This window comes from Lipophrys pholis (assembly GCF_963383615.2).
Source record: "Lipophrys pholis genome assembly, chromosome: 12".
Lineage (NCBI taxonomy): Eukaryota > Metazoa > Chordata > Actinopteri > Blenniiformes > Blenniidae > Lipophrys > Lipophrys pholis.
The window spans coordinates 30,037,325-30,152,402 of record NC_137641.1 but is presented as its reverse complement, the minus strand read 5'-3'; the positions used below and the strand labels follow the sequence as shown (position 1 = coordinate 30,152,402).

General features: G+C 41.8%; 8 protein-coding genes and 1 long non-coding RNA gene across 14 annotated transcripts in view; 3 read left to right on the top strand and 6 right to left on the bottom strand.

Annotated features, from left to right (window-relative positions):
- Positions 1 to 3,708: 3,708 nt before the first annotated feature.
- Positions 3,709 to 7,805, bottom strand: tmem141 (transmembrane protein 141). Its single transcript, XM_080476436.1, has 5 exons — positions 7,631 to 7,805; positions 7,342 to 7,408; positions 5,177 to 5,260; positions 4,802 to 4,912; positions 3,709 to 4,271 (listed from the first exon to the last, which is right to left on the bottom strand). The coding sequence occupies exons 1-5, from the start codon at positions 7,682 to 7,684 to the stop codon at positions 4,210 to 4,212; spliced, it is 378 nt and encodes a 125-aa protein (XP_080332562.1). The 5' UTR covers positions 7,685 to 7,805; the 3' UTR covers positions 3,709 to 4,209.
- Positions 7,806 to 11,818: 4,013 nt separating this feature from the next.
- On the bottom strand, positions 11,819 to 20,285 carry zmynd19 (zinc finger, MYND-type containing 19). The gene is made up of 6 exons (XM_080477346.1): positions 20,001 to 20,285; positions 15,937 to 15,996; positions 15,747 to 15,853; positions 14,651 to 14,791; positions 13,949 to 14,129; positions 11,819 to 13,606 (listed from the first exon to the last, which is right to left on the bottom strand). The coding sequence occupies exons 1-6, from the start codon at positions 20,049 to 20,051 to the stop codon at positions 13,463 to 13,465; spliced, it is 684 nt and encodes a 227-aa protein (XP_080333472.1). The 5' UTR covers positions 20,052 to 20,285; the 3' UTR covers positions 11,819 to 13,462.
- Positions 20,286 to 26,568: 6,283 nt separating this feature from the next.
- Positions 26,569 to 37,479, top strand: bspry (B-box and SPRY domain containing). The gene is made up of 6 exons (XM_080476857.1): positions 26,569 to 26,962; positions 28,420 to 28,518; positions 31,641 to 31,871; positions 33,191 to 33,216; positions 33,312 to 33,436; positions 34,974 to 37,479. Exons 1-6 carry the CDS (start codon positions 26,627 to 26,629, stop codon positions 35,507 to 35,509), a joined length of 1,353 nt encoding a protein of 450 aa, XP_080332983.1. The 5' UTR covers positions 26,569 to 26,626; the 3' UTR covers positions 35,510 to 37,479.
- A 742-nt stretch (positions 37,480 to 38,221) lies between these two features.
- Positions 38,222 to 58,656, bottom strand: coq4 (coenzyme Q4 homolog). Of its 2 annotated transcripts, none has more exons than XM_080477201.1 (7): positions 47,295 to 47,365; positions 45,311 to 45,481; positions 41,811 to 41,907; positions 41,622 to 41,724; positions 41,388 to 41,517; positions 40,825 to 40,918; positions 38,222 to 39,037 (listed from the first exon to the last, which is right to left on the bottom strand). In XM_080477201.1, exons 1-7 carry the CDS (start codon positions 47,347 to 47,349, stop codon positions 38,866 to 38,868), a joined length of 822 nt encoding a protein of 273 aa, XP_080333327.1. In that variant the 5' UTR covers positions 47,350 to 47,365; the 3' UTR covers positions 38,222 to 38,865. The 2 variants fall into 2 exon arrangements, with proteins under 2 accessions (XP_080333327.1, XP_080333328.1); XM_080477202.1 differs by lacking the exon at positions 47,295 to 47,365 and adding an exon at positions 58,593 to 58,656 and having other exon boundaries at positions 38,728 to 39,037.
- Positions 47,547 to 65,392, top strand: traf2b (Tnf receptor-associated factor 2b). Of its 2 annotated transcripts, none has more exons than XM_080477200.1 (11): positions 47,547 to 47,600; positions 53,684 to 53,886; positions 55,917 to 55,995; positions 56,942 to 57,040; positions 59,943 to 60,104; positions 60,203 to 60,277; positions 61,264 to 61,338; positions 62,509 to 62,733; positions 62,825 to 63,128; positions 63,297 to 63,445; positions 64,124 to 64,485. In XM_080477200.1, exons 2-11 carry the CDS (start codon positions 53,711 to 53,713, stop codon positions 64,340 to 64,342), a joined length of 1,563 nt encoding a protein of 520 aa, XP_080333326.1. In that variant the 5' UTR covers positions 47,547 to 47,600; positions 53,684 to 53,710; the 3' UTR covers positions 64,343 to 64,485. The 2 variants fall into 2 exon arrangements, with proteins under 2 accessions (XP_080333326.1, XP_080333325.1); XM_080477199.1 differs by lacking the exon at positions 47,547 to 47,600 and adding an exon at positions 47,847 to 47,937 and having other exon boundaries at positions 64,124 to 65,392.
- A 5,998-nt stretch (positions 65,393 to 71,390) lies between these two features.
- On the bottom strand, positions 71,391 to 81,682 carry fbxw5 (F-box and WD repeat domain containing 5). Its single transcript, XM_080477198.1, has 10 exons — positions 81,613 to 81,682; positions 78,696 to 78,891; positions 78,455 to 78,612; positions 77,181 to 77,364; positions 75,811 to 75,959; positions 75,376 to 75,729; positions 75,112 to 75,295; positions 74,878 to 75,025; positions 74,118 to 74,330; positions 71,391 to 73,373 (listed from the first exon to the last, which is right to left on the bottom strand). Exons 2-10 carry the CDS (start codon positions 78,880 to 78,882, stop codon positions 73,088 to 73,090), a joined length of 1,863 nt encoding a protein of 620 aa, XP_080333324.1. The 5' UTR covers positions 78,883 to 78,891; positions 81,613 to 81,682; the 3' UTR covers positions 71,391 to 73,087.
- Positions 81,683 to 82,311: 629 nt separating this feature from the next.
- On the top strand, positions 82,312 to 83,595 carry LOC308118169. Its single transcript, XR_013935869.1, has 3 exons — positions 82,312 to 82,540; positions 83,143 to 83,229; positions 83,319 to 83,595. It is a non-coding gene; the product is annotated as an uncharacterized lncRNA (long non-coding RNA).
- A 2,844-nt stretch (positions 83,596 to 86,439) lies between these two features.
- Positions 86,440 to 90,748, bottom strand: prdm12a (PR domain containing 12a; the record flags this gene model as incomplete). Its single annotated transcript, XM_080476729.1, has 5 exons — positions 86,440 to 86,906; positions 87,282 to 87,396; positions 88,475 to 88,630; positions 88,734 to 88,924; positions 90,508 to 90,748. 5 exons carry the CDS (start codon positions 90,746 to 90,748, stop codon positions 86,440 to 86,442), a joined length of 1,170 nt encoding a protein of 389 aa, XP_080332855.1.
- Positions 90,749 to 97,493: 6,745 nt separating this feature from the next.
- Positions 97,494 to 115,078, bottom strand: part of fubp3 (far upstream element (FUSE) binding protein 3) — a gene marked incomplete at its 5' end in the record, with an annotated part of 33,098 nt that continues 15,513 nt past the window's right edge. For 3 of the 4 annotated variants that reach the window (XM_080476662.1, XM_080476664.1, XM_080476665.1), the window contains 14 exons: positions 97,494 to 99,230; positions 100,183 to 100,310; positions 100,488 to 100,538; positions 100,988 to 101,044; positions 102,653 to 102,729; positions 102,803 to 102,876; positions 103,205 to 103,365; positions 109,326 to 109,446; positions 110,305 to 110,405; positions 110,536 to 110,638; positions 111,589 to 111,693; positions 111,900 to 111,998; positions 113,632 to 113,794; positions 113,995 to 114,052. In XM_080476662.1, the coding sequence (XP_080332788.1) occupies positions 99,222 to 99,230; positions 100,183 to 100,310; positions 100,488 to 100,538; positions 100,988 to 101,044; positions 102,653 to 102,729; positions 102,803 to 102,876; positions 103,205 to 103,365; positions 109,326 to 109,446; positions 110,305 to 110,405; positions 110,536 to 110,638; positions 111,589 to 111,693; positions 111,900 to 111,998; positions 113,632 to 113,794; positions 113,995 to 114,052 (1,307 nt within the window). In that variant the 3' untranslated portion in view covers positions 97,494 to 99,221. The remainder of the gene's footprint in view (positions 99,231 to 100,182; positions 100,311 to 100,487; positions 100,539 to 100,987; positions 101,045 to 102,652; positions 102,730 to 102,802; positions 102,877 to 103,204; positions 103,366 to 109,325; positions 109,447 to 110,304; positions 110,406 to 110,535; positions 110,639 to 111,588; positions 111,694 to 111,899; positions 111,999 to 113,631; positions 113,795 to 113,994; positions 114,053 to 115,078) is intronic. The other variant, XM_080476663.1, reaches the window with a different exon arrangement.

Below are 115,078 nucleotides of genomic sequence, written 5' to 3'. Positions count from 1 at the left end.
TGGAAAATGTCTCTTTATTGTCTGAATGAAACACACAAAGTAGGTTTATTTCAAGGAAATCTTGTCTTTAGAACTGCCTTAATTCTTAGTTGCATAGATTGAGAAAGAAAGCATTCTTAATCCCCTTGGAAATGCACAGTACACTATACTATCTGTGTTTAACCCATATAGTACGAAGAAGGCAGTGAGTAGTTGAACAGCTGTACCTAATAAAGTGACTGTAAAGTGAGTGTAAATGTATATACAGGTCTCTAATTTGATTTGAAACGCTGCGTCCAGACAGGAACCTTCAGGAGAGGTCACATCTATGCTGTGTTGGTTGTGTCTTCATCGGTTTCCTGTGAGATCTAGAACAGAATCTAAAGTTCTTGTTTGGACTTTTCAAGCTCCTGACGTCTCAGATCCATCAGATCTTAAATAGATGTCACTGCCACGTTCTCCCGGCAGGACACTGTGTTTTCAGAACGCTTCTTTCTGGACGGTGTGAGAAGCAGAGATCAGTCATCAGGCTCCTCTCCTGGGAAAATCAGGCCAAAACTCTCCTATTTCAAAAAGCTTAATGCTTATCCGGGTCCCCCTCTACCATTTCCCGGTTAAGCTGCTTTAGGTTTAGACTGCTGGGGGAGATTTCACCTTTAAAGGGAGATTTTTCTCTGCAAAAGTTCCATGAGATGGTCACGTTGTATTTAGTTGGAATTTATATCCATACACATACTATGAATGAATTAGTACTTACAATACCTCGAGTCACCAAAGCAGTTTAATGCTTGTGATGGTCTTTCTCACTTAGCAGATCATCATCTGCGTTTATCAGCCCAGAACTATTTCAGTAGTCATGACAATAATCAAACACATAACAAGATTTGGTATTGTATGTTTGTGACGTCGCCTCAGCGAGGCTGAAACCTCAGCGAGGCTGAAACCTCAGCTCGCTTTCAAAACTCATCACAACCACGGCCGAGACCTTTTCTGTTTTCGCTTCTTTTGACTATGAGTCACTGGTAGAACCTTTGCACACACTAATGTTTATCTGGGACCTGCCCAGACTTGAACCCTCATCTGATCCTCCTCTGCAGAAACTGAGAGAAAAGTGCCGGACGCCGTCACCGCACGCCAGCGAGGCCCAATTCAGACGGTTTGATCACTCTTCCCGTCCAACCAGATTCCTAACCCCTTTTTTTTTTTTTTTTTTTTAATTCCTCCTGCTTGCACATGAAACGCAAAGTGCACTTGACTTGATGCGCGGCAGGACACGTAATCAATAAACACACTGGGTTACTCGATCACACACCAGTTGTTCTTGTTAACACGTTGATTTGTGGGTATTGATTATGTCTCCGGGCCAGAGAGACGAGCCAAGCAGAAGAAAAGGCTTTGATTTTTCCACCGAGGGCCTGACATGAAAAAAGGTTGTCTTAAATATATATATATATATATATTATGTCTCTATATTTTATATATATATATATATATATATATATATATATATACGCCTCCAATGTTCAGGGGTCACATGCAGGCCAATTTCATCTTGAGCAGTAAACTAGTGCCATGATAACTAAAGGTTAAGCTTTACTTTGAGTGTACGTGATGAAAATGTCTATATTTTTACAAACAGCAAACAATTTGCCCAGAAAATGACCACAATCTCAACATGAAGCCATTTTTAATGAAACCTTCTGGTGCAGTGACCAGAAGTCTCCCCCTCCGGGTTCGGTCCTGCAGATAATTCTATGGTCTTTCCTCTCCTCTGTGGCCTCTCCTGCAGGATTGTTGGGTTTTAGTCTCGGTTCTTCAATTGAAATTAAAGCAGCATAAGTTGGTAATGTTGTTTGTTGAGATACAGATAAATCCCAAGCATGCAAAGGCCATTAAACCGAGAATTAAACCGAGAATATTCTGTAAAAGCTGTGAGATGGAGCTGGGTGTATTTATTCTTGATGGACTTTAGAAGCTGAACTTGTTATATAACCAACGGAGGAGAGAAAGTTTTAATAAGAGACGACGGGTCCACTGGTCAGTGTGATCATTCAGCTCACAGGGTCAGACGGGTGAGCGCTCACTCCTGCTCTCCATGTCACTCTTTCTCTCTCTGACACACACACACACACACACACACACACACACACAGGCAGGCTCAGCCGGCTCTATAAACCATGCCAGTGGTCACGAGCGTGCCAAAAGGCCAGCGCACAGCGCCGCTTGTTTTGGACTTATCCTCTGCTGTACTGGCCAGTCAGGCCTCTGCACACACACACACACACACACACACACACACACACACACACACACACACACACACACACACACACTGTCTCTGCTCATCATCTCCTGTGTGCTCTGGGTTCCTCGCCGTCTTCTCCTTCAGCAGTATCAGTGTTCATGTGACAAAGGGTTTGAGAAGCCATTCGGTTGATGAAGCCAGCGGGAGGAGCGACTGAAACCCTTTAGATATCAGATCGGATCCAGTGGGAGTAGAACGAGCAGAGGAATTAAAGAGTGTGTGTGTGTGTGTGTGGGGGGGGGGGCACATCAAGCCTTTAGGTTTCCTCACGTTTTTTTCCTCGTCCCTTCTCTGGCGTGAATTTGTGTTTTCGGCTCCTCAGCCAATCCAGGGATTGGACTTTGGTTTGTTTTATTCGCCGCAGCTGTTAAATTAAAGCCTGAAAGACTCTTATTGTTTTCAATGACTTGCACTGCATGGCGCAGAATTTATGTACCGTATTGTACAACCTGGGACAAAGAAAACGGAGAGCCGAGGGAGTCAATCACTGGAAGTGTTTTATGTTGTACCGACGGTAAATTATTCAGTGCCGAATGAACACATTGCGTTAACATTAGAGATCCTCTTTACGTGCATTCAGGGCTCTATTGTCCTTTAGAGGCTGCGGATCTGAGTGGGAAGGAGACGAAAACATCGGCAGCTCTTTGGGAATTTCAGATTTTCACAAAGGCTGATCATCCTCTGTGTGTGTGTGTGTGTGTGTGTGTGTGTGTGTGTGTGTGTGTGTGTGTGTGTGTGTGTGTGTGTGTGTGTGTGTGTGTGTGTGTGTGTGTCTTTATACAGACGACACGCTGTGTTATAACTGAATCTGTGTGATGTGTAAGCTGCAATATTTTCCTTCACGCTACATTTAATTTGTTCCTTTTAAATCTAAATTAATGGACATTTCTAGATTTTGTCTTCATATTTGCTAAAATACAGATTTTTTTTTAAAAGTCAAAAACATAATTAAACCATAATCCTGTAAATCTTTTTGATAAAGACAATAAATCTTTGTTAATCTTTTTGTTGTTAGGTAGGTAGGTACTCCCCAGTTCCCCGGAGTCGACATGTGATCATCACACTTTTCTGCATTTATTTCTCTTGAAAATCTCAGTCATGAACCTGAAACATAAATCTGATGTTCTGAGGATAAAAGCATGTTTACTGGAGCGTTCTGTGATTTTGGGGGCGGGGCTTTGTTGTTGTTTTGTTGTTGTTTTTCTTTTTTTCTTGGTTGTTTGTTCTAAAACAAAAAAAAAAAAAACAGAGCTATGGACTAAATACAACCAAGCAGGAGGAGTCATTACTTTACATGCGACATTGTTTGATTCTCGTTTCCTTTTGGTCTGAAGTACGACCAGCATGAGGTTTGTATAAGGAGAAGAGAGGATACCCTTCGTTATGCTTTGTTTTTAAATGTATTTCCCCAAGTTATCAGTGAAGTCATTTCAAGGTTTTTAATGGATCTGAGGTAAATTCAATTGGACTTAGTTAATATCTTTAATTTGTTTTCTGCTGAAAATAGCAACTAAATGAAGGTAAATACAGTTTAAATACACATAATATTGTTTATTGTTCCACAATAACTGTCTCCAGGTAGTCCAAGGCACACGTCTTAAAGAGGACTTTTTAATAATATCCGTGAAAACTGTCCAGTTTTACTTCTAAACGACTAAATAAAATCTTCATTCTGCAGGTCTGCGCGCTGCATGAGCCCCACAGCGACCCCAAGCGGATGATTTTGGCATTGCAGCATTGATTCTCTTGCATGGCAAACCAACACATGATGATGATGATGATGATGATACCGGATCACGAGCTTAACATTTGACTCCTTATAAACACGCTAACGCCGTTATGGAAACCAATAGCTGCACAAGGAGTGAAATTAAATTTATTCTCTCTTCCTGATAAACAAATGAAATATAAAAGCGTAATTAAAGTTAGTCCATCACGTCTCCATATTTTGTCTTGCTGGGACTTTTTGCTTCTTCTGGTGGAGGAACTGAAAGAGAAATATGGAAAGAAGAGACTTCAGGGGATTACAGATTACAGATATTCGCACTCCTGTAATTCTTTAGTACTTTGAAGTACGTAATTTCACTAGATATCAAATAGTACGCACACAATTCCAATCAACGTTACCGTCACTGTGACACTCTTAGCAGATACAAAATACTCTGTTTTGACAATTTAATCGTATGTACTAATTTAACAACCATCTTCAAAATTGTTAATAATACTGCTCCACTACTCCTGAAAAAAACATTCAAATGTTTTATTCTGCAGTTTTGTCGCTGATAACTGAGAAACAAATCCTGCTTTTTAAATCACATTTTACCAAGTGTAAATTTCATTTACTTTTATATTTCATCGGTTATATATTGATATTTTAAGCAGGTAAATTAAATCCAATGACTGCTATTGATAATGTGCTTCATTATTTCCACCTTAATCCCAACACTCAATCTGACATAAAAAAAAAAACGACTTTTGCCACAGAATTTCAGAGGATCTGCAGTAACATGTCCTCACCTGCTGGGGGCGATCTCTCCGGTACCTTTCCCGTCTCTAGCAGCATCCAAAGATCGGTGCACTTCTGCGTTTCCCAGCGAGTCACGGCGTAACTGCTCACCGAGGAGGCGACTGAGGGGCAACAGAGAGCATGTGACTTCTGTACCTGAGAGTAAATACTCATTTTATGTCTTTAAAATATATATATATTTTTAAAACACATTAAAGTGTGCAGTGTTACGCAGCGATATCAGATTTTTAATACATTTGCAAGCATATCAGTGGGATTAAGAAAATGTGGAAACAGTGAAGCACTGGAGGCTGCAGCTGGATTCAATCCTGGTTTTTATAAAAGCTGTTATAGAAAATGAAATTAAAGTCTGTTCCACCGCCTACCTATTGAAATGAGTAAATTCCACTGCAGAGGATACGGGAGTTTCTTCTGTAGAGCTTTCTGAAAGGCGAAAAGACTTGCAGCACCTGTGAAAACAGTTTAATATCATCGTCATGGACCGAGATAGAAACTCACATTTCTATTATTGGAATACTTTACCTTTTTGTTTAAAACTGATTTAAAATATTTCAGAGACTCGTGCAAAAGGTTGTTTGGCTGCCCGGTGAGAGCTGCTCCTCTAATCTGTTCAAATCTGAAAAATGGATCTTTAACAGAAGTTTTGTTCTCATGTCAGCAAAGATTTTAAGTTTTTTTTTTTTCAGTGTTTATTTAGATAGAAGCTTTAAAGTGAAACATGTTTTCTTATGTGCATCACAAACAAACAAACCAAGATATAGATGAATATACACACCAGATACATGGAAAGGTGAATGAACACATACATATCTACACAAAAGAAATGAAACGAGCTGATGTGTCCAGATGAGCAGATAATATTGATATTCATGAGCATGAACAACTACTGTGTACCGGTACATGATTATATTGTTAATTATTACCTCTTGAACAGACGTTACATCTACACAGGTTGTATGAAATCCACCATAATCTGTCCTGGATGGTACAGCGCAGCACTAAAACCACGGCTGCTTCGTAGGAAAGCTGCTAAACTCAACAAACTGCATTTACAACAGTAAAATTTACTGTATCAAGAGACTCAAAGGTTTGTATTATAACCAAGTTTAAACACAACGGGCTCTGAGAAGCCACAAGTACACAAACTGAACATCTTAAAAGTCAAATCAAAATTTATTCTATCAAAGCTGTGAAAACACAAAACACTTGAGGTAAACTTGTAGATTATAGAAGTACAGAATCAGGCTTTAAAACTTTTTTATCTGCTCAGGATTTACATTAAACCATAAATTTGACTTATTTTACTGCGTAAAATACTTCACTTCCTCTCTGTTTGTAGAGAAACTTCTATAGTTATTGTATTAGTAACACATGTTACTCTTGTTCTACAGCTCAGTGTGATCGTGTTGGGTGACTACAGCGCCCTCCTGTGGTGGGATTTGATAAAAATCTCTTCATTTTATTCACCAAAACTGATGAAATTCTGTTGCTGTTCTATTCAAAACTAAAAATCTGTTAAAGAGAAAAGACTTGCATCGCCTCTATTTTTCCACTTGTATTTCTTTATACCTCCTACTGTGATGACATTTGAGGAAAATGTGTATAAAACTTGTAACCACTGTTGGGATAAACTCCACTACGTTCGTTTACTTACACGCTCTACTAAAGGCTGAGCTAGGTAGTATTTATATAGTACTTGACTGACTATGTGTATTTTGAATATTAGGTCAAGAGGTCAGGTTCAAAATAAAAGCCTTCCTGTTCGTATTCAATGTGTTTTTTTCAATAAGCTAAGAAAAAACTAATCTTATTTTATTTGATCCACCACACCACTCCCTCCATCTTCTGTCCTTCACGTCATCACTGTTTCACACCGATATAAACACGTTTTACAATTTCTGATTGACCCCCCCTGACCTTTGACCCCAACCACGAACCAGGGTAATGACGTCACTGCTTCATGTGGTATGTCAGAGGACGGGGAATTAAAACTCAACATTTTGGTGTTGGTTCTACAAAAATCGGATTCAAACTCACCGCGTTGTGACAAAAATAAGTTTGTGACCTTTCTGTGACAGAGACCTTGACCTTTGACCCGATCGCTCTCACTATTTAATGGGACCATCTTTGGACGAAGACAAATCATCCCAGAATATTTCATGCAATTCGAGGGATTAGTTTTTGCGAAAGCCACGTCTCCATGGCAACAGCCGCTGATCTCCTCCATGAGGTGCCTCTCTCATCCGCTTTGTATGGGACTTTTTTTTAAGCAGTTTTTAGGGATTCATCCAGAAACTGATCACTCTTAACGTCTCAATATCTAATCAATTGGTCCTTGGATGATGACATATCATCCCTGAAGATTTCATAGTATCCAGGTTCATGCTTTTTGCTAAAAGTTGTTCAAATTCATACCTACAAACCAAAAAGAAATAAGTAAATAGAGGCAGTGAAATACACAAACTTCATAACCAGGCATGTTTATGTGGAGTTCTAGTGACGTCATCAGTGGGTAAAATCACAGGGTTACCTAGAATGAAGGTTCCAGTTCCTTTCATGAAGGCGTGAGACTGACAGGCGGCGTAACTCTGCAAACCCTGGGAGGCGATTAAAAGACGGGAAATAAATCAGTTTACACTTCATCTGTGTGTGTGTGTGTGTGTGTGTGTGTGTGTGTGTGTGTGTGTGTGTGTGTGTGTGTGTGTGTGTGTGTGTGTGTGTGTGTGACTGAACTGTAAATGTGTGTGTTCGTGTGCAGCAGCTTCCTCAAAGTCAAACTCGTCCTCCGATAAATAAAGAGGAATAATAATAAAACTCACCGGATGTTTCGCTGCCAGCGCGTCGTCCACTTTAGTGAGTCCGATATTAACCATGTTGGAATAAATGTGAAGGTTTTGTGTTAAAAATAGAAGTTAAATGAAGTCATTCTGTGGAAGTACACAAACACTGCTGCCGCTGCTGCTGCTGCTGTTATGAAACGAAACCCACGAAGAAGAGGAAGAAGAGACGGTGCGGGGCTGTGTAAACCACCAGCGACACCCAATGGCTGGAGAGCGGTACTGCACGTACCGCAGGTTAAAATAAACACTGGAGAAGAAGATGAAAAATATGTAAAACACAACTGAACTCAACCTGATCAAACACGAAGAGAGGATTCTATTGAGAAAAAACTCTTTCTACTCTTTACATGAAGCATTAATAACAAAACATCTGGACTAAACTACCAGCAGACAGTTCAGAGGCTCGAGGTAACGCCACTTATAGAGGGACGTCTTTCTTGTTTGAATGGATGAATGGATGAATGGATGAATGGATGAATGGATGAATGAATGAATGAATGAATGAATGAATGAATGAATGAATGAATGAATGAATGAATGAATGAATGAATTAATGAATGAATGAATTTCTATTTCGAACATGTAAAAGAGAAGAGACAAAAGAAACAAACAAGTATAAAGAAAAACATCAACATGTGTAAAATAAAATAAAAAAATAAAAAAATAAAATAAAATAAAATAAAATTAAATTAAATTAAATTAAATTAAATTAAATTAAATTAAATTAAATTAAATAAAATTCGATTTAATTAAATTTTAATTAAATTTAATTAAATTAAATATAATTAAATTCTAGCAGTAGCACAGTCCAGTCTCCATGTTTGTCACTAGTCTTTGCTGTTTCTAACTGATGGTGTTTGTTGGATCAATGAGAGACAAATTAACACATTTTTAAGCAACAAACGCAGGAGTTTGCATTCATTTCTGAGGCGTCACTCCACTGTTCAAACTAGTTTTTTCTCTTTCTCGTGTGACTGGCTGCAGCCTTGTGTCGTTTCTCCTCACCTCTGACCTCTGACCCCCGAGGGGCCGCCGAGGAGGAGAGGAAGACGACGCAGATGGAGAGAATCCAGCCACCGCTGAGATGGAAAGTAACAAGAGTCGGGATGAAGTTTCCTCGCAGACGGACGGCGGAGCGGCGGGACATCAGCTGCTGGTTACACCGAGAAGAAGGGACGGAGATGAAACTCTGAGTGGTGACAGTGGTGACGAGTTTTACAGCTTTTCTCCGTCATGTGTTTCCAATCGATGGTGCACAGAGAAGAGGGGAGGTTTAGTAACTAAATCTGATGTCGGTTTTCTCTTTGCTTCATATGTCAGTGTGAAAAGACACTGCTCATTCAAATGAATGAGGGGGGGGGAGCAGCGTTCAAGTCATCTCTCCCAGAGAAAAAGTGGATTTCCTCCATCCATTCCTGCAATTTGTTTACGTAGAAGGTCGTCGGTTCGAGTCCAGGTTAGGCTCAGGCTTTTTGTTTCTCACTCAGTCAAACAGCCTGTTGAGGATAATTCAGGACTGAACAGTCGATATGTGTGACCCTAAATGACAGAAGACTGGAAATGTGTTATTCATTCTGCACAGGCTTTCATATTTCTCTGAATAGTGAAGAAGCAGCTCTTTAATTTGATTTTGATTTGAAAAATGGAGATTTAATTTTTAAAAACCGTAATGAGAATGAGGCCCTGGGATAAAACCATGAGCACGAGGCTCCAATCCGCCCAAACTAACAAGAAAATGTTTACATTTTTAAAGAAAACTTAAATTTTTGAAAACAAATTTCTTAAATGTAGCAACGCAACAGTGAGAGCCGAGCTGTTTTTTTTTACGTTTCACTGTATTTTGCACAAAGAAGGTTTAATCAAAATTGTCTTTTTGTTGAGATTGTCGTCATTTTCAGTCATAATTGTTTGGCTTTTGTGACAAAAATGTTCATTTTCATCAGGTATACTCTGAACCACCACAGGCTAAATTAATTATATTAATGTTCATCATTAAACCAAGAATCTGAAGTTGACAGGTTATAGATAAGTGTCAGGCTAAAGACTAAAAAACTGAAATTAAAAGCCAGTAAACCAACATTATCCAGAAAGCCGCGCTGTCAGGGGGAGAAAACACCAGCAATGCAACAATTTTAGGACAATTTTGGACATTTTACCAGAAAATCTCATTCAAATTGGCTTTATGTTGAGATTGTAGTCAATTTTGGTCATAATCGTTTGGTTTTGTGAAAATAGAGACATTTTGCTCCACAACAAAGAAGTTTACATCTTAAAGCACTATTTTAACTCTCGTCAGGTCTTTATACACAGACTGCAACTGATTTTACAGTTTAATGTATTTCCATCATAGAAATGTGATGTTTAAGATGATAAAACATTCCGTTGGGATAAGGCAACCCCCTGACCCCCCCCCCCCCCCCACATGGAAGCCACTTGACTTGACAGAGATTCGACTCCAAAAAGATTTTTTCTTTTTTTTTAATTTATTCTCATTTTACATTGGAAAAGCAACTTTGTCAGTTCATCCCCACAAACTGGACTTCCATTCACATATTGTAGCTCTTTATTTCTAGGTGATTAATGCTTATATTCTTACAAAAAGAAAACAAGATGTCAGACACAATCTGTACACTCATGTCCAACTCTCACACACACACGCATTCACACACACACACACACACACACACACACACACACTCACCCCCGACCCCTTCAACCCATCTATCACAAGTAAACGCTAAACAACATGGGAGCCAAAGTTCTAGTGCAGTGTTGGAAACCCGTTCACACACAAAGAAAAAATAAAAACAAACAATCAGCACGTCGCATGTACACGTGTGGAAAATACATGCTGGACACATGAAAGCAGGTGTGCATTGTGGGTAATATTACGAAGGAAGGCAGATAGATCCGGGTGACTCGGACAGGAGAACAAAACAAAAAAAAAAAAAAAAGAAAGAAGAAAGAAGGCGAGGGATTCAAGTTTTTACACCCCGAGTCGCTCATGTGGAAGATTTGTAGTTGTTCAGAGGAAGATTCACTCATTCAATCACTCAGGATCAGAAAAGAAATCAAGTAACAAGCGATTAAATATTTACTCCTCCTTTAAAATATTAATTTAAAAGAAAAAAAAAAAAAAAAAGTACAAGGTCCCAAAATGGCCGCTGAGTGTTTGCCTTCAAATATCACCAGGACGAAAAAAAAAAATTCACAATTTAAATAAATAGAACTCCATTGAGAGAATTTCTTCAAAAAAACAACCCCACGCATGAAAACTGAGCCCGTCCCCGACCAACACACACACACACACACACACACACACACACACACACACACACACACACACACACACACACACACACACACACACACACACACACACACACACACACACACACACACACACACACACACACACACACACACACACACACACACACACACACACACACACACACACACACACACACACACACACACACACACACACACACACACACACACACACAGGTTAAAAAGCATCAGTGGAGGGATTTGAACCGGCTGGAGTGCTGAGCTACACACAGTTTAACGTCACTTCTTTTTTTTCCTTTAGTGATCCAGTCTTCTGATCAGAGTTTAGTTTACAGGTGCATCTCAGAAAATGAGAAAAAGTTCCCTTTTTACCTCTTTAATTCAATTTAACACACAAATTTAAAACAAGTTCAAGCCCGGTTTGGTTTCATTAGTGTCGATTTCAGATTAAATCCTCAAGAAAAAGTGGGGAAAAAACTCAGCATTTTGTCAATAATGGGTTTGAAAAGGTTTTCAGCACATTTCAGCTTATAAATAAAACAAACAGCATCTCATTCATTAGATTGATTTAACCAGATTCCATTAATAAAACATGAAGCTATTAGTGTACAGAAAACAAGAACCATTTTTGAGATGCACTTGTACAAGAGTATAGAAACAAATACATTTAGGCTTCGAGTCAGAACTGGAGAGTTCTGATGTTTGAAATAGGAATTAATTCTCCAATAAACCCAAAAATTGGTAAAACAAATGAGATTTTCCCCCCATTTCTGTTGAATTGAATACATATAAATTGAAGTATTTCAATCCTTTTGGGGTTTATTCTTTATAAAGTTAGAATATTTCACAAGATGTGACGTTTTCCCTTTTTTTAAAAACGTGTAAGTCTGAATGAAGGTAGAAACAATCGAGCCTTTCTGAATTCCATTTGACAGCACAGATGCTTGAAACTGGGATGAATCCACAAATAAAGACCATTAAAAAACAAAAAGTGTTTCTTTTTACAAGTACATCTAAAAACCTGAACCAGGAAACGATGGAAAAGGTTTAATTAGTAATAGTTGTATTTTTCATTTAGATTTTAAAGACACACTTTAAGGCTGTGTTTGTTTTATTCCTGATAATTTAAATTCCCAATCAATCAAAATAAAAATACATGAGGCCATATTAACAGTTTTATACTTTTGTTTTTGCAACATGTGCAGAAGTAAATGAGAAAACAACTTTTTAATGATGTTCAGATTTTGTTTTAGATGTACCTGCAAATCTGTCATGAAAAAACCAAAACATCAACGCTTCATTTAATCTCCAAACCGGACAGCTGGGACCATGCAAACGCTTGAAATTGTAATTAATCCAGAAATTAAACAACAAAGCAGGTGTTTGGATTACAAGAGCATCTAAAAAAAAATTTCCTTCCATATTTTAGTTTTTATGCACAAATAATTGAATATTTTTTTTAATTCATCTCAGCAACGACAAATTAAATCAGTTTTATATACAAGAGGCCACAAGCGTCCCAGTAAACGTGTTAGTTTACATGTTACTGTGGAATTTAACTTGCTTTGCCTCAATAATCCCATTTCTTTTAGATGCACCTGCAAACAGAGAAAGTAAAGAATCGGGTCGGTACTGGAACCAGATTCTGTCAAAACGAAGGCGATTAAAGAACAAAAAGTGATTTATTGTCTCGGGACCGATTCTAAAGGGTGAAGAAGAAAACTAAGCCTTCATTTGGCAGCAGGTTTATTGAAGAACAGTGAAAATATTGTTTTTCAAACCACCAATTTATGATTAAATATGACATTTAAAACGTGGTAATATGGCCCCTTTACAAAGAGCGAAGACGTACATTTACTGTTTCAGCGTCCTTTAGTACACATTGGCAGCACGTACACATTCACACACACACACACACACACACACACTCACACACACTCAATACTGATGGTGTGACTCAATCAGTGAAACTCATCCGGTGTGTGTTGGCTGCGTGGGGGGGTGGGGGTGGGGGTGGCGGGGGCGACCGTGAACGCAGCAGCGAGGTCAGAGGTCAGAGAGGGAGCGTTACAGTGAAAAGGTCCATGTCCTGTTTGAGTGTACCGGTGTAACGGCGGGTACTGCGTGCTGTTTGATCGATGCCCAAACCCCCCCTCCGCCCCCCGCCCCTCCCCCACATACAAAACCATAGCAGCAGGTAGAGCTCGAGGATCTCCGTCCTCAAGAAAAATAAAGACCAAAAAAAATGAAAAATGGAAAAACAAAAAGACCCCCCCCCCCCCCCCCCCCCCCCAAACAAACACAAAGAGCAAAGCTGTGGAGGTTTACCAGTTCTGGGAAGTGGCAGAAGTCTTTCTCCATCCTCCTCCATCCTGAACTCCATCAATCAGCCCATCATTGTCCTCCGTCAGGAAGTAAAACCCCCACCCCTCCCCCCCCCACAAGTCTAATGATCACCCTGTCTCCCCCATTCGCCCTCCTCCTCCTCCTCTTCGTCTTTCGTCGGCGGAGGGCAGATCATCGTTCGGGCTCCGACTCCAGGGCCAACACCCGCTTGCGCTCGCGGCACTGCTTCTTGTGGGCGGGCCAATCCCGCTGCTGGCACTGCGAGCCGCAGTAACGCGCCACCTGGCAGCGGCCGCAGATGTTGAACTCCCGCAGCTGCAGAAGGCCGGAGAGAGGGATGAGAGAGAACGAGAGAGAGAGAGAGGGAGAGGGAGAGAGAGAGAAGGTGGCTTTAGCTCGCGGCACACAAACAGCTGGCTGAGATTCCGGGGCGGTTCAATCTAAACCACTGGATTAAACCACGGCGAGGTGACCCGTCATGCACCACTTGTTAATGTTTACAGCATATCGTCCTCTGCCTGTGTGGCTTCATTACAAACACCATCCAAACAGCACCCACTAGTGGCCCAACATAAAAACTACATCTTTTTCAGCGGTTCTGCCATTTCAGAGTAAATAAAAAACCTCTGCAGAGAAAACAAGAGAAGTGCTACGTACCCTCCTCTCGATGAGTGAGCAGGGGGGGTAGTGACACTCGTAGTAGGTGCAGGAGCACTCCTCCTCCTCCACCAGCTCCCCGTTAGCGTTGTAGTAGCGCGTGCGGCTCAGCTCCAGGTACTGCTCCTCCACCGGGTCGGCCGGTACCTGCTGGATGGCCAGCCAGTACAGAGACTGCTCTCTGGAGGACGGACGGGAAGAGAGGGTCAAGAAGAAATTCTGTATTTGGATTCTTGTGTACAAACTAATAGACGACAACGACTTGTGATAGTTTAGGAGTGGGGGTGGGGTCAGAGACATTAACGGGTTCTTGTATGAGTGCTCGAAATATAACGGCCATTTTGTCACAACGGCCACAAATAAACAATTTTTTCTTCTTCTTTCAAGATAAACTCCAAAATCATTTATCATTAAAAACTTAAATGTGTGTAATTTCTTCAGTTATCACATCCTCTTAGAATAATTTCATAAATTAAAATCGAGATAATAAAAGCTTGATAGATTAAATGGAAAGATTGATTTAAAGCTTCACTATTGATATTCATGTTTTAACTATGGGAAAAAATGATTGCGTCCAATACATTGGGAACTGGAAACCACAGCTTACACAGGATAGGCTTTAGAGATAAACTTTTAAATACCAACTGAAAGAAGCTCCAGAAAGTGAAAGCTGGTCAGATGGCTGAGCTCTGGCCGTCTCACCTCTGCTTGCTGGATATTTCCTCGGGTTTGGGGCTCCAGCCCACCGGCACCAGCCGCAGGTTGTCTAGTCGGTTGTCCACGGTCACAGAGTTGATGTGGATCACCTGAAAGCTGGGCGCGATGCCTCCTCGGTGCTTCTCCCTGCGTGATGACAGCAGATCAGAGTCAGAACCAAGAGTACTTAAAGCATACTGCGCGTGTATATATGTGGTAAATACATGTGTGAATATTCTATATGTGTGGGATATATATATATATATATATATATATATATATATATATATATAGTCTTCTATATTAGATAACTAGATCAGTGACTCCTTTTTTCTTTTGATTCTTTTAAAAACCCACTTCAATAGAATTGTTTCTTCCATTTTTAATAACATTCTTCCCCTTTTATCTTTTTAAATGCTCTCTCTTTTAAGCCACCTCGGCCAGAGGTCTTTTGTCACCAATAATAATATTTTTTGTCTATAATAATGGTCGACTTAAATTGATTATATTTATTTTTTTGTAGAACTATACTTTCATAAGCTATAATTTATTGATCATCATCAGATGTGTATATATTTTGGGATTGTGGGGGAACCAGGGGTTCTCAATCCTGGTCCTGGAGGGCCGGTGTCCTGCATGTTCTAGCTCTCCCAGCTTCAGCACACCTCCATCTGATGATGATGTCATCATCTAGCTTGTAAAAAAGCCAAGTAACGAGGCCCGATTGCTTTCAGGTGTGTTGCAGCTGGGAGAAATCTAAGACATGCAGGACACCGGCCCTCCAGGACCAGGATTGAGAACCCCTGGTCTAGTGGATCTCTACTTTTACTGACTGATGCACAACATCTTCCATTCCTCATCACAATGGATCAGCCGTTGAAGCAACTACAGGTGGAGTAAATCCCACTGATTTATCACGGCACCTGTTATTTTCCCCAAACTGGGTCATGGTGCACAAAACGAATTGAGAGGAGCGGTCTGATCCACCGGACCAGATAGTTTTGTTAAGAAGAGACATGAGACAGGTCGGTCACATTGTTATGGCTGATCGGTGTATCCCCCCCCACCCCCACCCCCCCGCTGCCACAGCTGAGCGACTCACCAGAGCAACTCATGCAGAGGCCGTCCAGCCCAGCGGCCTTTCCCAATGTCGAACGCATACGCAAAGATCTTGGCTCCGTTTCCGTCGGCGTCCACCTCCATGCGCGCCTGCAGAACACAACATTTCACTGCACCGAACCTCAAACAGGCAAAACAGAATTTGTGATGGGATCCACAGAGGGAATAATTACCTCGAAGGCGTAGTTCTCCACCAGCGGTATGTCCTGCTCGTCGATCAGTGTGTATTTTGTCTGAAACGAGAGAGGATGCTTCGCTTAGAGGCGACATCTCAAATACTAGATTAAACCGCTGCTCCAGCAAAGTCACGGTTACGTCCCTGTCAGGTTAACTGTCACGCACCAACCCGCCACTAGTCGGAGCCAACGAGCACTCGGATTGACTAGAATGTCTGTGTTCTCTGCTGCATGTGTGGTTTCATTATAAAAACTAACAGCAGCACTAACTAGTGGCCGTCCAGGAAAGATACATTGGTTTTAGCATTTCTGTGTAAACAGATTTGTTTTCAAAATGTTGCCGTATAAACGTTAAACTTTTCTGAAGTGAAGCTGCTGAATTGATGAGTTTTCACTCGATACCTTGTCGTGTAACATCTCCAGTGAAAACCCATAATTTTTGGATTTTCTTTGCAGAAACCTTTTGAAAACCACGTCGTTAGCATGCTGCTTGTTGTTTTTGTAATATTATCTGGGAGTCATGACACTCCGGAAGCCGTTGTTGTTAGAGTTTATCTTCTCGCACATGTGCAGAAGAGCTACTTACTACGGTGCGCAGTCGCGGCTTTTCCGTCATTTCCACTGAGACTGAGTGTTTTCATAAAGTTCCACCTTGGGAGCCATTTCCACCAAATAAAAACCCAAAAGAGTTTTTTCTCTCAACGCAATTTACCTCTCGTTTACGCCCACGTTTCTATTAACAATATAAGGAAACATTGATGACTGAAGCAGATCAACATTTAGAACCTCAGCTTCCGATCTCATGCTGACCCGATACCGACCCCATCAGGTAGTAGATCGGCCGCCATGTTCCCGATTAATTATAAACACGGCGGCCTGCAGGCCTCGCGGGGGGTTTGGGATTAGTGGGATTCCGGGTCAGTGTGAAAACGACTTCATTAAAACTGTTCAATGAAGAAAACTTCACACTGAACCCAGAGGAGCCGGAGAGCCAACGAGAGACTGGGAGCCTTTAAAGACATCAGTTCAACACTATTGTTTCATCTGACTTTAGAAGTTTGCCTTCTAACCGCCGATTAGATGTACTGAGGCTGAATGAGTATTCGTCATGTGTAGACCAGTCAAACATTTGCATGCGTCTCTTTTACACGATTTCCCCTTTTCACACTCGTACTTCAGGAATCTCTTCTCTGATTACAAACGATGCTCCGTCAAACATCCTCATGTCACACCCACTGATATAAAGCAAGTCAAAAACAAGGTGTCGGCATAAAAACAAGTTATTTTCCAGCCTATCCTGGTGCTGCGGAACAAAATGAAACATGATAATGATGATGAGAAATGATATGAGGCTATTTTACAGGGAGATTTATCTCTTTTGTGAATTCATTGCAGAGAAAGACACATGACGTGACACATGTTTAACTGATTATAACCTTTTGGATTTAATTGAACTGCTTGTAGACTTCCCCTACTGAGGGAAGCATGAAGGTGTTGTTCAGCATTATTTATACAAAAAGTGGTAGACGCCAAGAATATTTGGCCGAGGAGCTCGTACATGCCCACCGCCATTTGCATATAAATTAAAAAACTGGTGTCATTACTGTTCTCTTTACATTTACGTGACATCTTGAAGGAGTCACTGGTGAGTAAAAGCACAAGTAATCATATTTGCTAGACTGAAATCGAAGTCAGATCAACACGTCCAGATATAAGCCAACCATCTAGTCAACTGTCATCATTGTACACTTATAAACTTGCTATCCGAGATGTTTTCGGCTCTGCTCACACAACGGAAATGGCGAGAATTTGGGTCGTTGATGAACACGTAAACAAAGCCACAAGTCAACAATTATATCTAAAATCTCCAGCCAAAGTGGAGCTCTGGAAAAACCCAGTCTTTCTGTTTGCATGTAGACACACAGGAGGAGACAGTATCAGGCAGAAGCATCATCAGCATCATGTACAAACTGTGTTTAAAAACAGTGTCAATATGTCCCTGTACTTGTGACACGACTCCCAGTCAGTTTCTTGTATTTTACTTTAAGAGGAGCGCCACTTCATTATAGATCCTCACAAACAACCCTCGGCTTGTTATCGCTGAAGGAACAGGAAGTGATTCACACCATTTGTTCTTGTGTTTTTTTCCCCAGGACTCTGATTGGCCAGCAGGGCTTCATGCTTCTCGTTACAGGGCCACATAAAGGTTTGTGTCATAGAAAAACGTAGAGGGGGGAAACATACTGTGCTATGTGTAAACATGACCATGGGCTACTTTCACACCGCAGGAAAATCCAACCAGATTTACTACGCAAAGCCGGACCAACTTGAGCCGCGGCCACGCATTTTACAAACGATTCTCCCACAGTCCGATCTTTCGTTTCAGACGGCTGAAAACCGCGCTGGGTATGGGAGCCCGTCGACGCAGACGACAGGATGAATCTTTGGAAGAATAGCAAGGTTTTGCGCCAATGACTCTCCATCTATATCCACTTCTGTAAACCGTGGTGCTCGCCGTGACGTCACGCCTTCGTCTGAGCGTTGCGGGTCACCCTGGGGTTCAGAAAACGTTTGTGCTGCAGCTTGATGAAGGTCACATTTTAAATGTAGTGTGAACGATCGCACAAAGAACTCGGGAGTTGTGCATCAAGACCTGCAGAGTGAAAGTAGCCTTAGATGACTCCAAAAAGGTCAATGAGTGCAAATCCACCAATCTGCCCAAGTGCCACAAGATTACAGCAATAAACCAATAATACATCCATGCATGTCTCTATAAACGGCCAGTACCTACTGTCTCCCAAATTTGGGCTCAAGCAAACAAGGTCCAGAGCAAAAATACTCGACAACAAACAAACCTCCGCCTGATCCTTGCTGGAGTGCATATTAGTGCCCATTTTACCAGCAGAGTTAAAAAGCAGCATGCACGCTTGCTCAGGCCAAAAGGGGTCAGTTGATAAGCTTCGGAGGGGATGTGTACAGACTCCTGGTGGGAATTCACCCTGCACGTGATGGCTGCAACACACCTAAACAGAGCTGGATCCCCCCCCCCCCCCCCCTTTCTAGGAAGGATATAAACGCCAAAGAGAGGATTTGTGATGACGTTTAGGGAGTGAACCCAGGTTTTTAAGCATGCAGCAGCTACCGGAGCCGTGTGTCCGGAGGTGGGACTTGCAGATACACGTGTCAACATACCAACACCGAGGCTCCGCAGAGACACGGGGAGTCCACATACCTAAAGGTCGAAACGTGCAACGTGACGGCTCACACCGACCATTGAGTGTCGGGGGGGGATCTTCCCGGAGAGACGCAGTTCTCCCCGGGAAGTGTGTATGTGTGTGTATGTGTGTGTATGTGTGTGTGTGTGTGTGTGTGTGTGTGACTGTGAGCTCCGTCACCGGGCAGGGGTTTGGTCACAGCCCGACCCGGGAGCTGTCTGCACCGGTTATTCTGAGGGCGAGCCGCCCGGTGACACCACACCGGAGCAGCGCTCCCGGGGCCGGCCCACACGGTTTGACCACACGCCCGTCAACAGCCGGTGGACGGGAAATCAAGCAACTTCTTTTTAAAAATCGAGATACTGCCGGCGCTTTGTTGCACAAAAGACTCGGTTGATGGAGCAATGGCTTCCTCATTAGCCGACACTTCTCCATGTAATCCCAATAAATCGTCCAGCACGCTGCCGCCACCACCTCAACCGAAAACAACAGTCCTGCAATTTTAGATGAAACCGACTAATTTTATCATAAACAGCAGCGCTGGTAAAATAAACCTGCGTGTTTAGCCGTTAGTGGCTGAATTTTAACGTTAATTGCTAACCAGCGGCTAACCGCTACATGCTAGCTGGCGTTAGCCGGAGTCTGGCTCGACACGGCCGGCTTCTCTAATCCGCTCAAAACGCGGCGAAAACGGCCGCGCTGAAGTCCCGCCGCTCCGGCCGCGGCTCCACAAGCCGCCGAACATCGGCAACGACTAACCGCCGCCGGTCCGCTTTCCACGGCGCCTTTTGTGCTCCCCGCGGGCCCTCCCCCGGCCGCACATGGCAGCCCTGAGATCCAGCTCACCTTCCCGGCCACACGGCCGAGCCGCACGATCCCGAGCTTGAAATCCGACATGAGGAGGGACGGGCGGTGGTGACACGGAGAGGCAGCGGGATCCAGCCGCGGAGAGTTGTCGCGTGGAACTGGAAGGTGGGGGGGGGAGGAAAAAAAAAACAACAACTCGCCGGGGCAACCCCCCACAAGCCCCCGCCGCGATGCCAGTAGAGGTTGAGACTGTTCGCCCTGACTCCGGGTGGCTCTCTCCGGCAGAAGCCTCGGTGACACACCGCCTCCTCCTCCGCCTCCACCGCTGGCGCAGGAGAGCCCAGCGAGCTGCTGCGGGGGGGGGGGGGCGAGTCGATGCAGGGACAGCGACCAATCACAGACGACGCCGAGGCGCTCGGGACGACGCAGCGTGCCATCTTGACCAATGGGAGGCGAGAACTGTTAAAGCCCGCCTGTTTCCGCTCCCCCGTCATCCGTCTCGTGACCACTTCCAGCCATTTTCGCGGGAAATGTTTGCTGGGCGAGTGGGGCTGTGTGACGTCAGTGTGTTTCTTTTCCTGCTGAATTAAGATTAAAACACACAAAAAACCAACAGAACTGTCGAGATGTTTAAAGAACTTATCCAAAAGAATAATGACACCCTCTGCTTCCCTGGTCTCTTTTGTATTTTTTTTAATTATACTATTCCCTTTAAAAAAAAAGTTTTTCTTATTTGTATTTGTTATAGTTACAAACGTTATAAGTACCTGTCATAATGTTTAAGATTATATGAATGTATTATTTGTGAGTACTGTGTTAAAGTTGCTATATGTTTGTTTGCACTGTTTGGATGTTCCCTATTAGTGCAATAAAGTTCTAAAAAAAAAACAAATAGGATTAAAACGAGACTTTACATTTCATATTGAAATAGATTTGTGGATTATATACATAGAAAAGGGTTTGGCCGCTCCTTAATAGGCATTTAATTACAAATAAAGTCAAGGAAACATCTTTTATCCATAGAATCAATCCTGCAGAAAGATTTGACATGAAATTATGGCTTTTGTAATGAATGTCCTAGAAATAAATTCATGCAATAAATGGCATTTTCATTCATATTAATATTAAAATCATTTGAAAATCCATGCACGTACATTTTCCTGAGTTCTGGGACTTTAGTAAAGGGGTTTTCGTCAGATGACTCTTCAGTGTAACCTCTGATTGTGTTGCTTTGTGGGATACTCATCACGTGTTTTATTTATCCAGCATTTTAATGGTCACACTTTCACAGGCTTGTGTTTTTAGATGTACCGTCTCTTATTCAGTCTGCGTTGTGCAAAAATATCAGGCGGTGAAAAACTTGGAGTTCTTTCTCTTCAGTTAATACAAGTAAACAAAAAAGACAAAACCAGGGAAATACATGTTGTTGTAGTTGCACTGTGGTTAAATCACAGAAGGAGTTTGTGTTGATATTTAAAAATGAATAACAGACTAAACACAGGATGGGAGGGAATTTGCAGGCATAATTGAAAAATGTGAAAAAAAAAATGCAAAACATAAATAAAAATCAAAACATTTGGACAGATTAAGAATCATTGATAACTCACGTATTTTCACCCAAAGCCATTTGATCTTAATCAGACAGTTTTTCATCTATGGTTTTCATTACTACAGTTCTCTGACTCGATGCTCAGTTTGTAAAGTTACTCACCGCCCTCTAGAGGCCAGGAGGTGTATTACAGACTTCTCGGACCAGACACGTTCTCTGCAGTTAATTCAGGGGCCACATCACAGCTCAATCTAATCTTGGGTGGGATTTTGTGTGCCTGCTGCTCACTGCCGACCAGTATCCCCGCCATACTGCCGCCAAAGTACCAGTAATACTGAAAATGTATCAATCAAGGACCAGTATTAGTGAAAAAGGTATCATTAAAGTACCAGTAAAAGTTAAGAAGTATCATTAAAGGAGCAGTATTAATGAAACAATATCAATAAAGTAACAGTATTGATGAAAGTATAAATAAAGTACCAGTGATGGTGAAAAAGTACCAATAAAGTCAAGGTCAGAAGCAGGCAACGTCAAGGTGATGTTATTGGTACCCATAGGTTGATTGTTTCTGCAGTTGCAGGAGGGAGAAGGCATCTAACAGTTCACACTGACACGTTTAAAGGAGTACCAGGAATAGTGAAAAAAAGTATCAATAAAGTACCAATGAAAGTGGACAATTTTCAATAAAGTACCAGTAAAACGTATCAATAAAGTATCAATAAAAGTGGAAAAGTACCAAGAAAAGTGGAAAAGTATCAATAAAGTACCAGTAATGGTGAAAAAGTATCAATAAAGTAACGACAAAAGTACCAGCAAATGTTTTTTTTAAAGTATCACTAAAGTACCAGTAAAATTTAAAAAGAGTATCACTAAAGTACTGATAATGGTGGAAAAAGAATCATTAAGTACCAAGAAATGTGGAAAGGTATCAATAAAGTACCAGTAATAGTTAGAAGTATCAATAAAGTACCAGTAATAGTTAAACGTATCACTAAAGTACCAGTAATAGTTAGAAGTATCAATTAAGTACCAGTAATAGTTAAAACTATCAATAAAGTACAAGTAATAGTTAAACGTGTCAATAAAGTACCAGTAATAGTTAGAAGTATCAATTAAGTACCAGTAATAGTTAAGAGTATCAATAAAGTACCAGTAATAGTTAGAAGTATCAATTAAGTACCAGTAATAGTTAAAACTACCAATAAAGTACCAGTAATAGTTAAACGTATCAATAAAGTACCAGTAATAGTTAAAACTACCAATAAAGTACCAGTAATAGTTAGAAGTATCAATAAAGTACCAGTAATAGTTAAACGTATCAATAAAGTACCAGTAATAGTTAAAACTACCAATAAAGTACCAGTAATAGTTAGAAGTATCAATAAAGTACCAGTAATAGTTAAACGTATCAATAAAGTACCAGTAATAGTTAAAACTACCAATAAAGTACCAGTAATAGTTAAACGTATCAATAAAGTACCAGTAATAGTTAAAACTATCAATAAAGTACAAGTAATAGTTAAACGTATCAATAAAGTACCAGTAATAGTTAGAAGTATCAATTAAGTACCAGTAATAGTTAAAACTATCAATAAAGTACAAGTAATAGTTAGAAGTATCAATTAAGTACCAGTAATAGTTAAAACTATCAATAAAGTACAAGTAATAGTTAAACATATCAATAAAGTACCAGTAATAGTTAGAAGTATCAATTAAGTACCAGTAATAGTTAAAACTATCAATAAAGTACAAGTAATAGTTAGACGTATCAATAAAGTACCAGTAATAGTTAGAAGTATCAATTAAGTACCAGTAATAGTTAAAACTATCAATAAAGTACAAGTAATAGTTAGAAGTATCAATTAAGTACCAGTAATAGTTAAAACTATCAATAAAGTACAAGTAATAGTTAAAACTACCAATAAAGTACCAGTAATAGTTAGAAGTATCAATAAAGTACCAGTAATAGTTAAACGTATCAATAAAGTACCAGTAATAGTTAAAACTACCAATAAAGTACCAGTAATAGTTAAACGTATCAATAAAGTACCAGTAATAGTTAAAACTATCAATAAAGTACAAGTAATAGTTAAACGTATCAATAAAGTACCAGTAATAGTTAGAAGTATCAATTAAGTACCAGTAATAGTTAAAACTATCAATAAAGTACAAGTAATAGTTAGAAGTATCAATTAAGTACCAGTAATAGTTAAAACTATCAATAAAGTACAAGTAATAGTTAAACGTATCAATAAAGTACCAGTAATAGTTAGAAGTATCAATTAAGTACCAGTAATAGTTAAAACTATCAATAAAGTACAAGTAATAGTTAGAAGTATCAATTAAGTACCAGTAATAGTTAAAACTATCAATAAAGTACAAGTAATAGTTAAACATATCAATAAAGTACCAGTAATAGTTAGAAGTATCAATTAAGTACCAGTAATAGTTAAAACTATCAATAAAGTACAAGTAATAGTTAGACGTATCAATAAAGTACCAGTAATAGTTAGAAGTATCAATTAAGTACCAGTAATAGTTAAAACTATCAATAAAGTACAAGTAATAGTTAGAAGTATCAATTAAGTACCAGTAATAGTTAAAACTATCAATAAAGTACAAGTAATAGTTAAACGTATCAATAAAGTACCAGTAATAGTTAGAAGTATCAATTAAGTACCAGTAATAGTTAAAACTATCAATAAAGTACAAGTAATAGTTAGAAGTATCAATTAAGTACCAGTAATAGTTAAAACTATCAATAAAGTACAAGTAATAGTTAAACGTATCAATAAAGTACCAGTAATAGTTAGAAGTATCAATTAAGTACCAGTAATAGTTAAAACTATCAATAAAGTACAAGTAATAGTTAGAAGTATCAATGAAGTACCAGTAATAGTTAAAAGTATCAATAAAGTTGGGGCGCTGAAAATCTGGTCGAAGCAAAAGTTCATTAAAAAGTTGTTTTAAGTAGAATCAATCCTTCAGAACCAGTAATTGAGGATTACTTTCAGTCTCAGAGTAAATACTTTTCACTTCATTCAGTTTAAAGTATGAAAGTGTCGCTAGTTGATTTGCAGTTTGAGGTCAAAGATAAATGAAACTAAAAGAACTAAAAGAATCCCCACAGATTGTCTGATGATTATTGTGGTTGCGTTGCCCACTCAGGCAGCAGAGTTGCCTCGGGTTGCGTTGACGTGTTTTACAGTTCCTCTAACAATGGCGGCGCCGGGACTCGGGGGGGAAACGCAGCTACTGGGGGGGTCGGGAGGCGCGACGCCCGTCCAGCTGGGAGGGGCTGGAATCAGCAGGGACCAGGGGCTTCTTAAGTGGGGGGTTGAATTTCTGCTGATCTAATCTGTTTCCTGCCCGACAGGCTTTTCTTTTCACGTCGGTTCTAAAGGTGGAACACGAAGCTTTTCACTCTGGACGGCGGAGAGGAGGCGTGAAACCCGGGAATTCCAACCTGAAGGACAGAAGCAGCCCGTGGGTGGACTGGAGAGAAGAACACATGTATTACGAGCGGTCACTCTGACTCAGCTCCTTGTGGACGTGGACGACCCGTTTGGACCGGCTGAAGCGATAAACCAGGTCTCTGGGGTGGGGCGGAACAGACTCCTTTGTAATCTGGCAACGGGGGGTTTTCCACAAGACACCAGGATCTCAGGATCCAGGATGGTCTGGTGCAACAAAGCTCAACTTTCTGGTCTGAACTGGAGAAGGAGAATCACTCCTGGGGGGATAGAAAATACGAATATTAATGAAAATAAATTCAATAAAGTTACAGTAATAGTAAAAAGTATCAATAAAGTACCAGTGTTGGTGAAAAAGTATCAATAAAGTTGCAGTGTTGGTGAAAAAGTATCAATCAGGTCATGGTGACAAGGAGGTGACGTCACAGTGAAGTAATTGGTACCCATAGGTTGATTGATTCTGCAGTATGAAAGTGGTACTTTACCAGTAGTACTTTCTACACGGAGACGGAGCGTTTTCAGAAAGATGCATTTCCTCCCGTTTACACGAAGACGGAGTCTGAGCGGAGTTCCACACCATCAGACCAAAATTGCAAAGAAGGTTTTGTATTTTCACTTAAAAAAAAAAAAGAGAAAAGTTGTTTCATTCGAGCCTGAAGAAGATTAAAGTCAACAGACATGTCAGTGAAATGTATTTCTATATACTTGGGACTCAATAAAACATCAGAAGGTCCAGAGTTCTTTGTTCCTCTGAAAATTCAACTCTACAGCGTCGCCATCATGGAAGTGTTTGTGTGGTTTTACAGATTAAAAACCTAATCCCTCAGATGTTACGTTAGTCCAGACACTCCGCCTCTTCTCTGCTGTTGCCACAGACGTCTGATGTGAGGCGCGGTGGAACCGCTGATCTCCGGGTACACTGCGGTGTCTTTCCCACCTCGCCCCTCCCTGGTGGTGCCCCCCCCCCCCCCCCCCCACAAAGGTTCCAGACTAACAGACCAATAAAACACGGAGAGGTGATTGTGACGTGGATTAAAACTGCACTTATGTAGTTTGTTTCATTGCTTCACCTCCCAGAAGGAGAGAGAATCATTTTCACCTTTTCATCCGCAAAATACTCAACTTCTATTGGGAGAAAATTAATGTTCAGTTTCTATTGTTGGTTTTGTTTTGGGGGGTAGATAGATAGATAGATAGATAGATAGATAGATAGATAGATAGATAGATAGATAGATAGATAGATAGATAGATAGATAGATAGATAGATAGATAGATAGATAGATAGGAGGATATTTTTGGTAAAAAGTGCCAGAAAATCTTGTTTATTTTGAAAAAGAAAAATGAAAGTAATGAAAAACTGTAAATCCTGAGCGGGAGTCTTTATAAAAAGTTTCACTGAGGGAAGATTATTCTTTAGAAAAGCAGAAAATCGTCTGAACGATGACCGGATCTTCCTCTTGTACTTGCGGTTAATTGAACCGGGGAGCAGGTGGACGCCCAGGAACGAGTCTGACCTCCGGTGTCCGTGTTACACTTCCGTGTTCCGCTCACCTGTTACACCTGCGTTACTGCGCTCAGGAAGGCGCGTCCCCGCTGCGCTCCGCTCCGCTCCGCCGGTGCACCTGCCGCCGCGCCGCCGCGCCATGACCGACCTCAGGCCCGGTTCCTCCCCAGAGGAGACCTTCAAGTCGGGTACGGACTGCGATCCCCAGCCCATCTTCTCCGTCATGGCCAGCGCCGGGGGGTTGAAGCAGCAGGCGGAGGGCTCCGCGGTGCCGAGCGGCGATGCGACCTCGACCACCTCCGACGCGGAGTCCGGGGTCTTCTCCGTGGGGTCCGAGCTCTGCGCGGAGCACGAGTCCGAGCGGGACTGGTTCTGCGGCACCGAGCAGAAGCTGATCTGCGTCCGGTGCGCCTCGGTGGGCTCCTGTCAGGGCCACACGGTGAGCCCGCTGGCCGCCAGAGTCACCGCCGTGCGGGTGAGTGCGTCGGTGCCCGTCGGTGCCCGTCGGTGCGCGGGCCTCAAACAGCCGCTCACCTGTAAACTTCTCTCACCTGTAACAAGCGGGTTTACTCGAGTATTTTCAACTCCAGCACCCAGACACGTCGATTGAAGCCATGCACCAGTACGTGATTAAATATTGTGGTACTTTATCCAACTGTACAGGTGGATGAAGTACAAACATTTCAAGTAAAGTATCACAAATCTGGTACTTTTAAGTGACGTTGCTTGTTCATGTCTTACTGCTTGCTTGTTATTTTCATTTCACTTTAACGGTGGTACTTAATCCACCTTTAAATTGGATAAAGTAACAACATATTTAATAAAGTTTTACTTGCTTTAAATTGACGTGTAGGTGTGGTTGAAAATACTCAGGTAAGCACTTTGGTACTTTATCCACCTGTATGGATGGATAAAGTACCAGCACGAGAGTAACTTTTGAGTTATTTCTTTCAGTTTGTCAGTATTGCATCACGTAACACTCAGTAAACACAACCAGTCAGTTTCCTTTAATCGACCTCCTGTTTAGAATCTTACAATCTTTGTTTAAGTTTCATTATCAAAGTAAATCTACCAATGAAACTTTGTTCATATGCTGCACGTGTGTAGTAATAAGCGTTTTTCCAACACCCAAAATGAAATGAAATGAGGATTTAAGTAATAATTCAGTTATTAAGGTTAGGGTTATTTCTTAAGCCTGCCGCCTCCAATAACTGTGTGTCAAAAACACAGTTCAGTTCAGGAGCCTCATGCAGTTTCAGTGAAATAGTGCATTAATAACCTTTAAGTTTAAACTTTAAAGGTTTGTTGTTGAGGTGCAGAGTATACTGGATGAAAATGTCTATATTTACTATGGAAAATAACTCCAATATCAACATGAAGCCAGTGAATGGGTTTTTTCTGGCGCAAAATACAGTGAAATGTTAAAAAACGTCTCTTAAACCTGTTGCATTACGAGTGTTTTTACAAACTCACACCGACAGCACGGCTTTGAGGTTTACCAGCTTTTAATTTTAGTTTTTGGTCTTTTGTTTGACTTCATCTAAAACCAGTCAACATCTGATTCTTCATTTAATGACGATGAACATTGACATCATTAATTCTGACGACTTTAAAAAACGTCATTATAGTTATTCAGGGTTTTAAAAAATCTGTTTTTAAACCAAATTAGTCGCCGTGTTGAGGAATATATCCAGGGAGCCTCAGAGTGTTTCCACGTGGAAACAGTTGACAGGTGAATCTTAATTTCTTGGGCGTGCCACACGTCACAAGTGTCTTTCCCTGCTGAATCCTCCTCATGGTATTTGGGAAGACAGGATTTTCCTGTTGTGCTTCTCACAGAATGCGTGTGTGTGTGCGTGTGTGTGTGTGTGTGTCCGTGTGTGTGTGTGTGTGTGTGTCGGTGTGTGTGTGTGTGTGTGTGACCTTCAACAGAACCGACTGGTGGACGTGTGTGAGAAGATCCAGCTGCAGGCGCAGCGGATTGAGAAGTTTATCGACCAGACGCTGGCGACCAAAGAGCAGAACCTGCAGGTGAGAGGAGAGGATCCTGCTCGACAGGTGTGGCGGCTTCACGCCGGCTCGTTCAGGTTTATCTCTGAGTTTCATTTCCTCCGGGACGCCAAGACAATGTGTGACTGTTTTTTTGTTGTTTTTTTTTAATCACAACCAGGAACCAAACTGACATTTAAAGTATTAAAAACCTGGAGGATGTGTACACAGGCTCCGCCCACACGGGCAAAAACAATCTTTTTTTTCCTTCCCGTCATTCTTAAAAAAAATTCCCGTCCACGTGGCACCGTAAAAATGACTCAAAACAATGTAGTACATATGCCAGGCTTATAGGGGGCGCTGTAACACTGCCACAGAAATACAACAAAACCGGAGAAGACACTGAACAGAAAAGTCCTCGTATTGGGGAAAATCTAGAATCTGGTCTAATTAAACAGCAGCTTCTGCAGCGCCACCTGGAGCAGGTAGTCCGCCGGCGTCGTCGTGTGGGCGGGGCCTCAGAAAACAACAGGAAAGGTGGAGCTCTTACTCAGTGGTGTGACGAGTTCGGAGCGGGAGTCCACAACCTCTAAGACCAAAGCCTGTCCATGACGCCATCGCTTTAATAAAGCGTGAGCTGGGACTCAGCAAAAGTCAGGATTTCTACATTCTCTGTGTCTTTTTCTTTTTTTTTTTATGTATTTCTGTGGCAGCGTGACGGCGGCACCTAGAGGCCTGGCATATGTACTACATCATTTTGAGTCACTTTCATGGTGCGTGTGAATGGGAACATTCTGTAGAACGTGGACGCCGCCTAAAAGAGACGGTTTTGCCACGAACGAGCAAATAAAATTTATCCAGAGACGCAAAACATGTTGAGGCTTTAAAATGACTCATAAAGTTTCAGATAAAAGTTTCATAACTACAATCTGAAACACGTTTTATAGTTTGTATGTTTTGACCTTTGACCTTTGCTATTTAAGCCCGTTTAGTTGGGCTCTTTTAGAATTTTTAAGAAATTTCTGAAATTGTATTTCCGCTGTTTAAAGGCGTTTAGACTCTGAAATATTTTGGCCATTTTTTCTTTTCTCATGATTTTAGGATTTACAAGCGATTTTCAGCCACTTGAGCTGTTTTAGTTTTGTTTGTTGTTGTTGTTTTTTAGCAGTTTTGAGCAATTTTTATGACGAAAGGAAAAAGAAAACCTCCCCTGTATCTGGTCGAAGCTGCAGAAGTCGGAGGTGGAGACTTTCTGCTGGCTTGGTTGGGACTAATGGACAGAAACAGAGAAGACAGACAGACACGTCCACCTTCTACAGTCTCATACAGCGAGAGTGTAGCAGAGGCCTGGAGCCGATCCCAGCCGACTGACCGGGTCGGCAGCGGGTCAGATTCACACGGACAGAACATCTAGAGGCTTCAGGGAACCTCAAACACATTGTGTTTGTGGACTGTGGGAGGAAACTGCAGAAAAACAACCAACCTTCTGCACACGTCACAACAAAAATGAATCTTAAGAGTCAAACTTTCTGCCAAACAGAGTTTGTTTGTTTGTTTTGCTTCAGCTCCTCTAAACAGGAAGAAAAGTGATAGAAAGTCGCGGGAGAGCGGTCGTCTGTCACTTCATACCTGCTGCTGTATTCTTAATGTTTTTAAATGAATGAGACCCTGGAGCTGCCGCCCTGTCTCCACTCTCCCGTACTTTCCATTTTGGTAAGCAAATATTTGATCTGGGCTCGAACACTGGCGACACGTGCTTCTCCGCCGGCCGGGGTGGAAGCTTCAACGCAGCCAAACGCAGCGAGCGGAGGTCGTTAACGTCGCCGACGACTTCCTGCTCCTCAGCATCAACAAACAAATCCACTGAATATTAACCAATCACAATGTGCGGGGAAGTTTTAACACACGTACTGGTTTGATGTTTTCCTGTCGGCGTGTGACAACCTTCACCTGCGAGAAGCAGACAAGCATGACGTGGAGCTCTGGCCGAGCTTCAGATGTGACGGGAGGTTAATGGATGGCAGTGCACTGCAGCTGCTTTTCTGCAGACTCAGCAAACGCAATCTATAAATAAACTGTCCGTCTTTGTTCCTATGTCACCATTCAGATCATAAAACAGAACTCAGATCATCTACAAGGACTTTCTTAATTACTTTTTAAAGTTTTTGTTTGATTTGTCCTTTTTTCTATTATATTGAAATTTCTTTTTTAATTTATACTTTTGCTTAATGAAACTTATATTTTTGTCTTTAATTTAGACTTTTTTTAAACTTAGGTTATAATTTTTTCCTTCATTTATACTTTTATTTTTAGTTAAATATTTTTTTTCCTTAATTTAAACTTTAATCAAAAGGTATATTTTTTCTTAATGTATACTCTTTTTGACTTTTAGTTACATAATTTATTCTTTTTCTAAACTTAAGATTGTTTTTTCCTTTAATTTACACTTTATTTTATATTGAATTATTACTTTTCCTTAATTTACAGTATACTTTTTTTTCTAAACAAAATGTATGTATTTTTTTCCTTAATTTATACTTTTTCTAAACTTTAGTTATGTTTTTTCCTTGATTTACACTTTTAACTTAGATTATTATTCACAGTATACTTTATTAAACAAAATTTATATTTTTTTACTTAATTTATACTTTTTTTTTTTAATTAGGTTATAGTTTTTTTAACTAAACTTTAGTTATGTTTTTTCCTTGAGTTACACTTTTTTTTAACTTAAATTATTATTCACAGTATACTTTATTAAACAAAATTTATATATTTTTTTCCTTAATTTATACATTTTTTTTTTTTAAATAAAATGTATAAATATTTCCTTAATGTATACTACTTTAAGTTAGACATTTTATTTCCCCTTAGGTTGTAATTTGTTCTTTAATTTATACTTTTTTAACTGTTTTATTCTTAATTGAATCCTCCTGAGAGAATTTGATCGAAGGCTTTTTAAATCAGGTGTTTAACACATTTTAGTTCAGGTGCTTCACATTCCCGTTTCATCCTGCAGTTTCAGGGTTTGTCTGGGTTGGGGCCTGCGGCGGCCGGTTTTGGCCCCCGAGCTTCATGTTGAACATCCTGCTGTGAACCGAGACGCTTCATCCTTTAAAGAAAGAAAAAGGAAAGTACCTGATGGTTGTTCTCCTCCGTGACTCCAGGCGGCGGCGAGCACGGCGAGGGAGCAGGTGGTGGCCCGAGTCAGCGCGGCGAGGGAAGCCCTGGAGGAGGAGGAGCAGCGCCTCCTGGAGGAGGTGCACAGGGAGGAGGAGCGGGTGGAGCAGTGCCTCCTCACTCAGCGGGCCCACTGGAGCCAGGCGCTGGCCAGCCTGGCCCGGACCCGCTCCCGACTCGTGCACACGCTCACACACACTCCGGACACACAGCTGGTGGTGAGAGGCCGTGTGTGTGTGTGTGTGTGTGTGTGTGTGTGTGTGTGTGTGTGTGTGTGTGTGTGTGTGGAGAGGGGCTGACGTCTCTATTTAACATTCAATAAGACTAACAATGTAGTGCTTAACTCTTTAGAAGTGAAATTTACTGTTAGAAACACGTTCATAAGGTAATTAAGTGGAAAAAAAAATCTTTTGAAGAACATCAAACTGAACAAAAATACACAATTGATCAGTTTTAGTTTAAAAAAACACTATTGCATGTCTGAAATAGAACTTTACTGCAATTATTTGGTCAATATTTTTAAACTGTTGATAGGAAGGAAAGTAAAACTTATCAAATATGATCAGAATAATTGTAAAATGAATGAATTTAAACACTAATATTTACAAATAGTGTTATAGGCAGCTTTATATTACACTAAAGTATAATAAAATCAGTTGAAAAGCACCTAAAACACCAAAATCACACATAATCTATCAGTTTTAGCTAAAAAAAACAACAACCACTAGTACATGTCTGAAATAGAACTTTTACTACAATTATTGAGTAAAAAATTTTTATGCACATGGCTTATGTTCAAACTGTTCTCTTGAAAAGAATGTAAAATCCTCATAGGAAGGAATGTGAAAGTGGTCTAATATGATTGAAGTATTTAATGTGGTACTTAAGTATAATAAAATGGCCAAAATCACACATACCGAAGTATTGGGTCAATATTTAAAATTTTTTAATAAAATGTAAAAGTTCTCAAATATGATTAAAATACTTGGAAAATCAATATTTAAACCCCAAAGCTTAAAAATAAGGTTAAAATCTACTTTATGTGACACTTAAGTATAAATGACCAAAATCACACAGAATTGATGAGTTTTACCTGAAAAACACTTTTGCACGTCTGAAATAAAAGTTTTCCTTCAAGGATTTGGTCGATAACAGTTTTCTGTGCACAGGACTTCCTTTCAATATGAAACCTCATAAATATGATGGAAATACTCAGAAAAGGAACATTTCAACTCCAAAGTTTAAAGGTCGTGATATTAAACAACTTTATACGGCACAAAATAAATCAGTTTGAAAGAACTTAAAAATCACACAGAATTAATCAGTTTTAACTAAAACAAACTATTTCATGTTGGAAATATGATTTTTTTCTTCAAGTATCGGGTCAATAATAATAATAAAAGAACTGTTATATGCACACATGGCTTATGTTCAAACTGTTTAGAAAATAAATAAATAAAGTTAAATAAGTTTAAAATGGTGTTCTGAAACAACTGGTGTGATCAAATCTGCTGACCTCCTTCATCTCGTCTTTCAGACCAGCGTCCAGGAGATCGATGAAAGGTGCGTTCGTCTTCACTCACATGTTCCCAGGTGAGGGTTTCTCCTCCCTGATTGGCCGGCCAGACGTGACGCTGCTCTTCCTGCTGTTTGTCCAGGGTGGAGGAGAGCGAAGGGGTGGGGGAGCCGTGTGACACCGAGCAGCTCAACCTGAACGCCGCCTGCAGCCACAGCAACCTGCTGAGAGTCCTGTGGACCACCACCATGCTGCTGGCCCCCCGCGGTGCGTACGCCTCGCCTCACCTCACCTCACCTCGCCTCACCTCGCCTCACCTCGCCTCACCACTCACTGAAACACCTGCAGCGTCAACGCTTCTCTGGCAGGAACGCTGGAAAATAGATCATCACTTCCTGTCTGGTTAGGAAGGAAGGAAGGAAGAAGGAGGGAAGGAAGGATGGAAGGATAGAAAGGAGGGAGGAAGGGAGGAAGGGGATAAGGAAGGAAGGATGGATGGAAAGAATGAAGGAGGGAAGGGAGGGAGGGAGGGAAGGAGGGAAAGAGGAAGGAGGGAAGGAAGGATGGAAGGGAGGGAGGGAGGAAGGAAGGAAGGAAGGAAGGAAGGAAGGGAAGAAGGAAGGAGGGAAAGAGGAAGGATGGAAGGGAGGGAGGGAGGGAGGAAGGAAGGAAGGAAGGAAGGAAGGGAAGAAGGAAGGAGGGAAAGAGGAAGGAGGGAAGGAAGGATAGAAGGGAGGGAGGAAGGAAGGAAGGGAAGAAGGAAGGAGGGAAAGAGGAAGGAGGGAAGGAAGGATAGAAGGGAGGGAGGAAGGAAGGAAGGAAGGGAAGAAGGAAGGAGGGAAAGAGGAAGGAGGGAAGGAAGGATGGAGGGAAAGAGGAAGGAGGGAAGGAAGGATAGAAGGGAGGGAGGAAGGAAGGAAGGGAAGAAGGAAGGAGGGAAAGAGGGAAGGAAGGATAGAAGGGAGGGAGGAAGGAAGGGAAGAAGGGGATAAGGAAGGAAGGAAGGATGGATGGAAAGACTGAAGGAGGGAAGGGAGGGAGGGAGGGAAGGAAGGATGAAAGAAAGTAAGGATGATGGAAGAAAGGAGGGGAGGGAGGGAAGAAAATAAGTAGGGAGGGAAAAAGGAAAGATTGAAGGAAGGAAAGAACAAGGGAGGGAAAGAAAGAAAGAAAGAAGAAAATAAAGCACTGAGGTCCTGTTTACACAACAACGTTTCACATGACAACATCTAATCCGCTAAAGAAGAGGAGTGTTTCTGCTGCAGCAGCGGACACAGAGATGATGTAGTTAGTCTGCCGGGCCACTGGAGGGCGCTGTGGCTTGATTTTGTAATGAAACTACACAGAACAAAACACTATAAAGGTGAAGAAAATGGAGAGAACCTGACATCCGTATGGACTGATGGTGCATCGGATGCTCTCAGGGAGAGTCTCAACTATTAAACTACTGATCTGGAGGATCAAACTAGAATATTGACGGCGAGTCAAACCACTACGGGTCGGCCATGTTTGTTTACAACTGGAGGGGGGGGGGGGGGGGGGGATGAGCAGTAACAGGCTCTGTAGCCTCCATCAGTCTCTGCAGGAGGGATTAGCGCTGTGAAAGAATCTTTCCACCTCAGGAGCCGGATTAAAAACTTTAGGATACAGTGGATCAGAACACTGGTACCGTGTAAACGGACGCCCCCCACAGTGAAGGAAGTTTTGTAGATACACTCGAATTCGTTGTCGTGTAAACGGGGCCTTATTTTCATGATGTGTTAAAACCTCTCATCCCCCCCCCCCCTTCCTCTTGCCCCCCCAGACAGGGACTCCCCCCGCCTGCAGGTTGACCCCCGCACGGTGAGCCCCCTGCTCTCTCTGTCGGACGACGGCTGCACTCTGACCTTCGTACACAGGAAGCCCCGGGCGTCGCCGCCCTACGACCCCGCCCGCTTCGACTACTGGCCCAACGCCCTGGGCTCGCCGGCCGTGGCGTCGGGCTCCCGGGGCTGGCTGGTGGACGTGGGCCAGAGCGGCGCCTTCAAGGTGGGCGTCTGCTACGCCGCGCTGGAGCGCAAGGGCTCGGGGGACGGCGCCCGCCTGGGCCACAACGCCCAGTCCTGGGTGCTGTCGCACTACGACGGCGACTACTCCTTCTGCCACGCGGGGAGGAAGGAGCCGCTGCGCGTGGTGAGGCGGCCGGCGAGGATCGGCCTGCTGCTGGACTGGACCGGCCAGACGCTCACCTTCTACGAGCCCGAGTCCGCCGCCGTGCTGCACACCGTCACGCAGCGCTTCAGCGCGCCGCTGCTGCCCGCCTTCGCCGTGACTGACCGCAGCATCACCATCCTGCACTGACGCCATGTCCGCTTCCTCAGACCTCCTCACATTATTGCTTTTTCTTTTTAAAGCCCCTCAGGTTCTAAATGTGTCTGCAAAACGCCGTTTGGCCGAGATCGAACCGCCGACCGTGAAAACCCGCCGGCTCGTCCCACTAACCCACGGGACATCTAACAGGCCGATGCTGAACCGCTTACCTCGTCAATAGAATTTGATTTAAAACGCTTTTTATTCACTTATTTTTAGTTTAAAAGAATATATATATATATATAAGAAAATCACGCTGTACCTTTAAGACCTGCTGTTGCTGAAACAAGATGGAACTGTAATTTGACACCAGCCTCACTCCCTTGAAAGCAGCTTTTCCCTGGGGAACAAAAGAGATAAACAATAAATATTGTTCAGGAACATGAAAGTGTTTAAGTTCTGAAACTTTTAAGACCAAAAGAAACTTCCTCTTTTTTTTTTTTTTTAAATAAATCAAATTTACCCAGAAACAAGTTTTAACTTCAAAATTAAGTTTCTAAAGTTTCCTATTCTGGGAAGAAAACCCGAATCTTATGCTGCATTTCATAAACATTTCTTCACGTTTTCAGCTGTTTTTGTTCTGATTTTAGCCGTTTCATTCTTCCATTCTGATATTTTCCAGATCATTTTGACATTAGAAGAGAATAGAAATTCCTCCAGCTGCTTCACACAGAATAAATAGAAGGAAACTTCATGAACAAGAGGATAAAAATGAAATAAGTAATGTTATATTAATATGTAAACGAGGCTTAACCGGGACTAATATCAGCACAGAAACGATGAAACAGTTGTTAGAGTCTCATTTTAACTGATTTATCTATTTTCTAATCAGTTTTACTTGTTTTTTTTGACATTTTTCAGCTTTTTTTTGTTTTTTCCCCCATTTTATTTATTGTGTCTTTTTTTTAAAGCCTTTATAAAGAAATGAAATGACTTATCCCTTTAAAAAGGCTTTAAAAAAAACAAAAAAAAGATAAAAGTCATTTATAAAATGCCTCTGGTGTGTAAATAGAATAAGCTTTTATTGCTGATTTAGTGGAAGGTGCAGGATGCAGACTCCTGATCGAGGCCAAAACAAGGAGTTAAACTTGTTTTAGTCCCACTTTGACAGATAATACAAATATTTGATGTACTACAATACTTTGGTTTGGTTTTGTTCTATCGTGAATAAAAAGTTTACATTTAGTCTTAAACAGTCGGAAACAAACTCAACAGGTTGACGATTTTAGAGAAAACTTTGATTATGTGATTTTTAATGGTGAGATTAGAGTGAAACTTCACAGAGTTTAATGTTATTGCTTCTTTCACGTTATAGATTAATCCGCTTCAGTTTAAAAGGTGAGTTAAACACATTATACACGTTATTAAATACCACAATCCCTTTGGACCGCCATCTTTTTCTATTTATTACAATTTGTTAGGTTCTTTAAAGTGTTTATATGCGTTATATAATTTTTTCATAGTGTTACTGTAGTAAATAGTTTGACTGACGGTGATTGTTTTTTATTTATGAGGAGAAAATGAATGTAATGAGGCTCGATCAGCAAGATGAAACTTTTACAAATCTAGAAAAAAGTCGTCCATTGATCAGTTGTTTTGAAAATGTTTTGTGATAAAGAAAATGATTTTGTAAAAAAAAACGACTTTTTCTATGTTTTGTCTTTCGTTCGATTGAATAAAACACAATATTTTCTTTGAATCCAGCATCTCAGATAGTTGAAATGCATCAGAAAGATCAAAAATAAAAGATTTTAACGTGAAAATATTGATCTACTGATGAGAATTCAACAAGTTGCTCTGATGATAATATGAAGTAGTTTACTACGTGAGCTCCAGCTGCATGGGGCCAAATGTTTTCTGCCTTTAAAGGTGTAAAGAGTTTAATAAAAATCCACTTTGAGGACTGTCAGGCTCTCCATTGTTTGAGTTTGAGGTGATTTCCACTGCAGCAGTAATAAACTGAGATAACAAAATGACGAAATCTGATATTTTTTATAAATTACAATCGGAGACAAGTTTAATCTGGCTTCTATTTTCCTTTTTTCTTTGAACCACACATTATTGAGACGCAGTCACACGTCTTTGAACTTCAGGCTGAAATTCACCGCCTGGCCACCAGAGGGCAGCAGCACCTCACGTCCTACGTCACTGTGGACGACAAAGCTCTGCAAAAGATCCAAGACGTTTTCAAAATCAGCAAAGATTTACTGTTTTTCAACGTTTGACAGAGGATCTTTCAAAAAATACTTGGAAATTCAGATTTTCTTCTACATCGTAGATTAATAATCATCTCTACATGACATTCATACTTAATAGTAACGCCTGTTTAGGAGCAAAACTGACCGACAATGTCTCTCTTTTTAAAACCATGTGTATGTGTTAAAGTAGAACTGATTATTATTATTATTGCTACGTTTTGAAAAAGGAATAATCTACACCAGGTAAAGCTTGGAAGTTTCTATATTTAGTCTAAATACCATTATATCAGGTAAAAGGTTCATTTGAATAATTTCCAAAGCTTGAACAGTTTTGGAAGAAGAAGAAAAAAGATTTAGATTTAGTAGAAGCGTCATTGCTGTTAAATGTTAAGAAAACTATCCGAGTGCTGAATTCAGGTGTTTGAAACATGTTCATGGTGGCAGGAGTGTAAAACGAAGCACCAAGACCAGGAGTGTCAAACACATTTCAGTCCAGACTAATTTATCCTGCGTGGATCGCACCACATCAACCTTTTATTTTAAAACTTTCAAGTTTTTCTTTCAGAGAATACGTGATGAAAATTTAGTTTTTGCAAAATCCAAACAATTACTGCAGAAAATGACTCCAAGCTCAACAGAAAGACAATTTGAATGAAACTTTCTGGTGCAAAATACAATGAAATATTGAAAAATCTTCTAGAGCTGTTGCATTATGGGTGTTTTTACAATCTGACCCTAGCAGCGTGGCGTTCAGGCTGAAGGTCGCGGCTCAGCTCAAGTCTCAGTGTTGCATTGAGTCCAAAACTCTAAGAAATGTTTAAAATAATGAACGTTTTCTTAGAATGTTGTATTTTCCTTTGAGGCTTGTTCAGATTGAAGAGTTGGTGACCTTCAGGTTGGTGTGGCGGCGCCATTATACGGAAAACGTCCTGCACTTGTGAGAAGTTTGCATGTTGTCCCTGCAAAGTGGTCCTAATGTTGTGGCTGACGGGCATAAGAAGGCGTTCAGGAGACATAATTGACATTTTTTTTATTTCTCATTCCAAACACAGACAGAAAGCTTCGGCCTGTAGAACCAGACCAGCAGCGCCGCCGCCGCCACGCCAAACCGTCATCAGACGCGACCTTTTGAAAACTCTGCCGAGCTCTTCAGGTCTTGCCGGCGAGGTCGAGGGGCGGCGGCTGGATGTTGAGTTCTCGTCGCAGCTCGTCGATGCTCTGCTCCCAGCGCCGCTCGTAGAAGAGGCTGAGGACGCAGCGACTCTGCCGGCCGCTCTGCAGCGCCCACGGGCCCAGAGCGGTGAGCAGGGCCTGCAGTCGGCTGGGGAGGGGGGGGGGGGGGGGGGGGGGGGGGGGGGGGGGAATCGTTACATCGAGGACGAGGAGGAGGAGGAGGAGGAGGAGGAGGAAGCTCCAACTGAATGGACGAGTAAGTTTAGATGATTTACCAGCAAGGAAGCGGATATTTGATGAGGAGCTTCCTCCCACACTCACAGGTTAAACTGGCGAGAAGCTCGAGGGAAATCAAATAAACTCTGACAGAAGGTTTGGATCCGGCGTCTCAAACTCCCAAACGCCAAAGTACAAAGAAAATTGAAGAAATTTCAAAGAAAATTCTTTTTTTTTTCCCACAAACATCTGAAGTTTTCTGGACGTTTCACTGTATTTCACACCAGAACGCTTCATTACAAACGGATGAATGTTGAGATTGACCCTGAACTAAAATGTGTTTGACCCTCCTGCTGTGGACTTCACTTACTGGTGAAACTCGTCTCCAGTTTTATTAATAAAAACTGTTTTAATTGTGTAATATTTGTTTTAAGAACTCATACAAAGGTTTAATATCTGTGCCAATGCAGGAGGGTAAAGTACGAGCCTCGAGCGTCGACATGACGCCTCAATAACACAATTATCTGTTAAGACTCAGTTACACAACGTTTTCAAGTGAAAACAAAAAACTTTCATATCTGATCTCCTCTGGCAGTTTTTTATTTATTTATTCAGAAACGGTTCGTCGTTAACGAGCTGAACTCTGGTGGATTAGAGCGACGGCGACGAATCATCCTGGAAGATTTCAGGCAATTCAGGTGAGAAGTTTGTGTGAAAAGTTTTTAAAAAATAAAATTCACACAGATGAATTCAGAACCTTCTCAGCCCAACTTCTGCTGGAGAAGAGAAAAAGTCGGATTGTTTTCGAAAAGTTCCAGGAACGATTTTTAAATAGCTGAGTTTTTAGTGACCGTTGTCATGGAAACAGACACACAAGTCGCTATAAAACTATAAACGGGGCGTTAGTTCGACCCGGGGAGGTTTGGGCCAGATTGCGTCGCAGTGTGGAAGTTGTGGAAACCGGGTGTTTCTAAGTTTGTGCTAAAAGGGCTCCTGTAGTCTGATTATCAAACATGGAAAACTCCCAACAATGTTGACTAACTGTGGAGCCGAACCCTCACAGTGATTAACGTAACGACTTAAAGGACCAGTGGTGTGATTAGTACCTAGTACACGCCTCATTAGTGAACAAAAAGTTCTGCACAGTCCAGTTTCTAACACAACAGTCGACATGTTGCCACAGAGAGTCGACGCCCAGAGGAGTCGCCCAGAGGGGACGCCCAGAGGAGTCGCCCAGAGGAGACGCCCAGAGGAGTCGCCCAGAGGAGACGCCCAGAGGAGTCGCCCGGAGGAGACGCCCAGAGGAGACCCCCAGAGGAGACGCCCAGAGGAGACCCCCAGAGGAGACGCCCAGAGGAGTCGCCCAGAGGAGACGCCCAGAGGAGTCGCCCGGAGGAGACGCCCAGAGGAGACGCCCAGAGGAGACCCCCAGAGGAAACGCCCAGAGGAGTCGCCCAGAGGAGACGCCCAGAGGAGACACCCAGAGGAGACGCCCAGAGGAGTCGCCCAGAGGAGACGCCCAGAGGAGTCGCCCAGAGGAGACGCCCAGAGGAGACGCCCAGAGGAGACACCCAGAGGGGTCGCCCAGAGGAGACGCCCAGAGGAGTCGCCCAGAGGAGTCGCCCAGAGGAGACGCCCAGAGGAGTCGCCCAGAGGAGACGCCCAGAGGAGACGCTTCGCAGACATTTTGACGAGCTGCTCCAGGAAGTGAAAACGTACCTGGCGTTGAGTCGCAGCGGGCCCAGCACGGCGCCCAGGGCGCACATGGGAAGCCCCGTCTGGGCGGCTTCAAACCACTTCACAGCCACTTCACCTGGAAGCGGCGGAGCAACACACAGAAACTCACACTTACATTTTGCACCGAAGGAGAATGAAGAGAGCGACGGTCAAGACGAAAGTGAAACGTGGGAGAGGAGTTTCACTGTGGTGTGAAAAACTTACAGCTCATTAGGTCAAAGGTCACGGGAGGGTTTTAAATAAAGAAGGAAGGTAAAGTGAAACGTGTCGACCTCTGGATGTTTCAGATGTTTCCTTCACGTTACGGTTTAGTCTAAAAATCCCTCAAGTCTCATCTTCACAAATCCAATATATGAGACATTTTCCCCGAGAAGGAGCATTTTCAAAAAGTTTTGTTTTCCCCCATATTTCCATAAAGATGGAGTCGTGAGCGTTTATCCCCCCCCCGGTCTGAGTAACGTGAGCCTGAACGACCGTTAGGTTAATTATCATTTCCCTCTGCAGGTTCCAGTGTATTTGCATGACTGTTCCGTTGGGCGCCTCACCCAGCATGTTGGTGGGCATGCCCAGCAAGGTGTGCAGCAGGTCGTGCACCTCCCTGTATCTCTGCATGACGTACGCCAGCTCCTCCTCGTCCACGAACCTCACGTCGGCTCTGGAGTCGGGCGTCACGTTCTGAGGGCGACGTCGCAATAAAAGCACAGAAGTCGTTGTGGTAAAAGTGGAAGGAGGAAAAAGAATAAAGTGGTGGTTTGCTGCAATGCTGCTTCTGCTTTTACATTTTCCTCCAGGAAACGCAGGTATTCCCTCCCGAAGGAGCCGTCTGGCAGGGCGGCCATCTTTGTGAGGTCGAGCGTGGACAGCCGGATCCTGGGTCGTTCTCTAGAGTCACGGTTCATAAGAAGGTGGATCGGAGGAGGAGGAGGAAGAGGAAGAGGAGGAGGGATGTGTTTGGAAGTCAGACTCACGTCAGGACGGCGGAGCCTTCAGGATCATCCCTCATCCGGTCCCGGAGGCGGATCAGCGCCAGGCGTCCCGTCGTTTCTCCAAGGACAGCAACCATGTCTGCAAACGTCGCAGGGAGTCTCACTAATCGTCCGTCCAGTCTTTTCTACCTCCTTTTCTTCAACTTGTCTCAGAAGACCATCGATGTTTCAGTGGTTCAACCCGTTTATGCTTTCAGACAGTCCAAACAAACACCCATGTGATAAATGTATTAACTGGAGTCAGTGGGAAGATTTTTAAACTAAAATATATCTAACTTTTATTCTAAGATTTGAACTATTTGAATAGTTTCATTTTCTTGTTTCCTCTTTAAATGCGACTCTCCTTCACGTATTACTGGTGGCTCATGTAGTACAGCGTGAGAATTCTATCTTATCTGGTCACTGAGTGTTCTTCTCTCTGTTTAACAGTTTAATCTGTTTCCACTTCTTGATAATGCAGATTAAAATCCACAAACGCAAAATGAAACTGTTTGACTGTTTGACTGTTTGACTGTTTGACTGTTTGACGTTCGTGCAAAGGTGACATTCCGAGCTGGATGATGAATTGTGAGCGAAGTCAGCGAAGTATTCAGGATGAGTACTTTTACTTTCACCATTACGCAGCACGTTGTGTTGGTCTGTCACATAAAATCCCCCAAAACCCCTCAGGATGAAGCAGAAAGATATCAATGAATTGTTTTTTCTTTTTTAAATTGGAATCGGTCCAATAAACAAGCGGGAGCTGGAATTATACAAAAATACATGTTTTGCACTGAAATAAACAGAAATATTGCTCAAATTCACTGCTTTTCACGAGATCTATATCGATATCGGTGCTTCCTCATAAAACCCGCGTACATTTATGATTGTAATGTGACAAAATAAGGAAAAGTGGTATGAATACTTGTGCGAGCCACTGTAGGGAGGCGTCACAGGCTGCGTGTCCTCCATTACGTCTCACTTTACATTTGATTTCAAACATTTCCAGCTTCACCGTCACTTCAACTACCGTAATCCCTGGACTATAAGCCGCTACTTCTTTCATGCCCTTTGGACCCCGCGGTCTAAACAACGACTCGACTCATTTAAGGATTTTTACGGGTCAACGAGCTTCATGCCAACGATACATGGGTGATGCGTTCAGGTACATATTTTAAATTTGGAGGGTGGGGCTTATATTCAGATGTGGCCCAATTGTCCAACAATTACGGTAAATCACTTCACAGCGGCTGGTTTTAAAAGCTGGTATAAAGATGGGAAACCTGGATCACGTATGTTAAACCAGTGCAGCCATCTTTTCTATAATGTTAAATGATATGACTCTTATCTCATTCTTGTCAAGTTTACTTCATTTTTAAAGTTGTTTTTTTCTTTTTATATCACAAAGGAACACCCAGGATTCCCTGTTCTACGGAGTGCAGTAATTTAGTCGTACGGTTTTATTAAGAGATGGTATTATAATCTGGTGGAAGGACCAGTTATTCATCCCTGTATTATTTATATAGGTTTGGATGTTTTGTGGAGATTCAACTGTAATGTACAGATGAATGGAGGTCAAAGGCAAATCGTTAAGTTGAGAATTATGTGAACCATGTAAAATACCAATAAAAGAAATCTAGTATAAGAATAGGTACATGGGCAAAGCCTCGAGGCTCCTGAAGAGGTGAAAATGTCTGTTAATTTGTAGTTTTACCAAAATGACTGATTGATTTTAACTTGAAGAATCTGAAATGATGTGTGATAGTGTTAAAATATTCAGTCTTTCTCTGGCCTTCAAATAGACACGTGGTTTACAGTAAAAACTCTCCGCTAAAAGTAGTTTGTTTGACCTCTAAAGTAAATGTAGCCCATCAGTTTCCAGTAAAGAAACAGCAGCTGCTGATTATACAGGAAGCGTAACTCTATAAACAGCTGTCGAGTTTCTTCCAGGGGAATTTCTCAGTCTGACAGCGAATCAAGTCTTCAATCAACTCAAACTATTTTTTCATTCAAAAAAAATTATCAACAGGGAAGAAGATATTTTAAATAAAAGAGCGACGATGATTAGAAGCGGGAAATCAGAAACGAGAGGTGTGAGCCGACAGCTGTTGATTCGCCGTCACTTCATGAGAAGTTCATGGTCGGTGATGTTTGGTTTCAGGGTGTGTTTCCTCTCGTTTCAGTTCCCGGGACACTTTCGTCTCTCTTTTTCTTCCTCCGGGGAATAAAACCTTGAAAATGAGCTACTTGCTTGCGTCACCTGATGTCCCCAACTGCTGGCAGGACAAGGACCAAGAGAATGTTTCACAAAGGACAAGATAAATGATCTGGAATCTCTGTTGATGGTTTCTCTGTTGATACTCCATAGTGTCCAGGATATGCCTCCTAACAGTCTAATGTGTTGTTCACTGAGGCCATCAGAGACACACAACGTCACATGTGACTGACCGTGACCCTTTCAAGTTAGATTACCGTAAATAACGGACTATAACCCGCTATTTTTTCCCCCCACACACTTTGAACTCTGCGGCTCGGCTAGTTTATGGATTTTTACTGGTCAACGAGCTTCACGCATTGCGTAACTCTGAACTTTCTTCTTTTTCTTTTTTAAATTTGGTGGGTGTGGCTTATATTCAGGCTCAATAGTCTGGAAATTACGGTACTAACGTTTAGTAATCTAACGTTCTCTTTAGCAGCGATGACATGCTGTAAATGGGGGACGGATTAAGATCTTATGACTTAAAATCGCGTTGTTTCAGTAAAATCAGCAGTGAACTTACACTGCGGCTCCAACTGAGCCATCGATGACGCAGCAGTGAAAGTTGGTTCCCGAAAGGGGCGTTAAAGACATCCTGTGAGGATGATTTTCAGAAAAAAAAGCCTCGAGCTGCAGAAGCGACGGTGTAAAATAACAGTTTTCAAAAGAGCACTGTTCGTTCTTGTTACTCGATACAAGTCAAAAAGCTCTGCTGCTCGACTTTTCCATTTATCAGAGGATGGTTGTTGTTGTGTGTCAAATTTCCCTGTTAAGTGACGGCTGCAGAAGATAAGATATGTTAACATTACACATTAACACGACATTTGAAACGAAACTACTTAAAACTAGTGAAATTATTCATCCATTCATCAAGTATATTTTACTTGATAAGACATTTTGAAATATGATTTTTATATCTAGAATCAAGATTATACTGTAAAATAAAGGACTATAAATAAATAAATAACTAATTTAATTATCTGATATTTTGCCGTGTGTAAGTAATAATACCAGGGAACTGTGTAGTACAGTACTGTCAGATGGGTTTTCAGCATGTCTGATAGAAATGGTATTATTTCATCAGACAATACCAACATGAAAACATCTGAATGTTTATAGATTTGCTCTGTAGTATAATACAATAACCCAACCATCAAGCCAGTCTCATCAAGCTGATCTGTATGTTCGGGTCTAAAGATGATTTGGGATCCTGGAAGTATGAGTATGAAGGAGGTGACGGTCTCACCGTGTCTGTAGGGATCCTGCAGCGCCGCCACGCCGGAGCCCACAGCCAGCAAGGCCTTCTGGATGGGGGTGGTGGGGATATGTCCGGGATAAAGCCCATCGTGGCCGACGAAAGACTCAGAACTGCTGCTGCTGCTGCGCCAGCGGTGGACACACAGTCCTGGAAGAAAAGCTGGAGCAGGATTACAGTTTAGGATAGATTTTTTAAGTTGGGGTTCGAGTTTAAAACGTCGACTGGTTTTTAAAATCAAAATCTGTGGAGATGAGAGGAAAAGGAGTCTCTGAGGCTACGCTCACACTGCAACTGCTGAAGCTCAATTCTGATTTCTCTGCGTGATCGTTCACGCTATATTCTAAACGTGAACTCCATTAAACTGCTGTGGGAACGTTATCCGACCCCAAAGTGACCTGCACGCGCAGAAGAGGGCGTTAGAACGCGCGCAGAAGAGGGCGTTAGCACGCGCAGAAGAGGGCGTTAGAACGCGCGCAGAAGAGGGCGTTAGCACGCCGTTTACTGAAGTGAATATTGATGCTACAGCCGTCAGCGTCACGGCTTCCAGATCTGACTCACTGTTTTCGGCCCAAACACGACTTGAGACCTTCCCACCTCAATAAAAACCAGCCTGAACCTCAACCTCTATATAAACTCACGTTAAAATGAGAAAACTATCATATGTGGAATCAAAAACGCATCTTAAACACACAATTCGCAACGAAAAAAGGTAAGTATAATTGGCTCCCCAATTGGGGGGAGACCCATCCAATCTGCTAACACTGGTCAGCAGTGAATATTTAGTACGTTTTCAAGTTCACATAAAGGCTTAGTGGACCTTTTATTTTTTTTAAATACACACTTGTTAATGGTATAGGTGACGGGTCAGATACCAACACAGTCAGACTTTTGTCCTCAGAAAGACAGTTTATATAGGCTGGAAACATGACATTCGCAGGCAGTTATTCATGTGGAAGCCCTTGGCCTTGAAATGAAGCATTAGAAAACATTAGGAATATAGTTACTTGTCATTTAAAGTTATGCTTGGATTTTTTATAAAACTTAAGCTGACAATATGTGTGATGCGTCACAAAAAAAATTACATGATTGAAATGATAACAGTCATGCCACTTTCTAAATTAATACCATATATACAGTATATATATATATATATATATATATATATATATATAAGAATATTTAATATTACTTATATATGAAAGTTGCAGTTTCACTTAGTGCATGCAGTCATTGTATCTGTATTTAAATAATTTACACGTTCAGTTCACACTTTATCCATCTAAGTGCTGCTCAGTAACAAATATCTACCGTCTGCATACATGAAAGTGTTTAATGCATATTATTTGTGTTACTTATAATTAGGGGGAATCAGAACACTGAGGTCTAGTGTTGCTTCACCCCTCACAACATAGTATATACAGTACATGCGATTATAATATATGATTCATGCCGGTAATATTTTAATTTCCTGTGACTTTTGAATGGCGATCGTTGTACTGTGCAGGTGAACTCGATGCTTTGATGTCAAATTAAATTATGAGGATACAATAAATTAGTACCATGATGTGATTAAAGTGACATATTCTGTAACTCGTGATAGGAGACAGCTTGTGTTTCGGATTAACTGGTTATCGTGTTAACTGGTGATCCACTTCCTTTCGCCTCCGTTGTTGCTCCCGTTAGCAACCCGACCGGAATCTGTAGCTGTCCCGGTGAACATCGTTTGACCTTCTTCACAATAAGGTTGCTAACGCACCTTTTGAGAGTCGAATAACATCTTCTGTCACTGCAGCAGCAACGACAGACGCTGAAACAAGTAACACGGAAACCAGTCCATCCGAAACACCAGACATTCCTGCATGTTGTCTTTGAGCCTGTAATCTTACACTGCCAACGCAGTCACCAAACTAGAATCACTCTAATCTTTATTTATACGAGCACCGGAGATGACAGAGCTGAGAGAAACTCGTACCTTTAGAGGTTACAACGCAGTGTCGCCGCTTTAAGTGTTGTATGGGTCGCCACATTGTGACAGCCCAGTGCGCATGCGCTAAAAGAGGTGCATTCGCTTTAACTCACGGCGCAACGGTCACGGGGTGGGCGGGGCTGTTCTCTACAGAAACTGCCACTCCGGTGCTTATACGTGGAATAAGCGAGTACACCCAAAACTGGTTAAGAACTGTAAAAACGCACATATAATAAATAAAAGGTCATTCGGTTTTGGTAACCTAGCAACAGCTCAGAGGGTTGCCAAGGAGACGCGGTGAAGGCTAAATGAGTAAGTTAGCTGTCAGCTAACCGACACACTCACCTTTCCTGAATTCTTTTTGTTTTGTTTTTAATAAACGGTAATAAAATAGCGCGGAGCAGCTGAAAGTTAACGTGGCTTGTTCATAGAGGCGGTTTGTAAAGACAGAACGTATGAAAGCACCGGTAGAAACCGTGTAAACACTGAGGAAAACCAGGGGAGACTGAGCCGTGAACTCCTGGTTTGGCCATTTATACACAGCGGCAGGAGGGGAAACTCCCCGGGAGGGCGGAAGTGCCGTGAAATACAAGAGTTGACAAGTCGTACAATCGTGAGACTTTATTTCGCGACACTCCAGCGCAACTCGGTGAGTAGACGATTTGAGTTTTGTTGAGTAAAAGGAGGGGATGGTGGAGCTCCGGAGCAGCAACATGGCCAGAGCTCCCAGCCAGACAGCAGCTGGGTGTAGCCTGCCTGGAGCTGCTTCTTTACCAACACTCTGGAATCAACTTACCTCTCTGGGTTATTTGGAGTGAATTTCAATCCACTCGTTTTGTTTGTGAAGTTGAAACAGGCGTCATTTTTGTTGTTGTTTTTAATGATTCTTGTACTTTTACTGGGCCTCATTGTCTGACCAATGTATGTGGCTTGTTCCTTTTTGAGGAGACGAATCAAAGTACTCTTCATTGAAGATACTTTCACAACAACTGGACTTTTGCTTGAACTCGTCAGGATGTTTTCTTTCTTTGTTGTTGTTTTTTTTAACAGTTTGGATCAGCTTCAGAACTTTCTAGTATTCAGCGAGTCACTTGTCAGGCATACATTTGCAGCATTAATAAGTAAATTCCATAGAAGGGTTGTAATATCATCCCCTCCTTGTCTGGACGTCATCTCAAACCCATTGCCATTTATTGATTCAAAAAGTATATCTGTGGGCTGGATATGAAGCTACTTTTTTGTTTGTAAAGTTGAAATAGCTGGTATTTATATTGTTGTTATTTTGAGGACTCCCGCACTTTAGTCTCTGACAAGCTGATCTATTTTGGTCCTTTTTGAGGAGACTGATCAATCTAAAACATACTTGTATTGTCGTTCCATTGTAGTTACACTCACAAAAACTGGAGTTGAATTGCAAGTAAAAAAAAGGGGTCATGAACTATTTCGATGCATTATTTAATAATGAATCAGCTCCAGGAGGACCTGTCGTAACAGCAAGGAAATGCCTAGACTTCAGTGACTCAAACACTCCATGCATGAACATGTGTGAAGCAATACCAAGTAAATTCCATCAAAATGCAATTTACTAGTGAGTCTCCACCTTATCTCCATATCATTTGGAAGCTGTTGCCAAATAACCTTGTGACTCAGCTATCATGATCTCTTCTGGCATTTCAAGATAATTCAGTGATAACGTATTAGTTTCACTCCCTGTAACCTGTCGGTTAACCAGTTGGGGACGCATAATCAAACTTGTTGTTTTTTTTCAAACACTGAAATGTGGCTTGAGATTTCTGAGCAAAAATGAGTAATAAACAATATATAAAGGTCAAACTGTTTTCAAGACATAGATAAGAATGTTTCCTCCGACCATTATAGAAGTTTGGTCCATGATATTAACTTTATCATGGAAGAAGAGTGAGGGAATTCTTTTAAAATTACATTTGAGTTCATGTATATCTTTGTAATTTGCTTTTATCTGACATGTTTTCTCATTTTCCTTGTGTAAAAGTCTCATGATAAGCAGGATGTCTCAGTCTGTCTCTTCCAGTAACAGAAAAGGTTTTTCTGTTTTGTAAGTTTTAGTGGTTAGATTGTTAATTGTATTTGTAGTTACAATTCCCCTGAAGGAGTCATTCCAAGGGAAAAAATAAAGTTAAACTTCCCTTTAATTTCCATGTTTTAGTTTTGAGCTGACAGCCTCTCATTTCATGAATCGTCTAAACAGAAAGCCAAAAGCCCTTTAATTGATTTAGGGAACAATTTACTGAAAATAGGATTTAGGAACAGTTTACTTCAGCAAAATAAGTTCTCTAAAATTTCCAGCAGCTGGAAAATGCAGTTTCGAAACTAACATTGTTGAAAACAAATTCTGTTTGTTATTTCTTGTGAGGTTTTTTTTTATTTTTTTTTAGGGAGGTGCTCATGTTCTTGTTGTAATTGGCGCCAATTCATTTTTTATGGACGTTGACGAGATAATATGTCTTGGATTTGCTTGCTGCAGTAACAACACTGCACCGAAACAGACAAACTACACATATATTGGATTTTGAAGGTATTGCATGCAATGTGCTTGCATGTTTTTGCAGACAATTAACGATGCATGCTCACATTGGCTTGAAATTTTAGTTAGAAATGTTAAAAAAAAAAAAAAAAACAGCACCGTGCAGTGGGTGTGTTTGTGGTGTTTGAGTCGGTTTGCATAACAACATCTGCTGTTTATGGAAAAATAACACACTGTGTTGGAAACACACTCGAGTTTTCAATGGCAAATTATGTTGGATGTGAGCGAACAACCTCCTGGACACTACTGACCTTTTGACGATTGTTGGGCAAGTTCATATTATCAGTAAACTTTTCACTTCCTTTTTCTTTAGAACTACATTGATGACAACTGAATCAACAAGCCATTTCATCTGATGCATTTATTTTGAAAATATCACAAATAAACTATGGAAAATGGTGCTGTATGCTCATTTATTTATTTATTTATGAATAACTAGAACTCCAAATATGTCTTTGTTTTAGTGCAATTAAGTATTAATATATCATTAAGAAGTTCATATTTATTGAACTACCCTTTTACGAGACATGACAAACTTGAAAATAGAATAAAATAACTGCAAATTCATCAATATTATATTTTAGTTCACTATTTACACATGAGCAATACAACATTTATTGGAGCGTTTACATCATCAAAGGTATAAAACATTTAACCACATGTAGCTGGAACTCATGTGTAGTAGGCTTGTTTATAGTAATATCAGAACAACTTGTCAATATCTAGAAATTGTCTTTAATGTAGACACATTTCTACATCTGTGTAGTAATCCTGATCACCTGAACCGACTCTCCACATCATTCAGACTAAAGAGCGCCCCTGGTGGTCAAATTAATGGATTGCAGTTAATGTCAGAATTTCTCACAGGTCAGTAATTTCATCCCGCGAGCCGTACGTTTGACAACCCTGCAGGATGCAGGAGGAAAGTGGTACTCGATAGCATACAGACAATTACAGTATTCACAATTATCCAGTGATGAGCTCAAAGTGTTTTGATGCTGGTAATAATAATAATAATATTCATTCATTCATTCATTTTCTTCCGCTTATCTGTTTCCGGGTCGCGGGGGTGACAGTCTGAGCACTGTCATCCAGATCACAATGCACCATTTAAGAACCTTCCTGCAGGTGGTGAGCCCACGGGAAGGTGGCGCCCGGCGTGGGACACGAACCCACTACCCTGAGATTGTGAGTCTCATGCTCTACCTACTGAGCTAGCCGGGGGACATAATAATAATAACAATAATGATAATAATAATATATCTGAAATGCACTTTATTCTCGTCTTTAATCTCAAAGTGCTCCGATAAAAATCAATCACCAGGACTGGTGAGACGTTTGTGGTTTTAGGTCAATGTTATGCTTTTTAACATACTTCCTCGTGTGTAAATGAAACAACGGTCCAGATTGGGTCAAGAGCGTTGATGCCCGTCGCCACACTGCTGATTGGTCACTTCGACTTCAGCCGTTGTTGTTCACGGCCTCTTTGACTGACTCGTTGCACCATCTTGTGGTCTAATCCTGTATTGCAAAAGGCAAGAAAGATGACGTCACGCTTTGTTGCGGAAATTCCTTCCTATACGTGCTCGGAGCGGCGGGCTGCCGCCGCGAGCAGCTGAGCTGGAGTGACCGGTCCTGCCTTCGGATTCGAACCTGTGAACTTCAGACCTCAAGTCTGCTGGTGAAATGTTAAGACACGTGACGGTTAAAAGTCAATAGATCAGTCAGAATTATAGTATGCTGTAAAATGATGTTGTAAAGCTGGACACAAAAGTACAATATTGTGCAATACTGTGCAGTATTGGGAAGCGATAGCATTGTGTAGTACACCTTGTTCCTTTATGTTTCTTTTCTCGTTGCGCAGTTTGTAAAGTACACACAGCTCATATCTGACAGTCTGATTGTTGTAAGATAAGACTTGGTTTGCTTAATCAAAACAAGTCTTATCTTAGAGCAAACATGGCAGGTATTTGTTCTTCGTCTTCTCTAGTCTCACGCCTAAAGCTGCAAAGACGAACACACCCCTTCATGTGTTCATGTGTGGGCTGACGTGTATTTTAACAAAAGGTGCAATCAGACCGAGCATGAAGCTTGAAAGAAACGGATCATCCCGTCCTCAGTCAATGTTTCTCTAACTTTTCAAGACTTCATGTAAGACTTCCTTTCAACAATTACTGTGTAACTGGAGGAATACGCTACAAAAGCCAGAATTTATTTAAATCTATTTACCAAATTCATGCAACTGATGTAAAAGTCCCGAGTGAATGTTTACCTTCCGTATCAAATGTGCACCGGGTTCCAATCCCGTGTAAATATAACCTCACCTGTCCAACACGGTTTTAGAGGGAGAGGTCATAAATAAAAGCAGTGAATTCTGGTTAAACAATATTAAAACGATAAGCCATCGTGTGAATGGTGCAACATAGAAAAGCACCATTTCCTTTTGCTGTAAAGTTGCGCCGCTTGTCAAACCTTTCCCTGCATCACCACGTCTACAATCTGCTTTATGGCTCAACGAGCCGGATTAGACTCAGACATCGAACCAATACGTTTGTGGTCTTGCATCAGTCAGGGACGTCAAGACTCGTCTCACAATGACTCAAAGTGCATCCTCGTCATTTCATTGTCGACAAAAGGTTAGATACTATAGAAGGGAAGAAGTTACTGCAGAACAAAGGTCACATCAGAGCTTTGGCAAGTATGGCGACTTGTGCAAAACTGTCTGACGCAAACATGGTGCCCACATATTACTCTTGCTCAGTTTCCACGGGTGCAAGTAACTCACTACAAAGACTCCAATTACTGTGATTTGGGAGTATTCTTGTGAATTTCAGGAGTATCTCTTCAGGTCCTGTTTACACAACGTTTAAGTGAAAATGTTAAACCTTTGTTGCGTTTTACAAACGACAATGTTGCTTGGAGCCCCAGGAAACGCAACTGTTTTGGGAACCGAGAGTCCAAAAACAACCAACAGCACTTTTTCAGCACTTCTGCTGCTTCTATGAGCACAGACGTCGGTTTTTAAAATGTCCTTTTGCGAACGCGAAACTGTTCTGCAATGGAAACGACGCGGTTCCACCTGAACGGTTGTGTCGTGTGAACGGGGCCTTAGTCTTCAACTGACAGTCATTTAATCCACATTCAGGTGAAGCTGAAACCGATCCTGCTAACACTGCAAACACAAAGAGTCCCCAAACACTGGGATTTCCCCGGGAATTCAATTTCAAAAGCTTTTATTGTCGCTGCGGCTGAACGTACAGAGAAAGCGAGGCGCCGCTCCCAGTCACACATTTGCATCGAGAGTTTGTTCAAACAAATCAAATGAAAAACGTGGTCGAGCCTGGCACACGCGTGATGTTTGTCTCAGAGCTGCGAGCACGATCGGCCGATTCCGTCTCGATACTTTCCGGGCTGCTGATCCTCGGTGTCTGTAGCAGGGTAACAAAGACTCCATTTGACTCCCATTCAAAGCCGGCCCGTCGTTTGTTTATGACGGAAAGTGCAGCAGCTTTACGACCGATCAGAAGACAAAGACGTGGCTGTCGGTTTGACACGACGGCCTAAAGTCAAGGTCATAAAGTTTATTCTCTGGAGGACGGTTGGATCTGTCCACTCAGGTCTGGTTCACAACAACTCTTTCTAGTTTCACTTGGATGAATCACTTTGTTCGTGGAGATTTTGTGTTCAAGCTTTAATTGCCACTCATCAGTCATGCTAGTAATTTCCAGGTGAAGTCAGAGGGGAAACCAGACAGTGAGTGGTTTACCGGCAGTAAATCACTGGTTAGTCATCAACAGTTGTTTTGTTTTCTTTTGATGGTGTTCCCCCACAGGATATAGCAGCAGATTGATGGAGAAGAATGGCCCGCATCTCTCTGGCCTACACCCCCTCCTCCCCAGGGATTCCCCTCAGCGTGCTGTCGGTGCCCATGGAGAATAAATACAAATGTCAGCAGTGTCACCTGGTCCTGAGGAAGCCCGTCCAGGCTCAGTGCGGCCATCGCTTCTGTGTTCACTGCTTCAAGCTGCTCACCAGGTAGACCGGAGGTCCCCGAGACCCCCCCCCCCCCGTCCCCCCGCCCACCTTCCTAATGCTTCCCCTCTCAATGGACACAATAACCCCTGACTGCGGAGAGGAACATACGTTTGGGAATGTGGGCAGTCAAACGTTTGAGGCACTTATGATCCGGAGAGAGAAAGTAAAGGCCGATTCATCCTCCATAAGAACAAGAAGAAAGTTCGGCACTCCGACGTCATGCCGAACAAAACGACGTCGTTTTCTTCGTCCAGCTGGATGAAGAATGACGTCATTTTGTTTGGCAGGACCCCGCAGTGTCCAACTTTATTCTTGTTCTTATGGAGGATGAATCGGCCTTTACTGAAGTTAAGACATGTAACGAGACACGCTGTCCAAGCACGTCTCCCACAAACCCAACCCACCTCAACATTGACTCTGCCCACATTGAGGCACGTTGAGCTCATCAACGCCGCAGCCAGGGGCTTCTCCGTGGACATGCTTCTGCACATGTTGTGTTCTTATCTCTACTCGCCTCTGGGATTTATTTTTTTCCCCCCCAAGCACCCAAAATCAATGACTTACTGCAGACTCATTCCTCACATGACTGGACTCTTGACACTGATGTTAGTGAATCACAAGGATGCAGATTCACTCTGATGGTCCATTTCTTTTCCTTTCTTTGCCTTGTCATCCACTCACTGGTTTTTCATTACTGCATGACTAATTATCTCAGGCTCTTTGGGTTTTCCCCTCTTATGTTTAATGATAACAATAAGGAAAAATAAAATGATCATCTGATAACATACATGAAAGCAGAAGTGGAAAGTACCCACAGTCTTCATTTGAGTAGAATTAGAGACAAGCTTAATGTTTTTACTCAAAACAAAAACCATAGATTCTCTGCAATGCATGCGAAGTCTATACTAGCCATTTACAGCACTTTTATTTTTGTTTGTAAAGGGTACAGTATGTATTTTGTATTGTTCAAAATGATCAGTGTTGCACAGATGTGAACCGCAGTTAACCAGTCCTGTAATACCACTTTGTGCCACAAGGTGGTACAGTGAGTCGCACGACTTACCGCTGTCAGACAACAAGTGCTGAAGCTCCCTGCAACAATTATGTGAGCATACAGCTCACATTTATTTATTTAATTGGTCGATCGATTGATAGCTGTCCCTCCCGAGTTTTTGGGGCAAACTGCTAAAACTCTAAAGGAACGGCGGCTCACTGCTGCCACCTAGTGCACAAAACGAGTCGTTACACGTCTTACACATAATGTGATGTACTTTCACTGCTTTTCATTCAGTAGGCATGTTTTCTGTCTAGCATTCCTGTTTTTGTCTGATTTATTGTTGATTTGCTAGTTAGACCCTGTGTGTTGTTGTTTTTGTGCTCTTTTTATGTTTTGCACCGTCACTCGAAGGAATCGACAATATGCGTCAGCTGTTGACTTATTTGACACGGACTTTGGTTGTATTTACTGTATCATAAAAAAGATTAAAAATATTGATTAATAAACATAATTTGCAGATCTACATTTTGCTTTCCTAAATGTATGCGTTAACATAATTCCCATATATCCTCTTGCGGCGCCTTTATTGAATCTGGAACTGACGAATCAAATCAGATAGAAATGTTAGAATTTATCAGAAGCTCTGAAATCAGTGAGTAAATTTAGGAATTCAAATTAATGTTGGCAAGAAAACCAGAAACTGTTTTCTTCGACTGGCGTTTCTTCAAAATTCCAAAACTCATGTGACTGTTATTGTTTCTCTTGTCGCATCGTGACCACTGCACACGCGCTCTTTTGTTTACGTCGGTGTGTTCGTCTCTAATCTTGTAAACACTTTTGACTTTCTTGCTGCTTTCGCCACTGGGAGAAATCTGCTCTTCTCACTCTCACTGCATTGATTCATGATCTGCTGAGATCCGTACGTGGCCAGCAGGCATTCCGGGAATAATGCAACAGCGGAGAATTTGTTGCTAACTGTTGGCGAAGTACCATGAGTTTTTTTTTTTCTTTACCAACCTGTTCTGTCTATCAGCTCTGGCCCAAAGCCTTGTGAAGCCTGCAGACAGGAGGAGATTTACGAGGAGCCCATTTCCATTCTAAACAGTAACGAGGTGAGTTGTGAATGAGTGTCAAACACATGGCTCATGGTCCAAAAAAAGAATTGAATCTGGCCCCTGGGATGACCTGACAGAATTACACAATAGGCCTTGTTCACAAGACAAAGCTTTCAAGTGAAAACGCAAAACTTTGTGTTTTTTGGCGTCCGTTTACATGACAACCCTGTACTCCCATTGTTAATGTTTATAGTGTATTGTTCTCTGCAGGAATGTGTGTGTGTGGTTTCATTGCAAAAAGAACAACCAAACAGCACCCACTAGTGGCCCAACATGCTCACTACACCGGGTTATCGCAAAACTTTTCAGAGACAACAACAAAAATCCCAAAGCAAAGTGTTTTCACCAATGTTGTTGTTTAAATGAGGCCGTAGATTAGAGGCTGTCGGAGGTTGGGGGTGGGATTTCTTCTGGGGGTTAACAGGGAGCTTATATAATTGGGTGCAGCAGCAGAACAAATGGGGGTCGGGGGAATGCCCTTTCCCAGCTTGATTTTTACTTTCCAATGAGAAACGCACATGAATTAATAGTCAAAAAAAATGAATGGAGAAGAACTGTTTTTTATAGCCTTTGGAGCCCTGCAGCCATAAACGGTATATTTCTTTATGTGGAAAAACCCGAGGAAATCCAACATTCAATGAAACAATGGCACTTATAAGACAAAGCATGTGTATTGGGGGGGGGGGGGGGGGGGGGGGGGGGGGTGCATCCTGCCACACTTTACAAACATCTGCAGTAAAACAAAGGAACATCTGGAGTTACACGTCATTATTCTAACGCTTTCATTTCACCGGTACACCCCCCCCCCCCCCCCCCGCCCCATATCAGACAGCCAGACAGGAACATATGACCTCACAGTGAGACGGGGATTTCCTTGGACACACAATTTGAATTAGCGTCTTTATGAACTCACTGAAGTCTTTGTTCTCCTGTGTTCTACCAGGCCTTCCCAGACAACGCGGCAGGTCGAGAAATCGCCAGTCTGCCGGCCAGGTGTTTCAACCAGAGCTGCACCTGGACCGGATCTATCAAAGAGTATGAGGTGAGGTGTCCGGTTCACACTCGTGAAGCTCGTGCTGAATCACACTGTCAACATGTGTTGTTTAAACTGCCAGCGCTTTTTTCACCTTCGTCAGCGTGCAACTTGACACTGTCTACATCTATAACCCTTCCTCGAAAGGCCTGCAGCTTTCATTTCACATGCATTTCAGCAGCAGAGAAACAGGAAGTGAAAGCTCGCATGCATGGAAAGTCCCCAGATCACCTAACAGCTCAGTGGAAAGTCCCGGCTCATATAGTGTCAAGTTCGAAGATAAATTAAGATAAAAAAAAAAATCAAAAACGTATGAGTGTGTGAATGCGCGTGTATGTATAGTTTGTAAGACAGTAAAAAAAAATTAAGTATAAATGAAGGGAAAAAAATCTAACAAGTAAAAAAAAAAAGAAATTCAGTAAAAAAAAATAAAATAAATTTAAACTTCAGTAAAAAAATATGTATGAATTAAGGAAAAAATTTTAATAAAAATTTTACAAAGTATAACTTAAGGAAAAATTAAGAGAAAGAAAATAAGCTAAACCCCAAAAATGTAGGATTGATTGTAAAATTCTAGCTTTGATAAAGTAAAAAAAAAAAAAAAAAAGGCTCGACTTGGGAGAGCAATATTATAACTTAAATTAAAAAATGAATTAAGGGAAAAATTATAAGTGAAGAAAAAAAAAATATTTCTTGAAAAATTATAGCTTAAAATAGTGGGAGTTAAGGAAATGACCAGGGGTGTCAAACATAAAGCCTGTGGACCAAAACCGTCCCACAAGAGGCTCCAATCCGGCCATTGTAAAGATTTATTTATTTGAACACATTTCTTAAGAGTAATGGACACAACAATGAAAAACTTTAAAGTTTAAATTTACAGGTTATTATGGAGTTATTTTACTGGTCTGACCCCCTCAAGATGAAACTGGGCTGAATGTGGTAGGGCTGCACTTGAGTCGGACTGTTGGCCGCAACGGCAGAGCAAGCAGTCACACACACACACACACACACACACACACACACACACACACACACACCGTTTCTGAAAATACCACATCAACATTTTTTTCCCGATTTGAAATATTCTCATATTTGTACAGGCGATCTGGTTTGTGAAAACGATGTGTAAACAGAAAAAATTGCTGATTATTCCGCTGGTTTTGCACTTTTCACTCGCCAAACGAGGAACCGCACGAAGAACCACGCGTTTGCGCTTCACGACAACATGATAATTTCATGCAACCTGTTTTTGCAGCGCTCATAAAATGATGACAGTACTGCGTGTTACACCCACGGGCGTTTGTTTGTGATCGTTACCTGCGTTTCATTCGTTTGACTAATAGCACAGCCTTACACAGCCGAAACAAAACCTACACAGACTGGAAAGTTTGGTCGCACGTGGCGCCGCCGCGGCACCGCCGCTGCATCGTCATAGCGAGGACAAAAAGCAGACCTGAAAGTCTTCAGAGATGAGCTTTTATTTTTCGGTTGCCTGTTTTCGGCGTACTGCTGCACCATGCGTGAGAATTTAACAGTCAAATCGAAAAACAGGCGAACCTACCTCAGGTTTTCTCTCCACCTCGAGCTCTCAGGCGACCGCCATTGAAATCTGCTTCCTGGTTCACAAGCGCCTCCTCTTTTCCCGGGCAGATTTGAATCTGGATTGTAATCCCAAACTTCCGCCTGTTTTTCCCGCCAATTTTTCCTTTATAGTTTTATTTCTACATTTTTGTTCTTTCAAGATACATTTTTGTTTCTCAATTTAATAAAATAGGGTTCAAATACTGAAATGTTATTTCATATATTTTATATTTATAACACAACCTTAAGTAACTCAAGAATTTTAGTTTTATTCCTCATAATAAATTACAATACATATTTATCACAATTACAGTCACGATTTACAAATAACCATCAAAACTATTAACTTTTCAAGGACCTGGAAATAGTATGAAGAATATTTTTCTTTAATGAAGTAAAATCATGAAAAATGTTAAACAACATGGTTATATTCAAAATGACCTTATAAATAATTTTTCACATATTTTCTGCAATATTTTGGACATAAATGAAATAAGTTTGTTTTATCATATAATATAAAATAAATGAATGAAGGAATAATTATTTTCTGGATTATTTTATTTAGATTTAATAAAGAAAGGAATAAATTAATTAATGGGCAATGATGGTGATTTATTTAGTGAATAGTAATTTGAATATTTATCTGGGCGCATGCTATCAGCTATAGTGTATTTAAACACACTCATTTTTAATCTTAAACAATTCTTCTGTGTACTAACTTATGATTTAATACGGGAGTGTAACACATTTTAATTCAGGGGTCGCATACAGTAAAATAGTGCAATAATAACCTTTAAATTTGAAAGTTTTTCTTTTGTTGTGGTGCAGAGTGTATGTGATTAAAAAGGTATTACTTCCAAAAATGACTACAATCTCAACATAAAGCGAATCTTAATTAAAACTCATGATGAAATGTCCTATAAACTTGCATTATGGCTGTTTTACAAACTCTCCATTACAAAATGACGCTGACATGCTGTTGCAGCAGCCACATGCAATACATGAGTAAATAATTACACAGATCTGCAATATTTCTTTTTTTTTGGGGGGGGGGGGGGGGGGGGGGGCTGTTATTCTGAATGCTTGCAGCTGTCGACACACCCAACACTCGTCAAATTTGGGTTTTGTCCCGCTATATAAAGAAACTATTTGAAAAGGCCTATCAATTAATAGCATGTATTATTAGTGAAAAGGCCTTTTATATAATGTGTTTTGAATAGATGTCCCAGGAAACAGCCTGAAGCGGAGATCAAACGGAACATACCTGCCAAGCCTGACGGTTCACACGCAACACATCAACAATAACAGCGCGTTTGTTTTGTGTTTTCAGTCCCAGCATGAAGGTCAGTGTGAGTTCGACAAGGTTCAGTGTGAGGCCTGCAAACTCTCCATCCTGCGCTCGGACAAGGACCGACACAACGAGCGGGAGTGCGAGGCCAGAACCCTGAACTGCAAATACTGCAAAATGACCTTCAACTTCAAGGACATCAAGGTGAGAGGCGTCGCAGGAAAGAGAAGCACAGGGAAGTGTTTGTGTGACTGTACACAGAAATAACACGTGCTATGTGTGTGTGTGTGTGTGTGTTCCAGGCCCACGATGAGATCTGTGTGAAGTTCCCATTACAGTGCAAAGACTGTGGCAAGAAGAAGATCCCCAGAGAAAAGGTTTGGACTTTTCTGGAATGATTCACTCGCTTTCTATGAGGAGTGGAGGACATGTGTCACATTACTAGAATGAACAGTACTTTGAGTTATGAGTATGTAGCCAGGTTATTTTGACAGTCATTTCCTATGTCACACACACACACACACACACACACACACACACACACACACACACACACACACACACACACACACACACACACACACACACACACACACACACACACACACACACACACACACACACACACACACACACACACACACACACACACACACGAAATGTCATCTATTCTATCTTACACAGACTGTCATAAGAAGCCAATCCATTCACTGATGGAAGAGAGAGAGAGCAGAGAGCGAGAGAGAGCAAATACAGTGAGAAAGAGAGAGAGAGAGCAGATAGAGGGAGAGAGGGCAGAGAGAGAGAGAGAGAAATATTACACTGCCAGAGTGAATAAGGAATAAAGTTTTTAAATGATGACTGCATGCAAGTACTGCACTGTAAGTACGGTTTCTACTACATAATCTACGTTGTAAAATATAAAATCATACTGGGAGGAAGTAACTCATTACAAATACTGTCATTACTGCAATGTGACAGTCGTTGCTGCATATTTCTGAGCAGAAGTAGAACAAGTAGTAAAAAGGAAGAAGAACCACATGAAAGGCAGCCTTGTTTTTGAAACTTCGCACTCGGCAGCAAAACATTCTGCTTTAGTGCAGCAGCTTTTATTTTTTTTAACTGTTGATGCCGGATGAGGCCCATCATATAAATCTTCTTATGTTAAGTCTTCGTCTATAGACTGTACCTGTCATAGCTGTCACCGCTCTGGTTTTGCACTGAAATTTATTTAATCATTTTTACTTGTTGTATGAATAAAACCCCAATGCTTGATGATGATGTTGTTGTAGGATCTACATGAGGAGCTTGTAGAGTTGGTCTCATGACTCATATATTCTCTCTTGGTCCATCCCACCTTCAGTTCAGCGATCATATCAAGTCCTGCGCCAAGTCCAGAAGTGCCTGTCCCTTCAGTGAAGTGGGCTGTAAATCTATGGTATGTATGCAGTACTACTCACATCCAATGACCTCATTCAGTTTTTTTTATTTCATTTTAAGGAAAATTGTTGAGAAAATGTTGAAGAATTTCCTCTGAAAATAACAAACACCATCTTTAGGGTAGAAATCGAAATACCTCCGTATAATCTCCAGTAAAATAAAATGCATTGTGAATTTAGGAAGTAAAGAGATGTGGACGAGTAGCAGCATTTACTTTCATTTATATTTAAGGTATATATGAAGGTCATTTATTTCCAAATTTGCATCTTAAAGAAAAGGTGGAAGATGTGTTCAGCTTATTGAGCTTAATCAGGCCAAACTTGTCTTTTTTTTAATTTAAATCTTTATGGAAACACACGGGCTTGATAGAAAACACACACAAGTTCCTCCTATAAGTGCAAAATATATATAATATTGAAAGAAAATTACACTTGTTTTGCTTGCGGGTTTTGCGGTCACACTGGCAATATAGTCGCGCGATAACAATGAAAGTCTTTTGTGCATTTCAGCAACAACATAAGGACTTTCCTCTGCTACTAAAGTTATATAATTCAGGCGAGGTGCAAAGATTACTGTCCTAGGCGTCGGTTTAATTTGTCATTTGGTTCTGACAGATTTCCGGCCCGCTTGGGAGCTCGTACGCAAAAAGCACATCGAAATGTGCAGAGAACATATAAAAATGTAAATAAAATTGTGTGCTCTGAAATTTATTAACGATTCGGCAAACTGTTTCCACAGAACTCACAGAAAAACTGTGAAAAGTGTTTAAATACAAAAGGAGGCTGAAACTGCAAAAATCTGGTTGAAAAACACCTGAAACTGTCAGGAAACTTCATGAATGCAAAGTTTTTTGCGTATATCAAAACTGTACATGAAACGTTTTAATCTGTTTTAGCCTCGTTTTAAAGGTTAAACGTGTGTGAAACCAAAACAGCTTTTTTTCTTGTTCATGAAGGTTTGAGTCTGGAACGTTCGTCTAGTTTTGGTCTCACACAGCTCGGTCTCAGCAGTTTACTGAGGAGATACTTGATTTAATAATACTTTTAATTTGTAATGCACTTTACATTTGGCAGTCGAATCCCAAAGTGCTCCAATAAAAACAGATTTAAAAAAAAAAAGGATTTCCAAAGAGGCCGCTGTTGTGACGGCTGCTCCGGTGTCGTTCCAGATCGAGAACGGGAAGCTGAGCGACCATGAGCACAGCAGCACCATGGAGCACCTGCGTCTGCTGCTGCCGATGGTTCTGTCGGTGGACCGGACCCGTGCGGAGACGACCGGTGCCGGCGAGTGGCAGGAGGACTCCGGCCTGGGTCTGTACCGGGCTCCTGAGGAGGGAGCCTCCATGGGAACCGGCGCTGCGGCGACCATACAGCCCTTTGATTTGGAGAAAAAAGTGGGTCCCGACGTCTGCGACGCCGCGTTCAACCCTCTGCCGTTTGTAGGTTTCTGAATGAAGGCATTAAAGAGTTTCCGCCGTCCTGCAGGTGAACGCTTTAGAAAACATAGTGTGCGTCCTGAATCGAGAGGTGGAGCGCAGCTCGGTGACGATGGAGGCGTTCTCACACCAGCACCGGTTAGACCAAGAGAAGATCGAGAACCTGTCCAACAAGGTGCGGCAGCTGGAGAGGACGCTGACCATGAGGGACCTGCAGCTGTCCGAGACGGAGCAGCTGGTACGAGAGCTGCAGCTCTGCACCTACGACGGCATCTTCGTCTGGAAGATCGGCGACTTCTCCCGGCGCAGGCAGAACGCCGTGGCCGGACAGGCGCCGGCCATGTTCTCACCAGGTAAAGGCCCTAATGCCCATATTTGGATTTGTCAGTCTTGGCATGTGGACGAGGGAAACTCCTGGTCTTGGTTATGTTCAGGGAGTAGAACACGTCACTCCTGTTCTCACAACGTTCCTTGCATAGTTTCGCTCTGTTCACATTTTTGTTTTTTTTTCCCTTCTCCAGCCTTTTACTCCAGCAAGTACGGCTACAAAATGTGCCTGCGTCTGTATCTGAACGGCGACGGCACGGGCCGGGGAACGCACCTCTCGCTGTTCTTCGTCGTCATGAGGGGGAAGTGCGACGCTCTGCTCAAATGGCCGTTCAGTCAGAAGGTAGGGGAAGCAAAACCTCCGTGCTGTTCTGGAGTTCCGTTCACATGACAACGGCGCTGGGAGCCACCGAGAACTTTTTGGAAACGACTTCCAAGGTGGAACTTTTTGAGAACGCTTTGAGTCCGTCTCCATGGAAACGGGGGGAAAACTGCTACTGTGCATACGCATGACGGCTGTAGTAACTAGTTCTTCTGCACATGCTCAGTAGACGGACAATTTGAACAAAGTTTCCTCCAGAGTGTCATGACTCCCAGTCCAGATTCTCCTGGAACTTGGTACTTTTATTTTGACAGTCATCATAATAACAATCCAGCTAAGCCGTCCACTAGAATGTCCGCGTTCTTCCGTTGTTAATATGTATAATGTGTGGTTCTCTACAGAACATAAAAACAACACCACGTGTGGCTACATCGTTTTCAACGTTTCAGCGGTTTCCATGTAAACGGACATTGTTTTGAAAACGTTGACGTTTCAACGCAAAACTTTTCTACTATGAAAATGCCAAAACTTGTAAAAACACGACAATGTTTCACTCGAAACGCCGTGAAACGCCGTGTAAACGGGGTCTTCTACGTCAGGGAGGTGGTGTCATAATTTTACAGCTGACTGACATCAGGTTTTCAGTTGTGTAATCTCCTCCTCCTCCTCCTCCTCCTCCTCCTCCTCCTCCTCCTCCAGGTGACGCTGATGCTGCTTGACCAGAACAACAGGGAGCACATCATTGACGCCTTCCGCCCTGACGTGACCTCCACCTCCTTCCAGAGGCCCATCAGCGAGATGAACATCGCCAGCGGCTGCCCGCTCTTCTGCCCGCTGGCCAAGCTGGCCGGCAAGAGCCCCTACCTGAGGGACGACACCATCTTCATCAAAGCCATCGTAGATCTGACAGGCTTATGAGGTTTCACTGTGGAAGTGGCACCGCACTGCGGCAGATTACACATCTAGAATAACCTTTAGGGTGGAGGCGGGAGGATTCACTCTAAACATATCGCGAAAGTCTTGACATATTATGAATAATATTTATATCAGGGGCAGTGGACTGGAGGTTGGAGGAGCAGACTTGGGATCAGCGATCCGCAGGTTCGAATCCAGCTGACAGGTTTCCACTGTGGGTCCATTTAAAAGGCCCTTGACCCCAAGAAAAATCTATAACTACATATATATACACATTTATATAACTATTTATGAACTCATATAATAATAAGTATATAAAATTATATTATATTATACATGCATTATGAAGAAAAATTCTTCACTCTCCTTTCATCCTTATAAAACTAATATTTCTTCTATTTATGTTTCCATTATACAAGTCAATTATACTAATTAGATACTGGTCAATCTACTATTTAGAAGAAAGAAAATAAGCCTCTTTCATTACTAATCTGTAATAAAAAAACAGTTGTTTGCATATTATTCATAACCTCTAAGAATCTAATATACATATAAAGAAGAATAACCTTTTAAAGTTGCTTAACAGTTATGGAACATATAAAGCCACAGCAACGCGCCTCCTACAGGATTTCCCATTAAAGGAACAGCCTGAGTCGTGACACTGATGAGTATCAGGTGTCAGTAGGAAGTTTATATCTTTTATATTTCAGTTTGTCGTTTAGTTGGTGATTAACAAAAACTCAAAATTCAGTTTTTGCAACTCAGACGGGATTTATGACCAGACAGTCCGCGGCTAGCTCGTTAGCATGCTAAGTTCAGCAGCCATACGGACTGGACTCATTTCATTAGATTTAAATATATTACATAGAAACTTATTAATATTATGCACACATGTTCGTAGGTTATCATCAAATATACGCTCTCTTTTTGTTTGTAGTGGTGTTGCTCGTTGCTATTTAACACTCAAGCCGAAATACAATCTAATGAACTGCAAGATATTTGTTCTGTCATGTTTAGTCGATGTGAAATATTGAATAATAAACAATAAGACAGAAAACTGTGTCGTAAATACTGTTTAGAGCAGTAGTGTTGAATACATTTCAGCTCAGCCGCCACGTTCAGCCTGGTTTCACCTGGAGTCGGCAGAACCGGTAAAATAGCGGCGTAATAATGACGACCTCCAAACTAAAACGTCAAAGTTGTTCTTTGTTGTGGCGCAGAGGCGTTTTTCTGCATGAAGCCAATTTTATTGAAACTTTCTGGTTTCTGTTGCATTGTGGGTGTTTTTTCAAAGCTCACGCTGACAGTGCGAGCTCTCAGCTCGGGACTCAAATCATTTATACATCTCTTTTAAATCAATGTTAATCTTTTAATTTGTACAATTTGCTTGGTGTTTTGATTGGAGCCTCTTGCTGGCCCTCATGCTTCATGTTGGACGCCGCCGCTTCAGGAGGATTTCCTGATCGGCGTTTCCACCTTCGCTCCTCGTACCTGCAGCTCAAGCTTCCGGGTACTTTTGTGACGTCCGCCAAGCGTGCGATCAAATCGTCGGCGCATATTTGTCTGTTCGCGAGATTATGTCAAAACCACGTCAACGACTTTGACTAAATTTTCACCACATATATATTAGGAGATATTAGGCCGTGGAAGATTCCATTACATTTTGGAGGCGATCCGGAAACATATTGGCGAACGTCAGAACTCTCTGGTTGCTCGTGTTTTCAAACGCTAGAGGCTTCTGGAGACTCTAATGCGAGTCTTAATGCTTCAGCCTGTTCGTCCTGTTGGACTCGTCATAACCGTAAAGTGGGCGGTGTTCACGTGGCCTTCCAGGAAAGATAAATATCATTTATGAAACCCAACTGTCATTCAGCTCAAAGGTCGTGAAACGGCCCTTACAGTGTTTTAAGTCATGCCTCTGTTGAATCAGTTTATCTTTCACCTTTAGCTTTTTATTTGCTCCGTTGGCACCGTCTCGTCTTTATTGCATGAACTATTCCTCCCACTGCTTCTTTGAATTACTCAATACACCACCGTGTGGTCCAAAGTGGTACTGCTAATCTTTACATAATGAGGTTCTCCAACTCCGATTCAGACACATGAAGTACGTCACCAAATTATCTTTAAAATGACAGACACGAGGTCTGGTATTGTTTAGTATTACATATTGTACCTTTATTACTGTTGAACTGAGTTGTATTGATTGTATATAACAGCATCGCAACCGTTTGAGGCTGTTTAAGTTGTGACTACACAAAATGAAATATAAGCGGGAACATATTTACACCTCAAAAGGAACATTATGCAACTCATTAAAAACCCCTGATGATATTATGAAAATAAGCTTTTTACGTATACGTTGATTAATAAGTATGGAATTGTAACCGTATGACTTTTTCACATGATGAAAGAACATTTGTGATTTTCAGTCCTGACATGTAAAGTATGTTTATTTCTTTTTTTTTTCCTTTCAACTGGGCTAAAGGTACATAATCAACAGATGGATTTATGTTACATCCAGCACTACAATACTAACTGGTAATACACTGTGTATCAAAGTCCTGCAACTCCTCTGTGAAGGAAGATTGTTTTGTTTCATTCTCACATATAAACTGTGTATTGGATTGAGTTTCTTCTGTCTTTTATCATTTTACAAACCAAACAATGCATCAAGTAATATCACATTAATTGTTGTATCTCTCACTTATCGGGGGAAAATAAACTCACTTTATGTGACACTGAGGCTCCTGACTGATGCTTTTTAAAAAAAAACAACTTTGGATTAATTTGATGTTCTGACTCAACCTTCTTGACCTGAGATAAAGTACAAGTTGTGAAAAGTACTCTTGTGCTCGGCATGCCAACATGCATGTACACGCATGCCATAACTATTTATCGGCTCTTTGAGACGCCTCATCAGTTTCAGTCATGACAGATCAGGACTCAAGATGTGCCAGATTAATGATCCTACTGAATAAAGAATAACTGAACGTGCAATCACCTGTTTACTGACGTCTTTTCCTCGTCAGAGAATATTACTCAATTATCCTATTATCATATCATGACATTCAAGGCTTGGGTGAATATTATCAGTTGTGATTTATGACGGTTTATGCTCATTAAGGCCCCGTTTCCACGACAACGTTTCAAGTAAAAATGCACAGCAACGTTTTGAAAACAATGTAGTGAGCAAGTTGGGCCACTAGTGGGTGTCGTTTGTTATGTAATGATACAAGATGCTCTATGGGAGAACACAGAGACCAAGTTGGGTGGTTATTACGGTGACTGTCAAAATAAAAGAACCAAGTCCCAGGAGAATATGGACTGGGAGTCATGACACCATTTTCAAAAAGGTTCGACCGTGGGAGCCATTTTCAAACGGTTGTGTTTTCAGTGGCTCCGAGCTCCGTCGTCGTGGAAACAAACACACCAAACCCAATGGAAATTCTCACATAAACGGGGCCTGGCGCTGCGGCAGACATTTCCTCACGTCAGTTTCTAAATAAAAATGTTCGCTCACTTAATAACGGATTTAAAATTAGCAGCTTGGTTCTAAAGACAAATAACAACCAATCAACTGTCGCTACTTCAACCTTTTGCAAACCAGAAAAATAAGCACGTGTGCAAGTAAATACTTTTTTTTAAAGTTTCTTGTATGATTGAGATTCTTAATTATTCAAAAGGTTCTTGAGGAAATCCCGGCTCATGTTTCCGTGTAAACATACAAGTATTAGTGGAACAGTTTGTACCCTGAAAGAGGAAACGGTGGTGAAAGAGGAGCACGAGCCTGTTTCCTCTCTCGCCCTGAAACATGAATAACATACTAAATGTATCGTCACTGTACGTAACAATCCTAAAACTTCTTTCTCGTCTCTTCATGAGGATCGTCATCATTGACGCTCCTGTGATCGGCCTGGATTATTTACCTCGGCCTGGTTTCATTGCTTGTTTGTTTTAACAGAAAAACATCTTCCCTCATCTAATTTCTGAATAATTGCACACGAGGAGTTTCCCTCCAATACCTCAGCCGGTAGCGTTAACTTAGAAACTCGACCACAAGTTCTATAAAAGTGACACACTTAATCTCCAGAACAGATTTTTTTTTTAAAAAACAACCACCAGTTTCGACAATGTCGTGGGCAGTTTGTCAACCCGGATATTTTGTTGGTATTTTCCTGCAACGCTTGATAAAGTGTAAAGGACACGCAGGGGAACTTCACCCATTTCAAAAGTAAAACTGTAGTTGGAACATTTCAGTGTTACTCTGAGGGATTTTTTTTTTTTTAATGACAAAACTTTCTGTCTCATGAAAGGAGGTCAAAACAAATTACAAATTATTTCCTTTTCTGTTTTTCAATCAAAACTTTTCCGCAAATTAAAAAGTTATGATATATTTGGGTTTTTTTGAATTACCTAAAAAAGTATTGGTGGACGGTTACTTCTTTAAAAATAATGAACAAAATCAAATATTTTTGTCGATCGTTTTCAAAGTAACAGGATTACTTTTTATTGTTTTAAAAAAAAAAAAAAATCCCCGTCTCACCCTTGTCGGGTGAAATCTGTATCGTCCTCCAGCGCGGGTAACCTGAGACCCTGTTTACGCAAAAACGTTGTCAAGTGAAAAGGCAAAACTTCTGTTACGTTTTGGGCGTCTGTTTACACGGCAACGCTGCTCGGAGCCGCTAAAAACGCAACTTTATGAAAACTGCTCTCAAGGTGGAACGTTTTGAGAACTCTCTGACTCCGTCTCCATGGTAACGGGGAAAACGCAGTATCTGAGAACACTGGTAGTGTTGGAAACAGTGAAATATGAACGTTTTTGAAAATGCTCCATCTCCATGCAAAGAAGTGAAGGCGCAAGTTTTTGAAAATGCGCCATCTCAGAGGAAACAGGGGGGGAAAAGCAACTTTAAAAAAAAAAAAAAAAGAAGAAGCTCCGTCTCCATCTTTGTAGTAACGAGTGAAAACGCGACTTCTTGGAACAGTTGGCGCTCCGTCTCCATGGAGACGGCGAAGCGCTGCCACTGTTCACGTGCACCACAGCAAACGGACATCCTTTTCAAAACTTTGCCGTGTAAACGCGAAACCTTTCTGAAACGAAGACGATGCAGCTCATCAGGTTTGAGCTTGTCTGGGGGATTCATCTTGGATGTCCTCGGCCTCGCTCTTCTCTTTCATCTCATGTGTTTGGATGCTGAAACCCTCCATGCATGCAGAGTTTCTTGTTTTGCTTTCGGGGATCTGATGACTGGTATAGTACCTGGTCATGGCCCAGATCTTCTTCTTATCATTTGACACGCTTCACTCTTTGGAGGTGTTTGGTTGTGGTTGATTTCAGTGACGTTCACACTGTTGACGTTAACAATCGGTTTATTATAAATGAGGCCACAGACGTTAGACTGACTTCCTGTTGTGTTGTTTCAGGTTGACGCCTCAGTGTCTGAACTGAGTCAGAAGAACCACACGCAAAACAGGAAACAAATAAAAGGTCAATTAGAATAGAATCTTTCTTTAAAAAGTTTTTTTAAAACAAGCAAGTTAAACATCTAGTTTGAAATAACATGTGAGAGGTCGAGTTGGTAAAAGAATAACTCAGAGGAGAAAGTTCATTTCTCGTTTCACGTTTCCAAACCTTGAATTTGTTTGCTGAAAAGTCTGCGGATGAACTCATGAATCTAGAGCGTTTCTGTGAACATGAAAATTCATCCGTTGAAGGGTTTCAGTATCACGTCCACACACGAATAGAAATTACACACGCTGGGTCACGTTTAAACGTCCAGTAGTGATGACGTCACGCGTCGCGGTCATATTGCAAAACATCTAAACCTGTCAAACGTCTCGCCACATTTCCGTCGCTCGTGTTCTGCTCCGTCCCGCTACACGTACAACCGAGGTGTCAAATGAAAGAAGAAACGGTGACGATTCCAGAAATATCAGGTGTGTGGCGCTACGACCAGAACTCAATGAACCAGAGGCCAAAGAAGACAAAAAAACAAAAAGTAAAAAAAAACACTACTTTACAGCAAGAAACGAAAAATCAGTCTTACCTTTGCTGTTTTGTGATGAAACGTCATATTTTACAATAATAAAAGCTGATTTTAGTTTGTCCAATGTGCCAGTTTTATGTCCAAAACTTTGAAAGTTTAATTCCAAATTTTTTTCCTTTTTTCGCAGAGACCGCTGCAGTCAGCGGCTGGTTTCATTGGCTCACAGTGTGTTCACTTCTTTGTAATTAGCCAATGGTGTTGGTGGGCGGGATTAGGGTTTCACCACTCGATTCTATTGGCTCTGACGGATCAATAGCGTTGTCAATCACAATGATTGGCCAATCCGCTGCTGAGATTTCGCTCCACGCGTCTGTGGCACTGTTATTACTTCTAGTCCATAGTCTCCTGATACTTGGTACTTTTATTTTGACAGCCACCGTAATAACAATCCAAGATGGTACTTTTATTTTGACAGTCACCTTAATAACAATCCAACTTGATCGTCTGTCCACTGGAATGTCCGCATTCTCCCATTGTTCATGTTTATAGAATGTTGTTCTCTGCAGGTGTGTGTGTGTGGTTTTATTACAAAAACAACCACTCACTTATGGCCCAACATGAAAACTACATAGTTTCAGCTTTTCCTCTGTTTACGTATAAACAGACATTGGTTTCAAAAAGTTGCTATGTAAACACAAAACTTTTCTGAAATGAAATAGCAAAAACGATGTTTTTACTTAAAACGTGAACTGGGCCTTGCAGTGTTATTGTATGAACGGTCGATTATTACATAACATACCTGCATGCATTTTCTTTTGTCACAACTCCTTAACACAAGGGGAAGTATTGGAGACCAAGCAAATCCTCATCCAAGATGGCGGCCAATGGAGTCTCACTTTTCTGAAACCTGCAGTTTCCAACCCACAAAGCCAGAAGGATGGTGTCCTCATCCAAGATGGTGGCCATGTCAGTGAGACTTTCTTCTTTTAACGTCCATAGAGATATGTTCTGTTTCTACATGTATGAAATAAATACACCTAATTCATTCACATCTTCACACACGCTGCCAATTCACTCATGGTGTTTATTTCAAATACAGCAGGTCAATGTCTTAACAAATGGTAAATTTGTGCCATCGTTTAAAAACGAACAAAAGCATAATCGTGTCTTCCAGACAACGCGTCAACCATCCTCACAGGTTTAAACGGCATAAATAAGTCATGTAACATCACCAATGTGCACATTAAAAAGAAGACAAAATCTTTGAGGATAAAATGTGATGCGTGGAGGGGTTGTGACGTGACAAATTCAAAATTAGATAGAGGAGAACTACAATGTTCAAACGGGGTCGGAACACCACAAATATCTGGGATTTTATACTTCAACAAGGACGGAAATTCAGTTTAGAAATAGGAGGCTAAAAACAGCAGCAGCAGAATGACTTGTGAGTAATGAGACTTATGTGTCTTATTAGCCCTCAGTATGGACTGCCAGGGTGTTGCTTCTTTTCTGGATACGATTAAAAAAAATAATTACTTGCCTGATATATCTACAAGGAAACAAACAGGATGAAAGCATGTTTTATTTTTCATATTTAATTATAATATGGATTTCAGATCAAATGTTTTTATCGGTTTTGATTTTCATGAGTTATACACCAGTAGAACATAGTTAAAAAAAGAGGTTTTCATGTTTGCATTAAAACTTGTGAATCGTGAATTTTATCATTATGGACGTGCACATCGATCAATGATATGCAAGACGAGAAAGTCAATGAACTTCTGCTTCCGGTGGATACTGCAGACATGATGGAATTTTATTTTCTAAAAACACGAAAAGGATTTTGTCCTCCGATCCCACCATCGGTCCCCAGAGAGGCGTCGTCGTGCGAGACGCACTGAGCCCAGAGACATTTACAGCTCCTGGAAACACACACGCAATAGTTTTACAACAAATACACACACGTATCTCATTCCAGCTTCAAGTCATTCTGCTGCTAAAAGCCTCATAATAAATCAAGCAAACCTTCAGTCATGTGTCATTATGAGAAGGAAAAACAAGTTTTTTTGTTTTCATAATTGTTTTTTCCTAAAATTTCTAAAGTTCCAAGCATTTTTTCAGATTGGACTAAATTAAAGGGAGCAGCTTAGTGCTACGACTGGAGGGTTTTTAAATATATCTACATAAAACACTGGAGGTCCCACCACAGACGACAGTCATGCTTCCAGCTGACCGCTCCTCGACAGACACGATGGGTCAACAGGAGAAACGAGGCCGACGACATCAAACCATTTCTTTCTCCTTTTCTCTGAGAGAACTGGGTTTATCGGGGCACTTTTGTACTGAAGACATCAAACAAGATTTGTGTGCTGCAGCAGTTTGTCCCTGAAGGAGGACGTGACGTTTCCACCTCCTGCTCAGATCTGCTCACACGTTTAAAAAAAAACTAAAAAAAAACTAAATGAACCGTTTTTACATCCTTGTGCATGAAGGTTTCTACTCGTCTCTCTACCTGTGAGAACACACCTCGTGAGTCCTGCCGTGGAACCACTGAGCTTGCAGTCATGGGTGCAACGGCGCCCCCGTGTGGTGTCTGAACCCTGAGTCGCCTCTGGGACTCCCAGGCGGGCGAAGCGACCGCCCGGCGCCACGCTGCACGTGTAACATGGAGTGTGTTTGCATTCAAACCACAGAGGAGGGGAAAAAATGGCGTCAGTGTTTTGTTGTTGTTGTTGTTGTTGTTGTTGTTGTTTCTTCTCTCTCACGGCTTCCCGTTGACGCTGCCGGCGGCCGTGGAGATCTTGCTGCGGCTCAGCCAGGACGGCAGCAGGTTGCGGGGCCGCGGCGGCCGGGCGGGGGCCTGCGCCAGGCGCACCATGCGCGGCGAGCGCCACACCTTGATGGTGGAGTCGTCGCTGGCGGACAGCAGCAGCTCCTGGTCGGCCGGGCTGAACGCCACCGAGTTCACCACGTCGTCGTGCGCCAGGCGCGCCAGGCAGATGTTGTAGTGGCGGTCCCAGATGTAGCCGTGCTTGTCCTCGGCGCCACTGCGGGGTCAAACGGTGTGAGATTTGGTTGCTTTGATTCAGTTGAATAGTTTTTCACACTTTAACTAACACGTGTTTTTTATAGTTTTTATTCTATATCGTTTTCAGTGTTTCTGGATATCATTTTTAAAATGTTGCCATATTGCAAAACTTTTCTGAAACTGAAACTAAAAACAAGTTTTCACTTGAAATGTGATGAAAATGGGGCCAAATAGTTTTTCTTTATTTTCTTACCACTGTGGTGGGCTGTGGCTCTTGTCAGGATCATTAGATAGATCATGTATGATTGATGTATTTATGGATGAATGTTGGAAAAGTGACAGAAATGTCTCAATCTGCATTATTGTCAGACATTTTAACAACTTTCACACTTTTCAAAGTCAAAAAGAGCTGAGAAATGAATGTTTTAATGCTTTTGTGTTTCAAAAACCAGCAGTTATGGAGAATCCACCAACAAAGATTGACTAAATAAAGCCGCTGAGGTAAAAGCTGCGGAGGTAAGAGCTGCGGAGGTAAAAGTTGCGGAGGTAAAAGCAGTGCAGTTAAAAGCTCCAGAGGTAAAAGTTGCGGCGGTAAAAGCAGTGCAGTTAAAAGCTGCAGAGGTAAAAGTTGCGGAGGTAAAAGCAGTGCAGTTAAAAGCTGCAGAGGTAAAAGTTGTGGAGGTAAAAGCAGTGCAGTTAAAAGCTGCAGAGGTAAAAGTTGCGGAGGTAAAAGCTGTGCAGTTAAAAGCTGCGGAGAACACACCTGGCCACAAAGTCTCTGCTGACGTCCAGGAAGATGAAGAAGCACTCGTCGTTGGGCGTGAAGGCGCGGTGAGCTCGCAGGCTCCTCCTCTCCTCCCTCAGACTCTTCAGGTCGATGACGTGCAGGTCGATCTCCTCGGCGATGGGAGGCGGAGACATGGGGTCGGAGATGACGCAGCCGGCCGGCCACGCCCGGCTGTTCACGTACAAATATCTGACGGAGAAGAGATTATGAACAAAATGAAATGTATGCATGAGAGCAGGAGACTAAAGGTGTGAACTCTTATTATAAAGCCAGAGGAGGAGCTTCCAGACGTTTAGTTTTACTTTGTTGTTTTTAGTTAGTTTCAGTTCAGTAAAAACATTCTTACAAAAAAATCCACTGTCCAGCAACCGAAAAAAGGAATCGGCTGAAGCCTGCAGCTTATTTTGCCGATCCGGGACCATCAAAGGATCCCAATCACTTTTTGGATAATAAGCCGACATCAAATTAACAATTCACAGGATAACTTTTAACTCTTTTACATCTTAAACTCTTTTTGAAAACACAGAGAATCACACTTTTCAGTTCATTTCATAACCTCACTCCCCAAACCGACCCACATGGGCTCGTCTGTTACCCGTCACTGGTACCTCAGCTCGACGCTCAGTCTTCTGTTGTGATGCTACTCTTAAGAACTTTAGAGTACTCTTAAGAACTTTAGAGTACTCTTAAGAGCACTCTGCTCCATGCAGTGGTTAGAAAGCGTCTTTAACTCTACCTGTGGTCTGGAGAGAGGCCCATGCCGATAATATGTCCGTGGATGTCGATGACGTGGTCCAGGGAATCAAAGAACTCGTCTGAACTTCGCTCCTCCCCGAGTACCGGACCTGAGGTGGTCATCTGGTCGGGCTTGATTCGCTTGATGCCTTCAGAACAAGCAGGAAGTCGACCAATCAGAGGAGCCGTGTGTGGGCGAGGACGAGGAGGACGAGGAGGACGGAGGCGACCTTACCGATCTGGTGGGGGGAGTACGTAAGGCTGCCGGTGGTGAAGAGTAAATAGGTTTTGTCCTCTCCGTCCTCGGGCCCGGGGGGCTCGATGAGACTGCAGTCGGGGGGCTTGGTGTGCGCTCGGCCCATCACTTTAGCCACGTGCGTCTCGATCTGCAGCTCCATGGCGCCGACGTTCGTACGGCTCTGAAACACACCAGACATGTCGAATACAAAAGAAATGTAAAAAACTGAGCCAAACTTCAGAGCATCCCGCCCCGGCTCACGTGCATCACTTGCTCCAGGCCCGGGGTGGGGGGCTGCGGGAGTCGGGGGTAGGAGAGGGCGTTGGCCTTCGCCTCCGGGTGACACTTGTCTTCCTCCCTGTCGCCCGCCGCCACCGCCGCCGCCTCCTCCTCCTCCTCGTCCTCGCTGCCCAGGTCGAAGAGGAGCGGCTGGTGCTGCGTCTGCTGCTGGCCCTTCTGCCGGCGGGCCAGCGACTGCGCCTCGTAGTCCAGCAGCAGGTCGGGGTTGTCGTGGCGACGGCAGTGCGCCACCATGACGGTGCGGATGGTGCTGGCGTTGATGTTCTGGATCTTGAAGAGGCGCTTCACCACGTTGACGTTCTCCGATTCGACGTCCTGTTGAGTGAAACGGGACCCGCCGTCACACATTTCACACGTGGAATGGTCAGTAATCGGATTACACGCCATGGCGTTCACCTGGAAGGCCTTGTTGAGCCAGAGCACCGAGCAGGACGTCATGTTGCCGATCCAGTGCAGGTTCCCGGAGATCAGGTGCGTCTCGTTCAGCCAGCAGCCGAACACGTCGTACGGTTTGTTCCGGACCCGCGACAGCAGCGTGTAATTCTCTGCACGAAGCAGAATCACGTCTCAGGTCGGGTCCGACAACCAAAACCGACATTTAACGATGATTTCAGAGAACAAGCAGGAAACTCAAAACTTTTCTTCACGAGGGAATGAATGAAAATCACAACAGATTTTAAAAAAAGTGTTTCTTCTCATGTCAGAATCTGAACTTCAACATGTCGGCGGGGTTCTTCACATACAAAAGAATCCAAATCAAACCTTCATGTGGCTGCTTGACTTCACAGATAAATGCTGACGCGTGTTTTTCCCAGTGAATTCAAGCCTCGTGTCAACAAACGCCGACGACAGCCTAAATACAGGCGGCCGCCTCTAGATTCCACCAAGTTGATCTTCTCACAACATGCTGACGTAAAGTTTCACGGTATGACTGACCTGCTTTATGGGCAAGTGTCACAAATTAGGAATTTGTGCAAAACTATAAAAAATCCAATAACCGGGAGTAATGAGATCAATGTAATCAGATGATTTGATTGTACTTCACAGCAGCAATAATTTAAAAAAACATCTTACAAACCTACAGAGTAATAAGACTTTTATTTTTTCATTCAGCTTGATTTGTTTCCTATTAGCGCCTTTATATAGACTCATAACATGAATAGACGATCGAAGGCAACAGAGAGGAGTCAGCGTCCTACAAGTTTGTTTTTACTCCTTCAGAAATCATCACACACGCCAGCGTCTGAAGCCTTTTCTTCTATTATAAACTAGATCAGGGTCTCAAACATGAGGCCCGGTTTCATTCAAATTGGCTTTCTGTTGAGATTGTAGATATTTTCTGTAGAAAATTGACATTTTTATGAAGTAAACTCTGCAACACAAGCAGGAAAAACTTTAAAGTGTTTATTTCTAAGTTATTATGGTACTATTTTACTGGTCTGAAACGCTGGAGATGAAACTGGGCCCCTGAACTGAAATGTGTACTGGATGGTAGATTGACTCACTACACCACCTAGTGGTACAACATGACACCTCCTAGTTTTCTCGATGCACAGATGATTTTCTCTTGACGTAAAAACTTGAAAAGATGCTGGGTTTTTTGTTTTTTTTGTTCCAGCTCAACTTTAAAGTAGAAAAATGTTAATCTTAAGTCCATCATCTGCCTTCCTCATCCATAAACATGTGATGTAGTTTTTAATCACATTACCACCAACAGCTGCTCTGTGGGAGACGTCCCCAGGAAAAAGAGGTTTTCTGGTTCCTACCCAGACTGATGACGGCGATTTCCCCCGAGGAGGAGTGGTGAGGTCCCAGGTAGACGCCGGACACGAGCAGCAGGCTGTCGTCTGCGTTGAACTGTGAGAACTGTGTGTATCCCCAGTTAAACTGCCGCATGCTGGAGCTGTGCACCAGCGAGATGTTCCCGTCCGGACGCTCCGTGTCCCACAGCTGCAGCGGGGGGGAAGACGGGGGGGAAGACGGGGGGGAAGACGGGGGGAAGACGGGGGGAAGACGGGGGGAAGACGGGGGGGAAGACGGGGGGAAGACGGGGGGGAAGACGGGGGGAAGACGGGGGGAAGACGGGGGGGAAGCAGAGCGGCGCGTTTTTTTTAATACGTCACTGAAATTGGAGGAAAATGTTTCTTAAAACTGTTAAACATATGGCGTGTGCGTAAAACAGATAACTTTTATTAAAGTAAACTTCAGGACCTGTCATGTTACACGTGGATATTGTTGTGCGTTTAATGTATTTATATTATGTAATTTAATCCATTTATTTTGGTAGGTGAATATTTAAACTTTATTTATGTAAACCTTGATAAGCCTGTGGATGTTTCCTAAGAGATATATGTTTCTTTAACAATTTCATCCATATATTATTTAAAATAGCTCCTCACAGCTCCGTTTATAATTTATAACTTATCAACTAAAACGTCAAATATTAATTGCGATCACGATGTCCTCTGGCTACAATAAAGGACAAAAGTACTGTAATATTTCAAGATACTGTATTTGTGATGTTCATGACTTATATGGAGAAAAATAAGCTTTAAATATTTCATCTTATGCACATTAGATCGGAACTTGATGGAACTTTAATTGTTTCAAATGAAAATTAACAAATTTTTAGACAAAAATTCAGTAATTTATTTCAATCTAAATATATTTCAGCTGTTTAAATTTAAAAACGTCCACAATTTGACCTCATCGGGTATTTCTCTGAGTGGCAACCCAATGCATCTGGTAAATTACTCTTTAACCTCTTTCATTACAAACAGTAATACTCAATACCGTGCAGGCTTTTTTAGTATTTAGATTTTCTCACGTGTGTTTATATTGGAGAGAGACCGATATGTCTGACTGACTCATACAGGTAGAAACGTTATATAAATAAACATATGAAACATGAAATACGTGTTTGAGGTGAGTTTTATCTTGATGATTCATGAGTTTGTCATAAAGCTGCTGTTTTGTGTGACAGTCCAAAGTATTAAGAGCTAAAAGTTCCTGTGAGTATTAAACGCTCTGGAGTCCCGACCTTCACGGTGCAGTCCTTGGAGCAGGAGGAGAAGCGGTGTCCTCGGTGGGAGAAGGCCAGGTGGAGGACCTGGTCGCTGTGCTCCCTCAGCGTCTGCACCTCCACGCAGGGGATGCAGTCGAACAGACGCTTGAACTCCCGGCACCATGACACGGCCGCTGCACACAGGCGCACGCCGTTCACGCAAAGACAACGCCGTGAGAGCGCCGGGGTGTCAGAGTGCGGTGGAAGAGGAACGTACCTGGGTGTCGGGGCACGGAGCGCGGGATGCGGTAGTAGCTGTAGAACAGCTCTCGCCACAGGAACTCATCTCTGGAGACGGCCAGCCACTGCCTGCAGGCCAGGCCAGCTCTCAGCACGGCGTCGTGAGACAGATGCAGGAAGATCTCCAACACCAGGCTGTCCGGCAGAACTGGGCCACACTCCATCCTGACATCCTGAGGGGCAGCGAGGAGCAGCACCAGCATAGGCTTCAGAAACACGACGTGATGCGACGGGCCTCAAACCGCTTGGACGTGTTGAGCTGAAGCTTTCGAAGCTCGTTTCCACCAAGCTTTTCACTAAAGATCCAAACTCTGCCTTCAGAGCTGCTGAATGTAAAATCTAATGGTGGTTAACAGGCAGCAGTTTGTGAATAAAGTTCCCCATTGGTCATTAATTTAGTTAATAATTCTTAAAAACACCCGTCTCTTGTGTTTACCCTAACATTTTTCATCTCAGACTCGGGCTTCGTTCATACGTGGAACCAATTCTGATAGTTTTCTACATCGACTGCTTCATCATTGGCGTGTGACTGACATCACAGATAAGCGCCGGTGGAAGCGGCCCCGCCAAAATAAAAGCTGTGCTCTCTTTTATCCTCATTCTCCTTCTTCTTTCCTCCTCGTGTTGTCTAGATTCTGTAGCTGGTATTTAACAACCGCTTGAAAATGAGTCTACGTGCTAAACTGTGTTGCCAGATATGGCGGGTATCCCCCAATTAGGGAGCCAAGCTCTCTTACCTTTTTAACTTTATTTACTTTGTGCAGTTGTGTGTTTATCGTGTTTATGTTCTTTAGTACACATCTAATAGTCTGATAGAGGTCGCATCTAAAATGTAATTCAAACGATCACGCAAAGAAATTGGACACCAGCAAAACATTTGAATTGAGCATCAGGACCTGCGGTGTGAACGCAGCCTTTGCATTTTCATTTCAACGCGGTTTTCTCATTTGCATTTGTTGTTATGGTGACTGTCAAAATAAAACTACCAAGTTGGATTGTTATTACAGTGACTGTCAAAATAAAACTACCAAGTTGGATTGTTATTACTGTGACTGTCAAAATAAAACTACCAAGTTGGATTGTTATTATGGTGACTGTCAAAATAAAACTACCAAGTTGGATTGTTATTACAGTGACTGTCAAAATAAAACTGCCAAGTCCAGCAGAATATGGACTGAGAGTCATGACACCTTAGAAGCCACCGTTCTTGTTATTTTCCATCTACTGAGCATGTGCAGAAGAAGTATTCAAAATGGCCGTGGTGCACATGCCCAGTAGCGGCGTGTCAGAAAAGTAGTAATTTCCATGTAAGTTGGGAGTGTTTTTAAAAAGCTCCACCTTGGGAGCCATTTTAAAAAACATGGTTTTCAGTGGCGACAAAAGTTTTGCATTTTTACTTGAAACATTATAAACGGCTGTGGTTTCCAAAGTGGGCGGCGTCAGCCCTCCCAGGGACTGGTCAAGGATATTTTCCAAAACGAAAACACAAAAAACGATGCGTTTTCACTCGATCTGGGGGCTTTAGAGAAACTGTTCAGAAAGCTTCAGGGAGCCGCTCCAGCACACTCTGGATTCCCAGGCTGAGCTTAACAATCTAAATGACTGTCTCATTCGGTTGTTAAGATAAGATAAGATAAGATAAGATAAGATAAGATAAGATAAGATAAGATAAGATAAGATAAGATAAGATAAGATAAGATAAGATATCCCTTATCACTGCTCCTCTCTAGTCACAGGCTCAGTTTGAACTCCGGCATGTCGTCCAAACCGGGTCCACATGCTTAAAAGCATCTTCTGTCAATGCTCATCATCTCATCATGTTTGGTCAGACCACATCCCGGCCCTGAGACGCTGAAGGTTTCCACTCAGAGCGCCGATTACACAGAAGAACAATGACGATCTTTCAACACACCGATCGATTACCGGACTGTTCAGCTTGGGCCGCTGAAAAACGGAGAGTTCTATAAATAACAGGAGGCTGCAACAGGACAGAACCTGAGCCGGGCAGCTGTTTGAACACACACACACACACACACACACACACACACACACACACACACACACACACACACACACACACACACACACACACACACACACACACACACACACACACACACACACACACACACACACGGGGAGAACATGCAAACTCCGGAGTTTGAACTGCGCCACCGTGTGGCCCACTCACGGTACGTTACGTCATATTACATCACAGTGCAAAGTAATGTAGTGTAATCTAATGTGACGTACCCTAATGTTATGTAGTGTAATGCAGAATATTGTAATGTACTCTAGTGTTGTGTAGTGTAATGTTATAAAGTGCAATGGAAAGTATTGTACTATAATGTAGTGTCATGTTAGAAAGTGTACTGTAATGTTATGTAGTGTAATGTTATGTAGTGTAATGTGATGCATTTTACTGTAATGTAGTGTAACGTCAAAAAGTGTACTGCATTGTACTGCAATGTCATATTGCGTGATGTTACGTAATGTACTGCAATGTAATCTAAAATAATGTAATATATGCAATGTACTCTAACAAAGTAATCTATGTCGTGTAATCTAACATAATGTAATCTAATGTAATTACCCAACAATCCAACGTGTTTACACTAAAACACGCAGGTCTGACCTTCCACGGAGAAGAAACTACGCTAAAGAGCTAAAAGTCCCTTAATATCCGTGAAAAGTTAAAATAAATGAAGTAGTTGGGAGCGAAAGCTGAGTGGCTAAGCTAGCAGCTAGCGGCGAACTGACGTCTCCTCTCAACTTTCTGTTCCGACGTTTAAAAATTCAACAACAACAAACTCTTTGGTCAACTAAACGCCTGCGCGGGACGTGATGAACCGCTCGACCTCGTCCAGAGCGACTGACACGAAGGGAGAACTCACCTGCTGGATCAAAATGTGAAGGGGAGAAACATGAAGCGGCTAGCCGGAGCTAACAGCTAACGGCTAGCTCCAGACCCGAGCAGCCGAGCGCAGATCAGACATCGAGGCACGAGCAATCGAATCACGAGCACATCGATCACATCGTAATCTCGCTAATGATTCTAACTCAACTACTGTTGAATGGCAGAAATCATGGTGTGATCGTGCATTCTGACGAGTTAACACGATCACTTATTATCTTCTCTTAAGTGAAAAAAAACAAACAGTTAAATACAAACAGGAAGTCTTGCCTGATACAATATTTCCAAAGTTAAACTGCGGGGCTGTACGGACAATAAATGTCTAGAATGAAAATAACCAACTTTATTAATCTTGTAGCTCTTTTATAAATAGTTTTATTACTGAAACGAGATTTGTTTTATGCATATTTACCCAAATCTCAACACAGTAGGACATTTGTGTTCAGTTGACTTGACTTCTTTAAGGTGTTTGTGGGACAAATTGATCAGATTGAAATCGCTCCATTCTGTTTGTTTTGTCTTTTGGTGGGACTCGTGACATGATCGGAAAATGTTTATGTAGCGGGAACATGAGATGTTCAGTGTGTGTGTGTGTGTGTGTGTGTGTGTGTGTGTGTGTGTGTGTGTGTGTGTGTGTGTGTGTGTGTGTGTGTGTGTGTGTCTGTGTGACAGAGAGAGAGAGGGAGCCTTTGTTGTGAGTAACAAAATGCTGTGTCATTGGATGATAGAGTTTCAGACACACACCCACCCACACACACACACACACACACACACTCACCCACACACCCACACACACACACACACACACACTCACCCACACACACACACGGACGCCTCAGAGCTGCACCATCAGACCGACTGCAGGGAGAAACACTAAATTGGAGCGATGCTGTGATATTTATGTTCTGGTGAGTTTATTATACTGGAATACTGCTTCTTCTTTCTGAACCGATACTTTTGTACCAAAATACTTCTTTCAAATATTCTTCAAATATATAAATAAATAATAAATATCATGTATTTCCCTTTAAACAAGCTCTGTGTTTTGTTTTTTAAACCTGGTTTCATCCGTCCTGACGTGTGTACAGGTCGTGTAGGTTAGTGTGTTGAAGTGTTGAGCCCGAGAGGCGTCAGATCAGGTTTCCATGGCGACCGTATCTCTAGGCAGCAGTGAGGGCGAAACTCCAAACAAACCAAAATAGTGAATGATGTGGAGAAGTTCATTGCTTCCTCGGTTGTTTTTAGAACTCGTGTCATAAAAACCAGCAGGTTATTTAATCCCTTCGGTTACAAATTGGAAAAACTTCTTATCTTGGGAAGTATTTTGATATTTCATCGTGTTCTTTAGTGTGTTTAGATTCTCCATGACCTGTCAGCTAAAAGGATAAAGAATAAAGTTTAAATGTTTGAGATTCTGTGCAATCGAAAGATTTCTCACTGTTTTACTTAAATTATTGAGATAAAAATCGTAGTAAGTTGTAACAGAGTATTTGTGCCTGACTTCCTTCAGGACTGCGTCGAGCTGTTAACTGGGTCTTATCTTGCTTCGGCTCGTCAGAGAAGGACAAGATGCCCAGAGCCCCGAACCGATGTGGAGGTGATTGAATGTGAACCTGCATCCATTTGTTTTTTTTTTTAAAGAACAACTCATTTTGGAGTTGTTGTTAAAAAGCTGTTCTCTTGCAGGGCAGCAGAACGTGTGGACAGTCCCCTGCAATGCTGCAACGTTCAGCCAAAAGCCCTGACGCCCGTCGGACCGGACAGAGAAGATGCTCTGCCTCCAGAGTCTGAGCTGCTCTGCACTTGTTTTAATGACGACTTGTCTGAAAACTCCCGGTTGGGAAGCGGGATGAAGTCTGACCGCTGACGAGTGCAGCAGTGAGTCCGTCTCTCTGTACACCGATCCATGTAATCAGCTCTTCTTCTGAAATAAAAAATGTCCTGCTGATTAACGAGCTGGGTCATCGATTGTTGGGTCCTCACTGAAAATACCTGAGAGTGGAAAACTTTCACTATCCCGTCTATACTCTTTCGCTATTTATAATAAAGCTCAAAAACAAGTAGAAAACAAAGAAATACGACAAATGCTAGTCGTTGATATGACCACTGGGACTTCTGCAATATGATAGTCACACAAACATGATCACATTTGAGCTTCTCAGCATTATAAAACACACAGCAACAACAAACCAGATCATTATGCACTTTTTAAATAAATCAAAAATAAGTTATGAGAGTCATAATAGAGTGGAATAATTCAAAATTAACCTCAAATCACAAACAAAACGTTTGATATTGTGCTGCAGAAATATCTCATCCAGGCGGATCTGGATGCAATACCACTATGTGCCACCAGACGGAGCTGTGCCTCTTTCAACGAGTTAATCTGTCCTCAATGTGAAGCAGCAGGTGGATTAAAAGAAAAAGTAAAAAAGACACAAGATCATTTATTACAAAAAATATAAAATATGAAAATACTGTGCTGGAGCAAGAAAAAGGATATGAGGTAAATCTTACCGTAGATGACTCTCAGCAGTTTTCTCTTCTAGAATACAATACAATACAATACAATACAATACAATAAAAACTACTTTTTTAAAATTGTTTAAAATGCCTTTAGGGACAAGTAATGTCAGAAGTAATAAACAACTGAAATAACTCTAAAATAAGGAAGAAGGTTGAGACAGCCAAACAGCTGAAAGAGACTAAAACTGATATGAAGCTGAAGAGAATAAATCTAAACTTTTAAAACAGATCAAGAAATGTTTCCGATTGAAATTATTTAAATTGTATAAATGCAAGATATTGCAGAAACTACAGTAGATTTATTGTTTTAAATGCTGACCAGGATGGTTTATCGTTGATACACTAAATGGATAAAAACGAAACATTTAGATTTTAGAATGACCAATAAACTGAACATGGTTCAGAAAACCACATAAAACTGTTAAAACGACTAAAAAGAGAAAGATTTCTCACGTTTCCAGAAGAAAAAGAGGTGATTGTATTAATTATGCTCATTTGAGAGGCTGTATTTCTGATATTCGATGGAATTATGAGGAAAAAAACTAAAACCGCTTGAAATATTATGTTCAACAAACATTCATATAAATGGGGAAAAAATGACTTTTGTATTGTGTTTTAATTGTTGGATGGATGTTAAAAGCAGTTGCCTACTGACCCAGACTGACGGATCATTGATATTAATGGTGCCTGAACAGTTTCTGACTCTTCTGGATGATTCAGGTCAGCAAAGAATCTCCTCATAGAAACAAAACATAGAATTAGAAAATATCGGCTGTAACCTCAATGAATGAATCAGTATTCCTTAAAAATGCTTTTAAAGGAAGCAAGGGTGTATTTTTATTAGATTATTTTTGTGAAAAAATACATGTTAATGTGCTCTTTTTAAATCAACACATGAGAAATGACAATTAAAAGTCAGATTTTAGCACCGGTTTCCCACGTTAGTGGATCTAAACTTCATCCCAACAGATTTGGAGCAAAAGAAACCAGAAGAGCCTCAGATTGGAGAGAAAGAACTTCATTTTGATGTATTTTTTACTGCAGTCAAATATTAAAAATGGTCGATTTTGTTCAAAATACGAGCAGTAAAGTGATGGCGAAAGGATGACCACAGCTGCAGGTATACAGTACGTAATATCATATTTATTTAGAATAGAAGAAAGCACAAATGTATTTACATTCACATGTACAGTACCATCCAATACAAATGTACAATTACACGATTCTCCGGAGTTTCCTGTACAAAGTTAAAGTGACACTCTCAGTTTTACAGTGTGGGTGGAGGCAGGTGGGATAATCTGAGCTGGTGAGGATGTGACGCTGCTAAATAATCCAAAATATCCATTTGTAGGTTCAATGTGACGCGCGCGCGCGCGCGCACACACACACGCACACACACACACACTCATATCAAATGATTTTTGTTTTTTTTAAAGTTATATATCAAGACTCAGAATACAAACATTAAAACATCTTTCAGAAATACCAGTTAAGTCTTTGTGAGAACGATCACATCAACTCCTCCGAGCAGGAGTCCGCAACCTGCAGCCTCACGTGGCCCTTCAGCGCCTCTGCAGCGGCGCGTGGCGCTTTCAGAATAAAGTCACGTGAAGAAACATTTGGGTTTATTTTAATGTTATTTGCATTCAGCACTGATTTTTTTTTAAATTTACTTTTGTAATGGCCTAAACCTCCAGGACAAAAACTGATAAAGAAGGAAAACAGGTGAGTCAGAGAGAGACAGCTCGGAGGAAAAGAAAAAAAGGAGAAAAAATAAGAAGAAAAAAGGGAAAAGATTTATAAGATAAAAAGTAAAAAACAAAAAACAAAAAAATGGGAAAAAATATATATTTTAGAAATGGATTAAAAGAGTGAAAGGAAGAAAAAAAACTGGGGAAAAGAACATTTTAAAAGTTAAAAGGAAAATAAAGAGAATAATAGAAAAAATGGAAAAAGAAAAATTCATAAAAAAGAAGACGAAGGGGAAAAGGAAGTAAAATAAAGAAAATAAAGAAAATAAAGAAAATAAAGAAAATAAAGAAAATAAAGAAAATAAAGAAAATAAACTGCTGTAACTATCAAGGAAACAGTTTTGTTTCATTCTGGATCAATAACAAGTTTTTCGGCTCCAGACAAATTGAATTTGTTGTAAAATGGTGAAAACGTGTGTTTTGCTCCTCCAGGCTGCAGACCCCCGCCATGGAGGATCTTCCTCCACTAAAAGCTTCTAAATCTAAAGTGCAACGACGTCATTGAGCGGGACGCTCCGCGCGCGGCGCCATCATAGCACCATGGTGGGGATGTGGTGCACGAGGGGCATCTGGTGGGGCAAGGCGGCCAGCTGTGGCGGCGGGGGAGGAGGGGGGGACACGCGCGGGGCCGCGTCCACGCCCGTGTTGACCGGTTTGTGGCGCGCGCTCTTCTGGTGCGCCCGCAGGCCCGCCAGCTGCGAGTACGCGCTCTGGCACACGTGGCACTTGTAGGGCCGCTCGCCGGTGTGCAGGCGCACGTGGTTGCGCAGCGTCGACGACTGGCTGAAGCGGCGGTTGCAGAAGCGGCACACGAAGGGCTTGTCCAGCGTGTGGATGCGCATGTGCGAGCGCAGGTTGCTGCGCGAGTTGAAGCCGCGGTGGCAGATGACGCAGCGCATGCGCCCCGCGGTGGTGGCGGCGTTCAAGGAGGAGGAGGAGGAGGAGGAGGAAGAGGAGGAGGAGGAGGAGGGGGAGCACGAGGAGGAGCCGTCTTCTTCTGAGGGAGGGCAAAAGGAGGAGGCGCAAAATAAATAACACAAATAGGAAAGAAGTTTAAAAGGACAAATCACTTTTAACATTACTTCTGAAAAAGCCTAAAACGGCTGAAATTGCTGCTTAAAAAAACAACTATTTGAAATAAATGCTTAAAAAAAAAAAAAAAAAGTAGCCAAACTGTTAAAATATGAAAATGACGAGAAAGAAAATGGTCAATAGTCGAAACTCGTTGATTTAGTTAAAATCAGCTAAAACGGCTTAAAATGGCTTCAAAAGCTAAAACAGCTAAATTAACTCCAAATTGTAGTCATGAAAAGTCGTCAAAGCAAAACGTTGTACTGTGTGATCTTTTCCCTTCCATTGTTTGTTTTCTCACCATTTCTTAGTTTCTTCTGGTGTTCTTCATCCACTCCGGGGACCCCAGGGATCCCCAGGAACGTGTTGTGAGTGTTTCCATACCAGACGAGAAGCTCCTGGTCCGGTGGGATTGTCTGAAGAGGAAGAGGAAGAGGAGGAGGAAGACAGTTAGTCAACATTTTAATTCATCGCTTCATAAAGAATTACAACCAACTGCAGCAGTCGGAGGCAGATTTAGTGATCTGCCCCGTTAATGCATTAAACTGTGGTAAGAAGTGCAGATGACATCTTTTCCTTTATCCAAAGCAGGACTGTTATTATTCCACCAAACTCCTGTTTACTGCAGAGCAGCGCTTCGTTAATCCTGAACAGCCTGACAGCAACACGAATCAGCATTAGATGGATGATTTCTCGAAAGAAATTCTAATTTTTAAGCTTATTACAGATAAAAAATAAAGTGAAAGAGAATAAATCCAAGTGAAAAACAAGTGAAATACATTTAAATAAGAATAAATCCAATACGTCACTAAAGTTACATCCATGAAAGAAAATGATAAATTCACACATATACACTAAATATTTACAAATCATTTTGAATAAAGGTGTGTGTGTGTGTGTGTGTGTGTGTGTGTGTGTGTGTGTGTGTGTGTGTTTGTGTGTGTGTGTGTGTGTTTTAATACAGTGAGGATTTTCATGACTAATTCCTGCAAAGTTACATTAAATTGTATGATTATCATCACGTATCGTCACATATTTATACTTTTTATACTTTATATTTTTCTCTTTATATCTATATTTGTCAAAATCTCAATTTTAAGAGGAATTTCATTTCACATTGAATAATGACAAAACTATTCTGATGTATAACAAGATGAATTTTCTCCTCAGTTTGCTGGAGACGAGCAGATGTGACGTCATACATAACTAGTGGGGCGGAGAACGAAATACACTATTTCCAGTGTGTCGTTTAGTGAATATGTTCAGTTTAGTTTAGACTTTAACAACAAGTGAATCGTAATCAAACTCAATCATTCTGTTGAGTTAAATACAGTTTTACATTGAGTTGTAATGTCCTTATTCAGAATCTAAATAAAGAATTTTGAACGTGACACTAATGTGTGATCCTCTGCAGCCGCCTCACTCCTCCTCTGACCGGCAGGTGGCGCTGCTCTGCAGCTTATCGCCACGCCGAGGCGCCGGGCTCTCTCTCACCTCCACAGCTTTGTAGAAGATGCTGCTTCCGATCTGAACCACCTCCAGGTTCTGCTCCTGCTCGTTCCGGGCGCACTTGATGTACGTCATCCAGCTGCGCTGGTCCTCCTGACTGGCGTCGATGAAGTAGCGCACGGTGCCGTCCTCGTTAAACACCTGAGCAACACGATCAGAAAACACTTTCTATCTCACGAGCCACGACACGAACCCCCCCCCCCCCCCCCCCACCGTGTATGTTTAAAGTGTCGCATCTTCTCACCTCCCACATCAGATTGTTGTTTTTGAAGATGTCCACGTGCTCCGGGGACAGGAGTCTCCCGGTGAACGGGCCCATCTCGGTCCCCGCTTTGATCCAGGTCTTGGAGAAGATGCCCAGACCTTCTCCCGGGATGGAGCTCTGCGCGATGATCACCTCGCTGGGAAGCACCAGACTCGACAGCTTCTGCACCTCTGCCCCCCCACAAAAAAAAAAAAAAAAAAAGAACATGTGAAAGAGACGTTAGAGACGCGGTGAAAGCAAAATAGCTCTGCGTTTTTACGCGCAGGCTGTGCGTAAAAGTGGATTTTTGGATGAAAGGGGGAAAAAAAGTTTGCGGTCAGAGATGTTGGTGACTGAAGTGCAAAAGCTTCTCATGAAACAGGATAGAAGAAGAAGAAGAAGAAGAAGAAGAAGAAGAAGAAAGCAGTAAATGAACTGGATCTTATTTTAGTCACGAAATATTAAGCTACACCTGATCCTCCGTTTAATTCGATTATCTGGCTGAATTGAAGGTTTTTTGTTGTGCAAAAGCCCCCTCGGAAAGTATTTTCATCCCTCAGCAGAAAGAAGAGGGGGAAAGAAAAAAAAATCTTTAATGTCAAAATCAAAGATCTTTTTTTTTTTTAATTTTATTTCAGGCTGTGAAGAAAAGTGAGCAGGGGTTAAATGGTCCTCTTTTGCTCGGGGTCCAGCGATTCGTCATGCTTCAGATGTGATATTCATTAAAGTTTACTGGAAAAGAAACGGCTAATTCCAAATTCATTATCCTTTTAAGAACTTTGTAGCAATAAATTTGCGCTGAATGAAACGAGGACTTGTTTAAAAGACTCAGGAATTTCTGCAACAAAAAAATGGAAAGGCGATTAGATGGTTGACATGCAATGAATAGCATTAGATTTAGCCTTCACGGTGCATTATGCGAGGAACAGCAAATCTTTTAAGGGGAGAGAAAGAGAAAAGCCCCGGAGCCCCATAGCTGCCAAGAGAGGAAAAGAGACTGTCCGGAGATTGATGAATGCGGGATAAAAAAAAAAAAAAAAAGAAAGAAAGAAAAAGAAAAAGAAAAACCCGGGACATCTGAAAGAAAGGGAACCTTTCTCTGGCCGAGGTTTAAGTGGAAACTTTCCCAGGTCAAGCACAAAGTTAACCAAATGAATTTAATGCCCATTGCGTCGTTCAATCAGCTGCAGTTACACGCCTAACAAGGTTCCAAACGCGAGGTCCCGGAGCTCCGCGAGGGTTAACGCGTTAAATGAATCGAAATAAAAACGGCAAAAATTAAGAAAAACGAAGAAAATGATGAAGAGATCGAAAAGAGCAGGAAGAAAATGTTTTCAGTTCGGAAATTAGACGGGAAGATTGTTGAAAAGGGACGCATGATGGGAAAAAATATTGCAAGTATTCCTGTATATTTCTTTAATTCGTGCACAGGTGGAATTTGGATTTAATCAACACGAGGGAATGCGCACGAACTTTTACGCACACGATTTTACTAAAACTGTCAAACTTGCACTATGAGACAATCTGGATTGAAGGATTGTTTTATATAAAATAAGTCAAAAAAATAACAGCAGGATTTGGGGCCCAAATCCAGCAGAGGACTGGACCGGAACCTCTGCGGCGAGGATGAGGAGGGTCGTACTGAAATGCGCACCAACTTTTACGCACGTCACTTCAGTCAAACTCAAACAAAAATTTCCCACTCGAGATAATCTGGATTCAAAGATTATCTCGTGTGAAAGAAGCAGAAATACCATCAAGGTTCGGAGCCTACCTCCAGCGAAGGACTGGGCCAGCACCTCTGCGGTGAAGGCGGTCCTGGGACTGCAGCCGGTGCCGGTGCCGCCGCCGGCGCTCTGCCGCTCCTCCGCCAGGTGTTCCCCCAGCACGTTCCTCCACCTGCCGTACAGAAAGCTGTGCAGGATGTCCGAGGTGATCACATCCGACAGCGAGCGGCCCGGACACTTAAATCCAGACTTCAGGGCCAAAGCGTCGGCGGGGAGCACTGAGCCCATGATGCCAAAAACAAATACCGGGAGAAAGAAAAACCTCCAGAAATCAAAAGTGTGGTGCCGCTGCAAGTGGAAAAAGAAGTTTGACAGAGAGAGAGAGCGAGCGAGAGAGCGAGAGAGAGAGAGAGAGAGAGAGAGCTGCTCCTCAGTCCGTTCCTCTTTCCTCCAAACTGCTCGTGAAGCTGCGCTGCTGGCTGAGGGGGTCTCTTTATATAAGTGGCTGGTGTGACCCCTGTCTAATTACTTATTAATGACACACCCCTCACGGTGTGGACCTGCCCGCCGCGCGGCGACGAACCAGCGAGGGAGACAAGGAGGGAGGAGGCGTGTGAGGCTGTGCAAACTTTATTCTAGCAATTATCTGCACATTTTGGCACCAAATTCCAATCTTACAGGGATTGTTGTGATTGAGAACCAGCGGATTGAAAACGTGCGTAAAAGTGCAAAAAAAAGGTTGACAAAAGAAAGTAATTGCGCTCTGTGGCTCATCTTCTGCTCTGTTTTGTCCAACATGCAGGCGCTGAAGCGGATCGCAGCGGATCGCAGCGGATCGCAGCGGATCGCAGCGGATCGCAGCGGATCGCAGCGGATCGCAGCGGATCGCAGCGGATCGCAGCGGATCTTGGGTGACGGCAGGACACTGAACTCCCCTCCAGAGCAACAACACACCTTCACAGGGACAAACATGCAAACTCTGCGGACGAAGGCGCATCACACGATCAGTTGCACTTCAACACCGACATCGGTGTCGTTTGCGTAGAAGTTGTGGATTGTTGAACCTTTTGCAGATTTCTCCTATTTATATAAGATATCAAACTATAAACGTGATTAATCTCGTCATTTACTTTTTTCATGATTAACTCGTTTCCCAGTCATTTTCCAAAGCGACACAAGTACAGATTTTTGAATAGAGTTTAATAAATCCTTGGGGATGAAAGTTGCAGTTTTCAAATATGTCAGTCAGCGGCCCATGACTGATTATTTGTACGTTTTTTACAAAGAAAACACGAAATTCACAGCCTGTGATGTAAAACGCGCAGGATCCAAAGTGAAACGTGCGCAAAAGCGCACGAAGGTTGTAAAAAAAAAAAAAGCAAAGAAAGAAAGGAGAATCGGATGGCGTTGACTCGTCTCTTCTCTTTAAATGATTTATTGTAAAGGAAACCCTGAAGATGTGAACATTCACACACTTATAGGAACCAATTCACCTGAAATCAGCGTTTTGGACAAAGACAAACACAAATAATGATAAAAAAAAAAATACAGTTTCCCAGCAGTTAATAACAGAAGGTGACCAAATAAATGCAGGAGGATAAATAATTAACACCAGATTTTTTTCTGCACAGAACTGGGTCATTCAGTCTGGGAGTTGCGGGCTTATTTTTTTCTCATGCATTTCGTATTCACGCGCTGCTAATATTATTTTTTTTTGTGAGGACTTAGCGCGGGAATCACAAATAATGGCAACAAGCAGGTTTTTTTCTCTCCCCTTTCCTTTGCAGCTTTGTTCACATGCAGAAGAAGAAGAAGAAGAAGAAGAAGAAAAAAAATGCAAAGCTGCTTTGACGTGCTGCACTTTTTCAAGCCCTTGTTGAGGTAAGCGGTTTAATATTCATGGATGTTCGGAGCCCCCAGCGGCATTGTGGCGACGTTTAGATGAGTATATATACGGCCCTTTTCTTCAGCCGGCTCCTCTGTTTTTTCCTCTCTCGCCCATTTTTCGGGCTTGATGGACTGCGGCTAAATGGGCAGTTTTCCTTCTTTTCCAGCAGAGAGGACATCTTTATTCCATCCCCGGCTCACAGGTTTCCCATTCAGCGCCCCTCCAAGTAATGTCAGGCCCTTGAAAAGTGCTGCAAATCAATCTTTCATGGTGTTTTGAGGGCAATTTGACATCCATGCACTCCTCTTTTCACTGCTGCAACTACAAGGGGATTGTCCGAGAGAAACCGGGCAAGTTGTTGCGCTCTTTCTTTCCCTCTTTCTTTCCCTCTTTTTTTCCTCTCTTTCTCTGGACGAGCTGCGCTGCGCAGTGTGATGCAGAGAGAAGATATGGCACGTAAATACAAAAGCAGAGAGAGAGAGAGAGAGAGAGAGTGTGTGTTTCTTCTTTCTCCCCCCCCCCCCCCCCCCCCCCCAGAGCAGCAGAGATAGTGAAAAGGAAAAGGTGAGTGACAGGGCACGAAAAAAGATTACTGTGAAACAGCTGCTTTTTATGAGCGGGCCCCTCCTACGTTTGTCTCCTTTTTCCCAGATGAAATTTCTCCGCTCTTTCAATGCGACTCTTTCTCATCTAGATTGATTTACATTTATGGCATTCAGCGCACAAATCCGAGGTAAATGGCAGGGGGGACAGGGGGTGGGCCGCTTCTTTATTAAAGAGGAATTAAATGAATTGAATTGGGGTAACGCATGGATTTGATTTGCTTATTTATGCATTAACCTATGGCATTATGCGGGGCTGGTAAAGCCGCGGGCATGTCAGCAATAGCAAATCATCCTGCTTAGGCTGTTCCATTGTAAAACAATTTAAGCTTTTATTCTGTCCATTTAAAGCTTATCAATTTAATGTGGATGATTGACAATTATTGCACAAAGACTGCGGTAATTGTTGGATTTCAAAGAGCCGGTGGGAAACCTATCAAAGAAAAGCGTTTGTTTGCGGGTAAATGGGAGAGTTTTACGCTCATCAGGAGAGAAGACATGTATTTAGAACAGATGCAAACATTTAAATGAATAAATAAGTGCGCATTTATTCAAAGCAGGGGATTACTTCTTCAGGGTTTTTTTCTTCCCCTAAAGAGAGCGTCGCTTTTTTGTTTTATTTTTGCTGCGTTGTGACGAAAAGGCGATAAAGTGATAAATCCTGCAAATAAATAAAGAATACAGATATAAAAAAAAATGTTTAAGTCGTCTTTTAAAGGCCTGTCGCAGGAAAAAGGAAAACACACACTTTTGCAAGGGGGCTGCTGCTGCGGCCGGTCGGTGCGCGCAGCGGGGACGCAGCGGCGCGCGGTCTCCAGGGACGCGCAGCGCCGCTCGAGCTCCGCGGTGTCATTAAAAACAGATTAAGGTGGCTGCCACAGTGTGCAGGATACTGGAGATCGGCTTATCTGTTGCAAAGGTGAGAGGAGGTGCAGTCCCTCCTCCCCAGGACGGCCGGGGTGGATGGATGGATGGGGGTGGCGGGTGGGGGTGGGGGTGGGGGTGGGGGGGCCGTGGTCGGGGCACCTGCTGCAGGAGGTGGAGGAGCATGTGGAGCTGAATTCACACCAATAGATTCAAAATGACCCGCAATTTTAATAATGAGCACAAAATGGGTTTAAAATCACTTTTCCGGTGCAGAGAAGAGAAAGAACATTCGATCTTAGAACATTTCTGCAGGAATCATGAGAAAAAAACTGGTTCTGAAGAAAAGTTAGAAAAATAATGAGAGAAGTTCCGACGGGACGCAGAGTTTCTTCTTTTTTATGTTAATATCGACAAAATTGAAAGGTATTTTAAAAAATGTTCATAGATCAACACAGAAAATAAAAATGTACAAAATGTTCAGAAGCTGAAGCCAGTGGATTATTTATGTTCATAATCTCATTCCCAAGAATAATGCAGAATTTGTGCAATTTACTAAGAAACACAAAAAATAAATGTTCTAAAGAAAATAATATTCCTTCATCATCGCTCTGCTGTAAAACAAAGTTATTGACAAATATGAGGAGTTGTCAACATTATTTCTTGAGCAGAATTAAAGAAAAAAATAGAATATTAGCCTCCAAAATAAAATAAAAAGGAAGAATATTCAGCTTTTAATTGAAATAAATCGCTAAATATATTTCACATGCAGTGTAGAACACAAATGGTTCTCAACAGCATAGATACTTTAATTTCTGAAGACTATAAGGATACATACATATATATATATATACATATATATATGAAGTCAAATTATTGGAAATATCTTTTACAAATAAAAGTTTGAAAATTAAAGACATGAGCTGAAAACGGTAGGAAGTTTTTTATTATTAAAATCTTGGGGAAATTTTTTTATTTTTAGTATAACGTGAGGACTTCTGTCTCCTTGCAGGTGGTTGTGTTGAAGAGGATTATTTATTTATATAGTTTATAATTTCTCTGTAAAATATCAAATGGACTTTAGATGAAAAAACTAAATGGACCTCAAATACAAATCAAACATCAAATTACTCAGATGATCAATATTAACTTTGGGGAACAATCAAGCAAAGGTAATAATTTAAATGCAGTTAATAGAAATGTTAAACACTTTCACATGTTTCAGCCTGTAAAGGTGTGATTTAGTATCCGTCACATGATTTTTACGATCTTTTCTTTGTGTTGATGAAATAGTTAATAAGGGAAATGGATAAATGAGATTTCTAGAAGTACAATGTCTAGTTTGCTGCAGTCACTCTTCCTCCTCCTCCTCTTCCTCGGGGAAAACCTGTCAGCAGCAGGACCAAAACCTAGGAGCTGCATTAGAAAACAGCTGCAGCATCAAAGCTCAGGCCTGAACGGAACGGAACGGAACGGAACGGAGGCCACAGGTCTGCAGGCAGAGGCCTCCTGCTGGGGGGCGGGGGGGGGCTAAAGGAGGAAGAGGAGCACGATAAGGAGTACGAGGAGGAAGAAGAAAAAGACGAAGAGCAGGAGGAGTAGAACGAAGAAGAGCAGGAAGCTGAAGAGGAGGAGGAGGAGCAGGAAGACGGGAGGAAGAAGAGGACGAAGAGCAGGAAGATGAAGAGGAGGAGGAAGAGCAGGAGCAGGAAGACAGGGAGGGAAGAGCAGGAAGATGAAGAGGTAGAAGAGGATGAAGAGCAGAAAGATGAAGAGGAGGAGGAAGAGGGTCGAGATTCTTCGGCTCTCAAAATCAATATCCTGTAATCTAAGAACGTTTTGGGGATTTTTCGTGACTTTTAAGCTCAAATCATTTCGTTAAAATGTTCGTGGTTTTTTTTAAGTTTTTACAAAGTTTCACCAAATCAGCAACTTTAAATGAAAAGATCTTAAAAACTCAACATATTAGTCTGATGAAGATAGAGGGATGAATAGAGATAAAGAGCTACAGAGCGATATATTGAGACTGATAAAGGAAATGGTAGAGCTAGAGAGAGGAAGAGAGGAAGAGAGGTAAAGAGAGGTAGAGAAGTAGAGATTGAGTGATAGAGAGAGCAGAAGAGAGGAGGGGAGACAGAATGATAAGTTAGAGATACTTAGAGTTTCTCTACAGGGATGAAGAATCATATTCCCTGAACTTTTTGAAACCAACTCTTCTTGTTTTCAGGTGAAACTGAACGACGACTTAAGTTCTTTTTAACGTATTTTAAACTCGAAGAGGTGAAATGTGGGATTCATCACGTGATGGTGGAACTTTAAAGTTCTGAAGTACAGAAATATTTAACTTTTCACTTTCAAAATCTTCAATTTACAGATTTCAGTGTGGAAGAGGAAACTTTTCCACCGACTTGTTTATTTTAAATAAACCAGAGATAAAAGACAATAAGACCAGAATATTGGGTCGATTATTGAGACAGGAGGGATTTTTGTCGGTAAAACTCTAATTCAAGGGTTTTCAAGGAAACGTCTTTAAGTCAATGTGCCTGATAAAGTATAAAAACTTCGACGAGATGATTTTCTCCTGATGAATAACATTTCAAAATGTTTCAGTAAACTCTGAAGTGAGCTGAAGCCGATTTAAGTAATTTTCTTAAACTACAAATGGTCCAACGTGTGATTTATCAGTTTTGCGCTTCAAGAGAATGTATATTTTAATTTTAACGATTTAAAGTGTAGAAATGTTTAACATTTAAAAAACATCCTTGATTTCTTCTAAACTGAACAAAACACTAATATATGTGGGGAAAACGTGGCTTTTGTATCTTGTAATGGTATCAAAACTTTATTTTTGACTCAATTCGCTTTAATCAAGTGTCTAATTCAACTTTGTGCTCCTGATGAATGGATTCATCGTTAAAATGTGAAGTTTTAAACAAACTACAGGACGAAGTGGGTTCGTTTCCTCGTTAAACATGCATGAAGTAGGTGTAACGAGTAAATAACATTTAAACTGGTTTAGTAGTGGTGGAAATGAGCGTTTAGATGAACTAGAAAATTGTTTTATGCAACTTTTCAAGAGATAATTGTCCTGTAATGTAACTTTATGGCTTTTAAAGTATTAAAACGTCCAACAACAGATTACACATCATTAGAGTGGCTTTTTCCCCTATAAGTCATTATCAATACTTCAGTTTGTTATTGAAATAAAGTCAGTTTAACATAACTTGGCGTGTTCGTTTTAAGTTAAATGCATTAATTGTGTAAATTAAGTGGGAATAAAAGCATTTAAACCTGTCCCGACTCAAAATAGTCTTCACACAGCAGCACATCTCTCCATCTATATATATATTTTCATGCTTTCATTTGAACGCTGTGGCTCATAAAGTGTGTCGAGTGTGAAAACGTGTTGCACTTAACATTAAAAACTTAACCAGAGTAGAACTCGAACCACAAGTGAGGCTTGCGGAAAATTTATTGGGAATTTGAGAACTGGCAATAGACTATAGAAAATATAAACTTTCTGCTTATAAAACATCAAAAACACACATTTGGCCTAAATAATCCACTATGTATCATCTGTTAGTATTTATACACACACACACACACACACACACACACAAATAGAAGCTCTGGGGAAAAACTTCAAACTCACTTTTTTTTTTTTTTTTTTTTTTTTTTTATCAGAGTACAACAAAAGACATCCAAGTTGTTTCTAATAAGATTCCATCCAACAGAAAATCAGCTTAACAGTACACAATCAAGGTAGTCTGGATGTTTTTAATACAAGGTTAACTGTACACAGAAGGGAGGAGAGAGAGAGAAAAGAACAAACACCATAATTAGACATCTTCAAATTATATCCCTTTTCATTAAGAAATGACGTTAATACCAGAATCATTTTCCATAATGATGCATCATTCATAGCATTTATATTAGATCACACAAAGAAATTTAAAAAAAAAAAAAAAATTAATTTAAAAGGGTATTAGCATTGGACTGAGTCCGGCGCCCCCCCTTGGCGGTCCGGAGGACTCGAGAGGGGGAGGGGCGTCGGAGAACTGGGAGGTACCAAATAAGACCATTAACTCTATTTTTTTTCCTTTTTTTCATTTTTCTTCTCTGGTGTCGATCATAATACTTTAAAACATAAAAATACTACATTAATTATTACACAGGTACGAATTACAGAAGCTTAGCAGTCTTGAATAGTTTTTTTTTCTCACGCACGCACACACACACAAAAAAAAAAATACACAAAACGCGTAGAAAGAAGAAAAAATAAATCTCTACCATTTGTTTGTTTTTTTCTTCATAAGATGCAACATCAAATTTCAAATCACACATTCACAATCTTTGAACAGTTTCAGTATGAAAACAGGAAAAAAAAAAAAAAAGAGGGACAATTTTCCGATCGCGGGAAAACTTTTCATATAAGTGTATTTATATATATATATGAAACATTATTTTAAATTAACAGTCAAATATGAGCATATATACATAGTTTTACAAGGTAGCAAAGGCAAAACAAAGCTAGTTGCAACATCCCCCTAAATCCTATCATATCAGATCACTGTAATAAATTATCCATGACATTCTCATTGGAAAAAAAAAAAATATATCAGCTTTAAAACTACAAGTTAAAAATATTAGAGAACCCATCTTTGTTTTCAAAAGTGAAATAAGATATTGCACCTTTTCATTTTTAAACCAGAGCACAATAAAATGACAATGAAAAACAGCATACAATGCACAAAGAGGAATTAAATTAGAAACTATCGCCACTGGCTGAAGTGAATCTGGTATTTTTAAACCTTGTAACAAAGAAAAGAAAAAAAAAAAAAATACATTTCCTGTAACAAAACATCACAGTTTCATTTCACTGAATTATGTAAAAGGAAAAAACGAACAAAAAAAACAAAACAAGTTTTTTGTTTAAACATCTTAACGACATGTGACAAGAAAAACAACAAAAAAACAACAAGTCGCTATTCAAGACTGCCAAGCGCATAATCATGGTTTCATTTCGACAGAACTAGAAAAAATAGATCATATTGCCTTTTGAAATGTTACAACTCTCGGGTTCGTTTTGGCGATTACAATCTGAGTCAGAACAGGAAAATATAGAAAAAAAACCCCAAAAACAAAGCAGCTCTATCTCAAGTCCAAAAAGGGATCCCAGATACTGTCTATCCAAAATAACAGTGTACATAAGCATTTAGTAACAAATAAATGTTTCCTGATTTTCTCTTTTTTAGAAATATTACTTTATCATATAAGTCATTCTACAGCTAGTGTTTCTCACTAAGAAAAAAAGTCTTCAAGGCGTTGTAAATCTAGAGCAGCCCTCCGTCAGAAGGGTTGTTTTCATCCTCAGTGATTCAAGTCTGTGACTGTCGGGGCGACGCCTCTAATGATCCTGCAGAGCAAAAACATTCCTTTACTCCTTCACTCCTTTTTCACTCCTTCACTCCTTTTTCACTCCTTCACTCCTCTTTCCTCCAGCAACAACCCACTTCTCTTCATCATGATTCAGTTAAGAACAAGGCGGGGAAAAGGAATCTCCCAGACCCACAGGGAAATATGGGAGGAGTCACGTTTCCATGACGACCGAGCGTGACATGGCAGCGTCCCGTTTCCATGACGACCGAGCGTGACATGGCAGCGTTACGTTTCCATGACGACCGAGCGCGACAACAAGCTCGTAACACATATTCCGTGACAGCAATGCAACACGGTTGCGTCACGTTTCCACGACGACGCACATGACAAGGGTAACGTCATGTCCCGCCAACGAGCACGATGAGGTTAACGTCACCTTTTCACGACACGCGCACGACGAGGGAGGCGGCATGTTTCCATGACGACAGAGTGCAAAGAGATTGGGAGGGGTGATGTCTTTATGAATCCAGACCTCAGTAATGACGGCAGTGTTAGAATTCCATGATCACAAGCATCAGGTTGCCATGACGACACACACCTCCACCTTCCCCACTGGGTTTTGGCTTTCTGCTGTTGCAGCATAACTAAAGCTCGTTATCGTTGATGGTTATATATTAATGGCGTTATTACATTAAATATTCATCACTTAAAGATTCTTTGGCTTTTCTTCATTTCTCATTTCGCTTGTAGAACAACTTGTAGCTCAAACTGACAGAATTGCTAGTAAATTTTACCGGTGTTGTCTGTACCAGTAATAATAGTTTCAAACTGCCTTTGAGGCGTCACGACTACAAAACATGGTTTCAATTAAAAAAAAAACAAAAAAAAAAACGGCGAAAGGCCAGAAAGTTTTTTGTCTTCTTGTTTGTGGTAATTTGAGGTGAGGCGTGTGGGACGCGTACGGAGGCAGCAGACAGTGTGATTCTCACCTGAAGGCCCGGGGCTTGTGTCTGCTGAGCGCCCTGGTTGAAGAAGGCCATCGGCTGTCTGTAGAAGTCAACCCAGGCGTTGTAGTCGGGATTGGAGGTCTGCTGAGATCCAGGACCAGGATTCTGGCCTGGGGAGGCGTCAGGAAGGAGAAGAAAAAGAGCAACGGATTTATTTTATAATCCATTTCTCCGGGAAGCAACAGATGTAGAGAGACTTTGAAGGTTTAAAAAGTCAAAACTGGATTAATACTCATGAGGCTTCAGTTTGGTTGTTTTTATTTCTATATGGGGGTAAGAAGACTCACCCCAGGCTTTGTTGTATTCGGGAGCATTACTCTGGGCCTGGTTCTGTTGACCTGTTGGAGAAAGAACTATTCAAAAACACGGCACAAGACGTCTCAAACACATTTTATTTATATATATCCATTATTTTGAACCTCGTCTTGACCCAGAATGTGTGCATGGTTTTAACGGTCAGTGTAAATTAACCGTTTGCTTCTTGTTCTCATGATGAATTTAATGAACTTTTGAGCACAACTCATTAAAATGCAACGAAGGCCCGAAACTACTGGTACCCACTAAAAAAAACCCCATTTTTAAATTCTGTCTTTATAATAAAACTTCATGCATCAATAGAAAAGGTCCGTTATAGAACGGATCTAAAACAACTCCCTGAAAGCACTCGATGCTCAAGCAGCTCTTAATGGTGCTCCGAGATGATCTGCTCTGAATGCCAGCGAGGGTTAAATGAAGTGCAGGACTGAGCCGGGGGATAAATATTCTTTTGTTCTTCGGCGACACTTGCCTAACTTTTTGTAATACTGCTCCCAGTCCATCTGGCCCGTCTGGGATCCATTGTGACCTGAAAGCAGATAACGCCGCCACGGTTATCGGACAGGAGGACGGCGGTTTGCAGCGGGGAACGCGAGCGGCTCATCGCCTGCTGCGCTCCAATAATAAAACACACGTACAAGATGCTTTGTCTCCCATTACGACATGCAAGTATAAAAAGAGAAACCAAGTGATCTTCAGTCAGGAATCGTTGGTATAGATTTTCACTTTTTGCCACCAGGACGGCCTAAAGTTAGAAAATTACAAATATATAAAATACTTGGACAACCATCAAGAAGAGTCATTTTAAACTAATTTAGGATTTTTTCTTTGTTAGTCTAAAGTTGCTCCCTTGTCCAACGGCTCAGTAAGACCAATTAACCGTTTCTATCAACGGTTGTCAAACTCATTTTAGTTCCAACCAAGTTCATCTCCTTTGGACCAGAGAAGTAAAATAGTGCCACAATAACCTTTAAATTTAATCTTTAAAAGTTTTTCTTTGTTGTGTTGCAGAGTACACGTGATGAATACGCCTATATTTTCACAAAAACCAAACAATCACTATTTAAAATAACCACAAGCTCAACATGAAGCCAAGTTTAATGAAAACTTCTGATAAAAACAGTGAAATGTCCAATAAAATGTTGCATTGTGGGTATTTTTTTACAAACTCCCCCTGACAGCATGGCTTTGAGGCTAAATGCTAATTCGTTAGCTTTCATGGCCGCATCACATCTCAAATGTCTAAAACCCTCAAGAAATGTGTTTTTAAAAAATAAATAAAACCACTTCTTTCACATTTGTTCCATTTGCTCGGTAGTTTGGCGGCCGGATTGGAGCCTCTTGCAGGCCGGTTTTGGCCCACGGGCCTCATGTTTGTCAGTGTTTTACATCCATTTTGCAGATTTACAGGCGTTTTCTGATTAAATGCATCTTTACATTTTTTTTTTTGGATGCTACTTTGAGTGTGTTTGTTCTGCTACTTTTATCTATTTTTTTTAACTTAACCAGTTTTTACTCACAGAACTGATTGGACGAGTTCGTCTCCTGGTTTTAATGAATCACATCATTTCATGAAGTCTAATAAGTTGAGTGTTGTATGAAAACAAAGTACAGAAATGACATGAACACGTCAGCACTGAACTCTGCTGCGGGTTCTTTTCAACTTGAAATATCTGGGGAAATAAAAATGACCATTCTCAAGTTGAACAGGGAAATTCATGCAGGTATGAAGTGGGAAAGAAAACTTCCCAGTTGGGAGGAATCAAATAAACACGCGTCTAAAAAAGAAAAGAAAAAAAAAGTCAACTTCTATAGACTTCGGTCTTTAACTTGACAACTTCACGTTTGAATGAAATCTGGTTAATTTCTCTTTCTGTCTGTGTTAAAGGTGATTTATTATACAAAGCTTGAAGTTACATTGGTATCTGGGGTCTACCTGGTACATTCCAACTTCCCAGTTCCTGGTTTCATGTGTATTTTCACACACGAGGAAGTGGGATTTTCCCCATTTCCCAGTTGTTTTTGGTTGGATTTTTAATCCTACACATCCTGGGCGAGGACCTTGGAGGCACAGCAATCAATACATCTTTGATATTTAAACAGTTTCATTTCATACCGTGTTGCCACGTGGACTTACTGTGGTCCTGCTGTCCTTGAGGTTGCCAGATCTGAAAGGTTGTCCCCCACCCGCCAGGCATGAAGGTCTGCTGCCCACTGAAAGCAAAACCATCACCTTCAGCTTCATCGCCTCTGTGGCACAGATCAATCTAGAAATCCTGGCGCTTACTGTTGAGGAGGAGTGGTTGGTCCTTGGTTGTAGGGATTCATGTTGAAGCTGCTGTTACCCCCCATGCCTGGACCCTGCAGAAGGGAAAAGGGGAAGAGAGGGCGAGTGAGAGACCACACTTGTGTTTAAAAAGGAGCCAACAGGCAAGGTCAGAGGTCGGGGCCGAGCGCTGATGCACTCCATTAAGTCCATTTGATGGATTCTTCATGTTTAACCTCTGGTGACATCCTGCCGGCCACCAGGACCATGGCGGCCTGGCTCACCCCAGCAACACCCTGCATTGACATGTGCGCTCATGAATATCAGGCTAGACAATAGCAGTTTGGGGCGGGGAGACGGAGGAAGGAGGAGGAGGAGGAGGAGGAGGAGGAGGAGGAGGAGGGTCGCAGCCAGACCACCTACCCCAATCCTCTCATCGATCAGCTGGCGGGCCTTCTCCAACTGCTGCGGGGTTCCTCGGATGGAGAAGATGCGCACGTTGGGGTCGGTGTTGGGCGGCGGGTTTCTCTGCAGCTCCACGTGGGCGCGAGACTGCTCTTTGATGTTCTTGATGGTTTCTCCACCTGAGGAAGCACAAGCATATCAAACAATCACTCGGAGGTCTGCAGGCAGATTAAGAAAAAACACGAATGAGGCAGGTTTTCACAACAAGACATCCAACTAGTGGTTTTACATTTCAGTGTCAAACTCAGATCCTGAGCCCTGAATGTTTTCCACGTTTCCCTGCTTCAACTTGGCTGATTGCAATGAGCGGCTTGTTTATGTGGCTTTGTGCTGAACGTGGTGATGACCCATCAGGACTTTCAGGTGTGTTAAAGAAGGGAGACATGGAGAACATGCAGGGCTGCGGCCCTCCAGGATCTGAGTTTGAGACCCCTGATCTAAACCTTCAATAGCTGACGACAAAATTAAGCTTCCCAGTTTAGCATTCGTGCCAATTGTTCTGTATCTCCTTTGAACTATCCATTAGTCAAAGCTCGAACGAATCCCCTTTTAAAAAAAGGGGTGGTATGTATTTTCTTCATTGCAACTTGGAGTTTATAAAGAAAAATTCTGATACGATTCCATTTATGACTAATTGTAGTGCTGAAGCTAACTAAATAATTAAAGCTACATAAACACTTTAAGGCTGAATAATGCTTGCAATTGTGGAGGGTGATTTATAAAAATACATTTTGTTCGTAATGCACCTAAAATTTGGAATTAATCTCAAAGTGTGACGAGTGGGGGATTGAGATATAAAAGCCTAAAAAAAACTGGTAAAGGTGAAAGACAAACAAGGCTGGTAAAAACCATTTAGGAGGAAAACAGTTAAAGGTCACAGGCTTTTGCAAATAAGTCTTTAGCCATTTGTTTGAAGCTCTGCAGAGTTTAAGCTGTCAGGAGTGCAGGCCGGCTACTCAACAGGCGAAACAAGTATTGACAAGTTGGAAGTTAACAAATCAACAAGTTAATTTTTGAAGGAACTCATGTCAAGTAGCACGGCATCAAACTTCAACCTGTACTTTGTGGAAACAGTCTGAGAGCAGAAGTGCTTGTCGACAGTGTGGTTATGTTAAAGCAATCCTACTAATTGTAAATACACGACGACGTACTCCTGTCAGTACTCTTGAGTGAGCGAGCAGCCAAATCCAAACTCTCCACGGTGCCACCTTATGAAAACCGTGGCATGCGTCCCGCAGCATATCTGCCATTCTCTGGTAGCATCCGTGCAAATTGGGAAACAAAGGGAGACATCTCCTGCGCCCCCTCCTCTGCATCGGATGCCAGCTTCCCGACATGTGGGGAGAGCAATTACACCAGCGGGGAGAAAATGAAACATCGCTGGCAGGAGAAAAGGGGCCAAAATTGAAGCGTATCCTCCTTCCGAGATATCGTTTGTCTCTTTTAGCCTTTTCATTCTTGACTCTGTGTCGTCCTGTGTGATGAGCGGAGGGAGGGGGCTGCTGAGGGAGCTTCCCGGGGGGGAGGGGGAGGGGACACCGGGGGCGTCCCAACATCAATTACACATTTGTTCACTTGTGGCTGACACTCCGATGACCCTGGCTGACCCCCGAATGAAAACGCTCATCAAAAAGCTCCGCTCCTCCGGTAGCCCGTTCCCTGCTGCCAACAGACTGCACATGGGCCATTAAGCCATTGTCAACCAAATGAAACTTCTGCCTTAATGAAGCCATTATGAGCTCTTCTAGTCAGACAGCAGAGAGCAATGAAGACCCCGACTATTCATTTCATGGACTGGGCTGTAGTGACGACAGATAATACGGGCCTTATTAATGGGACTGGTTTAGTGAGGAGGAGAAAAGGAGGTGGACACAAAAGTGCAACTGGTGACGGCATTCAGGCCAAAGCCAAGGGACTGGTTAGCCGCTGCTGGTGGGGGGAATAAAGACCCCTCGGAGGGCAGGAAGAGACAATAACATCAACTGAACATGTTACACATCCAGCAAAACATTAGTAGAGATTCTCCTTCACAAACTCACGTAAATTAACATTTCTTCAAATACAAACTCAGATCCCTAGTCTTGTTACAGCTTTGCACCATTTTAAATATCCCTCTATTGCTGGTAAAATTCTTACCATATTTTCAGGACTAGAGGAAACTTTTTTTTTTTTTTTTTTTTGGGGGGGGGGGGGGGGGTCATGAGCATTATACCAGTGTTAATGGATACCCTGATATAACAATGTTATGCAAGTTACTTCCTGTTTTTGCGTGATACTTACCTTTAACTGTCAAAGAAATGCTTCTAATGCATTATAAAGCTCAGATTTTTCAATTTGGTGTTTTATCCAAGAGGGCTTAAAAAGCCAATTTTTTTTTTACGAATGAAATCCATCTCCTCACTGATTAATGTTACTAAACCAGCATATCAGACTAAACACATTCAGAACTCTCACGTATTTATCTTAACGTAATGCCGGTAGCCTGGGCTGACGACACTGGAGACTGTAGACACGACGTAACCCTGGTAGATTGGATGAATATTTTATTGCCCCACCATGAACAGAGGGTCAAACAGTAAAGCGTTCCAGGACCATGTTTGGGAAAGAGAGATATCAAGGCCCCGTTTATACAACAATGTTGGAGTGAAACGGAAAATCTCTTTGTTTGGGGGTTTGTTGACATGAAAACGGTGCCCGAAACCACTGAAAATGCACGTTTTTGAAAAGGGCTCCCAAGGTGGAACTTTTGGAAAATGCTCGGTGTCCTAGGACTTGGTACTTTTAAAAGGCGAGATTCACCGTAATAACAATCCAATTTGGTGGTCTGTCCATACGAACGTTCGTGTTCTTCCATTGTTGATGTTTAGAGCATTTTGTTCTCTGCACGCATGTGTGTGTGTGTGTGGTTTCATTACAAAAACAACCAACAGCACCAACTCGTGGCACAACATGCTCACTACATTGGTTTTGGCGTTTCTGATTTCGAGTGAACAAGTCATTGCTTTCAAAACGTTTCATTTTTGTTCCAGAACAATTTCATTGATTCTGCATCGATGCATTTTCACTTGAAATGACGTGTAAACTGGGCCTAGACATCGGGAGTGGATTAAATGGCTCTAAAATGCTTTTAGTTTTCATAATATTGAAGGAATGATTACAACTAATATTGGGTTAAAGTGGGTTGGTGGAGCTGCCTTGCATCACTCGTTTTGACAAAGATCTGACTTTATTCATCTGCTGTAGACTGCATTTAAAATCATGAACAACCAGGAATAGTTTGGGAAAGCTGCAGTTTGTGTGTGTCCTGTTACACGTACTAATGACCTTCAAACAATCAGTTTTCTTAATCTTTAAGAAAAAAACCATTTATGTCTTTGTGAAGTGTCCAGTATCTCCGCCGATTGATAATTCATCACCTGCTGTCGTCCAAAATAAGTGATAAAAGCAAAAGCGAGGTGGACTTTTGAGGTTTAATGTAAGAAAACTAAAAAAACGTTTGTTGGTGATTGTTCAGTTTTTCTGAATCCGTCTGCACTTAAGTCTGAGCAGGTTGGTGGGTGGTTTGATTCACCAAGCTCCGTGTGACTGTGTGTGTGTGTGTGTGTGTGTGTGTGTGTGTGTGTGTGTGTGTGTGTGTGTGTGTGTGTGTGTGTGTGTGTGTGTGTGTGTGTGTGTGTGTGTGTGTGTGTGTGTGTGTGTGTGTGTGTGTGTACGGGGTCAAAACAGAGGGCCAGTGGGCTGCATATGGCATCGTAAAGATATTAATCACAGCGCCCTTTAAGGGGCGGCTGACAGCACCCAGACCCACCGCCATCTCCACCATATTGGCCCATTTCATATGCTAATGCACAGAGAGGGGGACGCAACGCCCAGGTTTATTTGTTTCCCTCGGCCCACTACATGCACAAAAGCCACTTGACATTTCTATTGCCATGTTTTTATCTTAGGTAAAGAGGCCCCCTCCGACCCGCCCACTGCTGCACACACGCACACACACACTGCAGCAAACACGCATGCCAACATACTACACACACACACACTCACAGAGAGCCTTCCAATGCAATGGTCAATGACTTTTAAATAGCTGGCAATAGAGTGGGCATGAATAGCCAATAAGCTAATTCCTCCTATTCATTCCCTCGCTGCACTCTATTGGGCTGAAAGACCCTCATTAGATGCCAGGCAGCCTTCCACATGATTGAGGGCTGTTATTATGCACCTTTAACAATTAATGTCACATTACACGCATTATCCCCGTCATTAAGCCCTTAGTGAAGCCAATGAATGCCACTTGTGCTGTATACATGAGCCCCGGAGAGAGAATGGGAGGGTGGTCACTCACCCCTCTCTTCTCATCAGTTTCACGCAGTGGCAGGACACCAAACGGCATTCACTTATTAGCTCAGAAAAAAAAAAAAATAATCGCAATCTGGCAAGTTGGGGATGCTCTTATTAAGGCTGCCGTTTGGGCTCAACTCCCTGTCTCTGATAAATATGCAGTTCATCACACAAAGGGAAACTGAATAAAGCTGATAAAACGCTTCCCCAGAGCTTTTACTTCCCTCCTGAGGTCCAGACCATTGAATTGTGCCGTCTGCAGTAGGGTCGGGCGAGACGGCCTAAAATCTATATTGCAATATACTCTTTTCTTCTGTATCTATATAAAAAACAAGCATGAAGACGAGCTTTTCCACCCATGTATTAGTTGCAACGCTGGTCTCCAGACATTTATGAACGTTTTAAATAACTAGAATATCTCTATGGTGTTTTTCCCTAATTAAAAATATTTACTCATTTGATTTCCATGTCAATGTCAGAAAAGGAAACAATAAAAGGCTGGAAAAGCAGCTGGTGCTAACCTAAATCAGCTCAAGAGGCATTTTGTAAATGAAACGTATGGACTGTGGGCGTCGGTCTGATGACTGATTCGGTCATTAAGTTCAGTTCCATCAGTAATTATGACAAAATGAAGTGCAAAGATTAATTACGGTAAATTTGAGACAATTAGGCATTATTAAAGCTGGGTGCATTTCAACTGCATGTGTCGTCAGTCGGCAGGCGAACTGTGCTGTGAGGAAGGGAAGTCAACCGCTACTTAAAAGCTGATAATGCTAATCACGTCTAATGTGTATACTGGCCACTTACAGAGTTGTCAGGAGAACCGAGTTACTTCAGGATAAATACGGCGCTCCTCCTCCAGTAAACAGGAGGATCATAAACTCAAAGCTAAGCACACTCTGAGGGGCGCGGAGCCAGAGAGAGACGGCAGCTCCACAACCGTTTCCACAAGCAACAACAAATAAAACAAGTTCCATGAAACGTCTGCAGTGTAACGGCTTTGCTAATGCTGCAATAATCAGTTATCAGTGAGTTACTAAGATTAACACCGGTCCCCTATTGTGGACATGAGTCCTATTCAGGTATTCAATCTTGATCCCGGAGGGTCTCTGTCCTGTATGTTTCAGCTTTGAGTTTCCTACTAAAAAAAGCAGGGCGATTTTCATAGCAAAAATCTGCACAGGGCTGAGAAAAGTGGACCTTTAGATACTGTTATTATTAAAAAAAAATATCTGGTGATAGTTTTTTGGATTGAAAGGACGGAGTGACAAGGAAGTCTGGAGTTCCTTTTTATAATCCGTCGAGCTACTTTACTCGTTTCTCGGCGTTTCAGGTGACAGAACTTGTGTTACAAGGAATCCCAAACAGAAAAAACAAAACAAAAATCAAAACAACTTCAATGAAACAACCCAGGTCCGGTGAAGATCTATGTCAGCAGTGTCAAACATAAGGCCCGTCGGCCAAAATGGGCCTGCAAGAAGCTCTGATCCGGCAAAACCACCACCAATCAAATTGTTTGATTTTGGGATAACCCTTTCATGTTAACTCCGCACCGCAACAAAGAAAAACTTAAATTTTACCAGTCCGGTCCACTCAAGATAAAACTGGTCTGTATGCGGCCCCTGAACTAACGAACGTTTGACACCCCTGAACTCTGTGCGGTCAGATCGCAGTTTTACACGCAGATCACGCGCTACAAGCTTCATTAACCGACTGCAGGAAGTAAACTGAAGCTCTTTACCTTTGCCGATCACCAGGCCACACTTATCCGCAGGTACCGCGTATGTCACCTCCTGCAGGCCTCCCATGTTGCAGTCGCCTCGTCCTCGACGCCCCATCACGCCCCCGAATCCATCTCGCTCCTGTTGGGATAAGAAAACCAGCGGGACATGAAATATTCTGGAGAAACTCTAAAGATTGTGCAGATACAAGTGCCGGCCAGCAAATAGTAGAAATTTCCTTTAATCATTGTTGTATTATATGCATTTGTTATACAGCACATCTGTAATTGAACAAGCTTTGCCACCTCTGATAATTTTTTTACTGACAAGTTAACAAAACATGTCCAGAATATCTTGGTTTATTCTCACTAAGTTGAGTTTTGCGTAAACTTCTGTTAAACAATGCCAGTGTGACTCTTACAAATGGTACTAAAGTTCAGATAAACCCATCTAGTTTGTGTTTTCTCTGAAAATATTCATGACAAACAGAAATACTGACTCATTACAAACAGCTCTATTTTGTAAAAGCCTTCAGAGTTCAAGCGATTATCATTTAACCTTTTGAATCTTTCATTTGACAGTTTCTCAACAACTAACTAAAATGGTGCGCTGAATTATTTTCCAAATAAATACAAAGGTCAACCACATCAGTGTCTCGTTTTCTTGTTTTTAAGAGAAGCGGTGCGGTTTGTTTTGTTTGAAAGCCTTCGATTTACAAACTCAAGTGTTTTCCTTTCCAGTGGATCAAGTTGGTTCAGGTGCATTGTACATATCCAAACTCTGGGTGGGGACTGAGAACAGTTGTGCAACAGACACAAATTCTTACATTGACGAAGCGTTATGAATCTCGGTATGTGAAGCATGCGAGGCTGCTAGAGGGACACCTGTTGGCCCCTTCTCCGTCTTGGTAACAGAGGAGCAATATGTGAGCTGCATTAGGAGTCTTGTTTTTAAATGGAGCTGGTGTGTGAACGGTCTAGTAATCAATGGGATTTTCACCTGAGCGGTCTGAACCAGTTCATTGATGAGGTGGACTGCGTGGTGGCAGTGGTCGGGTTGTCCCATCACCTGAGCAACACGGTCGGGACTGACGCCGTCATCTGAAGGAAAAAGGAGATGACTGTAACTACCGCCACACGTCAAAAGAAAATCTGCCAACGGTGCAAAACCACGGCGGAGAGTCCAGATTGAGCAGCAGTGATTCCTTCAGTTCCAGACACTTGACCGTACCTTGCTTGAACTGGATCCTGACGCCGGCGTCGTTCTGAATCTTCTTGATCATCTCGCCGTTTCTGCCGATGATGATGCCAACTGCAAATCTTGGCACAACCACCTGGAAAAACCGAAGAAGTGTGAGCGAAACTGTTAATAGATCATGTTGACTCAGTTCTGCAAAAATAAAGTGTGACGGCTGAATTTTGTTTTAGAGTTTGTCGTCTAATGACTGAGGGCTTTTCCCAGTTTTGAACCGTGACAATATCATGTTTATTTGCAACTAGAATACAAGGTGAGCAATCTTTATGAATAAACACAAAAGGAAAGAATATTGGTGCTGAAGTGGAAGTATTATGGTCATGCAGAGATTTGATATAGAACATGTAATAAGACTTGAAACTATGGACACAAGTCTTGGAGATACGGTTTAGTGCTGGTTGAGTCACATCTTCAGCTACGACAAATATTTCAATCTTGACACGCTATGGTGTGTTTTCATTCTGCTTGAGGAAATGGAATTTCTCATTAATCCTTTATGTTCAGTCTTAACATTGGATATTTAGAGATAATCAAACCTGTTGCAGGAAAACATTTCTTGGTCTGGTTGGGTTATCGGACAAGTTAAGTGGCGCTTTATAATACAGGAGAGTCAAACATCAGGCCTGAGGGCCAAAACATCAAGCAAATAGTGAAAATCTAAAAATATTTATATACATTGAGTGTTTTGAATACAACACAGAGCCGAGCTCAGATATCGGCGATGCTGTCAAAAAAGCTTTCAAACTACTAACTAGCATTAGCCTCAAAGCCATGTCGTCAGGGCGAGTTTGTAAAAACACCCATAATGCAAAAGTTTTTTCATCGTATTTTTCACCCAGAAGGCTTCAATGAAATTAGTTTTCAAAGAAAAACTTTAAGAGTTTAAAATCAAAGGTTATTATGGCACAATTTTACCAGTCCGGCCAACGCAGAATGAAATTGTGGCCCCTGCACTACATTTGGTTCAACACCCTCATTTTAAAACTTGTATAAATGTGGCTTTCTAGTTGTTTTTATTAAAGCACTCACATCCAGGCTGCTCCCTCCCATTTTGGATCCAAAATCAGATCTGCCAGCTCTGAAGTCTCCCTGGTCTTTGTCACGGATGAGCTTCACCACAAGTTCACGGGCTTGCTACAAAGAAAGGTTGAGAAAACATCTTTAAGTCGTTAAAAAACAACAACCTGGCCTGTGAGACAAGGCTAAAAATCAAACAAACATCTGAAAGTCTCTTATTTGAGAGTATTTCAGCTGAAAACAGAAGGCATAAAATGTGTAAAATTGAGTGTAAAGAGAAAAGGCAGCAGCACACATCGAGTCCGTCACAAACACACACCGACCTGCACTTTGTGGGGATCCCCAGTGATTCTCAGGGGCTTGTCTGCTCCAGTGGGCATGGGGTCATCCTGAATCATTATCATCTGCACTCCTGTTCTCTCCTGCAGAGGTACAATCAGACAGAAGCAGAAACAACCAGCCAACAGTTACCTGGGGCCCCAAAACACTGTTCGCTCCAAAGGGTTTCAATTCTGACACATCTGAAAGGACAGGTTTCATTTTCTAAAACAAGAATAAAAATATACTGGTCACCGGCACTCAGGATGGAAACGACCAGAGATCATTCAGCAAATACCTGAAAGATTTTATGCAAAGACCTAAGAAATGCAATGCGGTGTTCAAAATGAGCCTTTGACTACACCTCGTAGGCTGCTTCTGGTTCAGCTGCAGTTTAACGTCTGTATTGGAATCTCTACAATGATTAAATGTCACAAGTCTGAAAAATGTAAGTCTGGCTTTAAGGGGCCGTCCACACGAGAATGCTGGTTCACGTAAATGCACCATTTTTGGCCGATCATCCACACGAGACGGTTTAGAAGCCCGAAAACCGTTTTTTTTTTTTTTTTTTTTTTTTTTTTTTTTTTTTTAAAAACACGGGTCCCAGAGTGGGGCCATTTTAAAAACCCAGCTCGGATCTGAGGTGTGGACAGCAAAGACAATCATCTGTGGCTAAAAGATGATGTCATCACCCCCTTCACCCCCCATGGCCATCCGCGTTGTCACCCAATAACCAAAACAATCACAGACTACATGGTCCAGTCGAGCTGCAGAAGCTACTGACGCCAGCTGGAGGTGGAGCATAGACCTATAGAACCCAGAGTTATACAAGAGTCTATGCGCAAAAGTCTACAACTAAATTTCTATGTGCTCAGTGTATTCTTCTGTGTTTCTGGTGTATTTGCCCAGTCACAGCGCCCTTAAAGGCCTGGCATATGTACTACATGCCCTGAAGCCTCGTGTTGAGCCTTGTCCACTGAATCTTTTTTCTTCAACTCCTGGGGGATAAAGACAGTTTTGGCTCGTGTGGATGTGGCCTTAATCTAATGAATGATAACGCTGTGGCATGACACACTTTCACACGTATACAGGATACAAACAGACACTCGTGGACACACACAAGCGCTCGTACATACCCACACACACCAACACTAGCGGTGGGCAGTAGAACGGGTATACGGTAGAAACGGTATGAATTGGGCCCATTGTAGAGATTTTGGCCAAACCGGTTTAACGCCATAGCGCATGTTGAGGAGGTCATCAGGTTTTTCTGGCAAATTTCAAGTTGAACAGATACTAAAACGAGCCAAAATACTAGAGCTGGATCCAATCATCGTTTGAATATTCAGTCGACCCTTCCAGCGCGGTGCTGTGTAAAGGTGACAAGGTGCCATTTAAGTTTTGCACAATATATGTTTGTAAAAGGCCATTCTATACATCTTGGAAATGTACGTGGTCATTTTGGCGCTCGCGTACACAAACACACACTAACAGACACACATACATATAGAGAACCCGCGGGCGTTCTCAGGCGGATATATACTAAATGCAGAAACAGTAGCACACACAAAAATATTCAGAATACATACAAGCATACACATAAGAAAACGTATAGAATAATAACAGGCGCACAAACAAACACAACGATACAAAAAAAACATGCATAAAATATGACGGACATGAAAAACCGATGTTCAGATTGAACTCAGTTCCTGAGTGTGTGGCCTACAAGCAGACCTGCAGTTGTTTGATGGTCTCTCCTCCCTTGCCGATGACCAGCCCGACCTTGTTGGCGGGGATGAGGATCTGCTGGATGGAGCTGTTACCGTCCATGTCATTGTGGAAGCCGGGGCCGTAGCGACACTGCTCCACAATCTCACTCAGCAGCCGCTTCGCCTGCCTGGATAAAGACATCCGTCACCACCGCTGTTAAAACTCTACAGATTTCAAATTTTTTCTCCCGTCAGATGTGACGGATGCGTTCAGGTGGTTTAGTGACTGATGGGGAGGAGGTGTGAGGAGAGTTCGTGCCCTGCACGAGAACAATGGGACACACGTTCCTAATGATCCCATCTGTCAAAGTGAAGTGTGGGGACTTACTCGATGTTCTCCGGGCTGCCGGTCAGCGTGCAGGGCCGGTCCAACATGCCTCCACTGTCTGTGAGAGAACAGAAACTTTAAGACGCTGAATATCATCCTCCCCTGTGCAGGACTGTGTCACAAAATACTGATCAGAAAATCGCCTGTACTGGAATGGAAGAAGCCTTTGGGCCACATTTACAACAACAACAACATTTTCAAGTTAAAACTGAAAACTTTGGTTTTGGGCGTCCGTTTACACAAAAACGGTGCTGGGAGCCGCTGAAAAGTAAACCTTTTGAAAATGGCTCAGAAGGTGTAACTTTTTGAAAACACTATGCATCTCCATGGAAACAGGGGTAAACCCAACCTTCTGAAAAATTGTTAATGAGCACCACAGTAATAATAATTAAGTTCTTCTGCACATGCTCAGTAGATGGATAATAAGAAGTTTCCTCCACCGTGTCATGACTCCCAGTCCAGATTCCCCTGGGACTTGGTAGTTTTATTTTGACAGTCAATGTAATAACAATCCATCTTGGTGGTCTGTCCACAAGAATGTCATTGTTAATGTTTAGAGTCCATTGTTCTCTGCCGCATGTTTGTGTGGTCTCATTACAAAAACAAAACGGCATCAACTCGTGGCCTGGCATGCTCACTACATCAGTTTCATAATTTCCATGTAAACAGACATTTTCAAAACGTTGCCATGTAAACACAATTTTTTGGGGGCAACGAAAACCTAAAAACAGCATATTCTCATTCAAAGCGTCGTCGCGTAAATGAGGTCTCAGTCTCCATTTTGGATCAAAAAAATTGATGCCTAATGATATAAATAGTAAAGAAACAATATCCAAACATACTGCCTACACAACGTATAAAGTGAAGGCTTACTTCTTATTTTTAGACATTCTGAGCCACATTGTAAATCCAGACATTTACACTCCAACACTAATACCATACTTTCATGCACTGTGCGTTACTCCATTCAGCAGCGTTGCGCGGGGACCTGGAGTTTTAATGATCCTGATCATACGGCATTTTAATGCGCAGCTTAGTTGTGCGCATAGTCACAAAGGGTCATTGAGCTGAAGGAGCAGATTAG

What these genes read in the sequence shown, in the direction of transcription:
- bspry (XM_080476857.1), top strand. Translation starts at nt 26,627, where the DNA reads ATGACCGACCTCAGGCCCGGTTCCTCCCCAGAGGAGACCTTCAAGTCG. An exon ending in CCAGAGTCACCGCCGTGCGG is followed by an intron (nt 26,963 to 28,419) that starts GTGAGTGCGTCG and finishes GACCTTCAACAG; the next exon opens with AACCGACTGGTGGACGTGTG. An exon ending in CATGCTGCTGGCCCCCCGCG is followed by an intron (nt 33,437 to 34,973) that starts GTGCGTACGCCT and finishes TTGCCCCCCCAG; the next exon opens with ACAGGGACTCCCCCCGCCTG.
- zmynd19 (XM_080477346.1), bottom strand. Translation starts at nt 20,051, where the DNA reads ATGTCGGATTTCAAGCTCGGGATCGTGCGGCTCGGCCGTGTGGCCGGG. An exon ending in TCGGCCGTGTGGCCGGGAAG is followed by an intron (nt 15,997 to 20,000) that starts GTGAGCTGGATC and finishes CTCTCGTTTCAG; the next exon opens with ACAAAATACACACTGATCGA. An exon ending in GAAATATCCAGCAAGCAGAG is followed by an intron (nt 14,130 to 14,650) that starts GTGAGACGGCCA and finishes TCCGTCCTCCAG; the next exon opens with AGAGCAGTCTCTGTACTGGC.
- traf2b (XM_080477199.1), top strand. Translation starts at nt 53,711, where the DNA reads ATGGCCCGCATCTCTCTGGCCTACACCCCCTCCTCCCCAGGGATTCCC. An exon ending in TGCTTCAAGCTGCTCACCAG is followed by an intron (nt 53,887 to 55,916) that starts GTAGACCGGAGG and finishes TCTGTCTATCAG; the next exon opens with CTCTGGCCCAAAGCCTTGTG. An exon ending in CCATTCTAAACAGTAACGAG is followed by an intron (nt 55,996 to 56,941) that starts GTGAGTTGTGAA and finishes GTGTTCTACCAG; the next exon opens with GCCTTCCCAGACAACGCGGC.
- tmem141 (XM_080476436.1), bottom strand. Translation starts at nt 7,684, where the DNA reads ATGGTTAATATCGGACTCACTAAAGTGGACGACGCGCTGGCAGCGAAA. An exon ending in CGCTGGCAGCGAAACATCCG is followed by an intron (nt 7,409 to 7,630) that starts GTGAGTTTTATT and finishes ATCGCCTCCCAG; the next exon opens with GGTTTGCAGAGTTACGCCGC. An exon ending in AACTGGAACCTTCATTCTAG is followed by an intron (nt 5,261 to 7,341) that starts GTAACCCTGTGA and finishes CTGTTTTCACAG; the next exon opens with GTGCTGCAAGTCTTTTCGCC.
- coq4 (XM_080477201.1), bottom strand. Translation starts at nt 47,349, where the DNA reads ATGTGGCGACCCATACAACACTTAAAGCGGCGACACTGCGTTGTAACC. An exon ending in CTGCGTTGTAACCTCTAAAG is followed by an intron (nt 45,482 to 47,294) that starts GTACGAGTTTCT and finishes ATCCTGCTCCAG; the next exon opens with CTTTTCTTCCAGGACTGTGT. An exon ending in CATGCCCACCAACATGCTGG is followed by an intron (nt 40,919 to 41,387) that starts GTGAGGCGCCCA and finishes CGCCGCTTCCAG; the next exon opens with GTGAAGTGGCTGTGAAGTGG.
- fbxw5 (XM_080477198.1), bottom strand. Translation starts at nt 78,882, where the DNA reads ATGGAGTGTGGCCCAGTTCTGCCGGACAGCCTGGTGTTGGAGATCTTC. An exon ending in CCAAGGACTGCACCGTGAAG is followed by an intron (nt 77,365 to 78,454) that starts GTCGGGACTCCA and finishes CCCCCGCTGCAG; the next exon opens with CTGTGGGACACGGAGCGTCC. An exon ending in AGCAGAGACTTTGTGGCCAG is followed by an intron (nt 73,374 to 74,117) that starts GTGTGTTCTCCG and finishes TTGACCCCGCAG; the next exon opens with TGGCGCCGAGGACAAGCACG.